Source organism: Cibotium barometz, chromosome 6 (genome assembly GCF_041138505.1).
Source record: "Cibotium barometz isolate CiBa-2024 chromosome 6, ASM4113850v1, whole genome shotgun sequence".
Lineage (NCBI taxonomy): Eukaryota > Viridiplantae > Streptophyta > Polypodiopsida > Cyatheales > Cibotiaceae > Cibotium > Cibotium barometz.
The window spans coordinates 61832562-61955470 of record NC_141051.1 but is presented as its reverse complement, the minus strand read 5'-3'; the positions used below and the strand labels follow the sequence as shown (position 1 = coordinate 61955470).

General features: G+C 45.6%; 1 protein-coding gene across 1 annotated transcript; it reads right to left on the bottom strand.

Moving 5' to 3' along the window:
* Positions 1-22907: 22907 nt before the first annotated feature.
* Positions 22908-105669, bottom strand: LOC147637948 (receptor homology region, transmembrane domain- and RING domain-containing protein 2-like). The gene is made up of 5 exons (XM_086799791.1): positions 105193-105669; positions 25528-25755; positions 23783-24178; positions 23455-23679; positions 22908-23342 (listed from the first exon to the last, which is right to left on the bottom strand). Exons 1-5 carry the CDS (start codon positions 105377-105379, stop codon positions 23329-23331), a joined length of 1050 nt encoding a protein of 349 aa, XP_086655917.1. The 5' UTR covers positions 105380-105669; the 3' UTR covers positions 22908-23328.
* Between the last annotated feature and the right edge of the window lie 17240 nt (positions 105670-122909).

The window sequence follows — 122909 nt, the reverse complement described above, 5'->3', positions numbered from 1 at the left end:
AGCCATTTGCTAGTAGCCACACCCAAAGGTATGGTTAAAAACCTCCGTTTGTATTATTAAAAAAAATTAGTGTGAAGAGACTTGGATTAAGGTGTGTTCATATGGGTGTTGAAAGGATTGAGTATATGGGCACATTAAATTGGGCTTCTTCAACATACATGATCTGTGCAAGAGTGCTTTCATCATCAAAATCTTCATCAACAAAAACCATCAACAAAAATGTTAAGCAACCTCCACCAAAAACCTTTGTAAAAAAAGCCCCAAACACATGAGTATGCGAGCAATCTCTAAAGTCACCCAAATTTATGACCAAGGAGGAGTACAACTCCCAAGTGTGTGGATATCCTGCCCTGGACAAAGTTCCAAAAGGATGTGTAAGCAGCCAAATGAGTGCGCAAAAATCCCTCACTACCTAAGCCAACATTATAAAGGCCACCAAATGAGTAGGCCAAAAATCATTTGAAATGTTGTAACACTCGACCACCTGAGAGTAGCCAAAGATGCACCCAAGGGGAGTGAAAAACAAACCACCTCCAAGGAACCTCTGAGCTAGAGAGTGTCCAAGCCAAAGAAGAGCCTCTAAGTCACCCAACCACGTTAGAATTAAGGGGGGGAGAAATGAAATTTCTAAACCTCACATCTAACCACCTTGAGTAGCCCAGGGGGAGTGAAAAACAAACCACCTCCAAGGAACCTCTGAGCTAGAGAGTGTCCAAGCCAAAGAAGAGCCTCTAAGTCATCCAACCACGTTAGAATTAAGGGGGGGGGAGAAATGAAATTTCTAAACCTCACATCTAACCACCTTGAGTAGCCCAAATATTTGGCACCAAGGGGGGGTGTTGAGATATATGATGCCAAAGAGCACAAGGAAGAGGCAGGGAGTGAATCACATGAACAAGAGAAGAAGCATGCACATTAGATAATAAAGGAATAGACTAAGGGTCTAATATCAAAGGTTGATTTATATGGTCACTTGTAAAATGTGAGAGTCAACGGTCAAAAGGTGACACATGGAAAGCACAAGGTTGCACATGCAGTGTGAGCATTAATGAACATATGGTTGGCACTAGGGTGCACAAAAAGCATGGATTCGAGTCCTTCCCAAGACTATAAATATGGGTGTATGGAACTTGATTGTTGAAATGAGATTATGGAGTTTGTGCCTTAATCATTGTGTCACCGATTAATCTTTATCTTAATCTAATATTAGCATTTTCTTAGTTTTTCATTATGGATTTAACCACTTGCTAATGAGCCACCCAAGATTCATGTATTCTAACATGGTATCAGAGCCACCTAGGGCTGGCCATAGCAATTAATTAGATAATTTTTCTTTAAGAGGTGATTAGGAAAAATACTTGGTTTTTTATCTTTGCTATTAGGGTTTCTTAGATTAGGGTCTTTTTCTTCTTGTAATTAAGATAGCAACAAGAGACGTGGTTGTGTGCTGGGTGCTACAAGCAACAAGAGGAGGCTGGCCATTAAAACACTGGCTGGGTGCTGTAAGGCAGGAAGCTGAAGATAGAGGAGGCACCACCAAAACAAGAGGGCACATCAAGGCACCAAAGGGAGGCATAAGAAGGCGCCAAAGTGCACACTCAGAAGAGAAAAAGGAGGCAGTTCCATCAACCATTCACAACTGGGCTGTGAACCAAAGAAGTTGTACTTAAGATAGAAAAAAGAGACGTGGCTGTGTGTTGAGTGCTACAAGCAACAATAGGAGGTTGGCCATTAAAACACTGGCTGGGTGCTGTAAGGCAAGAAGCTGAAGAAAGAGGAGGCACTAGCAAAACAAGAAGGCACATCAAGGCACCAAAGGGAGGCATAAGAAGGCGCCAAAGTGCGCACTCAGTAGAGAAAAAGGAGGCAATTCCATCAACCATTCACGACTGGGCTGTGAACCAAAGAAGACATTGAATCAGTCCTATAGAGGTGGGGATATATCGACGAAGAGAAGAAACAGCTAGCTGGACACACGACATCTTCTCCAGTTGGCTAGAGACACTGCGCTTACGAAGTGAGGGAGCAATGCGCACTAAGCGTTGGAGAGAGTGTGAACTCATCAAGTAGTCAACAAAAAAATGTGTGACCTCATCTCAGTAGTAGGAAAAAATGACAACACTAGCGGCGATCTCCAACGACGCCATCAAAAAGGCTGCATCACACATAGCAGACTGCAGTTAGCGTACCTCAAGCACACGACACAGCTGGAGACTGCTACATGCTCGCGAGCACAAGAAGAGCAGCTTATCTTGAAGCAAGCCATTGGCCAGTAGCCACGCCCAAAAAGGATAAGGTTAAAAACATCCTTTTTTATTATTAAAAAAACATTAGTGTGAAGAGACTTGGATTAAGGTGTGTTCATATGGGTGTTGAAAGGATTGAGTATATGGGCACATTAAATTGGGCTTCTTCAACATACATGATCTGTGCAAGAGTGCTTTCATCATCACAATCTTCATCGACAAAAACCATCACCAAAAAAGCAACTTCCACCAAAAACCTTTGTAGTAAAAAAACCGCAACCACATGAGTATGCGAGAAATCTCTAAACTCACCGAAATTTATGACCAAGGAGGAGTACAACTCCCAAGTGTGTGGATGTCCTGCCCTAGACAAAGTTCCAAAAGGATGTGTAAGCAGCCAAATGAGTGCGCAAAAATCCCTCACTACCCAAGCCAACATTGTAAAGGCCACCAAATGAGTAGGCCAAAAATCATTTGAAAAGTTGTAACACTCGACCACCACCTGAGAGTAGCCACAGATGCACCCAAGGGGAGTGGAAAACAAACCACCTCCAAGGAACCTCTAAGCTAGAGAGTATCCAGGCCAAACAGGAGCCTCTCAGTCACCCAACCAAGTTAGAATTAAGGGGGGTGGGGGAAATGAAATTTGTAAACCTCACATCAAACCACCTTGAGTAGCCCAAAGATTTGGCACCAAGGGGGGGTGTTGAGATATATGGTGCCAAAGAGCACAAGGAAGAGGTAGGGAGTGAGTCACATGAATAAAAGAAGAAGCATGCACATTAGATAAAGGAATAGACTAAGGGTCTAATATCAAAGGTTGATTTATATGGTCACTTTTAAAAAGTGAAGTCAATGGTCAAAAGGTGACACATGGAAAGCACAAGGTTGCACATGTAGCATGAGCATTAATGAACACATGGTTGGCACTAGGGTGCACAAAAAGCATGGATTGGAGTCCTTCCCAAGACTATAAATATGGGTGTATGGAACTTGATTGTTGAAATGAGATTGTGGAGTTTGTGCCTTAATCATTGTGTCATCGATTAATCTTTATCTTAATCTAGTATTAGCATTTTCTTAGTTTTTCATTATGGATTTAACCACTTGCTAATGAGCCACCCTAGATTCATGTATTCTAACATGGTATCAGAGCCACCTAGGGCTAGCCATAGCAATTAATTAGATAATTTTTCTTTAAGAGGTGATTAGAAAAAATATTTGGTTTTTTATCTTTGCTATTAGGGTTTCTTAGATTAGGGTCTTTTTCTTCTTGTACTTAAGATAGAAAAAAGAGACGTGGTTGTGTGCTGGGTGCTACAAGCAATAAGAGGAGGCTGGCCATTAAAACACTGGCTGGATGCTGTAAGGCAAGAAGCTGAAGAAAGAGGAGGCACTAGCAAAACAAGAAGGCACATCAAGGCACCAAAGGGAGGCATAAAAAGACACCAAAGTGCGCACTCAGTACAGAAAAAGCAAGCAATTCCATCAACCATTCACAACTGGGCTGTGAACCAAAGAAGACATTGAATCAGTCCTATAGAGGTGGGGATGTGTCAAAGAGAAGATACAACTGACTGGACATGGCATCTTCTCCAAAGGTGGCTAGAGATACCGCGCTTACGAAGTGAGGGAGCAGCGGGCAGCAGCAAAGCACTGGAGAGAGTGTGAACTCATCAGTAGTCAACAGAAAAATGCGACCTCATCAGTAGGCAAAAATGACAACACTACCGGCAATCTCCAACGACGTCATCAAGAAGGCTGCATCACACATAGCAGACTATAGTTAGCGTACCCTCAAGCATACGACACAGCTGGAAACTACACGCTCGCGACAAGCACAATGTAGAGATAGAAGAGCAGCTTATCTTGAAGTAAGCCATTTGCCAGTAGCCACGCCCAAAGGATAATTTTAAAAACCTCCTTTTTTATTATTAAAAAACCATTAGTGTGAAGAGACTTGGATTAAGGTGTGTTCATATGGGTGTTGAAAGGATTGAGTATATGGGCACATTAAATTGGGCTTCTTCAACATACATGATCTGTGCAAGAGTGCTTTCATCAACAAAAACCATCACCAAAAATGTTAAGCAACCTCCATCAAAAACCTTTGTAAAAAAAGTCACAACCACATGAGTATGCGAGAAATCTCTAAACTCACCGAAATTTATGACGACCAAGGAGGAATAGAACTCCCACATGTGTGGATGTCCTGGCGCCCTGGACAAAGTTCCAAAAGGATGTGTAAGTAGCCAAATGAGTGCACAAAAATCCCTCACTACCCAAGCCAACATTGTAAAGGCCACCAAATGAGTAGGCCAAAAATCATTTGAAATGTTGTAACACTCGACCACCTGAGAGTAGCCAAAGATGCACCCAGGGGGAGTGAAAAACAAACCACCTCCAAGGAACCTCTGAGCTAGAGAGTGTGCAGGCGAAAGAAGAGCCTCTAAGTCACACAACCAAGTTAGAATTAAGGGGGGGGGGAAAGAAAATTTGTAAACCTCAAATCCAACCACCTTGAGTAGCCCAAAGATTTGGCACCAAGGGGGGGTGTTGAGATATATGGTGCCAAAGAGCACAAGGAAGAGGTAGGGAGTGAGTCACATGAACAAGAGAAGAAGCATGCACATTAGATAAAGAAATAGACTAAGGGTCTAATATCAAAGGTTGATTTATATGGTCACTTGTAAAATGTGAGAGTCAACGGTCAAAAGGTAACACATGGAAATCACAAGGTTGCACATGTAGTGTGAGCATTAATGAACACATGGTTGGCACTAGGGTGCACAAAAAGCATGGATTGGAGTCCTTCCCAAGACTATATGGGTGTATGGAACTTGATTGTTGAAATGAGATTATGGAGTTTGTGCCTTAATCATTGTGTCATTGATTAATCTTTATCTTAATCTAGTATTAGCATTTTCTTAGTTTTTCATTATGGATTTAACCACTTGCTATGAGCCACCCTAGATTCATGTATTCTAACACTATAGCAAATCCAAAATAGGAACAACTTCAAGCACATAGAACGTGGTCGGAAATAGCATACAAAGTGTTGCATTACCTCTCTATATGTGTGATAGATTATATGCTATTTCATATACAGGATGTAGATAATCCCAAGGATGCATGAGATATTTTGGTGAAATTATATAACACATACACATGCAAGAAAGATTCAATTGAAGCAAAAGACTCATAGCATAACACAGAATAACAAGATCATACATGATTATGTGCAAGAGATAAAGGGATGTGCAGATACACTTACATCCATAAAAGCATCTACAGAGGATAGTGTTCTTGTGGCTATCACATTAAATGGTTTGGGAAAAGAGTTACATAAGTTTCTATCAGAGTTAGCTGGCAATCCCCTAGCTTTTGAATAGTTGGTTTCATTGCCTATTGTTGAAGATTTGAATCTTGGGCTTGGTACATGTTATAGCAGCAATGATCATGCAAGAGACCAAGCATTCTACTCTCATAAAGGTTCAAGAAATAGGGGGAGATCTATATCTAGAGGACATATAGGTGGACATGGTTAGATGGATAAACCACCACAATAAAATTTACAGGCTTCATATGGTGCATGAGGTGGTAGAGTATCCTATTCCCAAGGCATGGGGAGATCTAGAAGAGTTCATTGCCAATCTCAACAACAATAAAGTAATGGGATTGATTTTCACTATTGTGGCAAGAGATTGTTACAAGAAGAAAAATGACATGTGTGGTGGAGTCCAACATGGGAACTATTATTATCTAGCAATGATGGGAGTGAAAATCATATTGCTATATGAAATATATTATGGATGGCATGACTTCACTTGGTGAAGCTAATGAGGCATGGTATATGAAGTTGGGAGCATCGAACCACATGACTTGCATGGAGAGTCGTTTGACAGGATGTCACCTACACAATCACAAGGATATGTTTTTATAGGAGAGATGATACACAATATCCCATTAGTCATGCTAGGAGTGTGCCATTGAGAATGCATGATCGTACAGTGAGGACTATGTTTGAAGTGTTGTTTGTGCCATCTATCACCAAGAATTTGGCATCAGTTGGATAAATGGTAGATCAAGGATTGCAAGTGAGATTTAACAAGAATGGTTGCTTTATGGAAGAGTTTATGAATGGATGTAAGCTCATTTTGCAAAGTGTCAAAAGGAAGGAAAATTGTTTGCTTTGGATGAAGGTATTCTAGAATTGAAGTCAGCCATGTGTTTTCACACAGTCATGGGATTGTGCCAGACATTATGGGATATAAGAGAATTAGGCATGTGAACATTCAAAAGTTGAAATGACATACATGGGATTCATGGATATAAAAAGAATTAAGCCTATGACATTTGAGGGACATTTATTCAAAGGTTAAAAGCCTTGTAGTAGTAGATCTGTAAACTGTGCCACTAAGGGTCAAATAATCCATGAGTTGTACGATTTAAAGGATCCTCATTTGTTGACTTTGGAAGCTAGTATCTAGGGTGTGCGAAGGCTAGAATCATAGAGAGAACTATGGAGAGAATCATGGACGATTATTAGCTCTTGGGAAGACCTTGCACCATAGAAAGAGTGCAGGAACAAACCAATGTCATGAGCTTTGCTCAATCACACTCGTGAGCATAAAACAACTCAACCAAGAAGCCAATATGTCATGACCTAGCTCAAAATTGCATGGGAAAGGTTTGTCACTCACCTCATGAATACTTGTGCTTGGATTCTCATAGGAGACGATGTTACCACATAGCCAGACTCAAAATCTCCACTCCTCACCAGTGCTATTGTACTCTAAAGGAAGCTTAACCCTCCTCTCTCTCTCTCTCTCTCTCTCTCTCTCATACACTCACACATACACAATGAGAATATAATAGCTCTAATTGAATTAAGCAACCAAGACACAACAAAGCAAGAGAGTAGAGAAGAAGAGCACTCTATTAGTTGCATAAGAGAATAAGTCATGAGAGTTACATTTTAGGTTTTGTAGGTGACTTCTAGGGTTCACACTCTTGGGCAACCAAAGTTAAAAGTCTAGTCTTCAAGCTTATTTGGCCACTCTAGCTCGTGTAAACACCTATTCTAAAGCTAGCACTCTCAACCTAGGATCCGTTGGTGCGCGTTTAATAGACAAGCGGTGAGCACACATGTCATAAAATGTACAATACATAGTTTTCCTACGAATTTTAGCCATTCCGACGCTTGTGACCCAAAAGAAGCGAAAATAATGTGGTGGTCGGTGGCGTCGATGCCATAGAGGTCTTTGGCAAGGGTTAACATACCCCCGTTCCTAACGTAGATTCCATCTTCAGAATATGTGATGAAGATTCATCACTGCTGTATGTTGGATGCATGTTGGCATTGGAAATGTTGGAGGTTTTGGAAGATTTGCAAGGCAACACAGTACAATGAGTAAGGTGATCTTGTGGAAAATATTAAAATTTAAGCATAATGTAAACACCTAATAGCAGTGAGACAAACGATTTGTGCAACTGCTCAAATTTTTCTAGTTAAAACAAAGGTAATATTAAGGTTGGTCCGAATTCTATCTAAACTAAGATGGAGCAAAAGTCATCCCTTAGATTATGACCTTAGTCTCTACACACTATCACTTTGGCGAAACCATCTCTAGCTATTATCATCTCTAGCTATTATCTAGCCTCATATATGAGACTACTAAGTGATTTTATAACATTTGTCTAGTTTGATTCTTTTATTTTTATTAGTTGATTCTAGCTTTGGTTTGTTGAGCTTCATCCATGTTTCATATGAGAGTACGTTTTGTGACTTGCTCTCCCGAGTAAATCATAGCAATGTGATTTGTGGTTGCTCCCTCAATAGAGTCCAACTTTGAGATAAGCAGGCTCTATCTCAAGGTCATCCTCTTCTATTAGGGTTAGAGTAGCACATTTTATTTTTCCTGGTTTTGACAGCCCTTGCCTTAGCCTCTTTCTTGAGTCGCTCTTGTTTCTTTTTCAAAATCATCCAAGATATCTTGGGTTAAGGGTTCATCATATTGTTATTACCATTCAAAACCATTCATCTCTCTTGCATTGAATCTTAATCACTCTAATGCATTCAAGCCCTTAATTGTTATCCTGGGTTAAGGGTTCATCATATTGTTATTACCATTCATCTCTCTTGCATTGAATCTTAATCACTCTAATGCATTCAAGCCCTTAATTGTACGAGAGTAAAAGACACTGCCATGAGATTTTTCACAAACAATTGGGTAAGACCCTCTCGTAAAATCATTGTAAGAAAATAAAAAGGTTTTAACTACAAATTTTATATGAGAGTAGACACTATCAAAATAAAATCTTATTAGTAAGACCTTCTCATTATGGAGCATGTATGTTATGGGCTACCGCACCTCCCAAGAGAGAACTCTACCCATTCACAATCGGAAGAAGCAATAGACAACAACTATCGTTGGGTACTTATTACCAATGCTTCGAGCTCACGTCCCTTGCAAGCTCGCTTTCGGGAGGCTCCACTCCTCCAATCTCCACCTCCATGATGTCACCATGGATTCACTCACACCACAATGCAAGGAAATCTTCCTCTCACTCTCCAATACACATGCATAGAAGAGGAACATGCACTAGAGTACTCTCTCTCTCTCTCTCTCTCTCTCTCTCTCTCTCACACACACACACACACACACACACACACACACACATACACACACACAAGACAAAGCAAGAGATATCATAGCACAAAGGGGGATTGTGTTCTTTCATTATGAGAAATTGACTTTTATACATCTGGACCTTATTCACACTTGGGCGCCCAAAAATTTTATACATCTGGCCCTTATTCACACTTGGGCACCCAAAACTTACTAACTAAGGCCTTGGGTGGCCAGTATCTCAAAATGTACAACCTTTATGGTGTCTTTACATAACACTTATTAATGTCCTCAATTGGAAGAGCATCTTTGTTAATCCAAAATGGGATTAACATCCCCCCTACCTGATGTAAGTTCTGTCCTCAGAACCTCTTACCTCGATCGAAAGACCTGGTTGTCATCGAACTCATGTCTGTAGAAGTTCTAGCAGGATTGAAGCTTTTGAAGGGTTCTTCTAAATGCTGAGTGTGATGTCCAGAACTTGATGTCAACCATATCCTTGAATGTGACATGCATGTAACTTGGTAGATACCTGAGGTGATGATAATAAAGTATCATGCCTCATTCATTGGGCTCTTTGTTCATGTCGAAGAAAAGTTTCTCGGCATAAAATCCATCATACCTTTCCTTCAGTTGATCAATAATCACTACGATAAACTTCATGAATCTGACGGCAGTGACTATGTCTGGATTTGGAAACATTTGCCACCCTCTTATCCATGTGAGCATTTACTGCCTTTGACTTGTGATATGTGGATGGCAAAAATTGAGGGAAGTTGTAGCAAACGTAAGAATACCTTTTCTTTGCTTCGTGAACTAGAGTGGAGTGAGCCTTCTTTTGATTGGCATGTAAAGTGGATCCACTCTAAGTTGTGTTGGCAGGGAGCATCGGTATTTAAAACTATACTTTGGCACTATGAGGTACTCCTTGCGTCAATGTGGCTGTATGCCAAAATCGTGTAGTCGGGGGTTAGTATCATCTATGTTGATTATTGTATACCCTCCCCTTATATGTACTAGATGATGTTTGCACCATATGTGGAAACAATAACTGACCATGAACATTACAATGCGGATTTCAAACAGATCGACCATGTGTGGGTTGGTTAGTTTGGTGTGTTGAGCCACATTTTCCCACAAGGTCCCCTCTCCTCCCATTGGTAGCAGCTCTTCCAATTCAGGCATTGGGGCTTGGAGAGGGTATGGTACATATGGTTGCTTCCATGATTCCATGGTAGAGTAGGCATCCGGCATGATTCTTTGGATAGGCTCAAACGGTGTAATTTACATCAACACTTTGAACATCAGTTTAGGCTTCAAGACGGGATTTCCCACCCGAATGAAGCTCTCATACTCCGCAGAGCTGACAAAGACCCACAATGACATTTATATCCAAAAAAGCTTGTATGTCATCTTGAGGGGGAATATCACGTACCTCATCAAGCTCCCATGGTGGAGATAGAGTTGGTGCCGCAGAAACTCCTCAAGGGGACGAGAGAGTTAGTGGGAATATGAACTGGGTAGAAGAGTAGCGAGAGAAGATACAATCAAACTGAGTTGTGTTAGTAAAAGATACACTAGGAAAGGGATTTAGTAGCCTACTGGAAGAATACATGGGTTAGTAATAGATGTTGAGGATCCTAGTGTTTATTCTTTTCCTTCTCCTAAATTGAGTGGTGGTTGGGTGGGCTTGTTAGTTTTCATAAATTCTTAGAGGTCAATGATTTCTTCTATGGTTATATTGGAATATTCAATATGTTCTTTATCAAAATTATAAACCACACTATTGAGCATTCACTCGTCATTGCCTCCTGGTGTTTTTGGATGTTTCTATATAGTTTGACAATACCATATGGATGATATAATGTTGATTCAGAGAGATTTAGATTTTGATGAGTATTATAAACTTCAATCCACCCTTTGCTGATTACCCATTGGTAGCTACATGCAACAACTTCGTAGTTGGCCGATGTTAATGGTATGCCATTTGGTATAAACAAGTCAAGTTTATCGACACGTCATTTAGGATGGCCGATTGTTGCAGCACCCGGACACCAACTAACAAAGGTTTAGTACTATTGGGTGTAATGGGAAGAACAAAATGTCTCTTGGGTTAGTAAGTACTAGATCTCCTCTAAGGATTCCCATTACTAAGGTGGGATCTACATATCTTTTCATATTCTGATGTATAAGTGTTAGATCTCCTAAACTGAGGTTGTCGATTAGGTTAATTTCATATTGACGAAGAGAGAGGGTTAGTGCAGATAACAACCAAGTGAGAGTCTGAGGAGGGGCCCGAGGAGTCACTAGCAAACAAACCTATCTCCGAAGCTCGCTTGATGAGTTGTCATAGTTCATTGGGTTGGTCATTCCTTTGAGGTCATTGCTGTAGCGAGAGACTTTGCTCCAGTTCCTGGATCTTGGAGTCTATGTCGTTAAGAAGTGCTGAGATGGCTACCTCATGGACCTCCCGACGAGTAGCCGCTAGCTTCGTGTATCATCTTTCATCTTCATTTTTGGTTATGCTATGGGCTATGGTTTGAGCTTAATCCTCGTTGATCTGCTGCTGCAGGCACTCTTGTGCCAGGACTTGGGTGCTATGGAGTTGTTGGTTCACATGTTCAAGCACTTTTTGGTGGCTTACCAACATTTGATCCATCTCTTGTGTCATCTTGGTGTTGATAAACTCATTGAGGTCTCTGATCTTCTCTGTGTGTGCCTTGTTTAGTTTCTCTCTTTCTGATTTCAGGCTAGCCATCATGTCAAACTGCCCACTCAATGCTTTCTTGACATGCATCACATCTGTACCATGATCACCTGTGATAATCAAGTCATCCACATAGATGACAAGTAAAACAATCCCATGATCTGTTTTCTTCACATAGAGTGAAGAATCTGCTATAGAAACCTGAAATCTAAGGGAGATAAGATATCTGGTCATCTTATCACTCCAAGCACGAGGTGCTTGCTTCAAACCATATAAAGCCTTCTTCAATCTGCATACATGAGTGGGATACCTTGGGTGTACATAACCTTCTGACTATGCCATATAAACTTCTTCTTATAGATCACCATTTAGAAATGCATTTTTCACATCCATTTGATGCATTTCCCAACCATTTGCTGTAGCCATAGCAATGACTGCTCTCACTGTTCCCATCTTTACCACTGGAATAAACGTTTCATCATAGTCCAAGCCTTGGGTTTGTGCATAACCCTTAGCTACCAATCTCGCTTTATCTCGCTCAATGGAACCATCTGACTTGCATTTAATCTTGTAAACCCATTTACAACCAATGACATTTTTGTTTTGTGGTAATGCAACCAAATCCCATGTTTCATTATGAACCAATGCGTCCATCTCAACATCCATTGCCTTCTCCCAAACATGCTTTCCAATAGCTTCTGTATAGTATGTAGGTTCCACATGCTTCACCAAAGAAGTCATATATGCGTAATGCATAGCAAAATCACGATATGTCAACCTGGATATCTGACCCTTTGGGATCTTTGCAATGCATGCGGATCACTCTAAACACCTGTCACTCTAGCATGTGGTGGCACATATCTATCCTGCCTAGCATCAGGTGTGCGTAAAATAGGTATACCAAGTTTCTCATCCAAACTCTCTGAACTTGATGACTCATAACCTGTAATTCCAATTCCTTCAACCTTCTTCTTTACTTTATCCACAGCACTGCTCACACTCTCATGCCTCAAGCGTCCTGACCATGGACGTACAATGCTACTCTCAGCCTCTGCTGGCCCAGACATAGAAATAGAACTAGAACTTGCTTGTGGCAAGTTCGCATGCACATCAGCATCAAGTGAATCAATGACACCCTCATCCTTTGCTTTGTACCAACTAGCAAGTTCATCAAACACCACATCTCGTGAGATAACCACTTGCCTAGTTTGTGGATTGTAACATTTGTATGCCTTGCGATCCTGTGCATATCCAACAAACACACACTTTTCTACCTTAGGATCCAACTTCCTCCTTCTCTCGTCAGGCACATGTACATAAGCTATGCATCCAAAAACTTTGAGGTGTCCAATGTCTGGCCTAAAACCTGTAAGCCGCATCTCTAGCATACTTCCATGAATGGCTACTGTAGGTGTCTTATTAAGTATATACACTGCAGTAGCACATGCTTCTGCCCAATAATAGCTGGCATGCTCTTTTCATTGAGCATCGCCCTGGCCACTTCACAAATGGCTCTATTCTTTCTCTCAGCAACACCATTCTGCTGAGGTGTATACTTGCAAGTTAACTGTCTTCTTATGCCATGCTTTCTCAAGAAATTCTCAAAAGCATTTGAGGTGTATTCACCACCTCTATCTGTCCTTAAACATTTTATCCAAGAACCATATTGCTTCTCTGCAAAAGCTTTGAACTCCATAAACTTTCCCAACACTTCACTTTTCTCTCTGAGAAAGTAAATCCATGTCATTCTGTTGAAATCATCAATGAATGTCACATAATATAAATTGCCTTTAATGGATGGGTTTTGTGTAGGACCCCATACATCGCTATGTACTATCTCAAGTGGCCTGCTACTCATGTTGCCTTCTCTAGGAAACCGCAACCTTGCCTGCTTTCCAAACTGATAGGCTTCACAAACATGCATATTCCCATCATACTTGAATCTAGGCAGCCCACTAACAATGCCTCTTGCCTGCATGTTCTTTAACCTTTGTATATTCACATGTCCAATCCTCTTATGCCACATGTCAATGTCCTATACCACATTTCGGCTTTTAGAGAACATGGCTGATTTTAACTCAGGAATTCCAGCATCCAGCTTAAATAACCTGCCTTCTTTCTTGCCTTTAGCAATTACTCTACATCCATTTTTGAAATCCTCAACAAAGCAACCATGCTCGTTGAAACGAACCTGTAATCCCTGTTCCACCATTTGACCAACTGAGGCCAAACTTTTTGTGATAGAAGGCACATACAATACATCTGACATAGATTTTATTTGACCATTATGCATAACTAATGGTACACTTCCAACATGTGTAATGGCACGGCGCTGAGTATCATCTCCTGTCTCCACATAGCCTTTCACATCCATAGGCTTCATATGCTCAAACAATTCACCATAACAAGTCATATGGTTTGATGCTCTAGAGTCCATATACCAAGTGTCATCATTTTTAGCATTTGTCATCATAGATCCCACAACATGTTTCATGGCAAACAAGTGATTTACGCTACCATCATTACTGCTTGATGCATAATTTCCTCCATGTTGTGCATAATGTCCACCATGATCTGCTCTACCCCCTCTCAAATCATTTTGTTTGCGGAAACAATCACATGCCATATGACCAAATTTCCCACAGTAATGGCATTCCACATCTTGCATAGATGTTTGTTGTCCTTGCTAACGTCCTCTACCACAAGGATTACCTCTGCCTCTCTGAGGTGTATATCCATGACCACCTCTAGCACCATATGAAGGCTGAAAATTCTATTCTGGTGGTGACCTGTCCTGCCATCCACGACCATTACCACGGATGGCCACATGATGCAAATCTCCCCCTGACTCTAAATCCTCTTTGTGAATAGAAAGCCTGATTTCTGCCATTATCATTATGGCTAGTAGATGCATCCTGAAAGGAGTCACTAAGTTTGATTTCCTCAACAAGCAAGAGTGAAACCAACTCATCAAAGTCTGGTAAACCTGTACTCCGAACCAAGATGGATGTATCAAAAGATTTATACTCCTTGCCAAGACCACGCAAGGTAATGTCTACCAAATCATCATCAGGCATGGGGGCATTGATTGTTGCCAATGCATCTGCATACTTCTTTATCTCTTGTACATAATCATGGATGCTCCTTCTATTCCGTTTCACATTATGAATCTGTTGTCGCAATTGAGACTTGCGAGCACTAGTGTCTGTATCAAACAGCTTTACCAATGTATCCCATGCATCCTTGCAATTCTCAGCATCATGTATGTGTATGAGTATAGCATCCGAAATACATATAGACAGATAATGCAACACTTTGAATGCTCTTTCTAACCATTGCTTATGAGCTATAATCTGCTGCTGTGTAGGTTGTCGGGGTAGTTTCGGCTCTAGCTCAGCACCTGTAATGAGATTCCAAAAACCTTTTCCCTTCAGAAAACTTTTGATCCTGTACTTCCATGCCTGGAAATTCTTCCTATCCAATTTTTCACCAACAATTTGTACTGGATTATCCAACATATTGCTCTGATACCATGTTGAAAAAATAGGTAGAGGAAGAGGAGACACACACATAGGAGCAAACCCTAATGTATATTGCAAACCCTAACCATAGAGGGAAGCCATCTCTCTTCTCACACAATGCATAAAGCCATAATCCATAATGCACAAGACACACTATGAGTTGTGTCCACACACATCTAACCCTAGCTAATGTCCACACACTATGACCAGCTGGACGCGGTCATTTATGTCTCACACATGCTGCTACCTAACATGCCAGCACATAGCACAACTGGCACACACTGACATCAAGCTTGAATCTCAACATGTATGTGAAGGATGTATGTGAAAGGAAATATGTATGTGTATGTGATAAGTATGGATGTGGATGTTTAAATGTGGATGTGGATGTGGATGTATGAATGTGGATGTGGAAATGGATGTATGGATGTAGATGTGAATGTGGATGTATAGATGTGGATGTGGATGTGAAAATGGATGTATGGATGTGGATGTGGATGTGGATGTATGAATGTGGAAGTGGATGTATGGATGTGGATATGGATATGTATGTATGAATGCGGATGTGGAAGTGGATGTATGAATGTGGAAGTACGAATGTGGATGTGTATGTGATAAGTACGAATGTGGATGTGTATGTGGATGTGTATGTGATAAGTATGGATGTGGATGTTTGAATGTGGATGTGGATGTGGATGTATGAATGTGGATGTGGAAATGGATGTATGGATGTAGATGTGAATGTGGATGTATAGATGTGGATGTGGATGTGAAAATGGATGTATGGATGTGGATGTGGATGTGGATGTGGATGTATGAATGTGGAAGTGGATGTATGGATGTGGATATGGATATGTATGTATGAATGCGGATGTGGAAGTGGATGTATGAATGTGGAAGTACGAATGTGGATGTGTATGTGGAATAATTAATGCGAATGTGTATGTGAAATGATGTGACGTCGATATGAGTGAATGGACGAGATGTGATGGCATGTGAATAAATGATATGTGATGTGAATGAATTTGATAGATGAGATGGAAAATGATGTGATTGGATAAGAATGAGTACACATATGAATGGAATGTGGAATAAGTAATATGGATTGATGAGGGATAATGTGGAAAGACGAGAGTTCATTATAGAAACTGTATTTGTGACCTGTTTGTAAATGACTGTTTTATGTCAAGAATGCTGGGGAAGCATTTTGACCGTCTTGTGATTAAGGTCGTAGAGACCTATCTGATAAAGTTACAACTGCTGCGGAGAGTCAATGGAGGATGTCTCCCGTAAGGTCGACTGAGGTCTTGACCAACCTCGGTTCGATTTAAATGGTGAGCTTCCGGTACGGTGGATGAGGGACCAAGGAAAGCGGCCTATGAGTGAAGCACTAGGTGACCTGCGAAGGATCCTAGATTCCACAAGTTTTGGAGAAATAAAGCAATGAGTGCTACCCCAGTCTAACTAAAAATTGAACATCTCGATTTCTAATCTTTCCTTTTATTGTTGTCACTTAAGCCTGTGCATGAGATGCAGAAGAAACTATACATTTCATTATAAGTTTAGGCAACTCACCTTGTTCACCCGCTTCCTTGATTGTCGGATCCATTGCAGTCAACTTCTCTTGCGTCTGAAAAGATGTGGGAGAAGAGAGCTTGAGCTCTTGTTGCAAGTACTCACACACTCACACAAATCCTAGAAGAGAGCACACAAGGTGAGACGCTGAAAATTCTTCTTCTTCTTCACACAACAAAAGAGGTCTACAAAGAAGGTAAAAGTGACTAAAACACATAATAGAGTATATACAAGCAGTCCATAATGTATACACGCTAAGAGGAGTGGGTAGATGTGGACTCGTTAGTGTAGTCCAGCTGATGAATCTCTGGCGAAGATATGTCGGTGCCAGCTACCAAACCCGCTAGTGATATAAATGTCAAATAGTCATGCAGGCGCCTCATGAGCGTCAGCTCATGTTGAGCTTGACATTTTAACACTCCCCCCCGTCAAGCTCAACTCCAGCTCATGAACTCCAAGCATATCTCAAAATCTGAGGAGCTTCTTAGTTCCCAAGGCCTTCGTGAAGATGTCAGCGACGTGATCCTATGTGCTGACGTAGGCCAAGTCTATATCGCCTGCCAAGGTTCTCTCTCTGATGAAGTGGTAGTGCACCTCAATGTGTTTTGTCTGCGCATGAAAAATTGGGTTCTTGGCCAACTATAATCTTCTAAGATTGTCACAATATATGACAATCTTTCTCTTCACATGCAACCCCAAATCAGCAAGTAGCTTGCGTAACCAAGCTACCTCACATGTTGCCACCGCAACTCCTCTGTATTCTGCCTTTGTACTCGACAAGGCATTTGCGGGCTGCTTCTTGCTGCTCCATGTCACAACAGCACTCCCCATTGAAAACATAAATCCACCGGTAGATCTCGTGTCTGAGATGCTACTTGCCCAATTTGTATCTGTTTACCCATATAGCTCCAATGGTACACCTGTTTTGCATAAAACAATGCATAATCAATAGTGGCCCTCAAATACCGAAGTGTGCATCGCACAATGTCAAGATGTGGTTTGCGCGGAACCTGCATAAATTGGCTCTCTAAGCTAACAGTGTAACTTAAATCTAGCCTCCTGCGATCAGGACATAGATCAAACTGTCCACCCACAATCTTCCTGTACATAGTGGGATCCTCCAACACATAACTTGCATCCACACCAAGCTTGCCATTTTGATCTAATGGCACCAAGATTGGCTTACAATCGCACCAAGATTGGCTTACAATCAAACATCCCATACTTGGACAACATGTCCAATGCATACTGTCTTTGTGAACAGCCAAATATCCTCAGGTGTGCGAATGACCTCAATTCCCAAAAAGTAGCCAAATCTTCCAAATCCTTAATCTCAAACTTCCTTTTAAGAGACTTTTCACATGCTCAATCTCTTCCAAGTTGTCACCCCCCCAACAATAAGATCATCTACATAGATGGTGATGATCACAATACCCTTATCAGTCTTGCATACATATAAAGAGTGATCTGCATCTGCCATATGAAAACAATAGTGATGACAAGATACTCAGCAATCTTGTCATGCCATGCTCATGTTGCCTACTTTAGCCCATACAAGGCCTTACGAAGCTTACATACATACTCTGGGTGACATGTATCCTCAAAACCTGGTGACTGATCTATATACACCTCTTCTTGCAAGCCACCATGCAAGAACACATTTTTTACATCCATCTGATGTAAAAACTAGCCTTTAGCTGTAGCCAAGGCAAATCACAACTCTCATAGTTGCCATCTTTGCAACTGGGCAAATGTCTCCTCATAATCAATCGCATGTGTTTGCACATATCCTTTGGCTACCAATCTAGCCTTGTACTTGCTTATGCTACCATCACTGTTATGTTTCACCTTATACACCCACTTACAGCCAATAGCTTTCTTGCCTTTGGGAAATGGCACCGAATCCCAAGTCTCATTTCCATACAATGCATCCATCTCCTCATCCATAGCTTTCTCTCAACACGCATTTCCAATAGCCTCATCAAAACATGTGGGTTCTACAACCTACACAACTTTTGCCATATAAGCATAGTGATGTGCCACATAACCATCATAAGTCAACCTCTGCATGGGATTTTTGACTCTTCCAGATCTTTGTAACTTTGCATTCATGGCTTCCATATTCTTCTTCACACTAGGTGTCCTCATTGCTGGAATCCCAAGATCCTCATCAAGGCTCATCTCCAAGCCACTAGAATATCCATCAACAAGAGAATGCCATGCAGAAATATCAGGCATACTAAGGGGCTTAACCACTTTCTCTTTGCCTTTATGTGATGTACCAACTACATTTTTAGGACTGGTATTATGACATAGCCTGCCACTCCATGGTCTATTAACAGAACCGCTGGATGAGAACTCTCCTGGTCCACTCAATGACTGTGATTGTTGCTGACTTGCATTCTGTGCTACCACATTTCCACTTACATCAGCCCCCAACAGCTTCCTTTTCAATAGCAAACCAGCTACTTATCTCATTAAATACAACATCCCTGCTTACCCTCAATTCACATGTAGCAAGATTATAACATCTATATCCCTTTTGCTTAAGGAAATACCTAATAAACACACATTTTTCTGCTTTTAGATCCATCTTGGTACGTAACTCATCTTGTACATGCACATATGCAATACATCTAAAAACTTTTAAGTGAGACGAATCAGGTTTCTTACCAGTAAACTTCTCCTCTACTGTTACATCATGTATGGCTGCAGTTGTAGGAGTCTTGTTCATGATATAAACTGTTTTTGTAGACACAGCCTCATCCCAATAGCTATGTGACATACTCTTCTCAGCCATCAATGCTCGTGCTATCTCTGCAATGTGTCTTTTTTTTCGCTCAGTAACTCCATTTTGCTACGGAGTGTATCTAGATGTAAATTGTCTCTGAATGCCATTCTTTCTCGCAAGTATTCTCCCCCTCCATCTGACCTTAGGCACTTCACATGCTTTCATGTCTATTTTTCAGCCATAACTCTGAAATTTTGAAAATGAGTGAACACTTCTCTTCTCCTTTATGAAGTACAACCACACTTTCCTCGTGTGGTCATCAATGAATGTTACTTTTAGTACCTGTAGCCACCCATAGACATTGTCTTCGTAGCAGGACCCCATACATCTGAATGCACAACATCTAGTACATTTCTGATCACATTTCTGTCATGTGAAAATACATATTTTATTTGCTTTTCAAATTGACATACTTCAAAAACTTTCTGCATACCTTCAACTTTAAACTTAGGCAGTCCTGTCATAAATTTTTTTAGTCTGCATAGACTTCATTCTTTGCACATTGACATGACCAATTCTCTTATGCCAAATGTCTGTATCTACAACAACTAGTGAGTTTAAAGTCGGTGATATGGTATTTTTTAAAGTCATTCCTAAGAAGAGTACCTTGATTCTTGTGAAGGATGGGAGACTATCATCCCGTTTCGCTAGTCCTTTTAAAATCTTAAAGAAGGTGGGAACATTGATTCTTGTGAAGGATAGGAGACTATCATCCCGTTTCGCTAGTCCTTTTAAAATCTTAAAGAAGGTGGGAATATTGACTTATGAACTAGAATTGCCTAGTAATATTAAAGTGCATCTTGTTTTCCATGTGAGTTTATTAAAAAGTTATGTTGCTAATCCTTCTTATGTTTTACAGGATAAATTTGGATTCAAGAAGATGGAAGTTTGAGAATCGAACCGTAATTCATTTTGAATAGAAAAACGAGAACTTAAAAATACGACTATAATTGAAGTTTTGGTTAAGTGGGATGTATATCACTCTTAGAAGATGCTTCGTGGGTAGACTTAGATTCATTGCATGCAAAGTTTTCTTCATTTAAACCCGAAGATCAGAGTTCTCAAAGAAGAGACGATTATGACGCTTCATAATTTTGTATAAATATTTTTCATAAATTCTTGTTGTAGAAAGTGTGTAGAATGTTTTGTTAGGACATCTAACATGTTTTGATAAAATTTTATGTTATAATTTTTTATTAGTTTTGATCATTTTCAAGTAGTGATTTTGGTGAGTGTTTTGATTAGGTTAGAGGTAGAATTAGAAGACATTTCATATGAGAGTTTTTTTGTTTTGTACATAAAACAACTTTGCTCAAGTGAAATCTTTGCAATTCACATTATTTTACAACCGTTTGGTGACTCCAAAGTAGATTTTAAGTGATTTTGTGCTAAAAATGTATCTAGATTTTCATATCGAGACATTGTAAGTCCTAAACAGAGGTTAAGAAAAAGATTTAATCTCGGATGAAGAGATACAAAGTCAAAGAGAAGGATGAAATGTTCGAGATAAACTATTGAGCATCCTCATCAGATCACTGAGGCGCGAGTAACATACTATAAAAAAGAGTTATTTTTCCAATGTTTATTTTTTAAAAAATACATAATCTCATGGGAATGATAACCGTGTATGAAGAAAGCTTTCCGAACACGCTTTTTTCGAAAAGAACATCGCTAAAAATATGACACGTGAATCGAGAAAGCTCCAGAGCAGCTACTTTTGGCTTTTAGATGTAAAATAAGAGACAAAAAAATAAAAGAAAAAATTGAGAATGCGAGTGAGTGTACAAGTGTGAGCGCGAGATTTTCATGAAAGTGAGTGCACGTAAGGATAGCTCGAGGATGGTCAGGTGGTTCGAGCTCTTTCCTCCAAGAGTGCTTCATATCAGATTGTTGTAAGATTTCTTAATTATATACAAAATTGTTCTCTTTCTGTCTCAAAATTTAAGCAAAATTCTATTTTCGTGAATTGTATTGTGATTATTGAGTGGGAGCGTTACATTGAATGTGAATCATTTGAATGATTGTCCATCAACAAGGTGTTTAGAAACAAGTAAAAGCTCTTTGTGTTATTTGCCATGTTGGCACTTCTGAGAATGCTAACTCATGTCTGTCAAATCCCATTTCAATATTGGGACCCAAGGAATGGGAGAGACTATCCAATCACAATCATGCACAAAACATGTTGTGGTAGCCCAACACTACAACCTTCCAATAGGCAATCAAAGGTGTTCACACACTAGATGAATGCCCATCAAACAACATTTAAGAACCCACAAAAAGTTGATGACCAAGCTCTCCAGTGTGTAAAGACCTTACAAACTTTGCACCAACTCACCTAGTTCGTGAGAAAAAGTGCATGCCCACACATCGGGCATTGGAACATAGTGGTTGAGTACTCTAGGTAGAGTGTTGTACATTGCGTGTATGATACGAGTGTGCTAAGCACTCATCAAGATAAGTACTGTGAGCATGTTCACTTTTTCAATTAGCATATATAAACAATAATATATTTATTATAACTAACTTACGAGTCTATAATTCACCTACAAGGTGGTTAGATATCTGTAGGTGGAGTATGAGATGATAGGTGTATGGTATGACTATGGTATGATGCACGTGAGGATATATACTTTAGTTATGTAGAGAGTTAAAAAAGTATAGAACCTAGTTAAAAATTTTGGTTAAAAACATATATAAAGAATGAACAATCAAGCACTCATCAATCACAACTAACATGAAATGGATAGGTAGAATTGAAATATCAATCAACTATAATCTTAGACATGAAATGTCAAATGCACTAAGCCACACAAATAGATCTGAGACACTAGTGTAAATTTGAAATCATCAATGTAAATTTGAAATCATCAATGACACACATCAATAAGTATGAAAATAAGGAAGCTATGAATGTCAAGAACGAATACAAACTGAAATATAAATAGATCCTTATGCGATATGAGTCAACTGAAAAGGAAAATTGAGAGAGCAAGGCAATTGGGAGAAGTCGAGGGCTAGGGATAAGGGTGCAAGAAACGAGAATAGGGGTTTGAAGAGTCAATACCAAGCAAAGATGGCACATAGATAGGATACAAGGTGAAAATCAATCAATTCACAAGGTTTTTTTTTAGTACGGGTGCTGGTACAGTAACGAGTACGGAATGCAACAATACACTAGAAGATGTGTGTCTGCTGAGCCTAACCAGCACAATAAATGTGGTGGAAGCCCGGCTCCACAACCTTCTGCATGGGTAGTCAAAAAGTGTTTCGCACACTAGATGGATGCCCGTCACACAGCATTAAAAAACCCACAAAAAATTGATGCCCAAGCGCTCTCGACGAGTGTGTAGACCTAGCTGACTTTGCACCATCCTACCTAGTTCATGAAAAAAAGTGCATGCACACACAATGGGCACTGCACGGTGGGCTTCTGCAGAGTCTGTAACCAGCCTAAGGCACTCAAAGATTGTTTTAAAACCTTCCAAACCCAATATCACCCAACCATGGTTGCATTCCTCCAACATGGTGAGGAACAAAGGTTAAAAAACAATCAAAATGTCCAAAACACAACTTAAGGTACTAACCAACCACCTGCATGTCCACACAATTGAAGCAAAACTCTGAAACTATCCAAAGCTTGTGTTTCCCAACCATGACAGGGAGTGAAAAAAATGAATATCAAACAGCTGGAGATCGTTCGAAGACTTGACACAAGAGTGTTTGCTTCCCGGCCTTGAGAGTTACACCACATCATGGTGCTGAGCTTTTTTTTAATATGCATTAGTTGTTAAGTTATCCAATACAAACCTTTAGGCATTTTGTGCTTATGTTCCATTGGCCGAGAGCAGTTATTTGTTCAGCAGATATCACCTACATTAGAATAGATGAACAATATAATGATTTGATCGGTGTCATGAAGCACTGTGAATCAAGCTATAAAAATATGAAGCTGCTACTTATTTGATGTAAACAAACATTTTACCTGAATAACCATCAGTTGATCCTGCCACAGATGTTTCAGATGAGGTTGAAACAGGCGAGACAACAGATGTGACAGTAGATCCCACATATCGGGCGACTGAAGTCAAAAGGGGAGTAGACTCTGAAGGTGTTGATTTAGCACCCTTACTATGAGCATCTCTTTTACATATGGGACAGAAAGGTCTACGAGTTGTCAGCCACTGATCTATACATAGCATGTGGAATTCTGCACAAATTGCGTACCAGTTCAGACATGCCCTCAAAGAAAAAAAGATCCATGACAAACACTAAGAAAACCTCAGCTTGGGTTTGAAGATTTTTCAGCCTACCATGACTGCAAGGCAATATTCGGAGCTTGTCTCCAGTAACATAATCTTCTAGGCAGATGGCACAGGTCTCAGGATTCGCATTGTCCTTTTGATTGAAAACTGAAACCAGAAGAGCTTTAAGCTCGCCTCTAGACAAGCTTGAAGGTTCGTCCGGCAGGAGTTGGGAACCGTTCCATCTAAGGCGCTGCCTTCGAACAAAGAAGAATGTCGAAAGAACAGCCAAAACAGCAAGCAGTGAGATAAAGGAGACAGCCATCACTGACCAAGCAGTGTTCTCAAGAGCAGGAAGCATATATAATCGGGCATTCATATCCCCCACATATTGTAATAGAACGTCGCCAGCCTCCTTGGATATAAATACTGCAGGTATCTCAATGCCAAATCCATCACCAGACACTGAAACCACAGCCCAAAATACATGTCAGAACAAGCCTTCAAAAATTTCTTGAATAAGATCCTACAAAAACTATATTCTGAAAATGCACAGATATCGCATCCCTAGACATATCAGAGTCTTTTGGGTCCTATGAAGTACTGATTTGGAGCCTTATCACCCTTATTTATGATAAAAGAATTTAGAACACGACATAATCACTATCTGTTACTGTTTTCAGAACTGTGCATTTAAGAGGGCAGCACTACATTAAAAGTCGATGCTGTTGAATTTCATGGTGGTGGACCTGGACAGTAGCTGCGGCTATGGAGAGTGAACAACAAATGGTGAAGAAGAGAGGGTTAGAGAGAGAAAAAAGCTCTTAGAGAAGAGAGAGGTATATAACTCAATGATGTGAATATAGATATGTATTTCTTCAATGAAGTAATTCACCTTTATAGGTGATACACGGTTGCCTCAATGACATCACTGCTTATGTCAGTCACACACAAAACTCTAGATATTATTTGACACCCCTCTAAGAGGTGGTTCACACACAAACGCACTACCTCACCCATAAGAGTGGGTTCACATTCCACTGAGGTGATAGCTCAAGTGGTAAAGGTGTTTGCCTAGGACCAAGAGGTCTTGGGTTCAAAACCCTCCTTGGTGCTTTCCTTGGCGGCATCACCTATTGGCAGTGGAAAATCAGTAACCACCGGAGAATCTTGGGCCTAAGGCCAGTCGGGAAAAAAAAAGAGAGTGTTCACACACAGACATACACTTGAACACTATGTTGACCAAGTACACCCAACACTGCTTAGCAGCCATTCACACACACTTAGATCAAGTACACACCGACCATAACAACCCCTTGCTTCCAACAGATGCTTTACCCTCATAACGGGTTTGCAGGTTGAGAGAGAGAGAGAGAGAGAGAGAGAGGAATGAAATGAAATGAAATGTTATATTAACGTCTTCAAAAGGCCAAAGTGACCTATGAGACCAAAGTTACAACCACATGACATCTGATACACTATCTGGAAAAGAAAAGAAAGGATTGAAGGTAAGTATCTAGCCCTACAATACATCAGTAGGGAGCATCCGGAAGCAGCAACTAGGGAGAGTGGGAAGCTAATGCTACTAGTCAAAATGGGATACATGAGTACATGGATACATGAATACATGAATATGAGAGAGAGAGAGAGAGAGAGAGAGAGAGAGAGAGAGGGGGGGGGGGGGGGGGGGCGGGGGGGGGGAGTTAGGGGGGGTTTGGAAAGAGGAGAATATATTATAGACGAACCCACAACAAGAACTCATTGACAATGCAATTGACAGATCAAAAGACAGTTTTGAGCTTCTCACTGCTTACTTTTAACCAGGTCATGACCATCCTCATTGTTATAAACAATCACAGCTGCAAACCCTGCATCTTGGGCAAATTGCACCTTCGTCACAAAATTGCAGTCACCACGCTTGATAAGAAGAAAAGCCGGAAGAACCGCTTGTGTAGCATTATAAGCTTGAAGAGGTACACAGGCGTTGGATGGATTTGCTGGAATCAACCACCCTACGATACCAGCCTCCGGAACTTTGCGTGCTGCCGAGCAACTCAAAGTTAGTTTCCTCATCTCACTGTGACAAAAACATATACGACACTAGAAAAATAAGCAAGTAAAAAAATATTATAAAAAGCCTGCAGAAAACCGATGATCAAAACACTAAATGAAAAAAAGTATGTTGCCCACTCCCTTTAGGCCTCTACATGTTCCAAAAGTCAAATCCATAGATCCTACTAAGCCTGATTGTTATTTTATAGACCAACATTATCAGACTAAAATGAAAGAAAGACAGAAGCAACATTTGACTAGTAAACACTAGCCTCCTGGATCTCCTTTGCAACACCCCTTGCTGTCCCCTTCTCTTTGTCCCCAATTGTACATTATTCGAGACCAAAAACCATGCATCCGTGTTATTTGTAGATCAAATGTGCTGATGTTGTGCTCTTCCATTACCATCTCTATACAGCCTATCAGTCTAGAGTGCAAAAAATAGAGAGCAACGGAATACTTAAAATTCACATGCGCACACAACCTACTCCTTGAACCGTAGAGTATTTCCACATAGATCCAAGTGTGGGATGCACATAACAATAGGGTTGCATATAAAGCAGTTGCTTTTCAATAGACTACAGCACCTAAGGCCGGACACTCAACATTTAGTGAGCCCTTGTCTAGGGATGAGTCGCCAATGTACAGCCAAGGGCGGTGCAAGTCCTGCACAGCAAGTCCAGCAAGGTCCACATGGTAATATTTATTGATGGAAGTCCACGTTCTCTTATAAGTGACCAGGCAAACTTATAAGCTATACACACTGGGCAGGACTATTTTAATAACATGGCAGCCAAAGGACGCGCACTCGACAGTTTATGGGCTGATTTCTTGTAGGCGCCTCCCTCTGAACCTAAAAAGCAGACGCCTCGTATTTTTGGCGGAGCGACTCTATTACTGGGAGAAAGCAAGTCGTGTTTGGGCTGGTCACATGCTCGGCAGGTGGATGGTGAAGCTGAGCAATCTGATTTTGAGCTGATTTTGAGCTGTCTACTGCACGGTCAACAAGATCCATATCTCCCAGAGAGCTAGTCGACTGTTCCAGATGGTGGAAAACTGCTGGCCGACTCATCTTTTAACAGCAGAAGGCTGGTCGACTTGTGGTGGAACCCTCTCTGCTAGCCAGTTGTATTCTGGCATGCAAATCTCTGCTGGACGACTTCTTCTGAGGCACCCTAGGCTGGTCGACTGCTGGTACAGCACCCTGGATGCTGGTCGACAGCAGGTTCAGCCCCCTGGTAGCTGGTCAATTTGCTCTATGGTCTCTGCAGGGTTGGAGACAACTATACAAGGCTGTCCTGGGCTGATGTGGGAATGCTATGGGCTCTCCATGGCTGTCCTACATGTGCTTTAAGCCGGAAAAGCTCTCCAGTTCCGTGGTGGAACACTGAATTTAGCATATGTTTTTTTAGTGGTTTCATCTTGTACTGGAAGAATCAGGTGCTAGCCAATGGAGAATCCCTAGGCACCCGCAAGGTTGTATCTGAAGCAGTCCTTTTTGGTAATCTAACCATAAAGGGGGGGGGGGGGGGGGGGGGGGGGATCAGCCCATCTTTTGGCCCCTAGTGTGGTGCACTGCGCAGAGTTGTCTTCTTCTCTCTCTTCTCTAGCATGTTTCATGTGTTTGATTAGTATTCATGATTGATAAGATTTCTGTGCTACAGTTGCCCTTCCGTTACATTGGTATCAGAGTATGGCTTTCCACAAAGCTTATGCCATACATGATGCTGGATATAGCTGTAAGGAGTCATTATCCGTAAAAGAAGGTTGGGATTCTCCCTCGTCTTACTGTCGCACTTCAAAATAAGTTACCTTTGGTTTAAGCGGCAGTGAGCGTGTGGAATGACTTCGTGGCCCTCATGTCTGTGTAGGGGCACTGGCAATCTAATCAGTATCATTCTTGGAAAGCTGGTAGGGAGCGATTTGGTGCACGGAAATTCATTTTCTATCTGAAGATTCTAGTAAATACATCATGGCCAGCCATTCAAATCAATCTGTGGAGGATTCTATCACTTGTGTTCGCCGCATGCGAGAAGAGTTCGCCGCATGCGAGAAGAGGATAGAGATAGAGACCCAGTTAGGGCTTTAGCAGGTAACGATTCACGGTTACCTACTAGGGCTGAAGATCAACAAGATCTTGATGCTTTGATGAACAAGCTTGAACAGCTCTATGCTTTGCAAAGGGACCCGGATGTACAGAGGGTTATTGAGTCCAAGTCTCAGGTTAAGGCAGATGTGGTCACTATTGGCATATATGCTATGAGTTATGCCACATATGATATAAGTAGTGCCACATGTGAACATGGGCTAAACAAGGGCACTTTTCTCCTTTTCGGTTTTTCCCCTCGGATATTAGGTGTCAAAGAACACATATTTTGTATTTTGATATTCTGGAGTCAACCCTTTTTGCTCCACACATTTGTATCCATCTTCTTTGAGCATCAATCACCATCTCTCTTGAGAGAGCTTGAGAGAGCTTGTTGTGGTGTAATTCTCTGTGTGTGCCTCATTTCTGTGCAACCCTCACCCAACAGTAGTATCAGAGCAAGGGTTGCAACACGCCCCACGAATCTGTTCACGGCATTCCGTCCGACAGTGGCTACCGTCAATGTCCGTTCCATCCAGCAACTTTGCGTTTCCGTCTCTCTGAAGCTCCACCCGCCTGCCCTCATTCCAGCCGCTGGCTACCCGTTTGCCGCCCATTTCTGCCACCGTTTCGGACGGCACTAGTGGGGAGGGCTCCACCACCGCCCCGCCCATGAGCTCAGCTCGCACCACAGTGGGTGGCGTTTGGCTAAGCTTACGTGGCACAAGCCACTTTTGGGCAAAAACTTGGCCCTTTTTTCCATCGCCCTGACAGAAGCCGACACCCAGACGTCTTCGTGCACGCACGCTCCGACACCATCACCCATTCGGGTATTGGTCTTCCATCTGCGAGCTACAAGTAAGTGAATTCAGATTTAAGTAAAGAACTTTGTTGTAAATCTGATAAAGGATTCTCTCTACGACTAACACCCGTTCAGTGCCGGGTAGTCCAAGCTTTGGAGAACCACGGTCCAAAGGTGCCGAGATCGGGAGAGCCGGGCGTTAGTACAGGAGCGCCTGTTTGTGCGTGGTCCTAGAACACCAGTGGGGCGCTCTCCGCGGAGTCCAGTGAAGGCGCAGGACTGTAGAGACTGGACCACTCCAGTGGTCGCTCTCCTTCAAACATCTACTTTCAGCCTATTGTTTGGTACTATATTCATTTGTACATGGACATCATCTGGTTCATTGAACCCATGGAGCATTGTATTTGTTAAATACTCCCAATAATATATCATATATTGAGGGGGGGTCGGCCCGTTCCGGCCCAGTGCTGGTGTCCATCTATTTCATTTCATTTCATTTCAAATTTCAGTAGTTATTAAGTTGTCTATTTCAAATTGTGATATTAAGTTGTGCTATTACGCGTGTGGGTGTCCAACAGAGTCTATTCCCACTTGACGGGATTGGTTTCATAGTTACTCCTCAAGAAATCATAGATGTCAGGGATATGACATTTATCCCACACGAACGAAAAAAGATTCTTGGATTTCGTGAAGGCGATTGTGGAATACACTACTCACAGAATACAAGATCAAGTGGAAGGATCGTGACACTACATGGGAGACATTGACTACCCTTCAGGGAGACTACCCTGGGTTTTTACTGAGCTCAAGAGTGAGCTCTTAGAGGAAGGGGAGTATGTCATGTGCACAGAGTGTATCTACCGTGTGCGACATGCACACAAGACTAGTTTCGAGGCTTGGGAAAGCTTAGAGCTAGGCAGGCTGATTCACGAGCTGGGCTAGGGATAGACTGACGGACGGGCACCCAAGTATGGATGGGCGGACGCCCAAGTGTTAACGCCGAGTGATCGGCCAAGAGCCTATAAAAGGGTGGCCAAGGTTAGTCAGTTGGCCATAGAGTCCCATGAGTCTTTGTGAGAGCTCTATGGTCAGGAGCCTGGATCTAGTGCAGACGTGCACCTGCTTCATGCAGTAGAGGCCGACAGAAGTCTCAAGGCCCACGAGGGCAGCTCCGTACGGTATGGGACGTCACAGGGTAGAGACTGGTCAGTACGTCTTGCTAGTTAGCTCAGCTTGTGGCTCAGTGAAGACAGCCAAGACTTGTGGGTTTTGCCCACGGCTATCATGGTTGGGTGGTGAGTCAGGCCTGCACCCCCTACATGTTGTTTGGCTTTGTTTTGCAAGTTTTGAGTCATGTTTCAGGAACGTTCTACGAGGAGATTCGTGGGGACTTGACAAATGGGCATGCGTCTGAACAGATGTTATGAGAGGGCATGCAGCTCGAGGGAAAATTCGAATCAAGGCTGAAACAAATCATCCAGAAGAGCCTGGTAGTTTATCCTCACAGGACTTTACAGGAGCTGATATATTCAGCCACTATTTCCGAGGAGCTGCATGGCAAGGGAGTATCAAAAATGTTGGTGGAAACATGGATCCTCCCACTTCCCGGGAGGTCACCCATCCCAGTTGTGTTCCTGCGCAATCGCGCTTAACTGAGGTGTTCCACAAATTGGTCTAGCCATCCAGACCAAACCTTAAGGTGTTAGGTGACCTCCGGTGTTCTCTCTAGAAGTGTGGATTGCATCTCCAACACCCCCCCCTCAAGCCACACTTTGGTTGAGGTCTTAGCTTCCAACATCACAACCTGGGCTTTGATACCATGTTGGAAACATGGATCCTCCCACTTCCCAGGAGGTCACCCATCCCAGTTATGTTCCTGCGCAAGCGCGCTTAACTGAGGTGTTCCACAAATTGGTCTAGCCATCCAGATCCTAAAACCTTAAGATGTTAGGTGATTGTATGAACCTCAACTTGCCAAGATTCAAACCCAGTCTCACCACGTGAGCTGGTTCTCTCTAGAAGTGTGGATTGCATTTCCAACACCCCCCCCTCAAGCCACACTTTGGTTGAGGTCTTAGCTTCCAACATCACAACCTGGGCTCTGATACCATGTCGGAAACATGGATCCTCCCACTCCCCGGGAGGTCACCCATCCCAATTGTGTTCCTGTTCCACAAATTGGTCTAGCCATGTAGACCCTAAAACCTTAAGGTGTTAGGTGATTTTTAAGGTAGATTTTAGGATTACTAGAGGATGGCAAAAGAGTTCAGATAGGCATGTCATGTCATGTCAGGGCAAATGCCCTGATCTGAAGATTGCAAACTTGAAGGAGGTGGAGTAGGAAAAGGGGATACCATCAAATAGGCATGTCATGTTGGAGATGCAACCCACACTTCTAGAGAGAACCGGCTCACGTGCTGAGACTGGGTTTGAATCTTGGCAAGTTGAGGTTTCTACAAATTGGATTACCGGAGATCACCTAACACCTTAAGGTTTTAGGGTCTGGATGGCTAGACCAATTTGTGGAACACCTCAGTTAAGCGCGCTTGCGCACGAACACAACTAGGATGGGTGACCTCCCGAGAAGTGGGAGGATCCATGTTTCCAGCAAAAAAGGCATGAATTCAGCTCATACAAAGGAAAATTCAGAGCTGGAAATGAGCAGAAAAAGGGTGGACAGCCACCTAAATTTATTCCTAATGAGTCCAAGGATGCAAAAGGAGGCTTTGAAAAGAAGCTGGGGGTAACAAGGATGATCCCAAGCTATCCAAACAGAATATTTTTGAATGCACAAAAGAGGGAAAATGTTTCTTATGTGGCAGTAAGGATCACCTCAAATCTCAATGCCCTCAGAATGTCAAAAAGACTAATGTGCAAGATGCAAAACCAAGCATGAATGTCATACCCGATGTACAGCAGCGTAATACTGCATATGAACCTAAGAGTTGAATTTTATGTAAGACTTGGGGCAAGTTGAAGGATCAAACAGCCTTATTCCCTTTTGATAATGCCTCTATAGACAACTTCATATCTATTCAGATGGCTATTGCTGTTGGGTTAAAGCCCAAGAAGTTAGACATGGATTTTCATGCAGATGCCGTCTTTGAGGACAAAGAAGTTAATGTCACTCCCATCATAAGAGAAGCTTCGTATACAGATTCAAGGTTATTTGAATCATGAAGACTCCTCGTCACACCGCTTATGGGATGTGATGTGATACTTCGGATGCCTTGGCATTACCGTTTGGATCCCAAGATTTTGCTTAAGGAGAAAAGTAAATTTTACTCATAGGGGTAGGAAAATTTATATAGATACGGGTACCATTGGGAGTACCATGCCAGTTGTAAGCCATATTTCTATTTCCAAGGCAGTTAAAAAATCAGCTTGTTCTTACTCGGTCTTTATATATGATAATGTTGAACATGATTCTGTGACTCCCATAGATCAAGAGAAGATTAATTTCTTAAGTGATTATGCTCACACCCTACCTAGACAGTTACCTCCAGAGAGACCAGAGGATCATTGTATTGACATAATCCCTGGTAGCTCCTCTCCTAACCGACCTCCTTTCAAGGTAAGTGCTGCCCAACAGGAGGAAATTATGGCTCAAGTGAATGACCTTGAGAAAGGATCAATTCGACCAAGCTCTTCGCCTTAATGTTCTCCAGTATTACTTGTTCATAAAAAGGATGGCTGCATGTTTGAGTTGCATTGACCTTAAGAGTGGCTACCATTAGATTAGAGTGGTACCTCAAGATGTACATAAAACTTCTTTCAAGACATCATTTGTACTCTATGAACAAATGGTAGTACCATTTGGTCTTACAAATGCACCCGCAACTTTCAACAGGATGATGGATAGAATTTGTACACCGCACCGCAAGTTCACAAGAACTTTCTTTGATGATATTATTATATTTTCAAAGAGTGAGACTGAGCATAAGGAACACCTCGCCATTGTGTTTGAAGAGCTTAGGAAACACAAGCTTTTCATCAATGGAAAGATGAATGAATTTTTCTTATCAAAGATCCATAATTTTTATTTCGAAAGAGAGTGTACGCATGGATCCTGCAAAGATTCAAGCTATTAAGGATTGGCCAGAACTTCAAAATGTTTATCAAGTCAAGAGTTCCGCTGGCCTATGTTCTTACTATCGTCGATTTATTCGACACTTTGCTTTCTTGGCTTCTCCGTTGTATGATTTAACGAAGAAGAAAGCTGTATGCCATTGATCTGATTCAAAAAGAGAAGCTTTCCAAAAGTTGAAGGATGCCATTATCTCAGGCCCCATTCTTATTATTCCAGATTTGCATAGACCCTAGGTGGTCGAGTGTGATACATGTGGAGATTATTTGGGAGCTGTTTTAAATCAAGAGGGGCATGTAGTGGCTTTTGAAAGCCATCGTCTACAACATGCAAAATTGTATTTGCAGGTTAACGAGAAAGAGTTATTAACCGTTATTCATGCCCTACAAACATGGAAACATTACTTTTTGGAGGTTGAATTTATGGTTAAAGCATATCATCACAGTTTACGACACTTTCTCACTCAACCTAAGCTTTCACAAAAAAATTTAAGGTGGACGAATTTCTTGTGCATGTTTCATTTTCAGATTTTGCATACTCCAGGCAAGAAGAATTTGGTAGCGGATGCTTTGTCACGCAGGCCTCAAGTGCATGCAGTGACTACCGCCTACCATCAGGACTTGTCACAGCTACGAGATGAAGGCAAAAGGGGTGTTATGGTTAGGGTTTGGAGATGCTGCAAACAGGCGTGGAGAGCAACAGAGAGAGAACACGACTTTTGTGTATTCAGCTTGATAAAAAGTGAAGTACAATAGCCACATAATAGTGACCTAAAGAGATGTGTTCACATGTTCGGCCATAAAATGTGCCGGGTGGACCAAAACACCTATAAACTGAATATAAGTGAAACTAAGCTAAACTGGGAGAAAAAACCTCCACTAACTGAAGTAAAAAGTGCCCCAGTAATCTACTGATGATCACTAGCACTCCTCTAGGTGCATACACAGCATAAAACCCAACAAACCCCCCTGGAGTGATATGTGATCACTGTACATCATCCACCAAAAGGAAACAAATTCAAAGCACTGCGGAATGCTTCGAATTTCGGACGTGGTAATGCCTTGGTGAAGATGTCTGCCACATTCGGATCTGTAGGACAGTAGATCAGACTGATATCTCCTGCCTGGAGTCTCTCCCGAACAAAATGATAGTGAATCTCAATGTGTTTCGTGCGAGCATGAAACACAGGATTCCTGGCCACAGCAATGGCACTCTGACTATCAGTATAGATAGGTGTAGGCTCCTCCACTGAAATATCCATATCAGTCATGAGACGACGCAGCCAAACACACTCAACAGTAGTAGTGTAGGCTGCTCTGTACTCTGCCTCACAAGACGAAGTGGCCACTGTGGTCTGTTTCTTGCTTAGCCAAGAAATGCATGAAGAACCAAGAAAGAAACAATTTCCACTAGTGGAATGTCTGGTATCAAAATCACCAGCCCAATCTGAATCACTGTAAGCGTATAATTGCATGTCACCCCCCTCAGGATAAAGCAATCCAAGAGACAAGGTACCCTGCAAATAACGGAATACACGCTTCACAGCTTGCCAATGTGACAACCGCGGGCTGTGCATGAATCTGCTCAACTGAGAGACTGCATACTGAATATCTGGCCTTGTATTACACAAGTAAATAAGGTACCCAACAGCCTGAGCATATGTAGTGGCATCAAAGGAAATATTGTCATCTTGTAGTGACAGTTTCATCCCAGGCTCCATAGGGGTACTAATAGGCTTGCAATCCTGAAATTTAAACTTCTCCAGAAGTTTAGCAACATACCGTGATTGCAACAACCCAATGCCTCTGTTATCCTGCACAAACTGTATGCCCAAATAGTAATGTACAAGCCCCAAGTCAGACATGTCAAATATCTGTTGCAGTATCTCTTTAAAAGCTGCAATTTTGTCATCATTTGATCCCATGAGCAAGAGATCATCCACATAAAGACTGATGACCAGCAGATCTGTCTCTTCTTTCTTTACATACAGAGTGGCTTCTGATGGACTGTTCACAAATCCCTGAGTGAGTAGGAAAGCATCTATTTTTGCATACCAAGCTCGTGGAGCTTGTTTCAAACCATACAAGGCCTTTTTCAGCCTGCATACTTTCCCCTCATGACCATGTTCTGCAAAACCCATGGGCTGAAATACATAAACTTCCTCCTCGAGGTCCCCATGTAGGAATGCAGTCTTTATGTCCAACTGATGAACAACCCAACCACGGTGTGCAGCCAATGCAATGACACACCTAAGTGTCGACATACGGGATGTAGGAGCAAGTGTCTCCTCATAATCAATGCCCCTCTTCTGTGCATAGCTCTTTGCAACTAGACGGGCTTTGTACCTGTCAATGGATCCATCTGCATGTCTTTTCAACTTATAGACCCATTTAGTACCAATTGCTTTCTTGCCTTTGGGCAGATCAACCAAATCCCATGTTTGATTCCTTTTAATAGAATCAAGCTCATCCTGCATGGCTTTGTTCCAATGCACATTATCTCGTGCATCCACAAATGAATCAGGCTCATCATCATCCTGTAAACTGGCTGCCATAACCAGATTCAAATCCATGATGTGTGCATGCTCATTGGTCCTTGTCTCCCTACGAGTATGACCAGCAAGAGAACGCTCTAAATGGCTGTCCTGTAATGTCCTCAAATACCATCTAGGTATGTGTCTGACCTGTGGTGCCTGCTGCCCCATATTTGGTTCAGCTTCTGGCTCATTTTGCTGCTGAATTTCTGCACCACCTACATCATTTGCTGGCTGTCTTGTCCCCTCATGAGTTGGATCACCAACTATGGAATGAAACTCCATAGGTAGTAGACCTTCAAACACATCATTTTCAGCCTGATTTGCCTCATAACCAGCCATGGATATTTCTGATTTTTCATCAAAAATCACATCCCAACTAGTGAATATCTTCCTGGATAGTGGGTCATATAACCGGTAGCCCTTGCTCTCACGGCTATACCCAACAAAAATGCATTTTGTGGCTTTATTATCCAGCTTCCTCCTCAACTCTTTGGGTATGTGTGCATATGCAAGACACCCAAAGATACGAAAATGTGATACAGAAGGCTTGCGGCCATGCCAAGCCTCAAAAGGAGTAATGGAAACCAATGCCTTTGTGGGATATCGATACAAAATATGACAAGCACACATAACAGCTTCCACCCAGAAGATATGTGGTAGCCTCTTTGCCTTTAGCATACATCTGGCCATCTCCATGAGTGACCGATTCTTCCTTTCTGCAACCCCATTCTGCTGTGGAGTGTAAGGAGTAGTATACTGATGTTTTATACCTCTACTCCCAAGAAAGGAATTCAGCATGTGTGACATATATTTCCCCCCTCGGTCAGAACGGAGAGTCTTGACCTTGCATCCTGACTCTGTCTCAGCAAGGGCTACAAAGGCCAAAAATGCATCATATACCTGTCATTTCTGTGTCAAAGGATAGACCCAGCATATACGAGAGAAGTCATCAATAAATGTTGCAAAATAGAAGCAACCACCTAATGACTTCGTCTGCATGGGACCACATAGATCACTGTGTATAAGCTGCAACTTTGCAGTTGCTCTTAGAGCCTGATCACGTGGGAAGGAAAACCTATGCATTTTTCCCAAAATACATCCTTCACAAATGTGATCTGGAGGCTTCTCCATGAGAGGTAGATCTGTAAACATGTTATGTCGCTGCATAAGCATAAGACTACCAAAATTTACATGCCCCATGCGAGCATGCCATAACTCCGCATCAACCATAGCTCAAGTAAGAGTGAATGCATTATAAGCAGACTGATCCACTGGCTGAAATGCATCCAATTGATAAAGTCCATGACATAATGTACCAGTAAGCATCAAGGTCAAGGCATTAGCTTTTGTTGGGGTAAAGGCATAATGCCCACCCTTATAGTGTGTACAAGCCCATAAGTTATAGTACATAGTACACTTAGTACTTTTAATGTACTAAGTGCACTATGTGTACTAGTGCAATATACATGTGTGATAGGGGAGTCACACTCTCATATCATTATGAGTTGACTTATCCCCACAACTCTCTCTCTCTCTCTCTTGTTCTTCTCTGTGTATGTCTCCCACGCATGAATTACTCTAACCCTAATTCTCCCACACAACTGGTATCAGAGCAGGCTGTGTTTAGGGTTTCAAGATTGCTCTAATTTGAGAGTGCATTCCCATGTTGCTCTGCTTGTTTCATTCGGAGCCTGTAGGTGTTGAGAAGGGCGCCCTTGAAGCTTTGTGAAGGGCGTTGGTTGCTCAGCGATGGCATGGAGCACTTGGACGTGGTGAGGCGTGCAAAAACGCTGGCCACCTAGGCGAGTGGTGCTAGGCGAAGCCGTAAGGGAAGCAGCGCACGGCATAGTAGAAGCGATGACCACAGCCGAATAGTAGGCGAAGGCGAAGAAGCGTGAGCGAAGGCGGGCGTTGAATCATTAGCGAAGAGGCGACGTCAATAAAAACATACTTGTCGCGTGTAGCGCCAGCTAGGCGGAGACAACGAAGGCAAACTCGACACGGCGAGTGGCGCTCAACAGCGAGTGAACCAGGCGAAGCAGGTCTCTCCGACTTGCCGCCCCCTCTCTGCCGCCTTCCTTCTCCCATTCCCAGCAGCCACGCTGGTCTTCTGTCGTTGTGCGCGCTGCCTCCGACAAGCCTGTGAAAGCCGACAGGCAGCTATGGTTTGCTTCCAAGCAGAGTCTAGCCTACTTGGATGGCAGTTTGCCAGGTGATTATGGGTTTGATCCACTGAGCTGATGGATCCAGAAGGGTCAGGGAGCTTCATAGCAGCCAGCCATCTGAGCATCACCAACAGCTTGTGTCTCCATCAAATCTGCAGCAAGAAGTGCCTCCCCCCCCCCCCCCCCACCCCCCACCTGCACAGAACAGCAGCAGCATCATCACCTCTTTTCCTGCAACAACAAAACCCGCCTGCAAATCAGAGAAAATCAAAAAATTACAAGGTATTTTCCTCAAAATTTTTTTTGGGATTTGCAATTGAGCAAGTACAATCATCAATTGAGCAGGTACAGGTGCCCAATTGCTCAATTTTTGAGCAAAATTGGCAAAATTGGGTGACATTGGTCACAATCAGGATCAATTTGCAGGAAATTGGATGTCAAAATTTGGGGCTTTTGATGTAATTGTGCAATTAAGCACTCATACATGCTGTATGATGTGAAAAATCGCACATTTGGGCAAAATTGCAGCAAATTGCAGTGCAAATCAAGGGGCTTTTGTGCCGATTTGGTTGATTTGCATGCAGGCACTCGCAGTTGATGCTGTGGATAATGTGTTGATGCCTTACAAGCACTCAATGTGCCTGTAAATCAAGGGGCTTTCATGTATTTGATGTATATGTGGCCAGGGGGAAGCATCATGAACACTCTGGATGCCTTCATGTGCGTCAATGTACCATGTATGATCAGAAATTGATCTTAAATCAAGGGGCTTTTCAAGTTCGTATGCTTGTTGAGCTTGGCAAAGCAGCAGGCAAGACATTTATGCCTTGAATCCTCAAAAATCAGCTTGCAATCAAGGGGCTTTTGCCCAATTTCTGTTCGGGACTGTTGTATGCAGTGTACAGGACTGTAAAAGTCTGATTTTCACTCATTTGGACAGCCAGGAGAGCATTTATTGCTATTGTACCTGCTGGTACAGATTTGGCACAGCTTTGTGCATGTTTTGGCATGGCTGTACATTGTTTTGAGTGACCAAAAGGTTCAATTTCAGCTGCTGTACTTGCCGGTACAGGTTTGGTACATCATTGGTGAGCACTTGGTACTGCTGTACAGTACTTTGGAAGGGCAAAAGAGCACATTTAAGGTGCTGTCCAAAATCTGCAGCAACCAGATTGTGGTGATTTCATCACATAAAGTGGGAGAAAAGTTGCATTCTTGCTTCCGCAGTGGGAGATAAAGCTTGGGAGAACAACTGTGAGCACTTTGTGTGCTTTTGGTGCAGTGTTTGCACATTTTGCAGGGAGTCAGACATTGACAGGTTGCATTTTGCTATGGCAACCACAGGTGAGAGCTCTTCATTGCTTCACATCAAGAAGCTTGAAGGCTCGCATAATTATGATATTTGGCAAACCCAGTGCTACAATGTGTTGCTCCAGAAAAAGCAACACAAGCCTATCAAAGAAAGGGGTGTAATGCCCGCTTCTCTTACTGCTGAAGAGTGGGAAGATATGGATGAGCTGGCAAGATCTACTATCATGTTGTCTGTGTCAGACTCATTACTTTTCAGCATTCGTGAAGAGAAGACAGCTTGGGGAATGTGGCAGAGATTGCAGGACTTGTATGCCCAACAAAGTGCCTCAAGCAAAGTGTATTGGTTGAAGAAACTCATAGGTCTTCAGATGAAGGAAGGGGCGTCTATGACAGCCCATCTAAATGAGTTTAATGGTATTGTCAGCCAGGTCATTAATCAAAAGTTGGCAATGGACGATGAGTTCAAAGCCACTTTTCTGTTATGCACTTTGCCAGAGAGTTGGGACACATTCAGGACCGCCACTAGCAATTCGCATGCTATGCTGTCATATGCAGATGTTGAGGGTGCTCTTCTTCAAGAAGAGATGAACAGGAAAAACAACTCTGTTGGAAAGTCCAATGCAATGAATGCACGTGGGAGATCCCAGCAAAGGGGAAAAAGCCAAGAACGGGGAAGGAGCAAGTCTCGCTCCAAAAAGGATTTGGAATGCCATTATTGTGGCAAGAAGGGACACATTAAAAAGCAATGCTACAAATGGAAAAATGATCAAAAAGAAAAGGGAAAAGGCAAAGACAAAGAGAAAGATGAAGCCAAAGATGTAAAGCCAAAGGGCAAAAGTGGAGTCAAGATTGAAGAAATCAATGTGTCACATGCAGGTGGTAGTGAGGATGAGGTCCTATTTACGTCTTCACTTGATGCCCATTCACTTCTTACAGGTGGTCATGGTATGCACTCATGGATCATTGATTCAGGTGCCTCCTTTCATGTCACAGGTTGCAGAGACTTGTTTGTCAGGTATACTGCTGGCAATGAAGGAGTGGTTTATTTGGGTGATAACCATGCATGCAAGATTCTTGGCAGAGGTGATGTGAGGCTTGTATTTTCAGATGGCTCACAGCTTATGCTCCATGATGTCAGGCATGTGCCTGAGATCAAGAAGAACCTGCTTTCTATTGGACAGCTTGATGATGCTGATTATGTTACCACATTTGGTAGTGGAAAGTGGAAAATTAGTAAGGGCTCACTGGTTGTTGCCAGAGGCTCTAAGGTGGACACTCTTTACTTATGCATGCAGGTGTTTGTCACCATGCTAATGTAAATGCAACCGAGCTGCCGGAAATCTCTATGTGGCATAGCCGGTTGGGACACATGAGTGTCAAAGGAATGGAGCAATTGTCTCGTTTGAGTTACTTGCCTTCTCTAAAGTTTTCAAGTTTTCAATTTTGTGAGCATTGTATATATGGTAGGCAACTACAGTGCCCCCACAAGAAAGCTCTTGGACAGAAAGATGCTCAGTTAGAGCTTGTGCATACAGATGTATGTGAGATGTCTCAGCTTTCTTTGGGAGGGGCAAAATACTTTGTGTCTTTTATAGATGATGCCACACGCAAGGTGTGGGTTTATCCTCTTCGTTTGAAGAGTGATACATTCTCAGTGTTTGAGAAGTTTGCTGCTCTTGTTGAGAATCAAACTGGCAAAACACTGAAAGCTTTGCGTTCCGACAATGGTGGAGAGTATATGTCCAAACAGTTTCAGGACTTTTGTGATGCTAAAGGCATCAAGAGGGAGCTCTCTACTCCTTATGATCCTCCACAAAACGGGACAACAGAGAGGATGAACAGGACCATACAGGAGAAGGTCCGTTCTATGTTGTCACATGCTGCGTTACCTCATGGTTTTTGGGCTGAAGCTGTTATGACAGCCGTTCACCTTATAAACAGGTCACCTAACACGAGGCTTGGTGGGAAAGTGCCAGAAGAAGTATGGACAGGGAAGCCTCCGTCATACAAGCACTTGAGAGTGTTTGGTTGCGTTGCGTACATGCACATACGCAGGGAAATGCGCACCAAACTTGATCCTAAGTCTCACAAATGCATATTCCTAGGATATGGTGACAGAGGTGAAATGGGGTATAGACTTTGGGATCCCGTGAATAGAAAGATTATACGCAGCAATGATGTCATTTTTGATGAAACATGCATGTATAAGGAGCCTGCAAGGCAACAGGAGCCTGGCAGAGTCATCTTTGATGATGATGGACATCATGGACAACAACAAAGGGCTGTAAATCAGCCATTACAGCAGGAAAACCAGCCCTTAAATGGTGCTGAAAATGGTCCAAATGGACAGCCAGAGATGGCAGAAGATATCCCTATGGATATACCACAGTTAGAGGAGATACCGGGCATGATATTTCAGCCTTATGGCATGGAACAGGAGCCACCAATGGGTGATATGCAGGCTGGACAGCAACCTGCAAATGATGGTCATTGGGTACGGAGGTCCACAAGACCCTCCAGAGCCCCTGACAGGTTTGTTCCAGGGGTTGACTACTTGATGCTTACTGACTGTGGGGAGCCCTCATGTTATAAAGAGGCTTTACAGAGGGCAGACAAGGCTCTTTGGGAGCGTGCCATGAAGTCAGAGATGGATTCTCTGCACAAAAATGGGACATGGAAGTTGGTGCATTTACCTGCAGGCAAGAAGGTTTTGCCATGCAAGTGGGTATACAGGCTCAAAGTTGCACAAGATGCTAAGCCAAGATACAAAGCCAAGTTAGTGGCTAAGGGCTTCAAGCAGGAATATGGTGTGGACTTTGATGAGATCTTCTCTCCAGTGGTCAAAATGACCACACTTAGAGCTGTGTTAGCTTTGGTTGCACATGATGATCTGGATTTGATTCAGATGGATGTGAAGACTGCTTTTCTTCACGGTGATCTCCATGAGGAGATATATATGCAGCAGCCAGAGGGTTATGCAGTGAGTGGAAAGGAGAAGCTTGTATGCAAGCTGAAAAAGAGTCTTTATGGGCTCAAACAGGCACCAAGAGAATGGTATCATAAATTTGATACATTCATGAAATCCCAGAAATTCAGGAGAAGTGACATAGATCACTGCTTGTACACCAAGAAAGCTTTGGATGGCAGTCTATTGATCCTCATCTTGTATGTTGATGATATGTTGATTGCCGGGAAATCTCGTAAAGAGATGGATGCCTTGAAGCAGAGGCTGCATCAAACTTTTGATATGAAGGATTTGGGTGATGCAAATCACATCTTGGGTATGCGGATACTTCGGGACAGAAATCAGCATGTGTTGTATTTGTCTCAGAAGGAATACATTGGCAAAGTCTTGCAGAGGTTCAATATGGACGGGGGGAAGAAGACTAGTACTCCTTTGCCTCCATATGTGAAACTCAGTGCTATGGACAGCCCACAGTCAGATAGAGACAGGGCTGATATGGCCAAGATTCCGTATGCTTCAGCTTGTGGCAATCTCATGTATGCCATGGTTGCTACTAGGCCGGACATTGCATTTGCAGTGGGAGTGGTTTCTAGATACATGGCCAACCCTGGCAAGAAGCATTGGGAAGCAGTGAAAGGTGTCATGAGATACCTGAAGGGCACACAGGATATGTGCATTTGCTTTGGCAAACAGGATGCATTAGTGCATGGTTACACGGATTCGGATTATGCCGGTCATCCAGATAACCGGAAGTCCACTACCGGTTATGTGTTTACATTCACATGAGGTGCTGTGTCATGGATATCCAGGATGCAGAAGTGCACAGCCTTATCTACTACAGAGGCCGAGTATATTGCAGCCACAGAGGCTTGCAAGGAGGCATTATGGCTATCTCGGTTAGTGGTTGATTTGGGTTATACAGGGGATATTCCATTGTTGCATTGTGACAGTCAGAGTGCCATCCAGTTGGCAAAGAACCCTACCTTTCATGCAAAGACGAAGCATGTGGATGTGAAGTATCACTTCATCAGAGAGGTGATAGAGAACAAGCAAATTCAGCTTGTTAAGATTCACACGGATGACAACCCGGCTGATCTGTTGACAAAGAGTTTGCCTCCGGAGCGATTTGCTCATTGCAGACACTTGATGGGCATTGGATGAGGCCAGTTTCAACCTTGATATGGCCTTGTATATTATCATGTACACGCTGATTTTTTCTTTTCCTTCATTTAAGGGCACTTTGCCTTTAAGTGGGAGGTTGTTGGGGTAAAGGCATAATGCCCACCCTTATAGTGTGTACAAGCCCATAAGTTATAGTACATAGTACACTTAGTACTTTTAATGTACTAAGTGCACTATGTGTACTAGTGCAATATACATGTGTGATAGGGGAGTCACACTCTCATATCATTATGAGTTGACTTATCCCCACAACTCTCTCTCTCTCTCTTGTTCTTCTCTGTGTATGTCTCCCACACATGAATTACTCTAACCCTAATTCTCCCACACAGCTTTGTCTCTGACCATGCATTTATCATCATCAAAGGTGACTTGCATACCACAATGTGCCAAAGAAGAAATGGACAACAAATTCTTCTTTATCCCTGGTACATATAAGGCATCTGTAAGGCGGAGAATGGAGCCATCAATGGCTGTGAGCTGAATCTCCCCAATGCCACGAACTGGATATGAAGCATTGTTGGCACACTGAACAGTTTTGCCAACAGGGGCAGGGCCAACATGACTAAACAAATCCCTGCGAGATGTGATATGCTTTGAGGCACCACTATCAAAATACCAAGTACATGCATGCTTTGTCATACTAAGTGCCTGTGAAGACCAAGAGGCATCATAGCTGCATGTATAAAAACAGTAATCCCTGTCCTCAACAAAAGAAGCAGTCTCTGGAGGAGCTTTAGAAGCATCATTAACAGTCATCCCAGCTTCCTTTGCCTTCTCTTTGGCAATCCTCTTTCTACATTCAGTGATGTAGTGACCTGGCTTCTTACAGTAATGACATTTGCCCTTCTTCTTGGGCTGTCCATCACCTTTCTTGGTATCCTGTGAAGAACCACCATCACCTAAATTCTGATTTGAACTCTTTGGCTGAGTTTTTCCTTTCCCCTTTTGACCTGTAGTAAATGCTTGTTCAGCATTTGTGTTCATATTCATATTCTTCCTCATTTGCTCTTCTTGTAGCAAGAGAGCAACAAGTTCCTGATACTTGAGGGGTTCAACAGCATTCCTCATGCTAAGGTTCAAAGAGGTATGAAAAGCCAAGTAAGATCTTGGCAAAGAGTGCAAGATGGTGGACACAAGCCTTGTCTCAGGAATAATCTCATCCACATTGACGAGTTGCTCTCTCAAATCCTGCAGCTTGTTTAAGTGGCTAGACATATCATCTCCTTCATTCATTTTCTGATTTTCCAGCTCTCTTTTTAAAAATGAGATCCTAGCCTCATTACGAGCAGCATACATCTGCTCCAAAGTCACCCATGCATTCTGTGAAGAGCCAGCTGAACGAATATGAGGTATAATAGACCTCTGTACTGACAATGCAATGAGTGACAAAGCTTGTGCATCCCTGGCATCCCATGTCTTTTGAGCATTTGTTCTTTGAACAGGCAATGGCTGCCCTGGAGCCTGTACCTGTTGTCCTCGTCCACGAGCACCCCCTTGGGGAGGAGTCTCTGGAGCCAATGGACCTGGACGTGGTTCATCACCACTAACAAAATCCCAAAGGCCTTTTGCCACAAGCACATTTTTCAGCATAAAACTCCACAAGGAGTAGTTCGTGCCGTCCAATTTGTCTTCCTTAGACAAATATGTGAATACATCACTCTGCTGTTGATTTGCCATTATGCCTACGCACAATGTTGTACCTCTGTATCAAAAAACCCAATAGCAAGAACCCTGAAAACAACTGTACTCCACTAAATACAGTTCACCCAAATATGCCTGCACTCTCAATCCTCTGAATGTGCAGCTCAATGCACCAATGACTGAGTAGAGCAGCAAATGGCGTACACAATGCCAAAATGCCCCAAAAATGCCCAAATTTACTGCACGCAAAACTATGCAAAAAACCTGTAGACTTCTTTGCTAGAAAGTCTGCCTGTAGTGCCTGTATATTTTCACAGAGAAAATAGTATTGCCCAAAAACAGAATTTTTAATGCTTACCACAGATTGACTGAGTAGATTGTGGTACTTATGCAGGTACAGTCCACCAAAAGAGCAAGTACAGTTGACTGTACTGTGCAGGTACAGTCGACTTGTATTGTAGCAGATACTTTGCAAGTACTTTGAAGGTACACTGCAGGCAGGTACAGTACGGGTTCACTGCAGGTACACTGCAGGCAGGTCAGAGTCACACGGGGATGCGGGGACGGGCCGTAGGGACGCGGGGACGGGCCGTAGGGACGCGGGGACGGGGACGGCCGGGGACGGGTGGCACGTGCAGGGGACGCCGTGCAACACGGGGACGCCTGAGGGCGTCCCGGGGACGCGTTCCCGAAACGCGGGACGGGCAGGGGACGCGGTGAGGGGACGTCTCCAACGGCCAGAAACGGGTAGAAAACGGCCAGAAACGGGCAGAAACGGGCAGAATACCAGCTATAAAAAAAGGCACACTCTCTATTGCACCCACACTCGTTTCTCAAGCCTCATTGCTCAAGCTTCCAAATCCATCTCTCTCCAAGTTGTGCCAAGTTGTGCCAAGTTCCAACTTCCAAGCCATCTCTCTCTCTCTCTCTCTCTCTCTCTCTCTCTCTCTCTCTCTCTCTCTCTCAGCCCAGTTCGCCATTCCACCTCAGCCCCCTTTCGCCATTTCGCCTGTGTGCCTTTTTGGCCCCTTTCGCCATATCGCCTCTCTGCCCCCTCAGTTCGCCATTCCGCCTCAGCCCCCTTTCAGTTCGCCATATCGCCTGTGTGCCTCTCTGCCGCCCAGTTCGCCATTCCACCTCAGCCCCCTTTCGCCATATCGCCTGTGTGCCTCTCTGCCGCCCAGTTCGCCATTCCACCTCAGCCCCCTTTCGCCATTTCGCCTGTGTGCCTTTTTGGCCCCTTTCGCCATATCGCCTCTCTGCCCCCTCAGTTCGCCATTCCGCCTCAGCCCCCTTTCAGTTCGCCATATCGCCTGTGTGCCTTTCTGGGCCCTTTTCCCACCCACCCTTGCTCATTCCCACCCACCCTTGCTCAGGCCCCCAAGGCAGCAACATAACTCTCTCTCCTCCCTGCCTGTGGGACGGACTGCAGAGTGATTTGGAGGAATGGCCCCGAGTCTCCAAGAGAAACTCGAGGCCCTCGAGATGGCAATGAAGGCACTAATCAAGGAGAACAAGAAGACATCCGATTCCAACCTCAATGAGGTGGAAAACAAACTACATAGGCACATCATAGCTCTCGAAGCACGGGTCACGAACCTCGAACAAGAGAACACGGCACTCAAGGAGGAGGTGAGTGCATTGAAAGTGGAAATGGTAGCCATCAAGAATGCTGAGAAGGAAGAAGGGGAGATCAATGACAACACTCTCACGGCCATCAAAGAAGAGATCTCCAAGGAGATCAAAAAGGACATGGAGGGAAAGCTCGAAGCCAAGCAGTCAGGATGGGTCGAGGTGGTGAAGAAGAACATCCGTAAAGAAGTGAGGGAGGAGACTCAAAGGGAAGAAAACCAAATCATTCACACCACCATTGAGGAGGAGAAGATGAGGCATGCCCGCCGCCTCAACATTCGAGTCACAGGTATAGCCGAGACACCCGACTCCACTCCCGAGAAAGATGGACAGCTCTATGCATGAAGCTCGGCTACAAGGAAGAGCACCCTCTCCCCTTCACCAAAGCATGGAGAGCCGGGAAAGACTCAACACGCAAGCGAGCCCTCATCCTACAGTTTGCGGGAGAGACGGAGAGGGTCACCTTCATGAGGAAGAGGGTCATACTACGGGGTTTAGAGGGAGCTCCTATTTTCTTGGATGATGATCTCACGAGGATGCAGCTTGAGCATAGGAGAACTTGCATGCCACGAGTCTTACACGCGAGGAGAGAAGGCAAGAAGGCCTTCTATCGAGATGGTCGGGTCATCATTGATGGCCGGCCCATGGATTAGCGGTTTGGGGCCTATGGGACACAGACCAGGCCACTGACAGAGATACACATAGCAGTATGGAACTGTAATGGTTCACTATGGGTGCAGCCTGGACGACTGGAGCATGTTATGGTGGGGAGAGACATCATACTTCTGACAGAGACACATCAGAGCCCAGAGAGAGGGCTACCTCGAGTAGAGGGATTCCAGTGGGAGTCAGCATACAGGAGGACCACACGCCAGGGTACCTCGAGAGGGTCGGGGGGAGTAGCAGTCCTATTCAGACGGGAGCTACAGGGGAGACTGAGAGTGGTAGCACAGGATCCAGAGGCCAGATACATGTGGATCAGCTTGCAGCTCTCACAGGACAGGGTTATATACATAGCCCTATGTTACTTTTCTCCATCAGGATCCTCCTATGTCATTACAGAGGACATGCCACAGGAGGAGGAGATAGGAGCCTCGCCATACACTTGTCTGTCAGAGGAGATTATGCATTATTCTACACTAGGGGAAGTATTTCTTACGGGCGACTTCAATGCCCACACACAGAGCAGACAGTGTGAGGTGTATGACTATGATGACATGGAGATCCTCCACCATGTGGATCCAGAGGAGATAGGGGCTAGTCGGGCATCAGAGGACACTGGACCAGACAGAGGACATTATGGGGACCACTTACTAGAGTTGGGAGCCAGGCATCGTCTCGTTATTTATAACGGGATGCTACAGTGGCCGGGATCAGGAGGGCTGACATGCTTCCCACATGGGGGTCATACACGGACCGGAGGCACAGTGGTAGACTACATTATGGGGTCTTTGGAGGCATCACAGCTTGTCACCTCATTCTCCATTCCACCTCGTCCTATTGGGGCAGATCATACATACTTGGCATTTTCACTAGCCGGATCACCAGTATCACCAGCCCGCCACATACCGACGCCACACACTACCATCTACTTCACACATGACATGGCAGACATATACACTGGCAGAGTAGAGGATGGGCTCCTACTCATGGATCCCCTGGCATCTATGGATACCATTACAGCCCAGCTCGCATCACTCCTACACACGGCTGCATTACAGAGCTTCCCACATCGTGTACACTCAGGAGAGCCTGCGAGACCTGGGACTATGCCCCAGAACAGATGGTATGATGACGAGTGCAGAGCCCTGTACTCACGACTCCGCATACAGAGAGCCTTGGGAGCCATCACAGAGCAGGAGTCCAGGAGAGAGATGAGGAGACTTACTCGCCGCAAAAGGCGGGCCTTCGCAGAGATACAGGAGCTAGAGATCTTTCATTTCTTCATGAGTAGAGATAGCCCTGTCTCATGGCGGCACTTCAGAGAGCCCCGGACCCCGACACCTATTGCAGACCCACAGACATGGCACACATATGCAGAGGGTCTATACCATGTCCCACAGCAGCCACCTATACCTCAGCCACAGGAGCCTCGACCTACCACAGCTAGCTTCTTTACCCACTCGATGGTACAGGAAGCTATCCGCCGCCTACAGCATGGACGGGCCGCCGACCATATGGGCCTGCAGGGTGAGCATCTCATATATGCAGTAGATTCTTTAGCTCCTTTTCTTGCACACCTGTTTAACAGGGCACTAGCAGAGGGTTTGCTTGCGGAGTGGACGATGCACACCATTGTGCCGATTCACAAAACAGGGGATATGCTCGATCCGAGCAACTACAGGACGGTTATGGTTGGCCACGTGCTGGCCAAACTCTATGGTGCAGTGCTGGAGCAGGAGCTTAGCTTATATGCTGAGCGAGCAGGTTTACGCTCATCAGGGCAGGCAGGCTTCAGGAGAGCTTTCTCTACCACTGACCATGTATTCACTTTGAGATGTATGATTGATCAGGCCAGAGTGAGGAAGAGAAAGCTCTATTGCTGCTTTGTGGATTTCTGCAAGGCATTTGACACAGTACCACGAGAGAGGCTCTTTCAGCGCGCCTGCAGTCTCTTGGCATACCAGCAGATATGACATGGGGCATCTATGCATTATATGAGCAGGTTTTTGGGCGAGTCAGATGTCCAGGAGGTATGTCCGAGACTATTGCTAGCACCATTGGTGTGAAGCAAGGATGCCCACTTTCCCCCACGCTATTTGGGTTATACATTGATGAGGTGGCTGACTTCATTACACGGGGAGGCGGAGATGGAGTTGATTTAGCAGGTACCTCAGTACATATTATGCTCTATGCTGATGATATTGTATTAGTGTCTGAGTCCCCAGGTGGTCTACAGCAGCATCTACATGCACTCGATGATTTCTGCACACAGAGGGGTCTTACTGTGAACCTTGGGAAAACCAAGGTTATGGTCTTTCATACATCGAGACAGGGCAGGAGTCAGCTGACATTCACTCTCGCAGGATGCCAGGTGGAGGTGGTGACATCATATGTGTACCTAGGGGTTACCTTCTCTGCAGCAGCCACACGCTTTACCATGGGTTCAGCAGCCAGAGCTAGATTGACACGGGGATATGCAGCATTGGCTATGCTAGAGAGACAGTGCCACCAGGCGCATTTTCAGGAGCCCCGGACGAAGGGGTGGCTATTTGACACATTAGTCACACCGGCATTGATGTATGGAGCAGCAGTATGGGCGCCAGGCCTTGCTACCCATTGGTGGACACAGATAGAGAGACCACAGGCCCTCATGATGGCACGCATGATACGCAGCAAACCGTCAGTACCTCATGACATTATCCGAGCAGAGTTTGCTGCGCCTCCTATGATGGTAGAGGCCATATTTCAGACTATATGCCTGCTAGACAGATTCAGAGAGATGCCACAGGACAGATTATCATACAGAGCTTTTCAGGCATCTAGACAGTTGGCTGAGGCAGGAGATAGAGGATCATGGTATGCACAGGTCACACATTGGTTCTCACAGCATGGCCTAGACATGGATCATCTACCACCATTCCAGTATGACAGGGATGCACCACATATCCGTCTCTCTCATAGTGAGAGGAACAGAGTATTGAGACAGGATCTATGGCAGCTCTATACAGGAGAGACATGGATATCGCCTACACAGCCTCTTCCACCGAAGATGCTATACTACAGAGATCACTTCATGAGTATCACTGTTGATGGATTTATAGAGAGGCCTAGATACATGGAGGGCTTTTTACCACACGGCTCCCGAGTGGCTATTGGTCAGCTCAGAGTTTCATCACACCGATTGGAGATTGAGACTGGCAGAGCAGCACGGATCCCCCGAGAGGAGAGGGTATGCAGATTGTGCAGAGAGGAGGTGGAGAGTGAGGAGCATTATGTATGCAGATGCAGAGCATATACAGCCATCAGAGAGAGATATCCCATTTTATTCAGAGAGCCACATTCCCTACGCCAGATCTTTGAGACAGCAGACCAGCGCATACTGGGGAGATACATTCTAGACATACAGCGCCACAGAGAGACATTATTACAGGCTCAGACAGCTCCAGAGGGGGGACGACAGACACAGATTACTACATTTTTTCAGAGATCCATACCCCTCCCAGCCCCTACACGGCAGGGAATTACTCTCCAGAGAGCAGAGACACTTAGAGCCCGCAGGAGACAGAGGACACCTGGCTTTCGGACACCACGCCTATACCAGAGAGAGATGACAGAGATCAGAGCTCAGTTTCACAGAGAGGGTGCAGAGCGACTGGCTCGCTTCAGAGCACACCCAGGCATGTTCTTCAGGGAGCTGTGGACACCCCCTTCACTGATGTATACCATTTTATACCCCCAGTATGGTACAGGATGGAGCTAGCTAGGTTGCATATCATGATTGTATACTCCATGCATATAGCTTTGCATTTCCTAGTAATAGAGCTCCATCCCCTGCACACCCAGATTCAGCTTTTTATTCAGTACTTTTTCATTTTGTTGGGATGACAGAGGATACCCCATACAGGTACTCCGATTTGTCTCATAGGCCGAGTTCGGTCTTTTGGAAGACGTTAATAAAATCTTTCTCTCTCTCTCTCTCTCTCTCTCTCTCTCTCTCTCTCTCTCTCTCTCTTGCACCCTTCTTCCCTCTCTCTCACACTATTCATCATTCATGGCATCTCAAGGTGAAGGCGCCGCCGCCACATCTTCCGTTGCCGGCTCTTCACGAAGGAGGCCGGCGGTGCACACATGGTCATGGTGGGATGAGGTCCACTACGCTAGTCGTGGAGTGGGCGGTGGTTCAAGGGCATGGAATTGCAAGCTTTGTTCCTACAAGAGAAGTGGCGGCGCCAACAAAGTGCGAGCTCACTTTTTGCACGAGGCCAGTGCAATTTTGCGCACGCGTTACTCCTGAGAAGCGAGCGGAGCTTCTTGAGAAGCTCAAGGTTTATGAGGTGGCCGAGGCGGCAAAGAGAGGGCGACATGTTGCCGTTGATCCTCATGATGTGGTGAGAGCACGAGAGCAACCAACGCGAATGGAGGTGGAGAGGAACCCAAATCTTGCTTCAAGCTCTCAACCATTCAAGTCCACTCCATCCACATCGGGTGCCTCCATTCCCATCCGCCATCAATCCACTCTTAACGAGAATTGGAACCCAAAATTGAAGGATAAGGTGGATAGGTCGGTGGCTAGGTTCTTCTACCACGACCACATTGCGTTTCAAGCGGCACGGTGAGAGTCGAGACTCAATTCTCTTCACTCTTTTTTTTTTTAATGTCTCATGTTTCAAAGCATTTGTCATATTGCCAAAAAAAGCTAACATGCTACATGGTTTTCCTTACTTGAAATAGGTCTCCTTACTTCCGTGAGATGGCCACAAAGATCGGGGAATATGGCCCCTCTTATGTGCCACCTTCATCGGAAAAGATTCGCACCACTTTGCTTGATAGGGAGAAGTTGGCCGTTGGGCAGGCGGCGGCGGATACAAAGGCAACATGGGAGACTAACGGAGTCTCTCTCATTGTAGACGGATGGAGTGACACGCGCAAGCGCTCCATCCATGGAGTGGTGGCCTACTCAAGGGGCAAAGTGTACTTCATCGAGTCACATGATGCGAGTGGCACTGGGAAGGCCGTGGATGTGCTTGCCGCGGAATGGGCGTCCACGATCAAGGTCATTGGGCCGGAGCTTGTGGTCGGCATGGTGGCGGATGGAGAGGCGTCAAATAGGGCAGCCGGGAGCATTATTGAGTCAATGTATCCATCCATCACAGTTTCTTTTTGCATGGCCCATTTTCTCAACAACCTCCTCAAAGACATAGGTGCCTTGCCATGGATTGCACCCACCATTGAGGAGGCTAACCAGCTTGTATCCTTTGTCCTCAACCACCAAAGGCTGCGACATGAGTTCTCTAAAAGGAGCACTCTTTCCCTCCTCAAGTATTCTGAGACAAGGTTTGCATACAACTTCCTCATGCTAGGCCGCTTGTCTACATGTGGCGGAGCCCTAAGAGGGCTTTTCCTTAGTGATGAATTTTCTGCCATGCCGCAGTCAAAATCGGCAACAGGGAGAACGTGCCGAGATCGCGCCGATGATGCCGCTTGGTGGGAGAAGGTGAAGACACTTGATGCCTTGGTCAAGCCTATTGTTCACCTTCTACGAGTCATTGACGGCCGTGAACCATGTATCGGCAAGGTCTATGAGGCCATGGATCGCATGATCGAGTCACTCCAGCAGCTTGTGCCAGACAGGGCCGAGTTTGAGGAGATCCACTCATTATGTGAGTCCAGGTGGAACTCCTACTACTCCCCTCTTCATGCGGCTGCCTTTGTGGTTGATCCAGAGTTCCAGGGCAGAAAGCAAGAGGCCGACAAGGAAGTAAGCAGGGGATGGCGGATCATTTTGGAGCGCTTAGAGCCCGACCCTACCATCAGGCGGAAGATCAGAGACCAGCTATCTCAGTACAGGACGCGGCAGGGATCTTTTGGATGTTTAGATGCACAGCTTGACCGCCTCAAGATTGGGTCTCCTCTTTGGTGGGAGGATTACGGATCAGATGGGCCGGAGTTGCAGCGCTTGGCTATTCGCATCCTTAGCTAGGCTGTGAGCTCTAGTTGCTTGGAGCAACTTTGGAGCGTTTACAGTCACATTGCCTCTAAGAAGAGGAACCGCCTTGAAGTGCAAAGGGCAAGTGATTTGGTTTTTGTGAGCGCTAACTTGCGCATGCTATGTGCGACAGCAACAGGGAAGGCGGATCCCTTCACCGAATGGGAGATGGCACAGCAGGATCCTGCAGCTCAGGAGCATCTTGAGGAGGTAGAGGAGGAGCTACAGCCTGAGGGGGAGGAGGAGGCTTCAAATGGCATCGACGACTTCGACTTCCAAGCCTCCCGTCAGGCTAGCACTTCAGGAGCTTGAGGCTTGACTCTTGAGCCTTGAGCCATCTCACCTTTTTTGTGCCTTGATCTATCTAGTATCCCTATTTTGTACCCACTCTTTTTTGTAACCCTCACTGCCCATGAGGCATGTACTTATCTCTTTGTATCTATCAGACTATCAATCACATAATCAGTGTGCCATCGATGTTTTATTAGCGCATTTTGCTCAAAATGACTCTTGTTTTTTTGTCTATTCGGTGTAAAATTTTGTTCAAAGTGTGTCTCTATATGTATGTCATGCATACAACTCCTAAATTGCTTTTAAAAAAGAGGTTTTTTTTTGCCGTTCCCGACCCCGTCCCCGGGACGGCACTTCCCCGTCCCCGTCCCCCGTCCCCGTCCCCCATCCCCATGTGACTCTGAGGCAGGTACCACGGGTACGAAAGTAGTCGACTTAATGCAGTCGACTAGTACAGTTCGAAGCCGGTTGACGTGCGCTGACAGATACAGTCGGCGCTGACTGTACGGAGCAGGTACAGATGTACAGAGCAGGTACGGACGTTGACACGTGCAGTCGGCGCTGACAAGATGCAGTCAACGCTGACTGTACGGGCTGTACGGATGGCTTCAGTACTCCTGCTGACGGAAGAGAGCAGGTACAGTAGCTGCAGGCGAACAAGTACAATCGGCAGCTGTACGGTTTGCAGACGGCGCACAGTGTACGGGCAGAGCAATAATGTACTGGTTGTACGGAGACAGAATGTGGCAGTGTACGGGCAGGGCAAGGGCAAGCCTTCAAAGCTCTGATACCAAATGAAGGCAAAAGGGGTGTTAGGGTTAGGGTTTGGAGATGCTGCAAACAGGCGTGGAGAGCAACAGAGAGAGAACACGACTTTTGTGTATTCAGCTTGATAAAAAGTGAAGTACAATAGCCACATAATAGTGACCTAAAGAGATGTGTTCACATGTCCGGCCATAAAATGTGCCGGGTGGACCAAAACACCTATAAACTGAATATAAGTGAAACTAAGCTAAACTGGGGGAAAAAACCTCCACTAACTGAAGTAAAAAGTGTCCCAGTAATCTACTGATGATCACTAGCACTCCTCTGGGTGCATACACAGCATAAAACCCAACACGAGATATGTACTCTTTCGACATAGATTTTCAGCTTATTTGGGCTGACTTGAATGGGGGTATTGCTGTTCCATCTTATTTGATACGAGATGGTTTTCTAATGATGCAAAACCGCATTTGTGTGGTCCAAGATTTGCAAGGTCATGGAAGAGTGTCATGCTCCTCCGTATGCAGGTCATCATGTTCTAGCTACTACACAAGAATTGGAACGATATTTCTTTTGGCTAGCTTTACGCAAGGATATTGAAACTTATGTTCGTGAGTCCTTGGTGTGTTAGAAAGTCAAATTTGACAGGCACAAAACACCAGGCTTGCTTCAGCCTTTACCCAGTCCACATAAACCATGGAAAAGCATTGCCATGGATTTAATTATGGATTTGCCGAGATCCATACATGGTAATGATGCTATATGGACTTCATTGATCGCTTTAGCAAACAGGCACATTTTATTCCTGTGAAGGAAACAATCAAGCCAGAGCACATGGCAAAGCTGTTCTTGGCTTAGATTTTCAAACATCATGGCATGCCCAAATCTATTGTGGAGAATAGAGATCCTTGGACCACTAGTTTATTTTGGTAGGCATTGTTTGATAGCGTGGGTACAAAGCTGAATTTTTCATCAACTTATCATCCTCAAATGGATGATCAAAAAGAAATCAAAAAATAAACCGTACTTGATTTGCTCAAATGTTATGTATCTAAGCAGAAAACAGATTGAGAGAAATACTTGCCTTTGGCTAAGTTTGCATACAACAAAAAAATGCATTCTTCAACTAACAAGGCCCCGTTTGAGATAGTTTATGGCAAGGTGGTACTACCACCTATCTTACAAACAAAAGACAAAATCATTGCAACACATAAGTATGTTCGAGATTTGGATACTGCGTTTGCACAAGTTCAGACAGCCATAGAAAGATCTCAACCTAAGCATAAAAAGACAACTAACAAGCACAAGCGAGAGGTTATTTTCAAGGAAGATGATTGGGTGTTACTTAAATTCGAGAAAGCATGTCTTCGAAAGTGGCTAGGTAAAGAAGGCCGATATCCTAAGGTTTCGAATAGGTATTATGGGCCATTCCAAATCTTACAGAAGATAAATGAAGTGGCTTGTAGATTGGTATTACCCGATCACTGGAAAATACATAATGCATTTCATGTCAGCTTGTTGAGGCCTTACATGGGATCACCTCCTGTGGAACCAGTTTTGGAAGATCCACCACAGTTGGATGTGCTTGAGCAGGTATTGCAACCTGAGCAAATAACTTTTCACAAGAAGCGTAAGCATACGGGAGGCAAGCTTGTACGCAGATATCTTGTGAAATTTAAAAACTACTCCGCTATAGACGCAAAATGAATATATGAGGATTATTTTCAGGATTGCCACATGTCACCTAAGGTTTGGACCTCCTTCAATTTTGACTAGTCGACCACCTTTACTGTCACAAAACTCCTCATTGCTTCTATTTCATTCTGTACATGTGTGGCATATGGAGCTTGACTTGACAGTACATGTATGGCTTGTGGAGCCTGATATGGTGTGTTTTTTTCCCAGGACTAGATATCCCGGTGATTATCTGTACTTTTGTATTGGAAAGATTCCGGAAGGATTTTGGATCCTTGAACACTTTACCTAATTAATACAACTGAGCAAATGGGTGTTTCTTCCAGTCTAGTTGCACTCATGTGTATGCATGACCTTAATTTTATTTTTGGATGACTTGTCTTGTTTGCCAGGACAATGTCTGAGATTACTGCCTGTGTTGTGGGACGCCTGGGCACTCTGTGGGACGTGTATGTGCACACATGTTTTGGACTGACACGTGGTCTACATGTGTTTTACAGGTGGTAAGTGTCCTTGAAAACTCAATTTACAGCTTTATGTTTTCACATGCCAATATTTATTGATGCAAGTCCACATTCACTTATAAGTGACCAAGCAAACTTATACGCTATACACACTAGGCAGGACTATTTTAATTAACGTGGCAGCCAAAGGATGGACACTGGACAGTTTATGGGCTGATTGCTTGTAGGCGCCTCCCTCTGGACCTAAAAAACACACGCTTGGTATTTTTGGCGGACAGACTCTATTACTGGGAGAAAGCAAGTCGTGTTTGGGCTGGTCACATGCTTGGCAGGTGGATGATGAAGCTGGCCGATCTGATTTTGAGTTGTCTACTGCTGGTCAACAAGATCTATATCTCCCAGAGAGCTGGTCAACTGTTTCAGACAGTCGAAAACTGCTGGCCGACTCATCTTTTATCAGCACAAGGCTGGTCGACTTGTGGTGGGACTCTCTCTCTGCTAGCTGGTTGTAATCTGGCATGCAAATCTCTGCTGGCCGACTTCTTCTGAGGCACCCTTGAGGCTGGTCGACTGCTCGTTCAGCCCCCTGGTGGCTTGTTGATTTGCTCTACGGGCTCTACAGGGTTGGAGACAACTATACAAGGATGTCCCAGGCTGATGTGGGAATGCTACGGGCTGTCCATGGCTGTCCTACATGTGCTTTAAGCCGGGAAAGCTCTCCAATTCCGTGGTGGAACACTGAAGTCAGCATATGTTTTGTTAATGTTTTCATCTTATACTGGAAGAATCGGGTGCTAGCCAGTGGACAATCCCTGGGCACCCGCAAGGTTGTATCTGAAGCAGACTCCTTTTTCATAATCTAACCATAAAGAGAGGGGGGGGGGGGGGGGTTCAGCCCATCTTCTGGCCCCTAATGTGGTGTACCTCTCTAGCCACATTTAAAGAAGAACGTGAAGCTTGAAGGCGTCCAGAATATGAATAATGACAAGCTCGATGCTGCTGGCGTTGAAATTCACCACCCTCTCTCATTGCCACGTCAACAATTGCTATCCCAACTATAGTTTCGGCCTTCACAACCCTCCTACATGGGGCAGTGTGCCCTGTGGTCTCGCTTATCCCCCACTTCTGGTGGATACCAGAATCAAAGGTGGGGAGACCATCTTTGGCCAGGCTAGGGGCGGTTCTTCTGGGTGGCTCTTTTGCGTTTCTTTCATGGTATTAGAACCTGTTCAGCGAAGAGTCTCCCATGTCGGCAGAGCATCCATTGACAAAGGAGCCAAAAGCAAAGCTAGCAGTTCCACTGGAAGTTCCAATGGAGGTACCAATGGCAAAGGACCCAAAAAAATGGGAGGTCAGCCTATGGAAAGACCAAGTCGAGAAAGAGGCAAAGGTGCATGGTTGCCCCACTACTCCAAGTTTAGTAGGAGTGATGTCACGTGCACACCTTCCGACACTGCCACGTAGACATTATAATTTCTTGCAGCCGTCTAAAGGGAAAAGTTAGAGGCCGTATATGGGCAATCCATAGCCATTTTAGGAGCCTAGATGGTGCTCGGATGTGCCCAAGACATGGACCAAGAGTTGGGACATCTTCCAGGTATAGTTTGGAAGCTAAATATGACTTTTTGGACAATATTATGTAGGTCCAAAAGGAAAAACCGACCTGAATATGACTTGCTAACAAAATCCCTATAGAAAGGAAAGTCATGGTTCATTTGTAGGCATTTAGAGACAGAGGTTGCAAAGCCAAGACCAAGGGCATGTAGCCACAACATCTGGATCAGCCACGTAGACCTCCACATCACAAAGGCACATAGGAGGACATTAAGCATTTAGTTTATGCATAGTTTAAAAAGTCTGATTTGTGATCTGCAATCATTGTAATTACTCATTTATTCAGTAATATACATTAGGAGTAGGTTAGGTAAAGAGTCTCTCTTTCATCCTCCTCTCTACTTATCATTGTGCATGTGAATAGAGTTAATCATCATTAATCACACTTTCGTATAGTTAGCATGTCACGGGTGAGGTTGCTTATAGACTAGAGTTGTCTTCGAATGTAAAAGTTTCCAGTGGTTTCGTCAGTATGAACCTATTTCCATTTGGAGACAAGACACCTTTATTATCTCTAAAAGTTTTCCTGAGCCTGTCATGATTCGGGGGGATAGGACATTCTTGGCATTCCTATGATTTCTCATCTCCAGGTCCGACGAGCTATGTGCAAGGGAGCAAAAGGAGCATTGATTTATACTCAAACAGCTTCTATCTCATCGATAACCGCTGTCTCATCATCTTCAATCCCTCAGTTGGCAGATCTCCTTTCTCATTCAGGCATTTTGAAGGATGATCTCCCACCCAGCATCCCACAGTTAGCAGAACCTCCTAGCAAGTTTCCATGTTGTCTATCCAAGACTTTCAAGGGCAAGCTAGAACAGCAGTTAGTTCTCAAACATTTGAAACCTGTTCCTTATGGATGCATTTTCACAGTCACCACAGACCACCAAGCACTTGAGTGGCTCCCCAAGATGCCAAGTGCCCAGTGGAGTGCTCAGAACACTAGACAAGGTCAACGCTTCCACCAGGTTGGAGGAATGATAAAGTACATCCCTAGTCAGCATAATCCAGTAGCAGATGTTCTTAGTAGAAAGACCAGCATCCAAACCAGTCAGGAGTCTACCATTCTCAACATCTCTAGAAGAGACTTAAAAAGCATAGTAGATCAGTATGTCGATTCTGCAGAGTTTGGTACTCAACCCACTTTGGCCCTCAATTTTGAGCCTGGCCATTATTCAGTTCACGAACAGGTAAGTAAGTTTAGACTAGATATCCACTTCAAGGAAGGGGATTGGGTCTATCAACGCATCATGAAACAACGCTTGAAACAAGTGGGCAAACATGGTCCCAAGCTTTCATTCTGTAATTTTGGCCCTTTTCCAATAGTTAAGAATTTAAGTGATGTCTCCATGAAGTTAAAGTTGCCTACCAGTTGGACAATGCATGATGTTTTCCATGTTTCTTGGCTAAAACCATATGTTGGTCCAGAAGTGTTTGATGTTTCAGATGAACAGCAGCCAGACGTGGTAGACGAAGCAAAAGTCATCGAGCCCGAGTAGATCCTTCTTCATCGTTAGAAGCATGGTTCCGGTTGACAGATACGTCAGTTCTATACAAAATTCCGAGATCGAGGTACCCACGAAGCCGTATGGCTAGACGAGGAGTTCTTCCAGGAGTACCCCCAGTTGTTGGCGGACTACTTGGAAGCCATGAACCTTCCGCCAAGCTAAGCAGGAGGGAATGTCACATTCACTCTGCACTCAGAGTATGGTGACAAACTGGCTCATCATCAGCAGTACAACAATTGTACATTATTAGAACCCAATAGGATGATATTTGTCGTACGCCGTGACCCCATTGTGCATCCTTAGTCCAGGATAAGTTAGGCATGAGCCATGCAGGTCATTCCTCAGCCTTAGTAGGTTAGTCAGTCAGTCAAGTCCCTTAACCCACTTGGAGAGAATCATTCATGCATGTAGAGTCAATAGAAGTCTTAGGGTTTGCATCAGAAAGCACTCTGCATTTTGCATAACATGAATTCATATGCCTGTGCATCATTAGAACATCACAGAAGCCTTAGGAAATTTACTAGGATTTATCTGGTATTTTTTCAATATTTTATAGTATTTTATTAGCATTTAATGCCATTTTATAAACATAAAGTTTATTAAATTTATGACCAGCCAGCCAACTTGACCAACTCCCAACTAGTATAAATAGACATGCATTGTGCTTAGAAGCCCATTCAGCCCTCAAAATCCAGGTGCCTCATATCCTCAGCCCTAGGAGCATTCCCGCCTGCAGCCATAGTCTCATCCAGCCCTTGGAGTACTTGTGTTTTGCTTCAGCCAACCTTGGTTCTCCAACGCAGCAGTTCAGCAATCCCCACAGCCATCAGGCGCAGCCATTAAGTACCTCCACAGGCCCCAAATCAGCAAACACCTCTGCATTTTCTGCATATATCACAGCCGGCCTGTGTACAGTTCACTACAGCTGTGCGTTTTCAGTCCTACAGCAGTCCAGGTTTGCGTTTCAGTCCTACAGCAGTCCTACAGCAGTCCTACAGCAGCCTACAACCTTCTATGCATCATCCACACATGCCCCAGCCATCTGGTGAAGGCACAGCATTCATAAGCATTTTTCAGCATTCATTCATAGCTTAGAACAGTCCACTACAGTCCCTTCTCAGCCTCAAGTGTGCAGCCCTTCCTCATGCCCTTGGGAAGAGTGCATAGGCTCGAGATCAGTTCATTGTGGAGTTTCTACAACCATGTACAGTTCAGCCAAGCTTCCGATCCTCCGAGATCTTGCGTTTGGCTTATCTACAATCCACAGTCGAATATTCTCTCTAGAGTAATAAAGCAAATACTATCTCGGTAACGGGATAGGGGGCCCTTCAGTGGGTAATTTCGGACCCAATCTGGTGTACAGATCTCATCTTTCTCTCTCATATCTCTTTAGAGTTTGAAGTATTAAAGTGGATTGCTTAACTCACGAAACTCACGATACAGAAGATGGTGTGAGCATTTGTGTGACAGGATCTTCCAATACGAAGACTTCCGTTGCATATTACACCCTGGCTCTCTACAAATGAACTGAGCTCCACCTCTAGCACTGATCCATAGAGTTTGGCCAATGTGTGGCCAATCATGATCGTCCTGTAGTTATTAGGATCAAGTGGATCTCCGGCTTTGAGGATGGGGGTGATGGTGTTGGTGGACCAAGAGGGTGGAAATCCTTCACAAAGGGCTCTATTGAACATGTAGGCTAGTAGGGGCGCTAGGGTATCATGGGCATGCGAGATGTACTCGGCAGTGAGTCCCTCATGATCTTGGGCTCGCCCGTTGCGTAGTCTACGAATGGCCTTGAGGACCATGCCCTTTGTGAAGAAGGTGGAGGTGGTGGGCCGGGGATCTAGTGGTGGGGGTAGGGGTGGTTGATGGGGGGGTATGATAGAGGGAGCGTGCATAGGAGTGCCATGTATCCGGGTAGGTGATAGCTGTGGGAGGGCGATGTTCTCGGAGTTTCCTCCCATGCCTCTTTGCAGTTCGGCCCTAAGAAAAGTCGGTATAACTCATCCTCTTTCCGAGCGTAGAACTCCCGTTTCTTGCGTTGGGTGAGCCATTGAGAAATCCGTTGTGCTTGGCACTTTGTGATTTGCCCAACCCGTACCTCATGACTAAGACCGGAGCGTGTGGCCCGACATTCGTCATCATACCAACCGTTCTGGGGCATGGAACCGCAAGGTGGCTTGGCGGTAGACCGCCACGTGCAAATGAAAGTGTTGGTCATGTCCACTCCCGGCTAGTTCAGGTGTGAACCCAGCTTACTCATGAGCACTTTTTCCCCGTAACTGGACACAGGTTTTTTCCCCGTGTGAACACACTTATGTGTGTTGGGCACTTTGCCCTAGGCCTTTTAGTACTCACTTGTACTTTCATTTCATATCATTATTGAGTACATCTTTTCCAGCACTCACGTTTCTTTGTGCTTGAGGTTGTGTGTGTGTGTGTGTGTGTGTGTGTGTGTGTGCAGGCTTTTTCCATTGGCACTGCAGTTCACTCTTACTGTGGAGCATTGTGCAGGGCAGCATTCACAGCTTTATCACCCTGCTGCTACCCGTTCACACCATTCACTTGAGGGGGGTTTGTTGGTCATGTCCACTCCCGACTAGTTCAGGTGTGAACCCAGCTTACTCACAGGCACTTTTTCCCTGTAACTGGACACAGGTTTTTTCCCCGTGTGAACACACTTATGTGTGTTGGGCACCTTGCCCTAGGCCTTTTAGTACTCACTTGTACTTTCATTTCATATCATTATTGAGTACATCTTTTCCAGCACTCTCATGTTTCTCTGTGCTTGAGATTGTGTGTGTGTGTGTGTGTGTGTGTGTGTGTGTGTGTGTGTGCGCGGGCTAGCTTCCCTCCTACCCAACAGAAAGAAGCTGTGGCAGATGTGTGAAGTATGGTGGTGAGTTGTGTTGTGAGGGTGGATAGGGGGACAGTACGTTCCACATCCTGGAGTTGGCGGTAGATGTGGTTGGAGTAAACAAGGTCAAGCTCGTGATCAAAGAGGACCTGAGTGTAATGTGAGATGGGGGGGGGCGGGGGGGGGGAGGGACAGGTGGTGTGTAGGTAAGATTCAAAGAGAGGTAGGCATGGTCAGCTTCAAAAGGGGGTGACGGAATGGAGAAGTCGGGGATAAGGTGTGCCAAAGCCGGAGATCCCATAAGGTAGTCCACAGTGCTAGTACCTCCTGAGTGAGGGAAGGAGGTGAGGGCGCCGGAGGAGGGCATCCCGTTATAGATAACGAGACCATGTGCAGCTCCCAGCTCTAAGAAATATCTCCCATACACTATCTCCCATACACTGTGACCTCCTCACGGTCTTGTGATGATCGCTACAGCCCTATGTCACTGATGTCCAGCTCCTGTAGTCTGATAGGGTCGTCTAGATCGAGTAGTGGGACCTGCTAACTTCCCGTCCTGGCGTTGAAATCCCCGAGTAAGAGGACTTCCCCCAACAGTGAACTCCATGATATCCTCATATAATGGTAAGTACGGTGACTGGCCATGCTGTGCGGCATAAGGGGAGTGGCGTGGTGCAAAATAACACACAGCATTGTGGATGACTCTGTCACTGCTAAGTTGTAGCCGCACCCAAAGATATCGTGCATCCTCGTCCTTCCGGACGATGCTGAGAATCTGTCAGAGATGGGATCTAAAAAGGACAGCTACCCCCCCAAAGCCACGTACTCCTCATGATGTGCGGGTCTCGCCTCGAAAAGCTGACTTCCACTCATACCCGGCTATGTATGGTAAGCCCCTCTCAGGCTCTGATGAGTCTCTATGTAAAAAATGACATCCCTGCCTATGAGAATCTCACTCAAGCCTCTTGGATTCGACCATTGCATGCCATCGCAGTTCCATACTGCCAACCCCAGGTGTTTGGTCTCATAGACCCCGCGTCCCTATTTGGGACGACGCTCAGTGATAATGACTCTACCATCTCTGTAGATAGCCCACTTGCCTGCTCTGCGGGCCTCATGAACAATCACCATCACCTCACGCCGGTGTGCCACATGTGCTGGAGTGAGATCATCTCCCATGTACACCTGTGTGCCCTTGAGGGCAACCCGCTTGTCTAAGAAGGCTTGTCTGCTGGGAATCTAATGATGAGGGGTCGCTCTCGTGTCATATACTTTCCCGCCCTCCATGTATCTGCAAAGGGGGGGGGGGGGGGGGGGCGATCCCGTCCACTCCTAGCATTTGGCAAAGCGTCATGGCATCCTACTTTGGGGAAGCCCCGCCTATAGCCCCCGTACTCGCACATGGAGGGCCCTATCCTTCCTGCGTTTCTCCTCCTCGAGAGTCTCGTGTATGATGCTCTGCGAGGGTTTGTGCTTCTTCACCACCTCCACCCAATTTTTCTTAGTGGTCTGCAGTTCTTCCCGCAGCTTATCACTCGCAGCTTTCAACTGCTCCAAGTCAGTCCTTAAACCCTCCTGAATATTCAGTTCCCCTTCCTCCACTGTATGGTCCTTGACCGTAGCCTTTAGAGTTCCATTTCTGCCCAGAGTTCCCCTATCATTGGGGCAGCCTCTGGCATTCCTATTTGTTGCAGTTGGGTCTCTTTCAGCATCTAAATCACCTCTTCCTGGAGGTTCACTTGGGCTGTCAGTTCTTCAATCTTGTTGTTCTTTCCCTGTATCTCCTTGCGGAGGCCTTTCACTGTTTTTCATGTTGGTTCAGAACTCTGTCCAGTACCTTCTTTTGCTCGCCCAGTAATTTCTTGGTGTTGTCCTCCACTGTCTTCATGTACGCCTCCAGCTCCTGTAGGTTCATTGTGCTATTTCCCCCTAGTCGTTGCCTTGGGGGCCTGAGCAAGGTCGGGTGGGAAAAGGGGAGCAGACAAACGCCACAGTGTACGTACGAACAGGCGCAGCAAGGGCAGGGCGGGCATAGTGCAGCGCGCAGAGCAAGGTAGGCGGACAAGGGCGCCTGTGCACAGCAGGGAAGCAGAGGCGCAGAGTAGTAAAGAGGCGGAATGACTGAGAGCAGGGGTGCGCTGGAAACAGGGAGGCGGAAGCAGGGAGCACGTGCACACCAGGGCAGCAAAGGCGCAACACGCCAAAAAGCAGCAATAAGGGCCACCAGCGCGCAGCGCGAACAGAGAGGGGTGGGGGGGGCTGCGTAGCTTCACGCCATTGTTTTTCCGAGAGAGAGAGAGAGAGAGAGAGAGAGAGAGAGAGAGAGAGAGAAATGAAATGAAATGTTATATTAACGTCTTCAAAAGGCCAAAGTGACCTATGAGACCAAAGTTACAGCCATGTGACATCTGATACACTGTCTGGAAAAGAAAAGAAAGAACTGAAGGTAAGTATCTAGCCCTACAATACATCAGTAGGGAGCATCCGGAAGCAGCAACTAGGGAGAGTGGGAAGCTAATGCTATTAGTCAAAATGGGGTACATGAGTACATGGATACATGAATACATGAATATGGGGGAGTACAAAAGTGACATTGAGTACAACAGTATATGGCTGGAGTGGTAATCATCCTAGGAGCTCTAGAGAGAGAGAGAGAGAGAGAGAGAGAGAGAGAGAGAGAGAGTTGTATTAACGTCTTCAAAAGGCCAAAATGACCTATGAGACCAAAAGGTTACATCATATCCATGAGGTACATCATCCTGGGTACAAAATAGTAATAAAGAAAGATAACAAAAAATCTAGAACTTTAAAATCTAATCTAGGTACATGAGCAGAAAGCTCTCATATCACCCTAATACATCCCTCATGGGCCGTTGTGACATGGTGCTCAAGGTGGTAAAACTAAGCTGGAGCGAGAAGGCCCTGCGATGATGGGAGATGATGGTTCGGATCTTCCTATGGTGGCGTGGCCGTGGGCGAGGGCCATGGGGTCCAGGGCGTCGAGCTCTACATAACTCAGTGGCTCTGTCGAGTGTCACACCTCTCGGCCGAGCTCCTACACTAGCCTGTGGTCTAGGTGTGATGGGTGGATCGGCCCTCAAAGTGCTAGTATGGAAGAAGTCGGTGAGAGCTCTCTGTGCTGGTCCTCCAGCAAGTACAGCTGATCTGGATCTCACTTGTGTCTACAGAGCTCTAGAAGAAAAAGTCCCAGGCATCTCTGATCTGGGAAGTCCATGATCCTGGAAAGTGATCCGAACCCAGCTCGGAAGAGGCAGTGGAACCTCCCCCGAATCTCATAGTATATAGGGCATTGGCATAAGAATGCGATGCAAATCTGTCTAGCTCCAAGGAGTGCCATAATGGGGGTGTAATATGTGATACATCGGCGATGGCGAGGCAAAAATCCCTTGGAGCATGATCTCCGGGTGTGAGTGTAAGTGAGCGAGCCGCTCCTGGATATGGTGCTGATGTCGAGCCCGTATCTCTGTGATCTCCCTCTGATGTAGTCTGGGAGTCTGGTAGCCTGGTGCTCTCGGTCTCCGTCTGGCTCGGAGGTCCGCAACGCGCTGAAGTGTAACCCCCTCCTGTGTCAGGGTAGGCACTGGGATAGATCTCTGGAAGAAATCAGTGAGCTAGAGCTATCGCCCACCTCTCCCTGTGGTATGAGTCTGTAGCAGTGTCTCTCTGCGGCGCTGTGTCTCTAGCAAGAACTGGCCAAATCTGCGCTGGTCTGTACAGAGGATTTGCTGCGGATCATCTGTGAGAGCATGAGAATCTGAGGTCTCTCTATCTAAGACCATGTGGAGGTGGTGAGCCCAGGTGCCCATATTGCTACGGCATACATCAAAGCAGGGGTGACTAGTGTGTCAAACAACCACCCCTTCGTGCGGGGCTCCTGGAAGTGTGCGCGGTGACATTGTCTCTCTAGCATGGCCAGAGCTGCATACCCTCGTGTGAGTCTATCCCTGGCTGCCTGTGCCATAGTAAATCTTCTTGGCGAAGTCACGAATGTAATCCCCAAGTACACATATGAGTCTACCACCTCTACCTGTCCTCCTGCTGTCGTCGAACCGGCCCTGAGGTGTGGAAAATCATGACCTTGGTTTTCCCAAGGTTCCCTGTAAGTCCCCTCTGTGTGCAGAAGTCATCGAGTGCATGGAGATGATGCTGTAGTCCCATCTGCGACTCAGAGACCAAAATAATATCATCTGCATATAGCATAATGTGGACTGTGGTACCTGAGATGTCTACCCCGTTCCCACCACCGTGAACAATGAAGTCAGCCACCTCATCAGTCCAAGCGCCCAACAAGCAGCCAAGTATGGACACTTTTATTATATTTGGACATTATTAACCCTAAAGGCCAACCAACTAGCCCATAATACACTATAAAGAGAGGGCTGGGGCTGACGGTAGTTCAAGAGTTTAGGCATGTGCTCCGAGACAGTGATGGGCAGGCAAGATAAGACCACTCCCAACATACCGTCAGCATCATCAAGTTCTCATAATCAATAATCATTGTAAATATTCATTCACGTTATCAATATATAGTAGATTAGGTTTACATCTATCGTGTCTATTGCATGCTTTCGCATAGTGATTTGCATTAATATACAACTTAATCTTTTTCTTTGCATTAATCTCCATTAAGCCAAACACGTATCCTACATGGTATCAGAGTGTCAACAAGGTCCCATGCAATTATGGTTTGCATTTTCACATTAACAGTCAATTTAGGGTTTACGTTTTTGCATCAATACCCAATTTAGGGTTTGCATTTTTGCATTAGCAATCAATTAGGGTTTGCGTTTCTTTATGTTCACCAATTTTATCAAGTCATATCAAAGTTTCTAGGACATTCCTCTACTTTTGAAGATCAAGCAAAGTCAAGCCATCATCCAGAGCAAATCACCCGTCATTAGTGTTGCATGTGAAAGCCTTGATGCACTTGATGCAACCATAAGCCTTCTGATTAGGAACACTAATGCAAAAGAAATGATTAGACATCGGAGAGAAGAGAGAGATAAACTGTATTTTAAATACATTGATGTGGTACAAAAAGATATTGTTGTGACTCACCCTAACCCTCCTTGAAACACATCCAAAAAGAGATTACCTGATTAACCGCAACTGTCGTGAGGATCTTTCCAATGGCCGAGCTCGTAACCCTTGAGGTCTCCAAGCTCTACAACTCCTTGAGAAGTAATTCCACCGCGCCTCCCGCGAGCATTGTCACACCGCCGCATTGCACTACGGGTACTCGTCCCTCCTCTCACCTCACTTCACTCACACACACTCACTAGCATGCATTAGGAAGAGATTAGCAAGAGGATTAGCAAGAGCAAGACTCAATTGCACAATGGAAGAGTATATTGTATTATGAGAGAGATTCACTTATATATATATCCATAAGTGTTCACACTCACTTAAACTGTGACCGGCCGAGCACTTTAGGCTCATAAGAGACCTAATGCAATTACAATGACTACTCTCATAATATATCCATGAAGTACATCACTTAGAACTTCATCCTTGCTTGCTACCACATGCACTTGAAGCGAGAATCGCCATAAATACTCCGTCACACCATTATGAGTGCCCGTCCAAGTTGTAGCTTTGGATACTATTGCTTCATATCTTGAATGTATGACCCTTTGGTGTATCTAACATGACTCCTTGATGTAAGATAATTGCGGTAGATCTTGTTAACCCTAGAATTGGGTTAACATCCCCCCCTTCTTGATGGCGATCGCGTTGAAGACCATTGTGTGGAGAGAATGAACAAGTTTTGTCGATGGCTTTGATGTGGAGTGACATTCAATGGTCTTTGTTCCTCCGGAAGGCATAAGAAAAGCTAGTTAATAAATGAAGAGGTTAGTGGTGTATTGAGAATTCATAATGGAGTGAGGTGGGGTTTTTTGCGAATGATTGCATTTTTATATTTATAAGAGCCTCTCTTTTTTTTTTCTTGCTCAATTTGTTTTTGACAATCATCGGCAAGATTACATGTGATTTTTGTTAGTGGGAACACTAAGAGATGTTAATAATGGGAGAGAAGAGAGAGAAGGATCCGAAGGAACGTAGACTTAATCATCAGAACGAGATGGTGATTCTCAATTCTTCATTTGATTCATTAAAGCGACATTCATCATTTGAAGTAATTGGCCTTTGATGATGTCCCTTTGTATAGCAGGATTCTTGTCAAATGTTGTTGAGAAAGATCCGTTCATGCTTTCTTCCATCCATGTGCTTTTTGTTTTTATTTTTTGTATATTTAAGTGCTCTTATGAAGCAGATATACATGGAGTACAAGAATTGAGTCATATAGACTCTTATTGAACTGCGCAGTGTGGAAGTCGCCACTTGTTGGTGAGGATTGAAAGAATTATGTGGACTTGCGAGGCTAATATAGATATCTTCACTAAGGATTAAAGATCATTGATTTGTGAAGATGGTGGCGTCGTTTGGAGATTTGAAGGAAAATTCCAAGCGATGGGTTATACTATTGACCAGGCTTTCGCCCACCATGACCCCTCCCATCCAGGGATGTACCTGAAAGTTGTCGATGGTGAGGCTTTGGTGCAAATGTTCTCCAGTGCATGAGTATGAATATGTACTCATGGAGCAGCTACTACACTAATTTAGCCAAAAGAATAGTAAAAGCAATAAGCTTAACAAATGTACAATGGCTATTAAAGATCATTGGAAAAGATTAATGTGTGAGATGGCTTAATCCGTGATGAGGCTTAAATCGTGAAAGTGCAGGTTCTTAAGCCGTAAGACTATAATTCGTGAGAAACCTGAACTCGTGAGATTGCAGGTTTTTTGGCCGTGAAGGGATATTCCGTGAGATGGCCTAATCCCGTGAAAGTTATTCCCTTTTAAGCCGTGAGACTATAATTCATGAGAAATCTGAACTCGTGAGATTGCAGGTTTTTTTGCCGTGAAGGGATATTCCATGAGATGGCCTAATCCCGTGAAAGTGCGGGCCGTGAGATGGAATTCCATGAAGTGTAATTCCGTGAGATTTGCAAGCCGTGAACTAGAATTCCGTGATAGATAATTCTGTGAAGAGGAATTCCGTGAGATTACAAGTTTTGACCTCCTTGATAGATTTTTTATTTTAATTGATTTTATGGGTCAGCTAGGTCATGACTTGCGAACAACAACTTCTTGTGCACTTATTTCTCACATCCAGAGGGGCGATAAGAGCATTGTTATTTTGTCCTTGATGCGCTCATAAGTCTCCATTGCGAACGTGGGTATTGATTCTTGAATTTGTTGCTCAAATGTTATCGAGGCAGTAGGTAAGACTGTTGATTGTTTGCTTGAACACACAAGCTCTTGTGTTGGTATTGAATGCACGAGAGTGATTGAGTGATTTGCTTGTTGTTGCTTGGGCCTTCATTCTTGTCAAACTTTAGGTGTAGCCATTGGGGTTGAAGTCGGTGATGAGGTTATCTTCACATTGTTTAATTTTGGCAACCATATGATGGAATTACCATCATAGTATCCTTGTTGTTGAAGCACATGCACAGGCACCCATCTTTGATGAACATTATAAACGGTGGCCGATGTGCTCGGTACTGAGGCTTCCTTCTTTGTGCAAGCTTAGGGGACTTTGTGATGCACTTGGGGACACAAGCTTTGGTATTTCTTTGGTAGTACCCTCGTGCTTGCAGCAGTGTTTTTGGTACCCACACTTGATGACTTTGGTGGAGTTTTTTGCGAAACTCACATAGGCTTTTGTGGATTGTGTTATGGAGTACTTTTCTTTTTCCTTGGCCTCCGAATGCTGCATTGAGGAAGAGGCTTTGACTGTCGAGACACCCAAATTTGATTGGCACCTTTATGGTAGCCTTGAGCTACAAGTAGCTACTTCTCCACCCACAACTTGACACTGTTAAGATACCGTGATTGTGGTTGTCTTGGTGGAGTTTTCTTTTGGGTTGATGTGGAAGGTTTGGGGCCCTCCTTGACTTTGGTTGGCGCTAAGGCTGCAGGTTTGAGACTCATGGGCATTGTTGACGACGATCGCTAGAGTCTCTTCTGGAGTGGCTGTCTCGATGACGATGCCTTTAAGCATGTGGTTGTCTCCTTTGGTGAGGTTTGTCGATGAAAATGCATAGGCTTCGGGGCCTTTCCTTTGGGTTCCTTGTTAGAGATAGATGGTTGAGTTGTGGAAACTTCTTCATGAATAGATGTTGATTGCGAGGTTTTGGCATCGAACTTCGTAGGTGAGGATGGGATTGAAGGAGTAGATGCTTGATCGGAGTCGGTCATTGACGCAAATGGTAGGTCATTGTGTAGAGAGACTTTTGTGGAAGAGGCTTGTATCCTTTTGCGTTCAGCAGCATAGATATCCATTAAAGTTGGATCCTCTTCCTTGCAGTATGATATTGTCAACTTTTTGTCGTTGACCATCATGATGACTCTATCACTAGTAGCAAAGCACAGTGGTGCTTGGACAGTAATAGTCCATTTATGCCCCAAGATCAAATCTGCTTCCAACACATACTCAACCACAAAAAACTTGCAAGTAAAGGGATTAGTTTCAATATACATTGTATGTTCAAAGTACCCTAAACATGAAATGTTCAAGTCTTATGTAAAGGTAATCCTTTCAGGATGTGCCGTGAGTGTTGGTTGACCTAACAAATCCCATAGCTCGAGGATCATGAGATTGTGTTTTTGTGTTGGATAAAGCTAAGCTTAAGCTATGGTGATTTTATTTGAAATTTTCAATCTAACCAAAATCCTAAGAATCTTTTCAGTAAGATATGTTGGAAGTTCCAGCTCCTACATGGTCTTTTCCTTCCGTAATAGCAATTGTACATTGCTTGCATGAGTGTTCAAAGTAACTGTTTGCATGGATTCATCTATTGAATACAACGATTCACTTATCCAAGTTCCACCAAGGAAGACATCATACTCAAGGGAATCTAGGGTAACATGGAATGTAAATTTCATATCGCCATCGATTGTTTGAGTAGTGTATCTGAAGTAACCTAGAACTTCAATGTTTTGTCCATTGCCTCCTCTTGCAAGACTATTGTCTGTAGGGATGAGTTTAGGTTGTCCCAAACTAGCTCGAGGGCTAATTAATGCGCGTTTGCGCTTAACATCATTGCCTGTAGGGAAATCCAACCATACCATGATAGAATCTTCCAAAGGAACCATGGATGTTTTAGTTTTTGTTTCAGCTTCAAACCCTGTTTCTGTTTCATATTCCCATTCACTTTCATCTTGGCTCTCAAGCTTTTTCAAGCGTACCCAATGCGTACATTCTTAATGAGGTCTGTTTGGAAACTTGTGAATCCTCACATTCCTGTTCTTTATGTCTTGGTATAACTTAGGTTGAGCCCTTAATGGTGCAAGTGCGGATGTTATGTTGGCTTCACCATAAGAGAAGAGCGTTCCTCCAAATCAGATTTTGAGAGACTGTTTTAATCTTATAAGAAAATTATCGAATTCCTCACGTGCTTTCACAAGCGTATAGTTTGTACAATCTGTCTCAAATGACTCTTCTGTAGAGAGTATATCTTCCTCTTAAAAGGGAGAGCGGTACTCCTCCGAGCTTTGTTTTTTTTGCTTTTTTAGAATTGGCATTATGAGGCTCAATCACAACCGGTGACCTTGTAAGACATTCAACCAAGCTAAGCATGCTCTCTTGAGCTTGCTTTTTGTGTTCCGCATATATCATGTGATCATTATTATCCATTTGGGGTGGCTGGGTGGGTTCTAGTTTCTTGATTGGTCTCTGTGGTGCACTGAGCGAAGAGTAAGAACTTGTTTCATCCTCACTTAGTGACGTACTAGAACTTGTTTTATTTTTTAACTTTCTTTGGTTTGTCAGTTTTTCATTATGTTTATCCATGCGCGACGAGATCGAATTTTCTTTTGGGCTTTTGTATCCTGTGTCACACATATGGGTGTTGTGGTTTGTGTGGTGGCTTTTGATGTGGATACTTCTGCATCCTGTATAGCTTTTGGCTCTTTTGTGTTTATGTCTCCTTTTGGGTTTATGTCCCCTAGAGGCTCCTTTTCCCTGTCTTTTAATTTGACATTGGTTTCGATAGTTTGTAGTCCGTTGTTTTTCTTAGATTTAGAAGGTTTTGGTTTCTGCTTTAAAGCATGTTCTTCTACCCATGTTGAGGTATTGTCTTTTGCATTCTTTTTTATTGTTCCTCGTGCCTTGGCTTGTAAACGTGATTGAATTCAAGGTTTTGAATTTGGTCTCAATCGTCGGCATCAATGCGATGAACCATCGACTAGCTTTTTCTTCTAAGCATAGGTTCAACGCATGTACTTTAGTGGGGCAGTTGGGATTTCCAAAGGCTTCACATCTCTGTTCAAACATTTGAATAAATTGAACAGGGTCTGTTGTTCCGTCGTATTTGCCCATAATTTTAGAAATTTGTACGGCGGTATTTCTGTATGAGTCACTGAGGCCATATGTAGGTGCTCTTGTTGGAAGAGACTCACTGAGTCCTTGGGCTACCCCCCTTCCTAGACTAGTCAGTATGTCCACGGTATGGGCATCTAAGAAAGTGTTGGTACTTATAGGATTTTTGGAGATGTTAGGTAAGGGACCAAAGCCCGGTGGAATCGAAGTGACAGGGGATGTAAAACCTGATGACACGCTTGTTATAAGCATGGCCAATTGTATTGGGAAGTGAATTTGCGGCATAGACCTCAATGGCTTGAAGATGTCAGCCATTGGGTTCAGTCCTTGTGTGATCCCTGGCAATCCCTCTATCATGGCCATGTCGGAGTGCCTAAATGCTCCTTAATGAGCAACCACTTTTTTTTTTTTTTGCTTTTTATATTCTCCCACAGCCCTTTACAGTCTCAAGAGGCTTACCATACTCTTCGTTGAATCAAATGGGTGTCCGTTCACCCTAATTAGCTTAGGCGCTATATGCACGTGAACGACTTCTTAGAGATAATTTTCAGAAAAAAGCGTATGCTAGTAACTTCCCATATGAAAGAGGAGGTCCTAAAACCTATTTTTTATCACTATCTCAAGACGGAAAAAAAAAATCAAAATTTTTTTCTCTATTTCGCAGCATGTTTTTTAGGGTGTTCCAAAAGGAATTTTGAAAAACTCTGTATGAGGGAGTTGTAGTATTTTTGAAGTACAACTTTGTTTCCCTGAGACGTCCATGATTTTGTCGTTTAGACCTTCAAAAAGTATCCCAAATATGGCTCGTCATCATTTTCACACTGTTTTTTACGTTTTACGTGATTTTTGGGCTATTTTTTGCCTCGATTTCCAGGTCGAATTTTGAGGTTGCTGGTCAGACGCCAAAATGATCGATTTTGACTTCGGACAGCCAGGTCCAAAGTCGAAGAGCTCGATGTCAGCTTTCCGATGAGCCCTAGAGCGCCTTCATCGGATATACAGTTTAGGAGACACGGGCCTCCAAACAGGGGTGTTTTCTAAAGCCTTTTTTTTTCTTTTAAACCGACGGAGCCCTATTTACGACGTGAAGCAGACTTCACGGATTTTATAAAATTTGATTGATTTTTTTTTTGCGCACAGTTCCCGAGGACGTGAACCTTTTAGGTGTGAATCCTTAGTTCCGTGAAGATGCAAAGTCTGGTTCACGCCGTGAACCAGACTTCACAGAACTATTAAATTCGAATTTATTTTTTTTTCGCACGTGCAGTTCTCGAGGACGTGAACCTTTTGGATGTAAACCCTTAGTTCCATGGAGTTACAGAAAATGGTTCACGCCATAAACCGAACTTCACGGAACTATTAAATTCAATTGATTTATTTTTTTAGTCTAGTGAGAAATACGAATTTTCTTTTTTGGGAGGAGATATTTTTTGAATTTAAAATGAAACGAATGTGGGTATTTTTTCAAAAAGGTAAGTAGGAATCAAAAAAGTCAACCTTTTAATGACACCCCTTACACTCTTCATAAATGACCCCCAAAATGGACAAACTGACAACTCATGAGCATCTACTCATTGAATGCTCACTAGCCTTAATGAGTTATGTAAAAAAAAGTGATTAAAAATTAATCTAAGATTAATTTTTTCACTAATCTTTCCCTCTTTTACACTAAGTAAGGACTCTAATCAACCAATAATCTCTAATTAATTCACAGAATAGAGCACATCATTGGATAGAGCATGAAAATGCTAATCTTTGTACATCAACAAATGTGTAAATTAATCTAAAATAGGAGATTGATTAGACTCTTAATTATGATCTACTCTTTTAAAACAAAATTAAACAAAGAAAGTCAAATTTCTCAAATTAATGAAAAAAGTGATGTAATTAGATATTTTGATACATCTAGATGCTCTTAAAACACTCAAAAAACACCAATTTCGACTACTCATACGATCAATTTAGATCCCAATTAACACATTTTCCTTTTTTTTTACCTCTTGAGTAAGATTAATCACCCTTAATGACAAAAATCAGTCCATTAAGAGATATTAGTCAAATTCAAGGATTTTTTTATGGTTTTAAGAAATTTTATGAAAGATTAAGCTACTCTTAATGCTTGCTAGCACTCTAATCCAAACAATTTCAACAACAAACACATAATTAAACTAAAATTAATGATCTTAGTTCTATGTTCAACACTAAAGAGAGCTAACATTCACTAAAAATTGCATTCTATTGCATTGTTTGATACAATAGATGCAAACTAAGCCTATTACAAACTACGTATATTTGAAAGTCCCTACGAAGTCGGAGACTTTAAAGGCGGGAAAGTGTAAAAAGATTTCACCTAGATACTGTGGTTCCGTGAGTTGCACTCTGAACCACATGAACCTAGCCTCCTCACCTCAGCTCATCACTGTAACACGTGGCCGGAGCTCCTCCCTGAAAAGTACAGCCACTCCTCCCGATCCTCGAACACCTCCTGCCCATCTAGTCTGTCCTCTAAAGGCAGACTCCCATGTATAGCCTGTCATCCTCGGCAAACTTCTCTGTTGACTCTGGTGTGTCTTTGTGAGAAAAATAATGTCCCGATCTCCCAACACCTCCTCAAAACGCCCTAGATCTGACCACCGTGACCCATTGCAATTCCACACTACCATCTGTACCTTTGTCTCATAGGCCGCGAGCCCCTATTCGACGATCTTGCCATCAATGATGACATGCCCGTCACGATAGAAGGCTTTTTTTCCCGCCATTCATGCCGCCTTCACTTTGGGCATCTCTTGTTTGCAATGTGCCACTTGTGCCCTGGTAAGGTCATCATCCAAGTAAATTCTGTCCCCAGGTAAACCTCTAGCTACTACCCTTTTTTTCAAGAATGTAACCCTGCCTGTGTCATCCTCAAACTGTAATATGAGAGGACGTGGGCTAGAAGTGTCTCTGCCTACTCTCCAAGCTTTCTTGAAGGGTGTCTCACCTTCGTCGTATCCCAATTTCCTGCATAGCATTTTCCCATCCTCTTCCGGAGAGTAGCCTTCCCCTTCGAGCATGCCTGTCACCCGTACGTTCAATCGGCGTACCTAATGCATTCTCTCCTCCTCAGGGGTGGCATTCATCAAAGCCGTTCGCCCTTTCGTTTGGACCACCACCAAATCCTTTTCAGCCTCTTGCTGAATTTCCTGTTTCAGCCTCTTGCTGAATTTCCTGTTTCACCTTAGCTGTCTCCACCTTCACCTCCTCCTTCACCACCTCAGCAAACCCCTTCTTGAGCTCGGCCTTGATTTCTTCGTCAGGGCTGATCTCTCCATCTTCCCGTTCTTTAATCCCTTGCACCTTCTCCTTAAGCTTAGAGATCTCCATTTGCATGGTTGACCGTTCCTCTCGTAATGCTTTGATTTCACCTAAACACGTGTCTTCTTGCCATACCAGTATGTCCTTGATCACTTTCAACCCGTCCTTTGATAAATCCCCTAGCACACTCTTCTCCTTGCAGCCCTTGGCTACCTTCAATGAAAAGGTGAAAATACCTAATCTATGCCTAGTTCTATGACCCAGCCAAACAAGGCTGAATAAGTCAATACGTTGAGCAACAATGCTATTTATAGGCCTTGTGGTGACCAAGTAAACTGGCTGACTGCTGGTCGACCAGCTCCTAGACAAGATAATTCACATGTTGCAGCCAACAAGACCTACTCCTCTTCTGTGTGCTGGCCGACAGCATCCATTCCACCACTAGTCAAACCCCTTTGCCAAAACAGCAATCAATGATCCAAATCTATGGTTATGATGTCTTTATCCGGTTGCTCTCCTCAAGATTAGATCTAGGCTCGGCCAGTGCATGTCTTGCACATGACACACCAGCCTTGGCTTGGGCTGGAGGGGCTGTCGGCCAGCCCTATGGTCTCTGGACAGTCAGCCGACTGGGCCCCAGGCCCTAGAGAGACTGTTTGCCAGCTGTGGGACAGCCCAAACAGTCATCCCCAGAGGCTGCCCAGCAGCCAGGAGGTATGCTTGGGGTGGCCAGCCATGACAAGGTGTGAAATGATGGGTTTTATCAGCAATTAATGCTATATAAACCAGTCGGGGACAATATGCTGCTGGCTGACTTGAGGAGGCTGGCCAACTTGATGCATGAAGGGGTATTTATGTCAGAATTTGAACGCGGAAGCATACACGAGAGAGAGAGAGAGAGAGAGAGAGAGAGAGAGATATTAACGTCTACGAGAGGCCAAAGTCGGCCTATGAGACAAAAAATAATACAACTGTGTTCTTCCGGTCATCGGAAGAAAAGAGAGAAAAGAAAAAGTGTGCATGTGTCTGGATACAACTGTGAATCATCACGGATCGGTGGAGCCCATATACAAACAATATAAGGGGGGGTGGGGATGTGGATGGAGTGCTAAGGCAAGATGCATCTCTATATGCTGAAGGGGTAGTACAAGCATGCTTTGCAGATCTATGGCTAACTCCATCCAGTGCCATAAGAGGGATATAAGATATCATACATCGCCGATGCTGAGGCTGTGAATGGCGTGAACATGTACCCTGAGTCTGAATGAAAGCGAGCTAGCCTCTCCTGTGTCTCCATCTGGTGTCTCATTCGGATAGCTGCTATCTCTCGGTGACGGAGTCGGGGTGCTCTATGTCTAGTCTGTCTAGGTCTCCTCCTGGCTCTCAATTCCTCTGCTCTCTGTGCGGTCACCCCACGTGGTACATCAGCTGGCACTGGCATAGCTCTCTGGAAGAAATCTGTGAGCTGGGACTGTCTCCCACCCTTAGTGGGAGCGGGTGTCTGGAGGAGTCTCTCTCGAGAACTATGAAGCTCTAGTAGTAGTCTGCCAAGCTGTTGCTGGTCCGAGGCCTCCATCAACTGATGTAGTGAAGAGTGCTCCTCCAACAATCCTACATATCTATCTCTGACCCCCTGGTGGGCTCTACATCTACATACAAAGTGATCCTCAGTCTCCACCTCCTCGCGGCACAATCTGCATATCCGCTCAGCTCTGGGAACCCGTGCCGCTCTCCCAGCCTCTATCTCTAGCTGATGTGATGAGACTCGTAGCTGTCCAATAGCAAAGACTCGTAGCTGTCCAACGCGAGAGCTGTGTGGCATGTATACATCCATGTACCGCGGTCGATGTATAAACCCATCCCCTGAGATGCTCATAAAGTGGTCTCTGTAATACAGCATCTTCGGTGGTAGTGGGCTCTCTGGTGTCCAGAAAAAAAAAGGACAAAAAAGGAGAGAGAGAGAGAGAGAGAGAGAGAGAGAGAGAATTGATAGGCAAAGCCGCCTTTGATTAAAGCAAAATGAGTAAATTACAAAGGTGATTAAGGTATACTTATATACCTCCCAATGGAATTGGCCGACTCCCAATAGAATAAATGAAATAACACTTATCCAACTGTAATAACAGGCTATTCACGTGAGAGATGCACATTTCTAACACCCTCTCTGCAGCTCACAGTGAACAGAAAAATGAAGAAGTGAGTTGCTGAAGATGCAACCATGGACCCTCCAGCACCGCGAATACTGGAATCACCTCGGAGTGAGCATCAGTCAACTTGAGTCCCCAAAAAAACTGTAGACAACCATGATCAACAAAGAAATCACCAAAGTAGATATAGAATTATGAGTCGAAGAAGAAGCTTCGTCCATTATCCCATGTCTCGTAACCACGAACAATCAGCTGGAGACACATCTCAGCCAATAGCTCCAGCTAAACCAAGCTTTGGATAGTGCACATCTATAGCCCCGGTACCATAGAACCTGCCTTACCTACCAGATTTTAAAGTGTGAGAGCTGCAGTCATCCCTCTTCCCTTCCACAAGCCCTCTTTGGCTGGAGCACGTGGAAGGAGTCAGTAAGACTAGAAAGCCTCATTGGTGGGAACTGCCTTCAGTATAATCAAAATCAGAATCAGTATCTGAATCCCTCTCTCAATCCTTGTTCTTTTTAAGAAGCTTGTCTTTCGCCTGCGAGGATTTGTCGTCCTCCTAGGGACAGTCCCTAGACAAATGACCTTTCTTACCACAAGTGAAGCAGCAAGATCGAGCTTTCTTCTTTGTGTTGACACTCGCAAGAGCCTGATCACCGGACCGAATAGAATGATTTCACAACTTGCCTTGAGAGATAAGAACCATCTCGTCTTCCAAAAGAAGAGAACTCAAATTTTCAAAATCAAGCTTGTCCTTGGAGATCTGGAGGGAGATAGCGTGGGAACGAGCCACGATAGTAAGAAAATAACCCGAAACCTTGCCTTGCATGGGAACCATTGCTAGGCAAAAAAATTTAATTATTAACGCTACCAATTCGATGCCTTAACGCTTGGTTGGCCTCGCCCTTGCCACAGATGCTCGCGCACGGCGTTTCTTGCCCGCCTGGGGAGTTGCGCGCTGCGCTTTTGCTGCCACGATAGTAAGAAAATAACTCGAAACCTTGCCTTGCATGGGAACCATCGCTAGGCAAAAAAATTTAATTATTAACGCTACCAATTCGATGCCTTAACGCTTGGTTGCCTCGCCCTTGCCACAGATGCTCGTGCACGGCGTTTCTTGCCCGCCTGGGGAGTTGCGCGCTGCGCTTTTGCTGCCACCTCAGCCACCGAGCTTGCCCTGCTCTGTTGTGGCCAGGTTGCGCTCTTGCCCACACACAGGCCTTTGCTTGCGGCTGCCTTCAAAACGCAACCAGCACCCCACAGTACTGCAGAGCAGCCACTTTCTCCAACTCCTCCGTGTGCCCAAGAATCAACGAGCACGCTGCTCTGATACCATGTCAGAATGTGCAACGGAAGACTAACGCACGTAGGAGATGCACCCACCATCGAGCACCACGAACACCCCCAACGGGCACTGCAGCATCCCTCCACCGGGCTCCCATCTCCCGGTGAGCTGCCCCCCAAAACACCGGCCAGAGGAGATGATTATAACAAGGTGCCACCACACCCTATATATGGCGCTTCAAATTCCCATGCTTCCACTTATGGGATAATCCAAGGCACGCTCTAGCCATAGATCACAAGCTCGAAATCGTCAACCTTCCAACACCCTCCCTCGATTCAAGCTCCGCAAGCCACTGAGGCGTGAGGGGGTCGCTTCGAGATTAGTCAGAATGTGTCCAAAGCCCCAGTGACCATTAAGTGTGAGCCACAAATCCCAAACTTTCCTCTCAGAAGCCATTTACAGGCTAAACGAGAAATCAAGAAAGGCGCACAGTGTGCGATGATTTACATCCAGACTACCCAAACGGTGGCCAGTGCTTCAAAGAAGTACCAAGCTCTCCATGACAAGTTCCAAAAGATTTTTCTTTAAGACAATCTCCCTCCCCAACTCCCCCCGTCTACACCAGAGGACCACAGAATAGACCTCCTCCCAAGGTCGGATCCCTCGAGCAAGTTTCCATACCACGTTTCCAAGGCAATGGAATTGAAGTGGGACCGCCAACTCCACGAACTGTTGCAATCTAGCTTCATACATCCCAATGTGTCACGATTTGCAGCACCGATCCTATTTGTCAAGAAGATGGATGGGTCTTCTCGATGGGTCTTCTCGATTATCGTGTACTCAATAAGCAGACTATCAAGAGTAAGTTCCCGATGCCTCAAATAGATTATATTCTCGAGAGGCTGAATGGGACCAAAGTGTTCTCGAAATTAGACTTAAGAGTGGATACCACCAGGTGAGAATTGTTGAGGGGAACATCCCAAGACAGCCTTCCATACGGAATGTGAGGTTCGCACTGAACATCAGGCATTACGCTGGATTCAAACAATGCCAAGTGCACAATGGAGTGACCAACAACACCGCTAGAGCCAAATCTTCCAGCAATTTGGTGGTATGATCGAAGGCCAACCCAGTGGCCAATGCTTTGAGTAGGAAAAGACAAGTAACTTTGATTCATACCACTAGACTCGACCTCGCTAGTACGGGACTAGATGACATGAAGCACACATACGTGGATTCCGAGGAATTCGGTACACAGTGGGAACAGGCATTGGATGCCACATGACTATGCCACTTTTTGATACATGATTGTTTGGCTTTTCTACAAAGATAGACTATGTGTCATGAAGTCGTTCTTCTCCATGATGCCCATGACGCCATCGCTGGTAGTCATCGGGCATGAATTCGACTTTGGAGAAGTTAGAAAGGTAGTATTATTGGCCAAGAATGAGGCGAGATGTATTTGCACATGTACAACGGTGTGACATTTGTCAAAAAGTGAAAGCTCCTCGTGGGAAGAAGATAGAGTTGTTACAGCCTTTACCAATTCCCGAGGGACCTTTTCAAGATATCTCGATGGACTTTGTCACAAATCTGCCTCCCAGTTCAAGCAAGCGTAATACTCAATGCTTGACTATTGTTGATAGATTTAGCAAATTTGTTATGCTTATCACATGCAGGGCTAATGTGACCGCCGAGGATGTTGCCCATTTGTCCATTCGGCATTGGTACCCAATTGGTGGGATTCTTAGGACCATAGTGTCAGACCGAGATTCCAAGTTTACAGGTCATTTTTGGAGGACATTGTTTAATAACTTTTCTTCTAAATTGAATTTTTCCAGTGCATTTCACCCACAGAAGAATGGCCAGACAAAAATCTACAACCAATTGACATTTGATGTGCGAAAGTGTTATGTCCACGATCAGCAAGGTAAGTGGGAATCGTATTTTCCTTTAGTTCAACCTGTTTTGAATGATTTCTTTTCTTCAGCTATTGGCAGGACTTCATATGTAGCAGTGTTTGAAAGACCATTCCAGTCGCTATTGACCAGAACCTCATCTCCAGTACCTGAAGCGAACAGAATGACAGAGTCTTACTAGGAGATTTTGGAGTCAATGAAAGACAAGTTGGCTAAAGCGCAGGATGCCTACACTTGACAGGCCAACAAAGACCAAAGGGATGTGAAGTTCTAGGAAAAAGATTGGGTTTATCTTCGGATCATGAAGCAAAGACTGAAACAGGTGGACAAGCGATGTCCAAAGCTATCATTCAGGAGTTTCGGATCTTTTCCCATCCAGAGAAAGACTAACGAGGTTTCAATGAAGTTAAAGCTACCTCCAAGTTGAACTATGCATGATGTGTTCCATGTCAGTTGGCTAAAACCGTATGCAAGTCCAATCCCTTCAGAAGTGAAAGACGAAGCGGAACTAGATATAGTTGACGAAGCTAAAGTGATGGTTCCAGAACAGATCTTTTTGAACTGCTTCAAGCATGCTTGTTTGACAGCGGCAGCACGGAGGATGTGGTCACGGAACAGACCGCTAGGCGTGCCCGTTTCGAGCTGACTTCGGTGGACAAACAGGTTGAGATTTTAGCACAGGTATGACAACGAGCGTCAAGTATGAAGCTCTAGGTGCTAAGTTAGTGATTCAGGGCATAGAATTTGTGCGTGATTTTATGGTTGCCCCTCTTGTAGGAGCAGACATAATTTTGGGTATTCAGCGGTTTCACAAGTTTCTCCCTGATATCAAATGGGAAAACCACACGTTCCAGATCAATCGGAATGTGTCAAACGCCCCAGTGACCATTAAGTGTGAGCCAGGTATTCCGAACTTTCCGCTCATAAGCCATTTACAGGCTAAGCGAGCAGTCAGGAAAGGCGCACAGTGTGCGATGATTTACATCCGGACAGCCCAGACGGTGGCCAGTGCTTCCGAGAAGTACTCGGTTCTCCATGAAAAGTTCCAGGAGAAGTCGGATACTATGGCTGAAGACATAATAAATGAATCTATTGCAAAGATCGAAGCTCAGTGCTCTAGCCAATTAGCTTGACACTACATGATTTATAGAGGATGAAAGAAAAACCATTATGCTCATTATGATGGTTGTACATTGTCAGGCAATGTTTATAAACATGACAGAACCCCGCCGGGGTTCTTTTGTTTTCCCGGCGGGCCCGCCGAGAAGCGAGCAGTCAGGAAAGGCGCACAGTGTGCGATGATTTACATCCGGACAGCCCAGACGGTGGCCAGTGCTTCCGAGAAGTACTCGGTTCTCCATGAAAAGTTCCAGGAGAAGTCGGATACTATGGCTGAAGACATAATAAATGAATCTATTGCAAAGATCGAAGCTCAGTGCTCTAGCCAATTAGCTTGACACTACATGATTTATAGAGGATGAAAGAAAAACCATTATGCTCATTATGATGGTTGTACATTGTCAGGCAATGTTTATAAACATGACAGAACCCCGCCGGGGTTCTTTTGTTTTCCCGGCGGGCCCGCCGAGATATGAGATATCCCGGCAGGCCTGCCGGGAAAACAAAAGAACCTCGGCGGGGTTACAGGACTAGTAGGTTTTGGCAGGTCATTGCTCAAGTCATGTGAGTATACAATGTGATCACAAGTTTTAATATGTTAATAACAGGTTTTGTTAACGTGATCACGAAAATGTGAAGACGTTAATGAAATCCCTGGTTGTAGAGAAAGTGTGTAGAATTTTTTGTTAGGACATCTAACATTTTTTGACAAACTTTTGTGTTGCAAGATTTTTCTTCGGGACAGCCTCCCTCCCCAGCTCCCCCCGTCCAGACCGGAGGATCACAGGATTGACCTCCTCCCAGGCTCGGAACCCCCGAGCAAGTTTCCGTATCGCCTTTCCAAGGCAATGGAATCGGAGTTGGACCACCAACTCCAAAAATTGTTGCAATCTGGCTTCATCCGCCCCAGTGTGTCGCCATTTGCAGCACCGATCTTGTTTGTCAAGAAGAAAGATGGGTCTTCCCGTTTGTGTGTCGATTATCGTGCACTCAACAAGTTGAATGTCAAGAGCAAATTCCCGATGCCTCGAATTGACTATATTCTCGAGAGGCTGAATGGAGCAAAGGTGTTCTCGAAACTGGATTTAAAGAGTGGGTACCACCAGGTGCAGATTGTGGAGGGGGACATCCCCAAGACAGCCTTCCGTACGGAACGGGCCCACTATGAATTTGTGGTCATGCCATTTGGCTTCACGAACGCCCCAGCTACATTTAACCGCATGATGATGCGTGTTTTTCGGGATTTGATTGGACAGTGTGTGTTCATATTTTTGGACGACATACTGGTATTTTCAGCTACGGTTGAACATCATGACATTGATGTGGAGAAAGTCCTTAAGTTGCTGGAAAGCAACGAGCTCTATGTCAATGAAAAGAAGTCAGAATTTCATCTATTCCAGGTGCATTGCTTGGGATATATAATTAGTGCTGAAGGCATTCGACTTGATCTGGCTAAAGTGGCCGAGATTGTCAACTGGGAAGTACCTCAGACAGCCTATGACATCAGATCATTTGTGGGTATATGCCAGGCATATTCCACCCACATCCACAAGTTTTCTGACCTCTCGGCAGATCTCACCGATCTGCTAAAGGGAGTGAAAACAAGAAGGCAAAAGATTCGAATGACTCCACGAGCGTTGGAGGCATTCCAGAACCTCAAGGTGGCTTTATCAAAAGCACCTTGTTTAGCACTTGCCTCGTGGGACGACCCATTTCAGGTGATCACCGATGCAAGTAACATCGCAATTGGAGGTGTATTACAACAAAATGGTCATCCAGTAGCTTACATGTCTCGTAAGTTACTACCCGCCGAGAAGAACTATTCAATCTATGATCATGAACTCCTAGCAGTAATACAGGCCTTGAAACATTGGAAACATTTCCTGTATTGCCATGACTTCCAGGTTCGCACTGACCATCAAGCATTACGCTGGATTCAGACAATGCTAAGTGTCACCAATTGGCCTACCATTTGGTCCATCTCCAGTTTTTGTGTCTCATTCACTTGAGACCAGGCCGGTGTCTCATGTGAAGAGGCCAGTATTCTTGCTTGACATGGACGGGAGCCAGACTGGTGCCACCCGTGTGTTAGCAGGATGGTGTCGTATGGATGGGAGCCAGACTGGTGCCACCCGTGTATGACCTGGACTGTGTTCTATCCATGGGATTGTCTGATATGCAGCGGAAGTCTTTGTATTGGAAGATCCTGTCACACAAATGCTCACACCGTCTTCTGTATCCTGAGTTTCGTGAGTTTAGCAATCCATTTCAATACTTCAAACTTTAAAGAGATGAGAGAGAGGGATATAAGAACTGTACACCAAATTGGGTCCCGAATTACCCACTAAAGGGCCCCCTATCCCGATAACGAGATAGTATTTGCTTTATTTCTTTAGAGAGAATGACTATGGACTGTAGATAAGCCAAACGCAAGATCTCGGAGGATCGGAGAGTGGCTGATCTGTACACTACTGTAGAAACACCTCGATGACGTGATCTCGAGCCTATGCACTCTTCCCAAGGGCATGAGGAAGGGCTGCACACCTGAGGCTGAGAGAAGAAGAAGGTGGACTGTTCTACACTATGTTAGAATGCTGAAAACACTTATGAATGCTGTGTTACCTTAACCAGATGACTGCTGCATGTATGGATGATGCACAGAAGGCTGGATGCTGATGCAAACTGTTGATTCAGGGCTGGAAACTGCTGCAAACTGTTGATTCAGGGCTGGAAACTGCTGTGGACAGAAACGCAGACCTACAGAGATGTTGTTGGACTGAAACATATGAGAAATCTGAGGCTGCAGACTGCTGCTGTACGGCTGGACAGAAACGCAGAGGAGCTGCTGTACGGCCGTCAGCTGGACAAAAACGCAGGTCTGCTGGGCTGATTGCTGGCGTTGAACTGAGACTTGACAGTATGCTGAATCAAGGCTGATTTGATGCTGAATCAGGGCTGCTTTGATGCCGAAGACAGGCGCCTAGGGCTGACTGAAGCAAGGGGTTCTCAAGGGCTGGAGAAGCAAGCTTATGAGCTCCAAGGGCTGGATTAGTCTAGGGCTGAAGGCAAGGATGCTCCAAGGGCTGAGGAGAAGAGCTCTTAGCACAATGAAGACTGAATGAATAACTAAGCCCTATACAAGCCTATTTATACTAACTGGAGGTTGGTCATTTAATAAAGTTTATATTTATAAATGCCCAATCATGCAAATAATGCTAAATAAATACTATTAAATATGGAAAAATACCAAATAAATCCTAGTAAATTCCCTAAGGCTTCTGGGATGTTCTAAATGATACACAAGCATATGAATGCATATTATGCAGGATGCATAGTGCTTTCTGATGCAAACCCTAAGGCTTCTACGGACTCTACATGCATGAATGATTCTCTCCAAGTGGGTTAAGGGACTTTGATGGGTCCAGTCTATCCCCATCGGAACCAATGATGTAGCCCAAATACTGAACTTCCTTAACACCAAAGACAGACTTTTTGGCGTTTATGTAGAGCTGATTATCTCGCAAAAGTTGCAAGACTTTCTCCACATCTTTCTCATGCTGCTCCGCAGTGGCTGAGAAGACTAGTATGTCATCAAGGAATATGAAAACACACTTCCCATTGTGGACTGCGAAAATCCTAGACATCATCTTATTGAACGTTGCGGGTGCATTTGTAAGCCCAAAAGGCATGACTACGAACTCGTAGTGACCACGCTCTGTCCTAAAAGCTGTTTTTGGAATGTCAGCTTCAAAAATGCGGACCTGATGGTAACCACTCTTGAGGTCGATCTTAGTGAAAAACTTAGCACCGTCTAAACGCTCCAAAATGTACTCTATCCTGGGCATAGGAAACTTATTCTTGATAGTGAGTTTGTTTAATGCCCTGTAGTCTACACAAAGGCGTGCAGACTTGTCCTTCTTTTGGACAAATAGGATAGGTGCAGCAAACGGGGAGGAAGAAGGCCGAATGAATCCGGCTCGGAGAAGCTCAGATAACTGCTTTTCTAACTCGCCCTCTAAAATCTTGGAAAGACGATAGGGAAACCTGCTAGGAGGATCTGATTCAGGGACCAAATCAATGTGATGGTCCTCAAGGCGAGAGGGTGGGAGACTGGGCGGGAGATCGTCCCTAACCATAATGTCCTGGTGTCTGGATAGGAGGTCTGCTAACTGAGGGACTGAAGATGTAAGGGATGCTACTAATGAGGGAGGGGCTGTTTGAGCACGAACATAAAGGAGTGCTCCTTCTGCTCCCTTGCGGATAGCTCGTCTGGCCTGGAGATGTGAAATCAATGGGATGCCAAGAATGCTTCTATCCCCACGAATCATGACAGGCTCAGGAAAACCTTTACAAATAGTAAAAGTGTCCTGCCCCCAATTGGGAATAGGCTCATACTCACGGAACCACTGAATTCCTAAGATCATGTCACACCCTAACAGAGATGAGACGATGAAATCTCATTGAAATGAGGCCTTCTGAACTTCAAAGGCAAATTGCTGTGCCTTCTGGGAAATGTGGGTGCGAAGACCAGGTGTAAACCCGTCGACATCCAGATGATATGGGACTAATGTGCAGTTCAATTTATTAGCCAACTGGGGAGAGATGGCGTCTTCAGAACTACCCATATCGAAAAGGACTACAAACTGTTGGCCCTGGGCAGAGCCATAAGCTCGGATGAGGCTCTTCTGAGCAGCATCGCTCTCACCCTCCTGCTTAGCATCAAATACAACGGATGGTATAGGATACATGGAAGGTAAAAGTTGAACTGCATTTGAGGTAGTAGGCGGGGCTGGAGGAGCTGGGGAGGCTGTGGCAACTGTGGCAAAAGGAGCTTTAGTGGCTTGTGCCGCTTGCCATTTGTGGCAATCCTTCTTACCATGCCCTATAATATGACAGAAAAAACATCTATTTTCTGACTGGTACTTCCTTTGCTCTTCTGGAGGAAGATAACCTCCAGTAATGCCTGCTTTAGCCTTTTCATCAGGGGTTTTCTTAGGTTCTTTATCCTTCTTACCCCCTGAACTGGAGCTATTACTGCCGTCTTTCTTAGCATCTTTAGAAGATGCGTTACTTTTCCCTGTCTGTGCAGCTGATTGCTGCTGCTGGGGTTTGGTACTGGACTGAGATGCCTGCTTGGGCTTGCTCCCATTAAGCTTCATTTCTTCATTCTGAGCGAGAGTCAGAGCCCGGTCATATGTACTTGGTTCAAAGTTACGAACTGTGAACCGAATGTCCAATCCACGAATGAATTGCTCCATCTTGGCCTGCTCAGATAACCCTAACTGCTGTGCTAAAGTAATAACCTTACCGGAAAACTGAAGCACTAGGGATCCATTCTCTCTGAGTCCATAGAACTCGTCTTTCAGACCGGTCATGTACTGGGGCAAGAGAAATCTGGTCTTCAGGTCATGGACAAAGATGTCCCAGTCAAAGGGTGTGACACCTGTGGCCTGGTCTGTATGAATACTAGACCAATGTTGCCACCAAGTGACTGCCTCACCAGTGAGATGGGGAGCCGCTAAGTGGACTTTGTCTTGTGGGTCTGTGATCCTAGCTAATGGAAAATGAGCATTAAACTGATGAATAAATTGATTAACTGATGAATGATCACACTTACCATCATACTTACTAAAATTTGGTTGACTGCGAATGATGGTGGTTGATGCTGCGGGCTGCTGGCTAGTGACACCTATGACTGGGGAGACTGAGGAGAGCTGCTGATACCTCAAGTGTGTGGCCTCCTTTTACCGTTGGTGTTCGAGTAACATACGTTCTCGATCAAGCTCACGTTGGTGTTCCCGAGCGGCGAGTTCAGCCTGACGCCGGTCTTCGTTGATCCTGCGTTGGGCTTCCTCATGGTCTCGTCTTTCTTCTTTTTCTCTTTTCCTTCGGGCCTCGTCCTCTCTCCTTTGTTGTTCCATCTAAAAGAAGAGGGAGATGTAGTCGGGTGTTGCTGGAGGTGTAGAAGGACGTGCTGCTGCTGCCTCCAAGAGTTGGAGACGTTCCATGAGCAGCTGGTTCTGAGCTCTAAGAAGAGCTATGGTGTCTGCTGTAGGCGGAAGAACAAGGTCTCCTTCGAGGGAGACATCTTCCGGCTGATGAGTACTCTCTCCTGTAGACATGATGCTGAAGTCGATGGTCGTGCCGGAATGCAATCTAACCATCCAAGGATGCCCCCACGCTAGGATACGGTGTGTGTGAACAATCTGAATCTGATACCAATGTGATATGCAGCGGAAGTCTTTGTATTGGAAGATCCTGTCACACAAATGCTCACACCGTCTTCTGTATCCTGAGTTTCGTGAGTTTAGCAATCCATTTCAATACTTCAAACTTTAAAGAGATGAGAGAGAGGGATATGAGAACTGTACGTCCCGAATTACCCACTGAAGGGCCCCCTATCCTGATAACGAGATAGTATTTGCTTTATTTCTTTAGAGAGAATGACTGTGGACTGTAGATAAGCCAAACGCAAGATCTCGGAGGATCGGAGAGTGGCTGATCTGTACACTGCTGTAGAAACACCTCGATGACCTGATCTCGAGCCTATGCACTCTTCCCAAGGGCATGAGGAAGGGCTGCACACCTGAGGCTGAGAGAAGAAGAAGGTGGACTGTTCTACACTATGTTAGAATGCTGAAAACACTTATGAATGCTGTGTTACCTTCACCAGATGACTGCTGCATGTATGGATGATGCACAAAAGGCTGGATGCTGATGCAAACTGTTGATTCAGGGCTGGAAACTGCTGCAAACTGTTGATTCAGGGCTGGAAACTGCTGTGGACAGAAACGCAGACCTACAGAGATGCTGTTGGACTGAAACGCATGAGAAATCTGAGGCTGCAGACTGCTGCTGTACGGCTGGACAGAAACGCAGAGGAGCTGCTGTACGGCCGTCGGCTGGACAAAAACGCAGGTCTGCTGGGCTGATTGCTGGCGTTGAACTGAGACTTGACAGTATGCTGAATCAAGGCTGATTTGATGCTGAATCAGGGCTGCTTTGATGCTGAAGACAGGCGCCTAGGGCTGACTGAAGCAAGGGGTTCTCAAGGGCTGGAGAAGCAAGCTTATGAGCTCCAAGGGCTGGATTAGTCTAGGGCTGAAGGCAAGGATGCTCCAAGGGCTGAGGAGAAGAGCTCTTAGCACAATGAAGACTGAATGAATAACTAAGCCCTATACAAGCCTATTTATACTAACTGGAGGTTGGTCATTTAATAAAGTTTATATTTATAAATGCCCAATAATGCAAATAATGCTAAATAAATACTATTAAATAAGGGAAAAATACCAGATAAATCCTAGTAAATTCCCTAAGGCTTCTGGGATGTTCTAAATGATGCACAAGCATATGAATGCATATTATGCAGGATGCAGAGTGCTTTCTGATGCAAACCCTAAGGCTTCTACGGACTCTACATGCATGAATGATTCTCTCCAAGTGGGTTAAGGGACTTAACTGACTGACTGACCCACTAAGGCTGAGGAATGACCTACGTAGCTCGTGCCTGACTTATCCTGGACTGAGGATGTACAATGGGGTCACGGCGTACGACAATTATCATCCTATTGGGTTCTAAAACTGTACAACTGCTGCACTTCTGATGATGAGCCATCTTGTCACCATGCACTGAGTGCAGAGTGCATGTGACAGATTGTCACGCCATGGAAGAGCCAGTATTTGTGCCGTGTCTTACCTATGGGACTGTCACTCCATGGGGAGGCTCATGCCTGGAACTGTGTTTTACCTATGGGACTGTCACTCCATAGGAAGACCAGGTTTTATGTTTTACATCGTGCCATTTTTGTGCCGACAGATATTTTGTACTTGTTCCATGAACGGGAGATATGTCCATGATACTATTTGCACATGCACTCATGTTCTGCATGTTTGAAACTGTTTTCGCATGACTTGTATTTTTGTGTTTGCCTGTTTGACGTGTCACTTACTGAGCGGGGACGCCTGCCAGTGAGTCGTGAAGTCTGCTCTGTCTTATGACGAGTTTTGTTGCGTGTGAACAGGTGGTAAGTGTATTGCACATGTTGGTTTAATATTTCATATTCTAACCTTTTGATTTATAAGGTTATATGTTCACACTCACTTAAAAGTGGGTACCCCCTTTGGGCACCCACTTAGGGGCCAAGGTGGGGAGCCACACTCGACTTGTGTGTGTGTGTGGGGGTGGGTGCATGGTCACCTACCCACACCACCATGGAACTGGCCACCCACATGCAACGTGGGGAGCCAGCCAACTCTAGTTGTGCAACTCCCTCTCCAACCTTTACAAAAAGAGAGCCACCACCTCCATCGTAGCAACCTTGGCGATCATCTCCTTGGTTTTATTTTCAAGCGACGCCATCTCCATCCCTTAGGCGGCTGCATCACTTCAGGCTGCGTTTCTACTCCTTCCCAGGCTGCTGCGTATCTGTATAATCAGGCAACGACGACTGTGCAAGAACTGATGCGCTACTGTTCATACAGTCGACTGTATGCTGCGCAGGCTACCTATTCTGCAGGCAGCTGTGTACTTCCCCAGCCAGGCGCTACGCTGCCTATCCTGCAGGCAGCTGTGTATACTTCTCCAGCCAGGCGACCACATAGGCTGTGTGTGCGCCTCCAATCAGGCAGCCCTGCAGGCTGTACTGCCAACCACAGAAGGCGTCGGTGTATTCATTCTCCAATTGTTGTGTTCCTACACCTAGGCGGCCGGCGGCTATGCTCTGCAAACTGGCGGCTACTTCTCCATCTCCAGTGGGCTATTCAATCTATCCATAGGCGGCTACTACGCCCTTTTCCCTCCTCCACAAGAAGGTGGCTGTGCCCTACACAGCGGGTGCCTAATCTCCTTGGTAGGCGGTTGTGCCTCCTTTACATAGGCGGCATCTCTTTTCTTCAGAAGGTAATACTTTCCCCAAAGCAACTACTCCTCTCGACATGCTGCTGTGTCTCGGTGTCCCTCTCAAGTAGCTGCACACAGACACCATGGGTATTGGACTTCCATCTGCCATCCACAAGTAAGTGAATTTTCAGATTTAAGTAAAGTACTTTGTGATAAATCTGATAAGGGATTCTCTCCACGGCAACACCCGTTCGGTGCCGGGTAGTCCAAGCTCTTGGAGAACCACGGTCCAAAGGTGCTGAGATCGGGAGAGCCAGGCGTTAGTACGAGAGCGCCTGTTTGTACGTGGTCTTGGAACACCAGTGGGGCGCTCTCTGCGGAGTCCAGTGAAGGCACAGGACCATAGAGACTGGACCACGCTAGTGATCGTTCTACTTCGAATATCTACTTCGAGCATTTTGTTTGGTACTGTATTCATTTGTACATGGACAACATCTGGTTCTTGGAACCCTTGGAGCATTGTATTTGTTAAATACTCCCAATAAATATATCATATATTGAGGGGGGGGGGTCGGCCCGTTCCGGCCCCAGTGCTGGTGTCCATTTATCTCATTTCATTTCATTTCAATTTCAAGTTGTTATTAAGTTGTCCATTTCAAATTGTGATATTAAGTTGTGCTATTACGCGTGTGGGTATCCAACGGAGTCTATTCCCACTAGACGGGATCGGTTTCATTGGTATCAAAGCACGGTTGTTTCCCTCTTCCTAGTGGGGAAACGAACCTGTGTATTGGACACCCCACTTCTAGCACACTTAACACAATGGACAGCCAAGGCAACCCTTTGGAAGTGCCTAATTCGAGGGGCCCATCAAGTGCCTCGCGTGGTTCTGATGCTCTACGAGGAAGGCACAAGCCCCTTGAAAGGGTTAATGATAGTGAATCAAAGGGACAACTATCTTGAGGAAAGACAGTCATGCTTGATGAAGAGCCTGATGCAATGAGGGCTAAAATGGAACATATGAGAAAGCTTTTGCAGGCACAAGAGCAAGAGCTAAAATTTTTGCATGAAGATCCCCATGTGCAAAGGGAAGTTGCGCATACATATCCAGGGCTACCTTGATAATGAACATTTCTTAGTTGCTCCACTAAATGGATGTGATGTATTGTTGGGCAAGCCATGGCATCATAGGCTTGAGTCCCGCAAAGAGTACAAGACCAATATGATTTCTTTTATGCATAAAGGCCGCATACATTTTATTGATGCTGGCAAAGAAGGGGATTCCATCCCACTTGTATCTCACATCCAAATTAATAAAGCAATGAAAAAGAGTCTTTCTCCGTACTTGGTTTTTGTTCGTGATAGCCTTGTGCCAAATCATCAAAATGTGGATGCTATGACTAATGATAGGCTGAATTTTCTTCATGCATTCAACAACTGTTCTGATTCATTGCCAGGTGAATTACCTCCCCAAAGGCCCGAAGATCATCGCATAGATCTTGTGCCAGGTAGTTCTCCTCCTAACAAACCCGCATACCGAGTGAGTGCTGCACGCTGTGTCTCGGTGTCCCTCTCAAGTAGCTGCACACAGACACTATGGGTATTGGACTTCCATCTGCAATCCACAAGTAAGTGAATTTTCAGATTTAAGTAAAGTACTTTGTGATAAATCTGATAAGGGATTCTCTCCACGGCAACACCCGTTCGGTGCCGGGTAGTCCAAGCTCTTGGAGAACCACGGTCCAAAGGTTCTGAGATCGGGAGAGCCAGGTGTTAGTACGAGAGCGCCTGTTTGTGCGTGGTCTTAAAACATCAATGGGGCGCTCTCCACGGAGTCCAGTGAAGGCACAGGACCGTAGAGACTGGACCACGCTAGTGGTCGTTCTACTTCGAATATCTACTTCGAGCATTTTGTTTGGTACTGTATTCATTTGTACATGGACATCATCTGGTTCTTGGAACCCTTGGAGCATTGTATTTGTTAAATACTCCCAATAAATATATCATATATTGAGGGGGGGTCGACCCGTTCCAGCCCCAGTGCTGGTATCCATTTATCTCATTTCATTGCATTTCAATTTCAAGTTGTTATTAAGTTGTCCATTTCAAATTGTGATATTAAGTTGTGCTATTACGCGTGTGGGTGTCCAACGGAGTCTATTCCCACTTGACGGGATCGGTTTCACCAAGTGCACAGTGGAGTGATCGACAACACCGCTGGAGTCAAATATTCCAGCAGTTCGGTGGTATGATTGTGTACCTTCCAGGAAAGGCCAATCCAGTGGCTGACGCTTTGAGCAGGAAGGGACAAGTGTCTACAATTCAGACCACTAGACTTGATCTTGTTGGTACAGGACTAGAGGACATGAAGCACACGTACGCGGATTCCGAGGAATTCGGTACACAGTGGGAACAGGCATTGGATACCACAAGACCATGCCACTTTCTGATACGCGATGGTTGGCTTTTCTACAAAGGCTAACTGTGTGTCATGAAGTCGTTCACGGCAGCTCTTCTCCATGATGCCCATGATGCCATTACAGGTGGTCATAGAGGTATGAATTCGACTCTGGAGAAATTGGAACGGCAATACTATTGGCCAAAGATGAGGCGTGATGTGTTTACATATGTACAACGTTGTGACACTTGTCAAAAGGTGAAAGCTCCTCGTGGAAAGAAGATAGGGTTGTTACAGCCCTTGCCAATTCCGGAGGGTCCTTTCCTGGACATTTCAATGGACTTTGTCACAAATCTGCCTCCCAGTCCGAGTAAGCGTAATACGCAGTGCTTAACTATTGTTGATAGGTTTAGCAAATTTGTTATGCTTATTCCATGTAGGGCCTATGTGACCGCCGAGGATGTTGCCCAGTTGTTCATTCGGCATTGATACCCGATTGGCGGGATTCCTAGAACCATAGTGTCAGACCAATATGCCAAGTTTACCAGTCATTTTTGGAGGGCATTGTTTGATAATTTTGGTACTAAGTTGAATTTTTCCAGTGCATTCCACCCACAGACAGATGGCCAGACAGAAATATACAACCAGTTGGCCTTTGATGTGCTGAAGTATTATGTCCACGATCAGCAAGGTAAGTGGGAATCGTATTTGCCTTTAGTTCAAGCTGTTTTCAATGATTCTTTTTCTTCAACTATTGGCAGGACTCCATATGAGGCAGCGTTTGGAAGACCTTTCCAATCGTTGTTAACCAAGACTTCGTCTTCAGTACCGGAGGCAAACAGAGTGACGGAGTCTTACCAAGAGATCTTAGAGTCAGTAAAAGACAGACTGGCTAAAGCGCAAGAGGCCTACACTCGACAGGCCAATAAAGACCGAAGAGATATGAAGTTTTCGGACGGGGATTGCGTTTATCTTCGGATTATGAAGCAAAGATTGAAGCAGGTGGGCAAGCGATGCCCAAAGTTGTCTTTCAGGAGCTTCGGACCTTTTCCCATCAAGAAAAAGATTAATGAGGTGTCTATGCAATTAAAGCTACCTCCGAGTTGGACTATGCACAATGTATTTCATGTCAGTTGGTTAAAGCCATATGCAGGTCCAACCCCTTCAGAGGTCAAAGACGAAGCGGAACCAGACATTGTGGATGAAGCAGAAGTTATGGTTCCAGAACAGATCCTTCTGCACCGTTTCAAGCATGGCTCAGGCCGAAGACTACAACAGTTCCTCACAAAGTTTCAAGACTGAGGAACTCATGAAGCGGTATGACTCGACAAAGAGTTTTTCGAAGACTATCCGGCGTTATTGACGGATTATTTGGAGGCTATGCAGCTTCCGTCAAGTTAAGCAGAAGGAGATGTCACGTGCATCCCGCACTTGGATGCCACGTAGACATTTCTGTACAGAAGGTGCAGGACCTGGGATGGTGAACTGGTCCCATGTGAGTCCAGTCCGGGACGAGTCAGCCAGGGATCCATCTCAGTCATCCGAGGTCAGGTGTGCATTGTCCTCCACATGAGTCCAAGGTCAGGTGTGCACTGTCCTGCACATGAAACAGTGCCAATCCGCGCTGTGAATCTCCCTCTAGAATGATGTCAATGATTCTGTGTATCTGGTATGGTACCGGATGCCAAATCACTGAGTAGTTAGTGTTTAGAACAAGGGGCCAGCCCATAGGGCTACCCCGGATCTTAGTGTGGGCATGGGAATGATGTGGAACCACCCCCATGAGGGCCAGGAAGGCCCAGGCTGAACCCACCAGCCATGGAGGGGCTGTAGGACAGCCCTAGGGAAAGCTAAAGACAAATTTCAGGAGAAAACAGCCTTTGCATGGCTGTAGGGCAGGTATGGGGCAGCCCATACAGGCTGCCCAGCCCTCTTGAGATTTGCAAAGGCTCTGTCCAGCCAATCAGAAGCAGGCGCATCATGTCCAGCCTTTTAAGGAAAAAAAAGCAGCATCTTATGTGAATATTTTCAGCATTTTATGCTGAATTTCCAGTCGTGGGAGCATTTAATGCGACTGCAGTAGTACTGGCCGACTACTGTAGTTGGGCTAGTATAAAAGGGAGAGCCCACAATCCCATTCATTCATCTCATTCTCCACCAAGAGCTCAAGCATAAGAGGCTAGACAAAGCCAAGAAGGTGCTAAGAAAAGGGGTGAAGGATTCAGGTCAAGGGCAGGGTATTCCTAGCCAAGAAAAGGTCCAAGATTGTTGTATTTTCTTTCAGATTTCTCATCATTTAATAAAGCAAATACACCATCCGTGGTGGGGGCCCTACAGAGGGTAATTGGGACCCAATACTGTGTCCTCTCCACCTCTACCTCTCTCTCTCTATTTTCTGCACTTCTCCTTTTAGTTTGTGCGTTAATTTCCGTCGCGAAAAGAGTGCTGAATTCGGAGTATTGAAGTTACCGATTCTTCTCCGAAGCTTCCGCATATTACATCCTATGAGGGCTCTAGCCATGTCCTCCTGGTATCCAAGTGAATGAGGTCTTGTCTGATGACTCTACTAATCTCAGAATGTGTCAAGGTGAGAGAGGATGCCTCCAGAGAGTACTGGAAGGGTGGAAGTCTGTCTAAACTGAACCCATGGAGCTCAAACCAAGATGCTATTTGCGCATACCAACATGAAGAGAGAGAATAGAAGAGAAGTAGACGACAAAGTATTGGGTCCCAATTACCCATTGAAGCCCCCCCCCACGCCCCCTCCCCCCCGGCAAGCAAGAGTATTTGCTTATATTAATTCTTTGGAGAACAGCTATGCAATGCTTGAGAACAAGCGACATGACTACCTAACACAAGGATGAGGAAGACCGTACGTCGGCTAAGTATCCTCCAATCCAAGGACTCTGCAAATGACTCTTTGGGGCCACTTATGCAAGTCCAGATAGCTGTACGACTGCACATATGCTGGCTGAGAATGGAAGAGGAGCTTCAGTGTGTCACGTGCATCCCGCACTTTGATGCCACGTAGACATTTCTGTACAGAAGGTGCAGGACCTCGGATGGTGAACCGGTCCCATGTGAGCCCAGTCCGGGACGAGTCAGCCAGGGATCCATCTCAGTCGTCCGAGGTCAGGTGTGCATCGTCCTGCACATGAGTCCAAGGTCAGGTGTGCATTGTCCTGCACATGAAGCAGTGCCAGTCCGCGCTGTGAGTCTCCCTCTGGAATGATGTCAGATGTGCTGTGTATCTGGTTTGCAACTGGATGCCAGGCCTCTGTAGGCATGTAGGTTTGCATGTAGAGATGGGGCCAGCCCATAGGGCTACCCCAGTGCGAGGATTTGCATTTGCATTCTTAGTGTGGGCATGGGGGAGGTATAGAACCATCCCCAAGGGGCCAGGAGGGCCCACATTGTGCCCACCAGCCAAGGCATGGGCTGGAGGGGCTGTCGGCCAGCTGTACTGCTGCTGGACAGGCAGCCGACAGGGTCAGAAACCCTACCCAGCCAGTCGGCCAGGTGTGGGGGGGCAGTCCCACACCCATGCGCATGGTGCCCAGCAGCCAGGATGCTGCCCCAGAAGCATGCGCAGGCTGGACAGCACTTATTATAGTGTGAATTCAGTTTATTAGAATAAACTCAGTCGTGGAGCTTTTATTAGCTGGCCGACTGGATGAAAGGAGGGGTATAAAAGCCCAGCCAAGATCTCAATGATCTCATCTCATAATTCACCAAGTGCTCCAAGCAAACAAGGGCCAGGACAGCCAAGAACATTGCTAAAGCAAAGGGGTGAAGGACTGAAGGTCAAGGGCAGGTTTTCCAGCCAAGAAAAGGTCAAGTACTTTGTATTTGTTTTCAGATTTACACCATTCTAATAAAGCAAATACACCATCCGTGGTGGGGGCCCTACAGAGGGTAATTGGGACCCAATACTGTGTCCTCTCCATCTCCCCCTTCTCTCTCTATTTTCTGCACATCGTCTTTCAGTTTGTGCGTTAATTCCGTCGCGAAAAGAGTGCTGATTTCTGAGTTTTGAAGTACCGATCCTTCTCCGAAGCTTCCGCATATTACAGTGGTATCAGAGCCTACTTCAAGGACAAAGATTCAGCAAAGAAAACCAGAAATTTTTTTCGCTCGTGTGGTTGGTTTTTAGACGCCGGTGGACTACCCCTTTCGGAGTGACTCCTGTCCCTCGAAGGACGGTTGGTTTTTAGCCTCCGGAAGCCTCCGGAAGTCTCCCACACAGATAGTGGATGGTCAGATTGCGTTCCGGAAAGGAATTGCATTTTCCCGCTATGGCGAGTTTCGGCGACGAGAGAGAACCAGAACCATGGGACCAGAGTGCACCAGGCAGCCCATCTAGGGCACCCGGCTTGAGTGTCACAGACATGTTCCAGCAGATGATGCGAGCAATCGCAGACCAGACAACCAAGTTGGATGAGCAGAAGGCGCGGATTTTGGCTCTGGAGGAACGTTCTCGCTCTCCAGCGTCGCGTTTTCCATCTCCTCCTCCCTCTCCTTCCGTATCCCAGATACCAGATCCTCGTCACAGGGACCCTCTCGCAGGGTCACAGCCGCAGCCAAGCTCCTTGCTTGAGATGCAGATGCGTGCATTGGAGATTCGACAACGAGAAGACGACGCCATGCGACGAGTGTCACGCGAGCGTTACCTCAGAGCTTTGGACGCCAGATTGACACCGGCGGCGCCCTCGAATCATTTTCCCGAGAAAATGAATTTCAGTAAGTATAATGGTAAACTCGATCCCACTACTCTGTATTCATGGTTACATCAATTTGAAGCTTACTTTGCCGCAGTTAGGAAATCAGATATTGACAAAGTGATCTTAGCCAGTTGGTACTTGGAAGGTGAGGCCATTCCTTGGTGGACTCAGTGGGCTCATGCCCACACCAGATCAGGTATGGCAGCTTATGGGTGGGACGAGTTCGTCCGTTATCTTAAGCAGCGGTTTTTACCGCCCCACTACCTTGAGCGACTCGAAGACGAGTTCAGGGGTGCGCGTCAGAACGCGCAACCAGTCCTTCAGTTTGCCAATAAAATTTCGACCTTGTGTCTACAATCAGGCTTATCTGATTCGGACAAGAAAGGGCAGTTTTTGTATGGCCTGGACACGCAAATCCAATGGGAGGTGCGTATGTTTAGGCCAGCCACCTTTGAGGACGCACTCTCGCTTGCGCAGAGTGCAGAAATGAAACACAATGGTGGCAAGCCCAAGACTTCCCAGCCGGCTTCTCCCAAGGCTAACGCCTCGGGGGGCAAAAGCCAGAACCAGACAGGGTCTTCCCCAGGACAGAGCCCGGGAGCCTCTGGCTCCAAGAACTCGGACAATGCGTCTAAGCTTACTCCAGACCAGAAAGCGGAGGCAGGCAAGACAGGTGGCAAGTTGAGTGCTGAGGAGCTTGCTCAGTACAGGAAGGAGGGTAGATGTTACTTTTGTCACACAAAAGGACATACTTCTCGGGATTGTCCGAAGAAGCCTCCAAAGGCCGCCGCCGCCTCCACAGCTTCTGTGGTGAGCACAGCTCCCACACAGACCCCAGCGGCTACCCCTAGTTCTTCCACCCCCGGTGCTTCAGTTGGAGCAATTATTAGCCGGGAGCTCGAAGATAAGCAGAAGGGCGCCCATGACCAGGAGTATGAGCGCAACGAATTGCTCAAGTCCTTTGGCTACATAGGTGGCCAGAGAGTCGTTGTCTTGTTTGACAGCGGCAGCACGGAGGATGTGATCACGGAAGAGGCCGCTAGGCGTGCCCGTTTCGAGCTAACTCCGGTGGACAAACAAGTTGAGGGTTTTAGCACAGGTATGACAACGAGCGTCAAGTATGAAGCTCTAGGTGCTAAGTTAGTCATTCAGGGCATAGAGTTTGTGCGTGACTTTATGGTTGCCCCTCTTGTAGGAGCAGACATAATTTTGGGTATCCAGTGGTTTCACAAGTTTCTTCCTGATGTCAAGTGGGACAAGCACACGTTCCACATTGATCGGAATGTGTCAAACACCCCGGTGACCATTAAGTGTGAGCCAGGTATTCCAAACTTTCCGCTCATAAGCCACTTGCAGGCTAAGCGAGCAGTCAGGAAAGGCGCACAGTGTGCGATGATTTACATCCAGACAACCCAGACGGTGGCCAGTGCTTCCGAGAAGTACTCGATTCTCCATGAAAAGTTCCAGAAGATTTTTCTTCGGGACAGTCTCCCTCCCCAGCTTCCCCCGTCCAGACCGGAGGATCACAAGATTGACCTCCTCCCAGGCTCGGAACCCCCGAGCAAGTTTCCGTATCGCCTTTCTAAGGCAATGGAATCGGAGTTGGACCGCCAACTCCAAGAATTGTTGCAAGCTGGCTTCATCCGCCCCAGCGTGTCGCCATTTGCAGCACCGATCTTATTTGTCAAGAAGAAAGATGGGTCTTCTCGGTTGTGTGTCGATTATCGTGCACTCAACAAGCTGACTATCAAGAGCAGATTCCCGATGCCTCGAATTGACTATATTCTCGAGAGGCTGAATGGAGCTAAGGTGTTCTCTAAATTGGATTTAAAGAGTGGGTACCACCAGGTACGGATTGTAGAGGGGGACATCTCCAAGACAGCCTTCCGTACAGAACGGGCCCACTATGAATTTGTGGTCATGCCATTTGGTTTGACGAACGCCCCAGCTACATTTAACCGCATGATGATGCGTATTTTTCGGGAGTTGATTGGAGTGTGTGTGTTCATATTTCTGGACGACATACTCATATTTTCAGCTACAGTTGAGCAGCATGACATCGATGTGGAGAAAGTCCTTAAGTTACTGGAAAGCAACGAGCTCTATGTCAATGAAAAGAAGTCAGAATTTTATCTGTTCCAGGTACATTACTTGGGATATATAATCAGTGCCGAAGGCATTCGACTTGATCCGGCTAAAGTGGCCGAGATTGTTAACTGGGAAGTACCTCAGACCGCTTATGACATTAGCTCATTTGTGGGTATATGCCAGGCATATTCCACCCACATTGACAAGTTTTCTGATCTCTCGGCAGACCTCACCGATCTGCTAAAGGGAGTGAAAACAAGGAGGCAAAAGATTCGAATGACTCCACGTGCGTTGGAGGCATTCCAGAACCTCAAGGTGGCTTTGTCAGAAGCGCCTTGTTTAGCCCTTGCCTCGTGGGACGAACCATTTCAGGTGATCACCGATGCGAGTCACATCGCAATTGGAGGTGTATTGCAACAGAATGGTCATCCAGTAGCTTACATGTCTCGTAAGTTACTGCCCGCCGAAAAGAACTACTCAGTCTATGATCGTGAACTCCTAGCAGTTATTCAGGCCTTGAAACATTGGAAACATTTCCTGTATGGCCGTGACTTCGAGGTTCGCACTGACCATCAGGCATTGCGCTGGATTCAAACGATGCCAAGTGCACAGTGGAGTGATCGACAACACCGCTGGAGTCAGATATTCCAGCAGTTCGGTGGTATGATTGAGTACCTTCCAAGAAAGGCCAATCCAGTGGCCGATGCTTTGAGCAGGAAGGGACAAGTATCTGCGATTCAGACCACTAGACTTGACCTTGTTGGTACAGGACTAGAAGACATGAAGCACACGTACGCGGATTCCGAGGAATTCGGTACACAGTGGGAACAGGCAGTGGATGCCACAGGACCATGCCATTTTCTGATACGCGATGGTTGGCTTTTCTACAAAGGCCGACTGTGTGTCATGAAATCATTCCGGGCAGCTCTTCTCCATGATGCCCATGACGCCATTACAGGTGGTCATACGGACATGAATTCGACTCTGGAGAAATTAGAACGGCAATACTATTGGCCAAAGATGAGGCGTGATGTGTTTACATATGTACAACACTGTGACATTTGTCAAAAGGTGAAAGCTCCTCGTGGAAAGAAGATAGGGTTGTTACAGCCTTTGCCAATTCCTGAGGGTCCTTTCCAAGACATTTCAATGGACTTTGTCACAAATCTGCCTCCCAGTCCGAGTAAGCGTAATACACAGTGTTTAACTATTGTTGACAGGTTCAGCAAATTTGTTATGCTTATTCCTTGCAGGGCCAATGTGACCGCCGAGGATGTTGCCCAGCTATTCATTCGGCATTGGTACCCGATTGGTGGGATTCCTAGGACCATAGTGTCAGACCGAGATGCCAAGTTTACCAGTCATTTTTGGAGGGCATTGTTTGATCATTTTGGTACTAAGTTGAATTTTTCCAGTGCATTCCACCACAGACAGATGGCCAGACAGAGATATACAACCAGTTGGCCTTTGATGTGCTGAAGTGTTATGTCCACGATCAGCAAGGTAAGTGGGAATCGTTTTTGCCTTTAGTTCAAGCTGTTTTGAATGACTCTTTTTCTTCAGCTATTGGCAGGACTCCATATGAGGCAGCGTTTGGAAGGCCTTTCCAGTCGTTGTTAACCAGGACTTCGTCTTCAGTACCGAAGGCGAACAGAGTGACGGAGTCTTAACAGGAGATCCTAGAGTCTGTTAAAGACAGATTGGCTAAAGCGCAAGAGGCCTACACTCGACAGGCCAATAAAGACCGAAGGGACATGAAGTTTTCGGAAGGAGATTGGGTGTATCTTCGGATTATGAAGCAAAGATTGAAGCAGGTGGGCAAGCGATGCCCAAAGTTGTCTTTCAAGAGCTTCGGACCATTCCCCATCCGGAAAAAGATTAATGAGGTGTCTATGCAGTTAAAGCTACCTCCGAGTTGGACTATGCACGATGTATTTCATGTCAGTTGGTTAAAGCCATATGCAGGTCCACCCCCTTCAGAGGTCAAAGACGAAGCGGAACCAGATATCATTGATGAAGCAGAAGTAACGGTTCCAAAAGAGATCCTTCTGCACCGTTTCAAGCATGGCTCAGGCCGAAGACTACGACAGTTCCTCACGAAGTTTCAGGACCGAGGAACTCATGAAGCGGTATGGCTCGACAAAGAATTTTTCGAAGACTATCCGGCATTATTGACGGATTATTTGGAGGCTATGCAGCTTCCGTCAAGTTAAGCAGAAGGGGATGTCACGTGCATCCCGCACTTGGATGCCACGTAGACATTTCTGTACAGAAGGTGCAGGACCTGGGATGGTGAACTGGTCCCATGTGAGCCCAGTCCGGGACGAGTCAGCCAGGGATCCATCTCAGTCGTCCAAGGTCAGGTGTGCATCGTCCTGCACATGAGTCCAAGGTCAGGTGTGCATTGTCCTGCACATGAAGCAGTGCCAGTCCGCGCTGTGAGTCTCCCTCTGGAATGATTTCAGATGTGCTGTGTATCTGGTTTGCAACTGGATGCCAGGCCTCTGTAGGCATGTAGGTTTGCATGTAGAGATGGGGCCAGCCCATAGGGCTACCCCAGTGCGAGGATTTGCATTTGCATTCTTAGTGTGGGCATGGGGGAGGTATAGAACCACCCCCAAGGGGCCAGGAGGGCCCACATTGTGCCCACCAGCCAAGGCATGGGCTGGAGGGGCTGGAGGGGCTGTCGGCCAGCTGTACTGCTGCTGGACAGGCAGAAACCCTACCCAGCCAATCGGCCAGGTGTGGGGGGGCAGTCCCACACCCATGCGCATGGTGCCCAGCAGCCAGGATGCTGCCCCAGAAGCATGCGCAGGCTGGACAGCACTTATTATAGTGTGAATTCAGTTTATTGGAATAAACTCAGTCGTGGAGCTTTTATTAGCTGGCCGACTGGATGAAAGGAGGGGTATAAAAGCCCAGCCAAGATCTCAATGATCTCATCTCATAATTCACCAAGTGCTCCAAGCAAACAAGGGCCAGGACAGCCAAGAACATTGCTAAAGCAAAGGGGTGAAGGACTGAAGGTCAAGGGCAGGTTTTCCAGCCAAGAAAAGGTCAAGTACTTTGTATTTGTTTTCAGATTTACATCATTCTAATAAAGCAAATACACCATCCGTGGTGGGGGCCCTACAGAGGGTAATTGGGACCCAATACTGTGTCCTCTCCATCTCCCCCTTCTCTCTCTATTTTTTGCACATCGTCTTTCAGTTTGTGCGTTAATTCCGTCGCGAAAAGAGTGCTGATTTTTGAGTTTTGAAGTACCGATCCTTCTCCGAAGCTTCCGCATATTACACAGTGATAGCCTGCAGAGAGTAGAATGTTGATTGCTGATTTGTTGCGTGTAATCTTCTTAGAGACTTTGCTGAAATCTGAATGATTTGTGCTGAATTTATGCGACTGCTTATATAGGCACTCCAGTTGCAGCTCGGCCAAGAGAAGGGCTGTCGGCCAGATGTATTTGGAGAAAATATGCATAATATTCCAAAAATGTTGGTCGGCCACTTTGGTGCTGGTCGGCCTGCTTTGGAATATGAGTCCAAAAGAAGGTGCCCATATGCTGTTGTCGGCCTGCTGCCTAGTGCCCTACACAACACATGCCTTGCTTTGAGTACAAACTTGTACTCCAGCCCATACATGCCTACATACTAATGATGCTTCTAAATGCAGACCTAAGCTATGACTGACTGCTACATGCATTTTATCTAATGAATTCTCCGAGTGGGTTAAGAGGACCGACTCCAGACTCACCTCTATGGCTCGAAGACTTATTGTGCCTTACTGTCCCTAGACTGAGGGCTCACAATGGGGTCACGACGTACGACGAATATTCCTAAAAAAACGTATTACTTATTTACAAATGTTGCACTAATGATGATGCGAATGTGCCAATGTGTACCCCAGTGCAGGGTGCACGCGACATGTATATATGCATACACATACATACATACATATGTATGTATGTAAGTAGGTATGTATGTATACTCTTACCTGTAAATTGACAGAAATGCATTATAAACTCCGTTCATTTGCAGCCAATGAACAGTTACATCAATGATGCCTAGTTGCAAACACAATCTCATGAGATGCTAACAATAATGTTTCTCAGCCTGTGAGTGGTTTCCTTACATTTTGAAGTGCCACAAATGCATCATTATCAACTTCTACAAGGTGAAACCCCAACCTATAAGCCTCTATGCAGCTACCATTATTAAATGGAAGGTGTTGGGCATCTATAGAGAAGTAAGGGAATCTCCTACATAACCTGAAATACCTAGGAGCAGAAAATTGAGCGTTGAGACCTAAAGAAGGTCATGTGGAACCACATAAATGCTTTGACCATGGCAGGTATAAAGACACATAAAATGCTCCCAAGCACTGCAACAGCTGTGCAATGGTGAAGGATGTGGCAAAGGAGCCACTAGTTCAATGATCAAGAGTGTGCGGTCACAATGATGATGCAACCCCAACCTATATGCCTGTATGCAGCTATCATTATTGAATGTAACGTGTCACACAACTATGGAGAAGCAAGGGCATCTCCTACATGACCTAAAAAGAGCAGGTCAGGGGGGGGGGTGTGCATAAAAATGTTTACTAGGGGTTTCCATCAATGAGGAGTGCCTTGTTTTAACCATGGCAGGTATAAAGTCACATAAAATGCTCCCAAGCGCTACAATAGCAAAGGATGTGGCAAAATTAGCCACTAAGTCAATGATCAAGAGTGTGCTATCGCAAAAATGATGAAATTAGACCTCAACGAGCTTCAGAACATATCCTGGGGACATAAAGAGACTGGCATGGAAAACCCCACCATGGATTCATAGGGTTTGCCAGTGATGGTGAGGGCAAACATCGAGAGTCTTGCTATGTCATATCATATGTTACATGCTCCTGGGTAACCAAGCACTTTAAGGCTGCAGTGTGCAATATTGAAATAGCCTGGATGAGGAAGCTTACCGAAGCTGGCTTCGACGTCCGGGAAGGAGAGGGAGTCGTTGTTTGAAGTGATGAGGACCACAGTGGCATTGACGCGCCCCAGGATGAGGGTTAAGACGACGATGGTGAGGCCGGCCAGGCTCACCATCACTCCCCGGCGAGTCATCATCCTGGACAAACCCCCGCTCTCATTCTCCGCGTTTGGCATCTTCCTCTAACTTCAACGCATCCTTTCTTTTCTGCTATCCACGACGAAGGGGCTGCAAACGCATAAACCGAAGAAGAAGAAGACGATGCCGAGAAAGTAAAGCAATCAATGCCTCCTCCTCGAGTCCAGTCGGTTGTGGCCACAGCAACACGTGCAAGTCCAGTTGTTCCTGCCTGTAGTTCCTGCCTGTAATCAGCGTAATAATGATGGAAGCCTATGAGCACGCATTCCTCGTTTGTATCCAGCCGCCCGCGGTTACTTCTATACCTGCGTAAGGGTACCCAGTGCCCGCGGTTACTTCTATACCTGCGTAAGGGTACCCAGTGCCCATTCGTTCGCTCCCCAAATTGTTGACTTGGTACTTGGTCGGAATCTAACGTACTGCTGAGGAAATTCTGTGAATTCTTTTTTCTTTTCTTTGTTTTAGAAGGTAGAAGTAGGCTTTTGAAACTTAAAAGCTTGTCAATTGCATGATATAGTGGTAAGTGGGGTGTTTTGTGAAAAGCTTTATCTCGACCGTCAACTCCCTGTCATATTTTGTGAATCAAAGGGTTTGTGTATTTGCTATTAATAATGTTTAGTATATTTGAAGGTGTGATGGCTCGTTTTAAAAGATGACACTCTTGCTTGAAATCTCATGGTGGAACTGTTGCCATCTTCTAAGTTCTACCTCATTTTTTTGTGTCAACTCTTGGGACATGTACATTGTACAATAGTTCTACAAAAGTAATAATTTGCATGTGTTGAAGCATGAGTCCCATAATTTATTTGCTACTAAGTGTTAAGGGGCCTCCTATGATCTATCTAGTTAATAATAGCAATAAGAGTTGACATAAGGTCGCCTCCTGGTTTCAAGCATGTCATGAGTGTAAAACACCCACCCACCCTCCACATACACACAATGTTGTTATGACACGAGGTCGCCTCTTGGTTTTCAAGCATACCATGGGGAACACACACACTTGTTGTTGTGAAGCGAGATCACCTTTAGGTTTTCAAGCGTACCATGAAGAACACACACACCCTTTGTACACATCTCTCTCTCTCTCTCTCTCTCTCTCTCTCTCTCTCTCTCTCTCTCTCTCTCTCTCTCTCTCTCTGTGTTAACCCCATTTTGTGGTTAATTGAATATCTCTCCACTACCCATGAGAGATAACATAATAAGTGTCATGAAACGGCACTATAAAAAATGTAATTATGAGAATGGCTAGCCATGCCCAAGCCTAAGTGGCTTTGTAATCATTTAATTCATGTTTGGGTGCCTAAGTGTGAACAAGGGACAACAAGGGACCTTCTTGGAAATTGGCTCGCTGAAGCTCCCGCCGTCACCCCCTGCTCGCGCTGCTCACCCCTCGCCTCCCCTTCCTCGCGCCCTGTCCCCCGCCTACCAGCGCTTTTGCACCCCCCTCTTCTCGCCATCGCGCCCCCCCCTTCTCCTCGCTTTCTCTCCCTCTCTCGCGCTGAAGCGCCCCCCTCCCCCCCCTTCAGTTTGCCTTCACGCCCCCGCTTCAGTTTGCCTTTGCTCCCCCCCCTTCAGTTCGCCTTCGCGCCCCCACTTCAGTTCGCCTTCGCCCCCCCCTTCGGTTCGCCTTCGCGCCCCCTCCCCTCGTCAGCGCCCCGTCCCCCCCCCTCCGCCGGCCCTCTCTCCCCCCCACCGCCTCTCCTTTCGCGCCGCTCCCGCCCCCCCTGTTTCTTCGTCGCCTTAACCCCCCCCCCGTTCTTGCTGTTTTTTTCGCCCCCTGGGGTTCTTTCTTTTTTTTATTCCCCCGCCCTTCGGGTGCAGCTCGGTTCTTGCAAGTATCGCATTCTCTCCGCCTTCGCCACAACTTCAGACTCTGATGGAGGCTCCTCCCGCCCCACCTCAGAGGGACTCTTCTGCAGCCCCCTCGACCGCCCCTGAGGATACCCCCATCAGGCTTTCTCTTTCGCCAGAAGAGGAAGCGAGCCTCGCCGCAAAGGTGGAACGCCTCCAGGCACATTCCACCATCTGCCCACTCGCCCCAGCAGAGGGGAGATCCGGGATCTTCTTCAGGCCCAACTTCTTGCAGATGTGGGCAAGATCCTGGATGTATAGCTATTGGGCCATGGACATTACCAGATCGAGTTTGAGGCCGCCCAGAGTGTTGCCAAGGTCCTTGCCATGAGTCCCCTTGACATCAAGGGTGCTCGGGCTTTCTTCAGACCTTGGCAGCATGGATTTGACCCAGCAGCGGCGGCGGAGCAAGGAGAGCGCCTTTTTCATGTTACAGTTTGCTTCCCTGGACTCCGCCGGGAGTATCTTTCGCTCCTCCCCAGGCTCAGAGCATTGGTGGGCTCGGTACTAGAGACTGGCCCCTCAACTGCTTCAGTGGTGGCCAGAGCAGCTGGGCTACCTTCGGTCAGAGTGTTGGTGTCTGACATCTCCTCCCTTCCTAAGGTCATTCAGCTACCTAGGATAGGGGGGGGATGGATAGATCAGAGAGTGGAGTTCTCGGGGCTCCCGAATCAGTGCTTCATTTGCAGACAAATTGGCCATCTGGCCAAGGCCTGCCCTCGCAGGAGACCCCGACCCTCACCACAGCAGGCTACTGATGGCCCGCCCACAGATTCAGCTCGGCAGGCTGCCTCCGAGACACCTGCTCAGGCCACAGAGGCCTCGGAGTGACAACCTGGACAGGGGCACCGCCGAGGGAGACAGCCACAGCAGCACGTCCAGAGACCGCTGCAGCAGCAGCCACAGTCTCAGCCTCATTGGGTTCCCGTGAGGAACAGCTTTTCTCCCCTCCAGGAGGAGACCCCCGCGGCGACGACTGAGGACGAGGAGATGCCAGCACCCCCTCCTTCACCCCCCCACCCTCGTCCCCCCCCACCGCCTCGCTTCCACCATCGCCTCCTCCCGCCTCCGCTCCGGTTTCGGCAGCGGCTCCCTCTCCACCCCCTCGCCTCCCCCTCCTCCCCCTCCGCCCGCCTCACCTTCCCGGGAGGCCCTGGCAGTTCCCTGGCGTTCACTTGCAGTCCGGAGAGCGCTGAGCACTGACCTCGCTCGAGCATCACAGAGGAGACCTATGCCGATTAGGGCTTCACGGATTTCATCTATCCGCAATCGGCTGAGTCGCCTTGGCATTAGACAGCGCTCCGAGGCTTTTGATTATACCTTCACACGGCTTTTTGGAGCAGAGGGCCCCCATGAGCTAGCACCCATCCGAGTTCATGTAGTGATACCTCTGGCCCACGGGGAGGAGGCACTAGACTCAGCGGTGGCCTTCTCGTTCCCTCTATGTGGCCCTTGCGACCGGGAGAGGACTCTAGAGCTCGCTCTCAGCACTTTGAAGACTCAGGCAGTTGAGTTTTCTCATCACATGAGCGATCTGGAGGTGACAGATGTGATAGGCCGACTTTGGGAGTTGGCTTGGTCGTTCGCATAGTGGCAGACTTAGCACGCGACCCTGGATATGTGTGTATACACGAGGTTGCTTTGTCAGAGCGGGAGGCAGCCGCCATGGGCCACAGCCACCAACTGGCGCCTGATCCGGGATTCTTGCAGCACACCGGGTGGGCAGATTCGCAGCCGCTCGGATGGGGACTACTCTCCATCCAAGCCGCTTGCGAAGGCCCGCCGTACGACTGAGACAGCATCCACCTCAGCAGGGCATCCATGAGGATCATCTCATGGAATTTACAGGGCCTTGGCGGAGCACATTTTATACGCTATCGTGGTTGCTTGAGGCAGGAGCTTCAGAGATGCCTGGTTGGTGGCAGCATTGATATTTTGATGATGCAGGAGCACCACTTGGGTGAGAGCAGGATCCGGAGATATGGTTCGGTGATGCCTGGTAGATGGGACACTTTTTGGTCTGCAGGGTTTGGTCCTTTGGGTGGACAGGGAGGAGTATGCATGGTCATTACAGATGTATGGCGGCAGGCCATTGTGGATCGAGGGATCATTGTGCCTAGTAGAGCACAGTATGTCATTCTGAGGATGCATGATGAGCTATTGGGCGTGCTCAACGTCTATGCGCCCAATCATGCTAGTCCCAGAGCAGAGTTCTGGACCCAGGTTACGGATGCATTGCCAGAGGCCGCACATTGGTGTGTCGGGGGAGACTTCAACATGCTTGAGGACCCGATAGATAGGGTGGGAGGCAGTCATGTTACAGTGCACGGCACGGAGCTTGCAGCTTGGGACCGGTTGTGCATGTCACTGAGGATCACTGATGCATGGCAGCATGGGGCTTTCTCCCGGTCTCAGGACAGTCTTAGTTTCTCCCGGTCGGATCGCCGGCAAGGGAGGGACTAATCTATCACGGATTGATCGCTTTTATGTGGGCGACTGTTTAGGGGAGCGAGGGGGCTCCGACGGCATTCTCGCTGGCACCTCATTTTCAGATCATGCGCTAGTTATCTTGACATTGGAGGAGAGGACACGGGAGCCCAGCTTGCAGTTGAGGATCCTAGAGAGGGTACTTACAGATCCCAGTCTCGCTGAGGACATTGAGAGGATCTGGCATGATAGTCAGTGCTCTGACCAGGATGCAGCGGGCCAGTGTGCCCAGGGACTCATCGATCTTAGCTCTTTTCTGCATGCTGCAGCTTTGACACGGTTGGGAGAGATTCGCGAGGGGGAGCATCGGCTGAGACGTAGCCTTGCTTCGCTACAGCGCCTTCAGGAGTAGCAGCCTGCATGTGAGTGGGTGGCGTCCTAGCTAAGCCAGGCACGCCAGGAGGTTCGAGAGGTAGAGGAGCAGAGACATGAGTTTTACTATCGTCGTCAGGCCTCTCAGTGGACGCAGCTTGGCGATAGAGTGACTGGAGAGTTTTTTGAGATCACTGGGCCCCGTCATGCAAGAGCAGGAGTCTGCCAGCTTGGTAGACCGGATGGATCGGTAGCTACTGAGATCGGGGAGATCAGAGCCATTGCCACTGCATTCTATAGAGACCTGCTTTCAGCGGAGCCTGCCACTGAGAATCGAGATGTTTGCAGACAGACTGTGTGGGTCCATGTGCAGAGGAGGGTCACAGACCGTATGCGTACAATTCTAGGTGCGCCTCTATCAGAGATTGAGCTTGTCGAGGCCTTGAGGGTCCTGCCGGCGACATAGTTGCCCAGGGGAGGACGGACTGACGCTGGCCTTTTTTATGCGCTATTGGGACCTTTTGGGGCCAGGCCTCCGCCCGCAGGGGCTTTCAGCATGTTTTGGACACTGGGGTGATGCCACAGAGCTTTTCAGAGGGCTTGATCTATCTTATCCCCAAGGGGGAGGGAGTATCAGATGATATTAGGCATTGGAGGCCTAATATTACGATCCTCAATACTGTCTACAAGGTCTTAGCAAAGGCCTTGAGTTTGAGGATCCAGCCGTTCCTGGGGGAGTTGATTCATGCTACTCAGACAGGATTTGTCAAGGAGCGCAGTATCCTTGACAACATCTTTACTTTCTGGGAGGCGACGGCCCGAGCTAGATTTCTTGGCGAGGACTTGGTCGTGATGCTTCTCGATTTTGAGAAGGCATACGATAGAGTTGATTGGGGTTTCTTAGAGGGCACTATGCTTCGCCTGGGCTTTGAGCCAGGATGGATCAGAGGGGTGGCGGCTCTGTATTCCACCGCTCGCAGCCAGGTGTTGATTGCAGGAGGACGGGGGCCGAGTTTTGAGCTGACCAGATCAGTCCGTCTCAGGGGTGTCCCCTCGCCCCTTTTCTTTTTCTCTTCTTTGCGGAGGCTATGAGCATGTATTTGACGGCAGAGGAGGTCGGTTTGAGAGGACTTCAGCTCCCAGTCCGGGGGGAGGACCTGCTTGATGCTGAGTTTGCAGACGACACGGGCTTATTTTTGCATGGCCAAGAGGCCAATCTTCTTCGGGCAGAGCAGTCGCTCCAGGTTTTTAGTGCAGCTTCGGGAGCATTGATCAATTGGCGCAAGACAGTGGCCTTTTGGATCAGTACTGCTCCCACTCCGGCATGGAGCCCGGACCCCGATTTTAGATGGATTCCTCCAGGCACAGCAGTGCGGTATTTGGGATGCCAGATTGTCCTAGATTTGTCACCTGAGCAGCAGATTGCCCCGCTTCTTCTGAGCATTCGGAAGAAGCTTTTGTATTGGAGTACAGCTCGACTATCCTTGGCTGGGAGGGTGGTGGTGGCAAATCAAGTGCTGTTAGCGACCATGTGGTACATTACGTCTTGCTGGATCTTCTCGAGCTCTTGCATCAGCCAGGTACAGAGGCTGATCAGGAACTTTCTGTGGTCTGGGCGGGACGGTCAGCCAGCTCGGGCAAAGGTTGCATGGGCAGTTATTACACTTCCGCTGGCTCAGGGAGGTTTGGGCATTATAGATCCAGTCGATCAGAGTAGAGCTTTATTGGGGAAGCTTATCATTCGGGGGTTGCTTCCAGGCGCTGAGCCTTGGAAAGAGCTCCTCTTGCAGCAGTTGCAGGCTCGGGCGCCCCCAGCAGGGGGCACTTGGGCACCAGAGATTCGTTGGATCTTTATAGAGATGAGGAGGACAGGCCTCAGTAGAGGATGGGAGGACAGATTTGCTTTGAGTATCCTGAGAGCTTGGGAGCTGCTGAGACTGGGGCTCTCTCAGCGACCTTCTTCTTGTGTTGAGGAGCGGGCCAGACAGCCGCTCATCTGGAGCCCAGCGGTTCGTACAGAGCAGGGTCATATGATGGGTTCTCGGCCTCGGCTAGCCTGGGGGCCTTTAGCGGCAGGCCCAGCTCGTAGTTTTGGAGACTGGCAGGCCTTCTGTAGTCTACCAGAGGAGATCCAGGTGGAGAGGCTGAGTCACTTCAGGGGGGGTTGATTATGAGGGATGATATTCAGGAGGCACTCACAGAGGAGTGGTTCACGCCTCTCGAGCCAGTGGCCCCACGGTGGATGGGAGCCTTTACATAATTGGAGATCCTGATTGCTGTCAGAGCTTGCACTGAGGATGGCAGTTGTCTCTACTATGAGATTCGGGATGAGGGCAGACTCCAGAGAGTGGAGGTGGAGTCGCCTTTGGTTGCAGAGTGCACCTTTCAGAGGATTCGGGTAGTGGCCGCCGCTTCTCGGAAGTGGCATATTGACCCCGACCCTGCTGATGTGCTCCCGGATTGGCGCATATGGGCATATGCAGCGCGCCCCTTGGCCCGGCTACAGTGGGACCCCGGGGAGTACGAGTGGCATGATCCTTATGCATCCCTTGAGGCCATAGAGATCACCTTTTTCCAGTATACTGTTTGGCTGGGGCGACATATTTTGACGACGAGGACGGTCTCTCCAGTGGCAGCGGGGCATTGGCGACTACTACAGGGACTCTCACAGGAGTTCCTGGAGGATTTTTGGGCTCGGCTCTGGGCTAGTCGACAGGCCCGCAGGATCTCGACTTTTCAGTGGCTGGTCGCCCCACAGGGGCTCAGCAGTTGGTACTTGGCTTGTTTACAGCGGTCTTCCGGTGGCCTGCATTCGATGCGGCCACCCTATGGAGACACAGAGACATTGCCTTTGGGATTGCCCTCAGGCGTAGCAGATTTGGTTGCGGATGCTGCGTATTCTGGCCCCCCTCTCTCCAGAGGGTATGTTTACGTGGGGTGCCGCTGCTTGGTCGACTTCGTCAGGGCCTGCTATGGGCTATGAGATGGAGCAGGGCAGTCAGGCCATCAGATTTATTAGGGGCCAGTCTCGCCTGGTTCCGGCATCGGATTTCTCGTCCGCCAGTTGGACACAGGAGAGGGATTTACGATGGGAGCTCCTCAGTAGCCTCACCATTTGGTTCACCTGGAGGGCCCGGTGCTTTTCGGCCTTTGAGGGGAGATTGGAGCCACCAACAGAGACTGTACGGGGGATTTGGCAGGAGTTGATCCACACCCTGCGAGGACAGTACGACCGCATCCGGGGATTTGGCAGGAGTTGATCCACACCCTGCGAGGACAGTACGACCGCATCCGGGGAGACTCGGATGAGGCGATCTTACGGCGCCAGGCCTTTCACACCACTTGGCGCTGTGGCCTTTCTACACCTTACACACGGGATCCCCCCGTTGGCACTACAGGCCACCTGTTTGGCTCTTCCCCCCCCTATTGTATGATTTAGCCCCTCAGTTCTTTGTACTGATGCTTGTATTTTGCAGCACCTAGGGAGAGTCTCCCAGGCTGCCATGCTGTATTCACTGCTCTGTATCTCTTATGAGCAGGCGAGATCTTTTGTAGCCCTACGGGCGTTTTTTATATAACTAATGAAAGGATCTTTTCTCGGAACAAAAAAGTGTGAACAAGGGACAATTGTATAAATTTCAATTTCTCATAGTACAAGGATACAATCCCCCTTTGTGCCAATTGAGTGTGGGCTTAATATCTCCTTGCTCTCTTGGGTGTGTCTATGGTGTGTGAGAGCATTGAGAGGAGAGAGTGCTCTATTCTTGGTGCATGTTACTCTTGTGCATGTGTCTATGGTGTGAGAGAGTTGAGAGCAGAGAGTGCTCTATTCTTGGTGCATGTTCCTCTTGTGTTTGTTTCTATGAGTGTAAGAGTAGAGAGGAGTGAGAGTCCTTGTGAGGAGAGTGGCAACCTCTTGGGTGACAGCATGAGGGAGGAGATAAAGGAGTGGAGCTAGCAACCACAAGTGCAGCTTGGAGTCTTCAAGAGATACGAGCTTGGACCTAGTAAGTTTCCCACAGCATGTTAAGATAAGTATTATCTATTACACTCAAGGAGGGGTATTGTTAAAGAGAATGCAGGGAAGAGGGAGAGAGCTTGAGTTCCTTGCAAGCAAACACACACACAAGAGAGATGGATGGTTTAATTTTCTTCTATCTTCTTCTCTTCTCTACAACCATATAACTAAAAGATAAAAGTGCATACATAAAGGGAAATCACTCTTCTACAATAACATACAAATGGTCGGCAGTATGACTCTAACTATATGAGCTTACGCTATAACTATGCCATAACTCTAGTACTCCAAAGTGGTTGTTGTCACACAGCCTGTCATCCCATTGGCGGCATATCAACCATAATCTCACCAACCATGCCAGTGGTATAAGTGCGGAAGTTATCACCCAGGCGGGTCATCAATGTCCACCCCATAGCACTAGTCGAGCTCGATATCTCAACACTTCCCCTCGAGCTCAACTCCACACACTGCACTCCAAGTAAGCTCCTAAACTATGGAGCTTCTCTTTGCCCAATGCCTTCATGAAGATGTTAGCCACATGATCATCTATGTTGACATATAGCAAATCTACATCTCCTGCAAGAACCTTCTCCCTCACAAACTGATAAGACACCTCAATGTGCTTCGTTCTAGCATGCCAAATGTACGCTGCTCATGTTGTCACAATAAATGATAACTGCCCTATCCACGCGCTCACCCATATCACCAAGTAACTTCTGAAACCAAGCTGCCTCAAAAGCTACCATAACAGCACCCCTATACTCTGTTGAGATATCGAGCTCATCTAGTGAGGCGGTGGACACTGATGACCCGCCTGGGAGATAGGCCCCACACTTACACCACTAGCATGGTTGGTGAGATCATGGGTGATATACGGCCAGTGGGATGACAGGCTGTGTTGATAGCCATTCTAGAGACTGGCATAGTTATAGCACCAGCTCATTTAGTTGGGTTCACACTATAGAGAACCCTAGTATGTATTTGGTTGAGTACTTTTTCATATGGTGAGTACTCTTATCTTTGTATATGGTGTGTTGAGTGTTGTGTGAAGGAGAAGAAGATTTTCAGCCTCTCACCTTGTGTGTTCTCTTTTAGGGTTTTGTGAGTGTGTGTGTGTGCTTGCAAGAGCTCAAGCTCTCTTCTCCCCTGCATCTTTTCATGGTATCAGAGCCTGGTTCATGCTAAGGGCTGAGCTGCAAGCAAGAGGAGCATAGGAAGCGGTACGAGGGTAGGAGCTTTATCTACTCTTCCCTATTTGTGTTGGCGACTACACCCTTGTCGTGGGAGCTCTACGGGAGGCACCGGCAAACGATCTCTGATTGAGGAGCTTTCTTCGCGGGAGTAAAGCTATAGGGCAACTAAACTGTCCTATCGGACATTTTTTGGGCCAAAAATGCGTTTCGGGCGCGTTAGGACCTCCGTTTTTTGGAAAGCAAGCGATTTCGAGCATTGCGGGTAAGTCATCAATTCTATGCAGAACTCTGTTTTAAGAACTGCAAGAAGACAGATTGGTTGTGCAGACATTGTAGAGGTCAACAATTGCCATTGGGTGTATGTATGCACATTGAGGTCACTAGTTGTGACATTTGAGTGTAATACAGTACCGTTGCAGAAAATACACCAGTTTGTAAAGGACAAACCAGAGTGCTGTTTCTGGTAAATTTTTGTGTCTGGCAAGATGTCAAATGATGGCATAAACCAGATTGTTGCTGAGAAGCTTGATAAGAACAACTTCCATACTTGGAGGTTCATGGTTGATAAGTTTCCTGATAGAAAAGGATTACTGGGACTACATAGAAGGTGAGCATGAAGAGGCACTGGAGATACTAGAGATCAATCCGGCTGCTGTAGATGTGAAAGACTTCAAGGATTGGAACCAAGGAGCCAAAAAAGTTATGTATTGGCTCTTTATCACAGTATACAGGACACCATGATTGGGCACATACAGGATGCCAAGTCCCCCAAGGAGGCGTGGGACACCTTATGAAACAAATACCAAGGCACGAAAGATACAGTTGAAGAATGAACTTCATACTGTGGAGAAAAAGAGTATGTCTGTGAATGACTATACATTGAAGATCAAGGGTATTGTGGAATCCCTTGCATCTATTGGCGATTTAGTAGATGATGATGATAAGGTGGAAGTCTGTCTACGTGGTCTCGGGCCACAATAAAAGGCGTTCAAGACGTCTATTCAGACTCGGGAAAACATTTCCAATTTCACAGATTTGGTGTCTATGTTGATTATAGAAGAGAAGAGCTTGGGTGAAGATCAACAATCTTCACAAAACAAAAACAGTTCAGAGCAACAGGCCTTCTACACAAGTTCAGGAAGAGGACGAGGTAGAGGAGGCCGTGGATGCGGCAAAGGAGGTGGCAAACAGGTAATCAGAATTATGGCCAACATTAGCAACAACAACAACAGTCCCAGAATTCACAACAACAACAACACGTAGGTGGAAGAGGCCAATTCAGAGGCAGGGGGAGTCAAAGAGGTCGTGGAAATTGGCAAAGGCAGTATAATGATACACGTGGATGCTTTTATTGTGGACATGTGTAGGCAGATTGTTATAAGAAGTAGGCTGACATGCAAAATGGAAAATTGCAGCAAAACAACTATGCATCCTCGAGTAGAAACAATGAGGATAATGAAAGGTTGTTTGTTATGCAGCATGTTGTTAATGCCATGTCTGAAAATGTTGAAGCAGCACATAAAGATGATGTATGGTATGTTGATTCAGGTGCTTCAAACCACATGACAAGTCATGGGGAGTGGTTCAAGGAGATGAAAAACCTTGAAGAAACAGGGGATGACACTGCTCATCCAATTGCCCATGTTGGAGATGTGCCATTGTCTATGCAGGATGGCAAAGTGAAGTACCTTGCAGATGTACTTCATGTTCCAAACATAACAAAGAATCTGGTTTCATTTGGCTAGATGATTGAGCAGGGTTTGCAGGTTCCGTTTAACCCTGATGTGGCTGTTATGTTGAAGACTTTAAAGACAAGTGCAGGTTGCAAAAGGCAATAGAGTGGGCAGAATGTTTACATTGAATGCATGCCTGAAGTGAGTGATACGATGTTTGCAAATGGTTTAGGAATTGTTGCAGACACAGACATTTGGCATAAAAGAATTGGACATGTGAATGTGCAGAGAATGAAGTCTATGCAGACTAAAGGAATTGTGACAGGGCTGCCAAAGTTTAAAGTTAAAGGTATGCAGAAAATATGTGAAGCATGCCAATTTGGAAAGCAATCAAAGCACATATTTCCACGTGACAAAAATGTGAGCAAAAATGCACTAGATGTTGTGCATTCAGATGTATGGGGTCCTACGAAGACCATGTCTATGGGAGGCTGTAGGTATTATGTGACATTTATTGATGACCACACAAGGAAAGTGTGGGTATACTTCATGAAGGAGAAGGGTGAGGTGTTCACTCATTTTCAGAATTTCAGAGTTATGGTTGAAAAGCAAACAGGGAAATATGTAAAGTGCCTAAGGTCATATGGAGGGGGAGGGTATTCTCCAATGAGTTCTCTGAATTTTTGAAGAAGAATGGTATTCGGAGACAATTTACATGCTGATACACTCCGCAGCAAAATGGAGTTGCTGAGCGGAAAAACAGGCACATTGCTGAGATTGCGCGAGCATTGATGGGAGAGAAGAATATGCCGCATAGCTATTGGGCTGAGGCTGTTTCTACATCAGTTTACATCATGAACAGGACTCCAATTGCAACCATACATGATGTAACTCCAGAGGAGAGGTTTACTAACAGAAAACCTGATTTGTCTCATCTTAAAGTCTTTGGATGCATTGCATATGTGCATGTGCTAGATGAGCTGAGAACTAAGCTGGATCCAAAAGCTAAAAATGTGTGTTTATTGGATATTCCCTTGAGCAAAAGGGATACAGGTGTTATAACCCTGCTACACATGAGTTGAGAGTAAGCAGGGATGTTGTTTTTGATGAGATGAGCAGCTGGTATGCTGCTGAAAAAGAAGCTGTTGGGGCTGATGTGAGTGGAAATGTGGTTGCGCAGAATGCAAGTCAGCAATCACAGTCTTTGAGTGGATCAGGAGAGTCCTTATCTAGTGGTTCAGTTGATAGACCATGGAGTGGCAGGCTACATCATAATACCAGTTCTGCAAATGTGATTAGTACATCACATAAAGGCAAAGAGAAAGTGGTTGAGCCCCTTAGTATGCCTGACATTTTTGCAGGGCATTCTCATGTTGATGGAGAGTTTAGTGGCTCAGAGATGAGTCTTGATGAGAGGATCTTGGGATACCAGCTATGAGAACACGTGGTGTAAAGAAGGCTATGGAAGTCATGAATGCAAAGCTGCAAAGATCTGGGAGAGTGAAGAATCCTATGCAGAGGTTTACCTATGATGGTTATGTGGCACATCACTATGCATACATGACAAAAGTTGTACAGGTTGTAGAGCCCACATGCATTGATGAGGCTGTTGAAAATGTGTGTTGGGAGAAAGCTATGGATGAGGAGATGGATGCACTATATGGAAATGAGACTTGGGATTTAGTGCAATTGCCTGAAGGCAAGAAAGCCATTAGATGCAAGTGGGTGTACAAAGTAAAACATAATAGTGATGGAAGCATAAGTAGGTACAAGGCTAGATTGGTAGCCAAAGGATATGCGTAGACATATGGTATTGATTATGAGGAAACTTTTAGCCCAGTTGCCAAGATAGCAGTGCGCTACGTCAAAGCAATGGTCTTTACATCAGATGGATGTAAAGAATGCATTCTTGCATGGGGATTTGCAGGAAGAGGTGTATATGTTGCAGCCACCTAGTTATGAGGATGTGAGTCACCCTGAGCATGTTTGCAGGTTGAAGAAAGCCTTGTATGGCCTAAAACAAGCACTAAGAGCATGGTCTGACAACATTTCTGAATATCTTATCACTATTGGCTTTCATGTAGCCAATGCAAATTTCTCACTGTACGTGAGACACAATGATAGAGGGGTTGTGCTTGTTGTCATCTATGTAGATGACGTGATCATTACGGGGGACCATGATGTAGAGATCTTTGATGTAAAGATCTTGCTTAGACAGAAGTTTGAGATGAAGGATCTGGGGGAGCTCAGATATTTCTTGGGCATTGAGGTGATTAGGTCACCACATGGTATTGGATTACTGCAGAGACAGTATGGCTTGGACATGTTGTCCAAGTATGGTATGAGAGGATGTAAGCCTATCTTAGTGCCATTGGATCAGCATGGCAATTTGAGTGCAGATTCAGGAGAGATTTTGGAGGATCCTACTATGTATAAGCGTATAGTAGGAAGCTTGATCTACATGACGATCACCAGGCCAGATTTGAGCTATGCTGTTGGGTTGGTGAGTCAGTTTATGTGAAGCCGCATTTGGATGCATTGAGATGCATACTGAGGTATGTGAGGTCTACTTTGCATTGTGGACTATTTTATGAAACTGGGACAGAGATATGTGTATATGGGTACACAGATACTGATTGGGCTAGTCGTATCTCAGATAGAAGATCTACTAGTGGCTTCATGTTTTCTTTGGGGAGTGCTGTTGTGACTTGGAGCAGCAAGAAGCACTCGACGGTTGCTCTATCCAGTACAGAGGCCGAGGTACAGAGGTGCTGCTATGGTAGCATGTGAGGTAGCTTGGTTGAGAAAGCTACTTGTAGATTTGGGTCTATCGGTGGATAGACAAGTTGTCATTTTTTGTGACAACATTAGTAGTATATAGTTGGCCAGGAACCCAATTTTTCATGCTCACACGAAGCATATAGAGGTCCACTACCATTTTGTCAGAGAGAAGGTTTTGGCAGGAGACGTTGACCTTGTTTATGTCAGCACACAGGATCAGGTCGCTGACATATTCACCAAAGCATTGGATACAGAGAAGCTTCGCAAATTCAGGGCTTCGCTTGGTGTACATGAGATGGAGTTGCTCGAGGGGGAGTGTTGAGATATCAAGCTCATCTAGTGAGACGATGGACATTGATGACCCACCTACTTACACCACTGATGACACTGATGACCCGCCTACTTACACCACTGATGACACTGATGACCCGCCTACTTACACCACTAGCATGGTTGGTGAGATCATGGGTGATATGCGGCCAGTGGGATGACAGGCTGTGTGACAGCCATTCTAGAGACTGGCATAGTTATAGCTCATTTAGTTGGGATGACAGGCTGTGTGACAGCCATTCTAGAGACTGGCATAGTTACAGCTCTAGCTCATTTAGTTGGGTTCACACTATAGAGAACCCTAGTATGTATTTGGTTGAGTACCTTTTCATATGGTGTGTGTACTCTTATCTTTATATACGGTGTGTTGAGTGTTGTGTGAAGGAGAAGAAGATTTCAGCCTCTCACCTTGTGTGTTCTCTTTTAGGGTTTTGTGAGTGTGTGTGTGTGCTTGCAAGAGCTCAAGCTCTCTTCTCCCCTGCATCTTTTCATACTCTACCTCTATACTCGCCGACAAGACAACTGTTGGCTACTTCCTGCTTTAACTCATAGCAGTACTCCCTAATGAATATAAAATCACTGGTAGATCCTCTGTCTGCAACACTACCAGCCCAATCAGCATCTGTGTCCCCATGTAGATGTATCTCTATACCAGCCTCATAGAAAAGTCCATAATCAATTCTAGACTTTATGTACCTAAGAATCCGTCTAGCTGCATCCAATTGTGTCTTCTTAGGGACCTGCATAAACTGACTCACAAGTCCAACATCATAGCTCAAGTCTGGCCTAGTAATGGTCATGTAGATCAAGTTACCCACTGCGCGTGTACCTAGTGGGGTCCTCCAAAAGCTCACCTGTATTTGTGGAAAGCTTTGTCTTCTACTCCAATGGCAGTGAAATAGGCTTACAGCTTGTCGTACCATACTTGGACAACATGTCCAAGCCATACTGCCTCTGCAATAACAAAATGCTATGAGGTGATCTCACCACCTCTATGCCCAAGAAATAATGTAGCTCACTTAAAGTGTTCATCTAAACCTTTGCTTCAAAAGCCTCCTGACACCATGTATATAGTCAAGTCATCCACACATATATAACTAATAGCATGATCCATCTATCTTTCTTATTTACAAAAAGTGAAAAATCTACACTGGATATCTAAAATCCAATGGTATCAAGATACTCCCCGATCTTGTTTGACCATACTCTGGGTCCCTGTTTCAAGCCATACATGGGTTTACATAACCTGCACACAAAATCTGGGTGTACATCACTTTCATAACCTGGTGGCTGCATCATATATACTTCTTCTTGCAAATCATCATGCAAGAAGGAATTTCTTTACATCCATTTGATGTAAAGATCAATCCTTTGCTATAGCCATAACAATGACAACTGTCACGGTGTGCCATTGTCGCAAAACCGAGCTGAATGTCTCCTCATAGTCATTGCCATAGGTCTACGCATAGCCCTTGGCAACCAATCTCGCCTTATACTTGCTCACTAAAGCCTCTATGTTATGCTTGACATTAAACACCTGTTTACATCTAATTGCCTTCTTTTCCTTAGGTAAAGGCACTAACTCCCATGTTGCATTTGCATCCAATGTTGGCATCTTTTCATTCATGTCATCTTCCCATTTTTTATTTCCAATTGTCTACTCAAAATAAGTGGGCTCCAACTCCAATTGCCTACTCAAAATAAGTGGGCTCCAACTCCTGTATTGCTTTAGCCATGTTAGCATAATGATGAGCTATATATCCATTATATCACAACCTGTCTTAACAGGATACCCTCATAGACCTACGTACACCTAAATCACTACTAGGTGTCGCCATAATAGCCTTGGTTCTCCTTACATGAAGAGTAACCATAGACAGAATGCAAAGCTCCTCATCAAGGCTTTGCTCAGAGCCACTAGAGTCAGCATCCACATATGAGTGACCTGGATAGATCAGGCACAAAAGGTTGATCTATCTTTTAATTCCCTTTATTTGTTCTCAACCTGCTTGACCATAGAACTAACACTAGATCCACTGCTAAAGGACTCCCCAGGTCCACTATGCACCTATGATTGCTGCTCTATATCTAGTGTAACATCAACACTTCTTACACATATGAGTGACCTGGATAGATCAGGCACAAAAGGTTGATCTACCTTTTAATTCCCTTTATTTGTTCTCAACCTGCCTAACCATAGAACTAACACTAGATCCACTGCTAAAGGACTCCCCAGGTCCACTATGCACCTATGATTGCTGCTCTATATCTAGTGTAACATCAACACTTCTTACACATATGAGTGACCTGGATAGATCAGGCACAAAAGGTTGATCTACCTTTTCCTTCCCTTTATTTGTTCTCAACCTGCCTGACCATAGAACTAACACTAGATCCACTGCTAAAGGACTCCCCAGGTCCACTATGCACCTATGATTGCTGCTCTGCATCTAGCGCAACATCAACACTTCTTACATCTACGTCTCCTATTGTCTTCACCATTGGTGCATACCAGCTGCTCATCTCGTCAAGACAACATCCTCTGCTTACTTGCATCTCACGAGTGGTAGGGTTATAACATCTATAATCTTTCTGCTCCATAGCATAACCAATAAAGATGCAATTCTCTACCTTTGGATTCTTACTTCATCAAGAACATGCACATATGCAATACACCCAAACACTTTCAGATGCCTAGGGAATTCACTTTCCATAGAAAGGGGACATCACCTGCGTGCATGAAACTTATAAAAATCCCCTATTCAAGTTTCTCTAAAAAACAAACTATACCTCTTTGTAAGCATATGAGTCCCAATTATGAAATTCAAGTACCCCCTATTTAAGGTTAAAAAACCGAATAGCACATATTGATGTTATACATGTGACAATTGCAGCCCATGTAAGTAGCATGGATATAAGTGCT

Coding starts and splice junctions, on each gene's coding strand:
- LOC147637948 (XM_086799791.1), bottom strand. CDS start 105,379: ATGCCAAACGCGGAGAATGAGAGCGGGGGTTTGTCCAGGATGATGACT. Junction 25,756..105,192: donor GGACGTCGAAGCCAGCTTCG/GTAAGCTTCCTC, acceptor GTTGCTCGGCAG/CACGCAAAGTTCCGGAGGCT. Junction 24,179..25,527: donor TGGTCATGACCTGGTTAAAA/GTAAGCAGTGAG, acceptor CTGTGGTTTCAG/TGTCTGGTGATGGATTTGGC.